General features: G+C 37.3%; 10 protein-coding genes, 1 long non-coding RNA gene and 2 pseudogenes across 13 annotated transcripts; 9 read left to right on the top strand and 4 right to left on the bottom strand.

Annotated features, from left to right (window-relative positions):
• Window positions 1–30,786: 30,786 nt before the first annotated feature.
• Window positions 30,787–31,765, top strand: LOC111907434 (kinesin-like protein KIN-14D). The gene is made up of 6 exons (XM_023903202.1): window positions 30,787–30,792; window positions 30,898–30,987; window positions 31,076–31,174; window positions 31,292–31,474; window positions 31,568–31,606; window positions 31,703–31,765. The coding sequence occupies exons 1-6, from the start codon at window positions 30,787–30,789 to the stop codon at window positions 31,763–31,765; spliced, it is 480 nt and encodes a 159-aa protein (XP_023758970.1).
• Window positions 31,766–33,356: 1,591 nt separating this feature from the next.
• LOC111907098 (uncharacterized) lies at window positions 33,357–34,541 on the bottom strand. Its single transcript, XR_008225168.1, has 2 exons — window positions 34,013–34,541; window positions 33,357–33,839 (listed from the first exon to the last, which is right to left on the bottom strand). It is a non-coding gene; the product is annotated as an uncharacterized LOC111907098 (long non-coding RNA).
• A 1,799-nt stretch (window positions 34,542–36,340) lies between these two features.
• On the top strand, window positions 36,341–37,493 carry LOC111907441 (uncharacterized). The gene is made up of 3 exons (XM_023903214.2): window positions 36,341–36,489; window positions 36,602–36,977; window positions 37,071–37,493. Exons 1-3 carry the CDS (start codon window positions 36,341–36,343, stop codon window positions 37,491–37,493), a joined length of 948 nt encoding a protein of 315 aa, XP_023758982.2.
• A 27,046-nt stretch (window positions 37,494–64,539) lies between these two features.
• Window positions 64,540–69,168, top strand: LOC111907115 (kinesin-like protein KIN-14C). The gene is made up of 17 exons (XM_023902914.3): window positions 64,540–64,805; window positions 65,290–65,550; window positions 65,640–65,784; window positions 65,854–65,963; window positions 66,054–66,173; window positions 66,290–66,493; window positions 66,560–66,769; window positions 66,839–66,913; window positions 67,000–67,146; window positions 67,226–67,361; window positions 67,508–67,617; window positions 67,707–67,868; window positions 67,971–68,143; window positions 68,218–68,299; window positions 68,383–68,487; window positions 68,572–68,676; window positions 68,770–69,168. The coding sequence occupies exons 1-17, from the start codon at window positions 64,770–64,772 to the stop codon at window positions 68,944–68,946; spliced, it is 2,358 nt and encodes a 785-aa protein (XP_023758682.1). The 5' UTR covers window positions 64,540–64,769; the 3' UTR covers window positions 68,947–69,168.
• Window positions 69,169–72,981: 3,813 nt separating this feature from the next.
• Window positions 72,982–75,213, top strand: LOC111907125 (thioredoxin-like protein CXXS1). Its single transcript, XM_023902921.3, has 3 exons — window positions 72,982–73,209; window positions 74,343–74,465; window positions 74,795–75,213. The coding sequence occupies exons 1-3, from the start codon at window positions 73,039–73,041 to the stop codon at window positions 74,945–74,947; spliced, it is 447 nt and encodes a 148-aa protein (XP_023758689.2). The 5' UTR covers window positions 72,982–73,038; the 3' UTR covers window positions 74,948–75,213.
• A 6,251-nt stretch (window positions 75,214–81,464) lies between these two features.
• Window positions 81,465–83,754, top strand: LOC111907146 (transcription factor bHLH115). Its single transcript, XM_023902949.3, has 5 exons — window positions 81,465–81,855; window positions 82,240–82,302; window positions 82,382–82,453; window positions 82,665–82,827; window positions 83,288–83,754. The coding sequence occupies exons 1-5, from the start codon at window positions 81,707–81,709 to the stop codon at window positions 83,546–83,548; spliced, it is 708 nt and encodes a 235-aa protein (XP_023758717.1). The 5' UTR covers window positions 81,465–81,706; the 3' UTR covers window positions 83,549–83,754.
• Window positions 83,755–83,896: 142 nt separating this feature from the next.
• LOC111907135 (kinesin-like protein KIN-14C) lies at window positions 83,897–86,073 on the top strand. 2 transcript variants are annotated; one of them, XM_023902937.2, is made up of 7 exons: window positions 83,897–84,183; window positions 84,525–84,701; window positions 84,800–84,919; window positions 85,003–85,257; window positions 85,424–85,541; window positions 85,657–85,706; window positions 85,812–86,073. In XM_023902937.2, the coding sequence occupies exons 1-6, from the start codon at window positions 84,142–84,144 to the stop codon at window positions 85,686–85,688; spliced, it is 744 nt and encodes a 247-aa protein (XP_023758705.1). In that variant the 5' UTR covers window positions 83,897–84,141; the 3' UTR covers window positions 85,689–85,706; window positions 85,812–86,073. The 2 variants fall into 2 exon arrangements, with proteins under 2 accessions (XP_023758705.1, XP_023758696.1); XM_023902928.2 differs by having other exon boundaries at window positions 85,657–86,073.
• A 6,234-nt stretch (window positions 86,074–92,307) lies between these two features.
• Window positions 92,308–92,425, bottom strand: LOC111907630 (5S ribosomal RNA; annotated as a pseudogene).
• A 1,910-nt stretch (window positions 92,426–94,335) lies between these two features.
• Window positions 94,336–94,453, top strand: LOC128127486 (5S ribosomal RNA; annotated as a pseudogene).
• Window positions 94,454–111,098: 16,645 nt separating this feature from the next.
• Window positions 111,099–113,632, top strand: LOC111907157 (kinesin-like protein KIN-14C). Of its 2 annotated transcripts, none has more exons than XM_023902963.2 (9): window positions 111,099–111,343; window positions 111,758–112,003; window positions 112,110–112,242; window positions 112,324–112,433; window positions 112,538–112,657; window positions 112,739–112,795; window positions 112,876–113,106; window positions 113,207–113,281; window positions 113,399–113,632. In XM_023902963.2, exons 1-9 carry the CDS (start codon window positions 111,293–111,295, stop codon window positions 113,429–113,431), a joined length of 1,056 nt encoding a protein of 351 aa, XP_023758731.1. In that variant the 5' UTR covers window positions 111,099–111,292; the 3' UTR covers window positions 113,432–113,632. The 2 variants fall into 2 exon arrangements, with proteins under 2 accessions (XP_023758731.1, XP_023758728.1); XM_023902960.3 differs by having other exon boundaries at window positions 111,100–111,343; window positions 112,110–112,254.
• Window positions 113,633–114,121: 489 nt separating this feature from the next.
• Window positions 114,122–114,871, bottom strand: LOC111907168 (cysteine-rich repeat secretory protein 38). The gene has a single exon (XM_023902969.3). It carries the CDS (start codon window positions 114,869–114,871, stop codon window positions 114,122–114,124), a length of 750 nt encoding a protein of 249 aa, XP_023758737.1.
• A 7,477-nt stretch (window positions 114,872–122,348) lies between these two features.
• LOC111907583 (cysteine-rich repeat secretory protein 38) lies at window positions 122,349–123,512 on the bottom strand. The gene is made up of 2 exons (XM_023903392.2): window positions 122,720–123,512; window positions 122,349–122,632 (listed from the first exon to the last, which is right to left on the bottom strand). Exons 1-2 carry the CDS (start codon window positions 123,471–123,473, stop codon window positions 122,553–122,555), a joined length of 834 nt encoding a protein of 277 aa, XP_023759160.1. The 5' UTR covers window positions 123,474–123,512; the 3' UTR covers window positions 122,349–122,552.
• Window positions 123,513–127,916: 4,404 nt separating this feature from the next.
• On the top strand, window positions 127,917–131,733 carry LOC111907192 (cysteine-rich receptor-like protein kinase 10). Its single transcript, XM_023902990.3, has 7 exons — window positions 127,917–128,759; window positions 129,891–130,127; window positions 130,222–130,343; window positions 130,481–130,691; window positions 130,782–131,019; window positions 131,114–131,264; window positions 131,405–131,733. Exons 1-7 carry the CDS (start codon window positions 127,955–127,957, stop codon window positions 131,705–131,707), a joined length of 2,067 nt encoding a protein of 688 aa, XP_023758758.2. The 5' UTR covers window positions 127,917–127,954; the 3' UTR covers window positions 131,708–131,733.
• The last annotated feature ends 12,446 nt before the right edge of the window (window positions 131,734–144,179 follow it).

The raw sequence follows: 144,179 nt of genomic DNA, 5'->3' as shown, positions 1-144,179 counted from the left end.
TGCTGGGTGAAGAAAACCCTAATCTTCAGGGTTTGCCCCTATTTAAAGGATGTTATGCCTTCTCTTCAGTCTCTATTTACCCTGAGAGTTCCAGAGAAAACCCTAATCGTGAGAACTCCATTATTGAGAGGATTGAAGCTTGGAAGAAGGAATTTGTGAAGAGAAGTTGAAGGAATTCGAGGATAGCACCAAGAGGGCTTGTGGATCTGAAGTCTACATCAGTTTAGGCTCATCTTTGGGGTAAGAATCCTCTGTATTGAACCCTTTTTCTCTTATTGTCATCCATGGTGGTTGTTCTGGGGTTTTTAGAGGATTTCATGAGTCATTTCGGAATTGGAAGATGGATCTGAGGATACTACCTCAGATCTGGAGTAGTGATGATCCAAAATCGCATAAAGTCCCTGTGATAAGTGATTGGTGAAGCTATCTTGTCCCAAACCCAAACCCTAAAGTGTAAAATGCCTAGATCTCTTTGGATTCACGTAAAGTTCGCCACTTTACGTGATGGATGGTTTGTAGGAGGCTAGATCTACGTTTTGGATCAATTGCATGGCCTGGAAGGTTCTGTTTGGAATAAGATCTAGAGGCACTCGGCGAGTCACAAGGGTGTATTCAGCGAGTTGCTTGAAGATGTTCTAGAACTCGGCGAGTTGGAAGAACAACTCGGCGAGTAGGTTGAAGATAGCCTTGGACTCGGCGAGTCTGGTCGTAAGGTCCTATCCTTTCTTCTGGTTGAGCTGTGAATCAGTGAGTCAAGGGATGACTCGGTGAGTCGAGTGTGAAGGGACTCAGAGTTGTTGGACTCGGCGAGTCTCGGGGTGACTCGGCGAGTTGACTCGCGGATTGGGGAAAGTTCTGAGCATGGGGACTCGGCGAGTCATCGGGTTGACTCGGCGAGTAGAGTCAGCCAAGGGTTGACCAGTTGACTTCCAAGGGCATTTTGGTAATTGTTGGATATTGTTTTGAGTTCAGTGTTTTGGTGGTTGTCCAGTGGTGGAGATCGTATAAGTGATCGGAGCAGCTTGGGTTATCTGTTCAGTCGGCAGTTTCGAGGTGAGTTATCCTCACTATATCAACAGGGTCTAAGGCACCAAGGTCGGCCCCTTATCGGATTGAGATCCGGGTATTTGTTGTTATGATATTGCCTTGATATGTTGCATCCTGGTAGCTAGGATGGTATATGCTAGTGACCGGTTAGGTCGGTATCCTGGTTAGGATGATGATATGTTTGACTGGTTTGTTGACTGTGAATTGTTATATGATTGAATGTTTATGTGCACATGGTTAGTTGGACTGGAGTTGGGTTGATATGGCATGTTATGCGTGTATGGTATATGTGGTTGGTATTTTGGGGATATCTCACTAAGCTTTCGAGCTTACAGTTGTGGTTTTATGTTTTTCCGGTTCTTCAGGAGACCGTGGAAAGGCAAAGGCATGAATTTTTCCGGTTCTTCAGGAGACCGTGGCAAGGTTGTTTTTTTTTTAAAGATTAAATTGGTTGGAATTTTTCGTTCGTTACAAGTTGGTATCAGAGCCTTGGTTTGAGTGAATTGGAGGAACACCCGTGTGACTCCAGTCTCAAATCGAGGAGAGTTTTCAAAAGAGAATTTAAAATGGTTTTTAAAATGGGTAAAGGAGGACGCGGAGGTACGATTAGCCGGATCCAGTAAGTAACCCCAAAATACCATACATGATATTTATTTTTGAGCATCGATAGAACAGCATGCTAGTGCTAGGCTAGGGATCTTCAAGATTTCATGATAATGTTGCCTGATTTATGATGCCTGTTAGCCTAGGGTTTCCTTGTGGGAGATTTCCAGTGTTCCTCTAGTAGTGAGGGTTGAGCGTTTGTTATGTATGTTTTCACTAGGGTGTTGTGGTAGTACTTCATAAAAATATGGGTAGGTGTGGAAGGTAGTATGGGCCCATACTACTGAAAGCACAAGACCCATATGCGTATCAGGGAAACCATGACCTCTAGGGTTGGGTTGAGAGTTGGTTCCCGGGTTGGAGGGAAGTGTCTGAGATTTTGTGGTGTTTTTCAGTATGGAGATTCTGAGGCATGCTGGGAGTGGATCCGGGTCAGGATCGGGAGCAGAAGAGGGAGTTCCGGGCGGGTCAGTACCGCCCGAGGTTATTGGTCAGATGAGCACGTGCGAGTTGGATGCGAGGATTCGTGAGATCCTACATGATGAGGTTGCTGCAATGTTCCGGGCTGAGTTGCCGGAACTGTTTGGGTCGATCAAGACTGCCATGGTTGAATATTTTGATGAGCGCTATGCAGCTCTCGCGGAGACGGCTGCTGCGGTGGCTACAACGGCTGTAGTAGCGGCAGGGGGAGGAGCTGGTCGGGGTTTTCAGTATCAGGACTTCGATAATATGAAGCCTCCCACCTTTGATGGAGTTCAGGAACCGATTGTTGCTATGAGATGGTTATCGGACGTGGAGGGGTGTTTCTTCACGTGTTCATGCCCTGCTGATCAGAGGGTTAGGTGTGCTCTGAACCCGTTGAGGCTCGGGGCGAAGGATTGGTGGAGATTGACCACGGGGTCATATTCGGATGCGCAGAGGGTTGCGGTTTCATGGGATCAGTTCAGAGAGATGTTCAACACTCGTTATGTTCCGCGGGTTGAGAGAGAGAGAGATTGGCTCAGGAGTTCCTTGAGCTGAAGCAGGGTTCGGAGTCGGTGACTGAGATCACCAGGATGTTCACTGAGAGGGAAATGTTCTGCGTTGAGTTCGCTTCGGAGCAGGCTCAGATGTCTCGATATCTGAGCATGCTCAAGAGGTATATCAGACAGTTTGTGTCTTCGCAGAGGTGCGATACTTTGCTTGAGTTGCAGGAGGCCGCCAGGCGGCGTGAGTTAGAGATTGAGTTGCAGTTACGTGAGCTGAGGCAGGCTCCGGTGTAGTCGCAGCAGGCGCCGAAACGGTCTAAGACCGTTGATTTTAGGGTGGGAGATCAGAGCATCCACGCTTGTGGGAAGTGTGGGAGGGGTCACACCGGAGTTTGTAGGTCCGGTGGTGCATGTCGCAAGTGCGGAAAGGAGGGGCACTATGCGAGGGACTGTCGGCAGTCAGCGTCGGTTCGGGATTTGAGGATTTGTTATCATTGTCATCAGGTTGGACACTTGAGGGTCAACTGTCCACAACTTGCTGCAGGACCGGTGCAGGCTCCAGCACCGACCAATTTGAGGATCACGGGTGGAAGTCAGGGTGGAGCGGAGCCCCCAAGGGCTCAGGGTCTTGCTTTTCAGCTTACAGCAGAGAAGGTCAGAGCAGTGTCGGATGCAGCTGCGGGTATGTTTCTTTCTTGATGTCTTGTTATCTTATGTTTATTGTGGAGCATTGTTTATCTGCTAGTTTTATTTCGTGGTTTTTGATGTGGAATTCGTTGTTCTTTGAGGGTTATGGGTTAGTGTTTGAAATTTCGTTGGTAATCATTCATGAGGGTTATTAGTGGAAATCTGGAGTTGGTCTGAATGCCGGGTAGCATCTACAGTCTGAGGAGTGGTTAGCTGAAGATTGAGTTTCTTTCGAGCAGGATGATCAGTGTGGAAATGTGATTTTTGTGAAAGTTGCTAGTGATAGTGGGAATCAGTCCGCGTGTAAGTGTTGGTTTTGTGCAGGGTTGTTTTGGGAGGTCGGTGATGGCGACCGGTGGTTGTTAGTCAATACTATAAGTGGGGGAGAATTGGAAAATTCTCCGGAAGATCGATGAGCATTGGAGGTTGTTTAGCTGCTTGGGATTCAGCAGTGTTCTGTCAGCCAAGAGGGTAGGCTGGTATGAGTAAGTGGCAGGCATGCAGGGCGAGATACAAACCTAGGGCATTTGATTGTGGAGGGTCTGGGATCAGGCCGGGATTGAGTATGTATGATGGAGATAGAGTTCGGAACCCCTAGAGGGCTAGAACAACATGCATGGGAAGGTTTCCCGGAGAGATAACTTGGAATGATGGATGCTAGTTGAGCGGTCCGGACAGACTAAAGGCCGGTAGGCGTACCAGTCAGGCCGAAGGCTCGGAGAATGGTCCAGCCAGGCTGAAGGCCCTGGAGGGCGGTCCAGATTGGTTGAAGGTTCTGAGAGTGGTCCAGATTGGCTGAAGCCCTGGTAAGGCGGTCCAGTCATGCTGAAGACTCTACAGGTATTGTTAGAACCGTTCGAGGAAATGGGTTGAGTATGTCGCGGTGTGTTAGCATTAGAAGGTCTGGCCCCAGGTATTGATCTTGATTAGCGGAGATAGTGCATGGACTCAAGAGTCATTGCGAGCAGATTCAGAGCATGTGTGTTGCATGGATAGCGGTTACACTATAAAGGAGTGATGTAGTGCTGAGCGAGCACCGTGGCACTTGTCGTAGTGACAAGGCAGGCAAGTGGATTTCCTTGGTAAAGGAAAGAGAGAGGAGTGTAACTCCGAGAGGGAGTGCAAATTCACGGAAGTGAAAGCAGCAGAGCAGAGTTATGATTAGAGTGATCCAATTATGGTCTTTGAGCAGCATGATTGCGGCAGTGGCATGGAATCACATCCGGATGGGATGTCTGCTGAGGTCGCAGAAGGGATTCCGCGGGTGTAGAGCCAAGAGACTCGGAAGGGATGCAGGGATGGAGTCTTGGACTTCCAGCTTGATTTTGATCAAGGAGTTGTGTATGTAATGGTGGTTCATCCGGGGGGGATGATTGGAGGTGTCGTCAGTGTGTCGGGTTTTCCCAACCCGAGAGTACTAGGGCTAGTTCAGCATGCGTAGGTGATTGCAAGAAGAGAACTCATGGGAGTTGCTCTGAGGCTGAAGAATGTGACATTCTGTCAACAGGGTGTGGATAAACTTGGACTCGGATCGGGAACCCGGGGGTTCAGGGTTATATCTAGCTCGTAAGAGTCAAGTGATTGTGGTGATCAGGATCGAGAAAAGTGCCATGGAGTGGTACTTGGTTGTTAAGTGTGGAGCCTGATGGGTGTGGTTATCAGAGGGTAAAGCCGGTGGTCGGCTTGAGACGGTGGTTAGGACACCGCGGGAAGGAAAAGTGAGTTTCGGGTTTCTATGGTTGTGCTTTGAGGAACCTGGTTTGGTTAATGCCAGGTGGTGCGTGGCGGGAGTATTTCTGGAGTTGAGTTGTCAATGGCTTCGAGGACGAAGCCTAATTTAAGTGGGGGAGAATTGTAACATCCTGAGTTCAGGAGTGCAAGTTCAGGGTTCAAAGTGAAAATGTATAAGGGCAACTCGGTGAGTCCATGGGTGGACTCGGCGAGTAGAGTCGCGACTCTGGTCACATGTTAAGTGGCCAACTCGGCGAGTCGGCGGCTGGACTCGGTGAGTTGGTGCTAGGTGAAGAAAACCCTAATCTTCGGGGTTTGCCCCCTATTTAAAGGATGTTATGCCTTCTCTTCAGTCTCTATTTACCCTGAGAGTTCCAGAGAAAACCCTAATCGAGAGAACTCCATTATTGAGAGGATTGAAGCTTGGAAGAAGGAATTTGTGAAGAGAAGTTGGAGGAATTCGAGGATAGCACCAAGAAGGCTTGTGGATCTGAAGTGTACATCAGTTTAGGCTCATCTTTGGGGTAAGAATCCTCTGTATTGAACCCTTTTTCTCTTATTGTCATCCATGGTGGTTGTTTTGGGGTTTTTGGAGGATTTCATGAGTCATTTCGGAATTGGAAGATGGATATGAGGATACTACCTCAGATCTGGAGTAGTGATGATCCAAAATCGCATAAAGTCCCTGTGATAAGTGATTGGTGAAGCTATCTTGTCCCAAACCCAAACCCTAAAGTGTAAAATGCCTAGATCTCTTTGGATTCACGTAAAGTTCGCCACTTTACGTAATGGATGGTTTGTAGGAGGCTAGATCTACGTTTTGGATCAATTGCATGGCCTGGAAGGTTCTGTTTGGAATGAGATCTAGAGGCACTCGGCGAGTCACAAGGGTGTACTCGGCGAGTTGCTTGAAGATGTTCTAGAACTCGGCGAGTTGGAAGAACAACTCGGCGAGTAGGTTGAAGATAGCCTTGGACTCGGCGAGTCTGGTCGTAAGGTCCTATCCTTTCTTCTGGTTGAGCTGTGAATCAGTGAGTCAAGGGATGACTCGGTGAGTCGAGTGTGAAGGGACTCAGAGTTGTTGGACTCGGCGAGTCTCGGGGTGACTCGGCGAGTTGACTCGCGGATTGGGGAAAGTTCTGAGCATGGGGACTCGGCGAGTCATCGGGTTGACTCGGCGAGTAGAGTCAGCCAAGGGTTGACCAGTTGACTTCCAAGGGCATTTTGGTAATTGTTGGATATTGTTTTGAGTTCAGTGTTTTGGTGGTTGTCCAGTGGTGGAGATCGTATAAGTGATCGGAGCAGCTTGGGTTATCTGTTCAGTCGGCAGTTTCGAGGTGAGTTATCCTCACTATATCAACAGGGTCTAAGGCACCAAGGTCGGCCCCTTATCAGATTGAGATCCGGGTATTTTTTGTTATGATATTGCCTTGATATGTTGCATCCTGGTAGCTAGGATGGTATATGCTAGTGACCGGTTAGGTCGGTGTCCTGGTTAGGATGATGATATGTTATGTGATATGTTTGACCAGTTTGTTGACTGTGAATTGTTATATGATTGAATGTTTATGTGCACATGGTTAGTTGGACTGGAGTTGGGTTGAGGCGGGTCCTGCTTTGTGCTATAGGCCAAGACACCCACGGCGGACCGGTTGTCCCGAAGGCCTAGTGAGCGGTCCGGATAGGTTGTAGGCCCCAAGAGGGCGGACCAGACGTGCCGAGGCTCGGATAGTGGACCAGGCCGACTGAAGGCCCAGTGCGGGAGGACCAGTCATACTGTAGACTTAGAGAGTGGACCAGGTGGATTGAAGGCCCGGTGCGGGCGGACCAATCACACTACAGACTCGATGTATATGGCTAGACTCGGAGAGTGGACCAGGTGGATTGAAGGCCCGGTGCGGGCGGACCAATCACACTGCTGACTCGATGTATATGGCTAGACTCGGAGGGTGGACCAAGTGGACTGTTGGCCGGTACGGCGGACCAGTCACACAGTAGACCCGAAGTGCATGGCTGTTCTGTGATCGGATATGATATGGCATGTTATGCGTGTATGGTATATGTGGTTGGTATTTTGGGGATATCTCACTAAGCTTTCAGGATTACAGTTGTGGTTTTATGTTTTTCAGGTTCTTTAGGAGACCGTGGCAAGGCAAAGGCGTGATCGTACCGCTCCTCATATTTATGTTGTGATGTGATTATGGGAATACTTTAATTTAAATGTATTGAAAACCTTTTTGTAATAATTTAGTGAAATCGAGTTGTTTTTTTGAAAAGTTTAAATTGGTTGGAATTTTTCGGTCGTTACAGATCTGATTACATAACTACCTAGGCCTATTCGTAGCGTTCAACTTATCTTATTACTTTTGTATTGTTCTTGTTATGACACCATTCTAGTATGTAGGTATATACTTATACTTTATAAAAAAAAATATCATTATATTTTAAAAGTATACTTGTACGAAATGTTTTAGTCAGAGAGTTTTGATCCCATTGTATTTATAGTTGTATATCTTACATGGTTTGATATACTTAGTTCACTATAAACAATGCTATGATACCAATCTGTCACACCCTCAAACCAGGATGATGGAAATGTTTGGGGGTGAGGGGGTGAGGTGGGGTTGGTATGGGGGACATAGAGTGGTTTCTTGAATTTAATATTCAAGCTTGTATCACTTAATTAAACAATAATACTTTAATAAAGGTGTAATGATTATATAAGAAAAAGGTGGTCTTATTAGTTTATTCATATAAAAAAATGGGTAATTTTTATGAAAGTCAATGGTTTTTATAAAAAGTGTGGTAAAAATGATGTATAATTACTTAATTTGAATCATATAAAAAGCGAGGTACTTTGTATTATAACTTGCCAATAGTACATTAGAAACATTAAGGAATATCACATGTATTAACCCAATTTTTACAAAGAAAAATTTTCACTTTTGAGTTAATTAAAACAATCTCATAAACCACAAATTCCCAAACATAAGTTTTCACATTAATATTCATTACATCTTTGTTTTCCTTTTTAAAACATCAGAGGGTCCCAAATACATTAAAAGAGAGATAAAGTGTGCACCACGTCATCATGTCAGGACCTTGCCTTTGGGATCAGAAGTAACTGAAACAAATCAACAACCTATAAGCGAAATGCTTAGTGAGTTTCCCAGAGCATACCACACGCAAACACATACACATATCCTGATAGCTAATTAAAGCTACAAACATGCCACAGAGACCATGCAATACAATCAACAAGAATGTCATGGGCTACCCCACATGGTCTTTGCCTAGGACTGCCATGGGCCACCCCACATGGCCTTACATCCAATGCCATGGGCTACCCCACATGGTCTTTAATTAGGAATGTCATGGGCTACCCCACATGGTCTTATATCCAATGCCACAGGCTCCCCCCGGGGTCTTCCATACCAACATAATATCACATAACATAACAATTCATAAATGAATAACACACATACAACACGTACACATAATGGGCTGACCTTGGTGTCGTAGACCCATAGGTATGGTGATAAGACTCACCTTCGTCCGATGAATACAAATACTGCCCTCCTAGTAATTCATAGCCTCCCGAGCTGAATAACAACAATCATAATACAATCTTTAATTACCCAAATAGAGGCCCAATCTTCAAAGTCTACCCCCAAGGCCCAATTACCCTTTTCTTGCAAATTGGCCTCAAAGTCCAAGTCCAATATCCTTAATGGGCCCTTTGGCCCAATAAGGCCCAATCAATAATTCCATGGCCCAATCAGGTAAAAAGGCCTACAACTCACAGCTTAGGGCCCAACTGAGCTGCGTACGCCCAACGTACCACCCTGGTACGCACAACGTACTGAAGGTTTGGGCACTACGCGCCGCGTACAGCTGGTTACGCCCATCGTACAAACAGCTTAAGCACTTTTTCCATTAAGTGCTTAATACTCGAATCCATCACGGCCAAAAGTTAGATCTAAGTCTGAAAAGATGTCCTAAGGCATAAAGTTGGCAGCTTTATTCCCTTGTATGTCTCGTACACACCCAACCACTCCATTAAGACCTTTCCAAGGTCTTTTTCCCATGCATGAGGTCAAATCTCTCATCAAGCTTCCATTTTTATGCTCCTAAATGACTAGGGGACCTCATATCTGACTTTCATATCAAAATGGAAGGCTTAACTCAACAAAAGAGACCCAAAGTTCATAAAAGGGACAAACCACCAAAACCTTAGCTAGATCTAAAGATTAGAAAGGAAAGATGCAAGCTTTTTACATCCAGAAGCTTTGCAAGATGCTTTTGATGCAGGATCTTGAAGCACCCACTTGATCCAAGCTTGCTTGACCACCCCTTCTTCTTGAAATACACACAAGGCCACAAATGCACACTTTAAGGCTTAAGATTGATCTCACAAGGTTTCCAGGAGTATATAGACGTTCTAAGGTTGTGGAGGCTCTCTAGGGTTTAGTCCACGAATCATAAGATTGCTTAAATAGGCCTCAAGTCTGGATAATTAGGGTTTTGCAACCCTGGCACGTACGCCCCACGTAACTCAAGGTACGCCCAACGTACCTTGATTCCTCCGCGACCACATCCAAGTAGTACGCTAAGCGTACACTTAAGTACGCCCAACTTACTTAAGGGACCATTAATGCACATATTATGATCCTTAAGGTTTTAAGACTTACCAAAATTTTGGATGTTACAACTCTCCCCCACTTCGACTAGACTTCACCCTCGAAGTCCGTGGCTGAAAACAGATCGGGGTAATGCTCCCACATCTCCTTCTCTGGCTCCCATGTCCATTCAGAGCCCCTTCGGTGCTGCCATTGCACGTTTACCAACTTCACTTCCTTGTTACAAAGTCCCTTCCTCTTCCTGTTAAGAATGGAAACCGACTTCTCGACATAATTCAGGCCCCCATCCACCTAAATATCATCCAAGGATATAACCGCGGACTCGTCAGCAACACACTTCCGAAGCCGAGACACGTGGAAGGTGTTGTGGATCTGACTAAGCTCCTTTGGAAGCTCTAAACGATATGCTACCTTGCCCACTCGGGCTATGATCCTGAACATGCCTATAAATCGAGGCCCTAGCTTGCCTCTCTTACGAAACCTGATAATCCCCTTCCAGGGTGATACTTTCAGTAACACAAAATCCCCCACTTGAAACTCAATATCTGATCGTCATCGATCAGCATAACTCTTCTGGCGTCTCTGCGCGACCCGCAACCGGTCGCGTACCTGCTGGATCAATCCGGTGGTCTTGAGTACCACCTCCGTGCTCCCCATCACCCGATGTCCAACCTCATCCTAGCATACTGGGTTCTTGCACCTCCGACCATATAACATCTTGAATAGGGATCGCTCGATACTGGCATGATAACTGTTGTTGTATGAGAACTCTGCCAGTGGAAGGTACGTATCCCAACTTCCTCCAAAATCCAGCACGCATGCTCTCAGTATGCCCTCCAATGTCTGGATCGTCCTCTCACTCTGAACGTCAGTCTGAGGGTGATATGTTGTACTGAAGTGTAGTTGAGTACCCAGTTCCTCGTGGAACTTTTTCCAAAACCTGGATGTAAACCGAACATCCTTATCCAAAATCACTGACACCGGCACCCCATGCCTTGCCATCACTTCTCGAACGTAGATGACTGCCAACTTTTTTGCGGATATACTCTCGGAGATCGGAATGAAGTGGGCACTCTTTGTAAGTCTGTCCATAATAACCCATATGACATCCACTCCCCTCGCCGTCCTCGGTAGCTTCGGAATAATTTCCATAGTGATCTCTTCCCACTTCCACATGGGAATGGGTAACTGCTAAACCTTGCCATGAGGCCGCTGGTGCTCGGCCTTGACCTTCCTGCAGGTCAAGCACCGCTCCACAAACCAGTCGATCTCCCACTTCATGCAGGGCCACCAATAACTCAGTCTCAAGTCCCTATACATTTTTGTTGCACCTGGCCGTATAGAAAAATTGGACTTATATGCCTCCTCTAACAGTCTCTGCCTCACTCCCCCCTGCCAATGGTACCCACACTCTGCCACACTCAGTCAAAAGGCCGCATCTATCCTTGACAAACAAAGGATACTGACCCCAAATTTTCTCTGTCTTTCAGTTCTCATTCTTCACCCCCTCAACTTGAGCCCCCTTGATCATTTCCAACAAAGGCGAAACCATTGTCATCCTCATACAGATGTCCATAACCGGAGACCCCGACGCCTTGCGACTCAAAGCATCGGCCACCATGTTGGCCTTCCCTGGATGGTATAGGATCTCACAGTCATAATCCTTTAGTACATCCAACCTTCTCCTCCGCCGCATGTTGAGGTTCTGTTGATCCATCAAATACTTTAGACTCTTGTGGTCGGTATAAATAATGAACCGCACTCCATATAAATAGTGCCTCCAAATCTTGAGCGCAAACACCACCGCCCCCAGCTCCAAGTCATGCGTGGGGTAATTTGCCTCGTGAGGCTTCAACTGCCTCGAGGCGTAATGTAACGCCCGTAGATTCGGGCTAGTCAATTTAGAGACGATAAACATCAAAAATGACTTTTGATGGAATATTATTTAGAAGCATTGATCTTAACTAAGTTGTAGTATACGTCACAAGGTTTCCGTGCATATAAAGAACGCTGAAATCCAAGTTATAACGAAGAAGTTATGACATGTCGAAGTTTCGCGACAGAACCGGCACGACACAACGCGATGTAAATAGTGAATTTACGTTAGAGAGATATTTTGGCGTAGCGATCTAAATGAAAGTCGTAGAATACGTTAAATCGAGAGCGTGCATAAAAAGAACGTCTAAATCTGACTTCGTATGAGAAAGTTATGATTTTTCGAAGTTTTAGCATTAACAGTTCGCAGCCCGAAACAAGAGATTGAGGTTGAGTGTTATTTAGCCAAAACTTTCTAAATGAGAATTGAATATCTCATCAATAGTAGTCCAACGATAAAAAGACAGACGAAAACGGAGTTTAGATGAAGGAGTTATGAATTTCGAACGGAGTTTTCCTGTCCCGACCTACTAAAAATAATATATTAATAATATATTAAAATTAAACTCAAAATTAGCCAACAAATTCTAAATGAAATTTGTAGATCTTGTTTTTACCTACGCGTGGATATAAAGAACGTCGAAAATGGAGTTCGTATGCGAAAGTTATGAATTTCTGAAGTTCGGGGCGCGAAACCCCAAAACTGTCAGAACTCACGAGGTGAATATTAGAAATTCACGAGGTGAACATATGATGGACGTCTTCCAGGGCAAGTGGCCATGACGAACGCAATGACGTATCGAGCTCACGAGGTGAATATTAGAAACTCACGAGGTGAGCCAGTTTACGAGGTGAATATTAGAAACTCACGAGGTGAACTCAGAAAATTCACCCTATAAATAGAAATCGAGGGTCAGCCGAGTTTGGTTGCTCATCTCTTACTCTCCCACTCCCGATACTCTCTTTAAGCCCTATTTTAACCCCCCGAAGCCCCGGTATCATTCCCGAGCCCCAAAGCAAGTCCCGAAGCCCGAAGATCTCGAGAAGTGAAATTCCCGAGCCGAAGCTCTGCCTGCGAAAAGACGGTTTTTGTGAAGATCTTCCAGATCTACCGAAGAATACTACTTTTACAAGTCGTAGTGTTGTCCGAGCATCGTCTAATCAAGTGAGTGTATAGTCCCTTTCATAAACACAATTTTAGTACAAGTATTGTTTGAATGTATTAAGTATATGTTTGGTGTGAGTGTGTGGTTACTTTCTTCTAACACATAAATATAAAGTATTAGCTATGAAATATGTGTTATGTGTTATATATTATTTTTCTATTTGATATGGGCTTGGAATTGATGTTTTTATACAGGTGTTAAATGATTCAAACTATATATGTATTTAATATCTACAAAATATGTTGGGTAGAACATGGGTAGATGAAATAGTGGCAACTATGGAGTTAGCGCCTACTGTATAAACCCTAGTGACTATGGAGTTAGCGCCTATTGTATAAACCTTGGTGACTATAGAGTTAGCGCCTATTGTATAAACCTTGGTGACTATGGAGTTAGCGCCTATTTGATAAACCCTGGTGACTATGGAGTTAGCGCCTACTCGATAAACCTTGGTGACGATGTGACTTTGTGCCTGTTGAGTAAACCTTGGTGACTATGGAGTTAGCGCCTGATAGCTATGGAATTAGTATCTGATAGATAAACTTTGGTAGCAATGGACTTCGTGCCAATTCCTTAGGTAAATCCTTAGGAATGAATGAATGAATGATAATTGGTTCTTAGGGTAAACCTTAAGAAATAAAGGAGATAATGGGGATGGGTATTTGGGTTGATTGTTTGATGATTTAATATAATATATTATGTATATTTGTGGGTTGAAAACCCTATATGCTCACCAGGCTCCCAAGCCTGACCTACTCAGTTTTCTTTGCATTACAGGTAATGGCACAAGGGTATAAGTTGATGGACTTGACGAGAGATTTTGGATTATAGATCAGTAGTTATAAATAACTGTTGTAAGGTTTATTTAATATTGTATATGCTTTTGGTCTGTATCGGAACATGACATCCCGAGGTTTTATTATTAAATAAAAAAATACATTCTCTTTGAGAAATGTTTTGATAAGTTTATTATCATATCTTGTTTTGGGAACAAATTCCACAACCGTTTTCTTTAAACGATTACTCTGATTTTAAAACAAAACATAAACAAATCGGTCTTTTCTGACCGTGAAATAGCCATTTTTAATACAGGAAAATTTGCCTATCTAGAAATAGTCATTCTTAATACAAGAAAATTTGCCTAAATGACAAACATTTCGTAAGAGAATGTACGATCTGTCAGTATTACGACATAATATCCATAGAAACACAATACTAGTAGGGGTACTGCTGGTCCTACATACTGCAGAACCTATCATAGCAAGTAGTAAAGCAAGTCCCGTCGGTAGAGACGACGACGACACTCAATCGCCGAGCTCACGTATCAGGAGTTCAGCCAGTTCATCTGCCTCTTGGGTGATTACCTCTACCCTTTGCTCGGCTCGCACAACCCTTTGCTTGGCTGTAATAAGTTGAAGCTTGAGGCTGATAATTGCCTCCTCGAGAGAGCATAGATAGTTTGTATCAACCCTTTGAACCGTGCGGGAATTTGACGGGGCTTCCGGCAGGTGGAGTTCGCTACGTGCCTCTTCTACGCCCTTCTCTTCGTCTAACTCCTGGTCAAGCTCGTCATATTCGAAATCAATTATTACATATTCGTCTTGTTCCGCTTCAGGTCCAACGTCGTGTGCTCCCCCCTGATCTCCCTCGGGCTCGTCCTCGATCATCCCGTGGGCCACTAAGATCTGATGAAACTGAATGCCCTGGTGCTCCCCTTCCATGGTGACTGAGAGAAGGTATATGAATAAACTATCATTATTCCTAAGACGTTTTAATTATTGTATAAATTGAGTTGATGTTCTCTTCTTGGTAATAAAGGGGTATGTTTTTAGGTTTACCTACCTTCGCGATTTTCTCGGGGCATGTGATAGTTGTACCTCAGAGGAAATGTAGTTCATCAGGCTACATTCACTCCTTAATATGACTATGAACAGTCCCGGCTTAACCGAGATGCTAGCATTATATTATTTGATTTGGTATTATGTTATTTTTCCTGTGTCTTACGAGCAGGAGAGTTTTATCGTTGTGTTTATTTGTTTTGTTTTGTTCAGATTTGTTTTGTCCCTATTTGGTTTATAGTTGCATATCAATGTGTGGTTAGATATGCTAGTTCACTATAAACAGAGCTCTGATACCAACCTGTCACACCCCCGAACCAGACGGCGGAAATGTCCAAGGGCTGTGTGACTTAAATAGAATATCATCACAATGAATATACATGAATCATAACATAAACATCACCATGCATCAATATATTACAACATACATTTTTCACATCAAGTACAATGTTTTAACATTACAAATCCATACATAAATTGTTTGATAGTTTTCAAAAGCAAAACACACCAACATACTTGGTACTTATTCCTCAGCTTACCTGTTACCTGAGAATACAAGTTATTTTGAAAAAACGGTCAATATATCGAATGTTGGTGAGTTCATAAGCAGATTTCATATGAAAATGCTATGTGTAGTTTGAACGAAAACAACCCAGAAAATCCGATATTTTCTGAAAAGACCATTGTTTACAAAAAGGTGTGAAGATCCATAAATATATGCATGATGATTTCAAAACATGTATAATTGAAAAACTTTGTATTAAACGTACAAGTGAAATGTTGAACTTCCCCGGAAAACCCGATGTTTTCCAAAATAAAAATATCATATAACGGTTTGAATGGTTATCCATCATGCGAATGATTTTGAATTACCTTGATTACTTGATTTACATTGGATTTATTTATGTGAGTTAACCATGCATGATAATGACTAGTTCGTCTGTCTTGGCACTCTGGTGAACGCCAGAATTGATCTTAAGATTTTGTCACCCTAGACTGGCCGAGTCTATGTAACGACCCAGAATTTTTTTTTTCTTTTTGTTTGATATTACTTTAGAAAACATTAATAAATAAAAACATTGTCTAAATAAAAAGAAACATTGTTTGTTCACACCATAACACATTGCAACCATGTTCTCAAAAGCCAAACCGTACATCCCATCAAATATCAGAGTACAATCCCAGTAAATCTCATAAATGCGGAAACCGAAGAGTGTGTGTATGACGTGCCGCTACCGCGCCGGCTCCTTCCCCTTCGATGCAGAGGTACCTGAAAACAAAACTGTAAACGTAAGCACAAAGCTTAGTGAGTTCCCCCAACGTTCCGCATACCATACAAACGCATAACATATATACTGCCAGGCTATTCTGGGGTGCCTGACTACCCGGTACGGCCATTCTGGGGTGCCGACCTACCCGTGTCAAGCCATTCTGGGGTGCCGACCTACCCGTGTCAAGCCATTCTGGGGTGCTGACTACCCATCGGTCCTAACAACCGATCCTCGGGGACTATTTCACCCCTACTACTACGATCACATGTAACATAACAAGCCAGCATGCATACATATTGTCACATACTGTCAGACGTGTCTGGGGTGTCTGACCACCCTTCGGTCCGAACAACCAAACTCTACTACTATCACATACAGCATATCATGCTAGCATATAACATGTCAGGTACTAGCGAACTTAGATGATATCACAAAGACAATCATCTATCATACAACTCCTACTGGTGGGTCGGCATTGTGGCCTTAGACCCACCGCTACTGGAAGGTAACTCACCTCAAAGTAGCTGCTGAACTGATCGGGAACTAACTGACTGCTGCTGCTCCGGGAGTCCTCCGGCTGCAATTTCCACGACATACTCAATCAAACACTGCTAACTGTCCTTTAGGTAAAATGACCATTTTACCCCTGGATTAACTCTAAGCCAAAGCTGGAGTCAACTTTCAGTTCACCCGACTCGCCGAGTGGATCACCACTCGCCGAGTCCCTAGCAAACCAATGCCTTGGGTCCCTGGTTCTACTCGTCGAGTCGGGCTATGACTCGACGAGTTCACCTTCTGTCTGCCATTCAACACCTTCATCCTACTCGCCGAGTTGTATGAACAACTCGTCGAGTTCATCTTCATCCGATGAACACCTTATGCTAAGACTCGCCGAGTTGTATGAACAACTCGCCGAGTCTGTTCTTGAGCTATGAAGGTTGCCTTGGACTCGCCGAGTCAGGGCATTGACTCGCCGAGTCCTAACATGGGTGAGTTCAGCTCCCAACTCACCGAGTCACCCCCTGTGACTCAAGGCTCAACTCGACACATGAAGAAGGGACCAATTCGGTGACTCGCGACCAGACTCGCCGAGTCACCTATGCGACTCGCCGAGTCGTCGCCATGCACTCCTTAAATATACCGTTTTGCTCGGTTCCAGACCATGCCATTCATAGATCTGGACTTCTAGGACACGAATCACACGTAAAGTTTCCAACTTTACGTGTGGATATTCACCAATATGGATTATAAGGCTCAAAATGTCTCAAAATGGTAGATCTAGGGCTAACAAGCCTCATGAGGCCAAAAAGCTAACAGATCTAAGCTCCTGGAGCTCAATCTTACATAGATCCAAAGGCCAAACGCCTTATTACAACATATAATGACCATGCAAACTTGGGGAATTGACCAAGAAGGACCCAAATGAAGTTTTAAGCATAGAATCAAGGGGAAAACGGGTTATACCTCAAAGGAAATGTTGAAATGACACAAGGATGGCTGATCTCCTTCTCCTCTTCTTGATCTACTCCTCTTACTCTTCAAAACCTTCAAGAACACACCAAGAACACCTCAAACTCTCAAGAAAACAAGGGAAAACGATGTAGGGGGAGTTCTGGGGGTGAATGGGGACGAGTTGGGGCGGAATGAGAGTTTAAATAGGGGGCAAACCCCTGAAACTTAGGGTTTCATCCCGCAGCGGTGACTCGCCGAGTCCAGGATATGGACTCGTCGAGTCGCCTACTTAAAACGCGTCCTGAGTCTCGTCCCTACTCGGCGAGTCGGACCCTATGACTCGCCGAGTCTGAGGCTAAATTAGGGCAATGCTCAAATAAAATTCACATACCGGAAACCAGGTGCTACAAATCTCCCCCACTTATTTTAGACTTCGTCCTCGAAGTCTGCTGCCTGATCCTGAAACAGCTCGGGGTAGTGCTCCATCATCTCGTCTACCGGCTCCCAAGTCCACTCTGAACCCTTGCGGTGCTGCCATTGCACCTTCACTAGCTCCACCCTCTTGTTCCTTAAATCCTTCGACTTCCTGTCGAGGATTGCGACTGGGCGCTCGATGTAGTTCAGGCTGTTATCAACCTGAATATCCTCCAAAGGTACTACTGCAGAATCGTCCACTAGGCACTTCCGCAACTGCGAAACATGGAAAGTGCTGTGGATCTGGCTAAGCTCGGCTGGCAGATCCAGCCTATATGCTACCTTGCCCACCCGGGCTAAGACCCTGAACGGTCCGATGAATCGCGGGCCCAACTTGCCCCGCTTCCTGAATCGGATGACGCCTTTCCACGGTGACACCTTCAGGAGGACCATATCCCCGACCTGGAACTCTAAATCGGATCGACGCTTGTCGGCATAACTTTTCTGTCGACTCTGAGCAGTCTGAAGCCTGCTCCGGACCTGCTGTATCCTCTCAGTCGTCTTGAGCACCACTTCGGTGCTTCCCATAACTCTCTGGCCAACCTCACCCCAGCATATCGGGGTCCTACACCTCCGTCCGTACAACATCTCGAAGGGAGGGCGGTCGATACTCGCGTGATAGCTGTTGTTGTAGGAGAACTCAGCCAAAGGAAGATAGGTATCCCAGCTACCACCGAAATGCAGAACACACGCCCGCAACATGTCCTCCAAAGTCTGGATGGTCCGCTCACTCTGTCCATCTGTCTGCGGGTGAAAGGCGGTGCTGAAATGCAGACGAGTGCCCAACTCGTCATGGAATCTCTTCCAAAACCTGGAAGTAAAACGCACATCCCTGTCCGAGATCACCGATACTGGCACCCCATGCCGTGCCACAATCTCCCTGATATAGATGTCGGCCAATTTCTCGGCCGATATGCTCTCCGGAATCGGAATAAAGTGAGCACTCTTGGTCAATCTATCCACGATGACCCAAATCGAATCCACTCCACGCGCGGTCCTGGGAAGCTTCGTGATAAAATCCATCGTGATATCTTCCCACTTCCACAGTGGAATGTCCAACGGCTGCATCTTGCCATGCGGCCTCTGATGTTCGGCCTTGACCTTCCTGCAGGTCAAGCACCGCTCGACGTACCATGCCACATCCCGCTTCATGCAGTGCCACCAATAGTCTAGACGAAGATCCCTATACATCTTCGTCGCCCCGGGATGAATAGAGAATCGGGACTTGTGCGCCTCCTCCATCAAAATCTGGCGCACGCCCCCGTGATACGGCACCCACACCCTATGGTGTAGTGTCAATAACCCTCGGCTATCATAATCGAAGGAGGAAACCTGACCTACTACGCGCTCGTTCTTCCGATGCTCCTCCTTGATAGCCTCCTGTTGAGCTTCCCGAATCTGCTCCAACAGGGGAGTCACCACAGTCATCCTCAAACAGGCGTCCCTGATCAGCGCCGTCTTGCGGCTAAGCGCATCGGCCACCACATTGGCCTTTCCCGGGTGGTAAAGGATCTCGCAATCATAATCCTTCACCACATCCAACCACCGACGCTGCCTCATGTTCAGATTCGGCTGGTCCATGAGGTACCTCAAGCTCTTGTGGTCCGTGTAGATGGTACACCGAACCCCATAGAGGTAATGTCGCCAAATCTTGAGGGCAAATACCACCGCCCCCAACTCCAAATCGTGCGTCGGGTAGTTCGCCTCGTGAGGCTTGAGCTGCCTCGAGGCGTAAGCAATGACATGCCCCCTTTGCATTAGCACCGCGCCCAACCCAGAAATGGACGCATCGCAATAAACCACGAAATCCTCTACGCCCTCTGGCAGGGCTAAGATCGGCGCCTCACACAATCTCTGTCTCAGCGTCTCAAATGCAGCCTGCTGCTCGGGTCCCCACCGAAAGACCACGGCTTTCTTCGTCAACCACGTCAGGGGCACGGCTATCTTGGAGAAATCCTGGATAAATCTCCGATAGTAGCCTGCCAATCCTAGGAAGCTCCGAATCTCAGATGGGGACTTCGGAACTTCCCATCTCATCACGGCCTCGACCTTGGCCGGATCGACCAGAATCCCGTTCTGGTTGACGAGGTGCCCCAGAAATTGCACCTCGCGCAACCAAAACTCACACTTGGAGAACTTGGCATACAAGCTCTCCCTCCTCAGGGTCTCTAACACCTCTCTCAAATGCTCCTCATGTTCCTCCCGGGTCTTGGAATAAACCAAGATATCATCGATAAAGACTATCACAGACCGGTCCAGCATCGGTCTGCATACACGGTTCATGAGGTCCATGAACGCGGCAGGAGCATTGGTGAGCCCAAACGGCATCACCACAAACTCGTAATGGCCATAGCGCGTCCGAAACGCGGTCTTCTGCATATCCTCCTCCCTGACCCTCATCTGGTGATAACCCGAACGCAAATCAATCTTGGAGAACCAAGATGCGCCCTGAAGCTGGTCAAAGAGGTCATCAATCCTCGGAAGAGGGTAGCGGTTCTTCACCGTTACCTTGTTCAGCTCCCGATAATCTATACACATCCGATGCGACCCATCCTTCTTCTTCACAAACAGAATCGGGGCTCCCCAGGGCGAACTGCTCGGCCGAATAAATCCCTTGTCCAGCAGCTCCTGCAGCTGCGTAGACAACTCCTGCATCTCGGGAGGAGCCAACCAATACGGTGCTTTGGCTATCGGAGCCGCACCGGGAACGAGGTCAATCCTGAACTCCACCTGTCGCTCCGGAGGTATCCCAGGTAGTTCCTCCGGAAAAACATCAGCAAAATCTCGAACCACCGGGACCTCGCTCACGGTCGCCTTACCCGCCTCCCGGGTGTCCATCACGTACGCGACATAACCCGTGCATCCCTGCTGAAGGTAGCGCCTAGCCCTCGCTGCTGAACATACAGTGGGTCCACACTGCGGCCGCTCTCCATGAATCACTAACTCTCCCCCGCTTGGGGTCTTGACTCGCACTAGCTGCTGTGCGCAATCTATCACTGCCCCATTAGGGCTCAACCAATCCATACCAATAATCACCTTGTTCCCACGCAATGGAATGGGAACCAAGTCTACCAGGTAACACTCCTCAAACAGTCGCAGGACACAATCTCGAAACACCATCGATGCTCGCACCGATCGATCATCGGCAATCTCTACCTCTAACGGGCAATCTAACTCGCCTGAAGTCTCATGAAATCTCTTGCTAAGAGCAAGAGAAACGAACGATCGGGATGCACCCGAGTCGAACAATACCTGAACCGGGATGCCGTTCACATGGAACGATCCTAATACACATGTATACACACGGAGCACATATCAATATCATAACAACGTAAAATAAAAGATAGAAGGAAGGAATCATACCCGTCACCACATCGGGCGCGGCGCGTGCCTCCTCGGCAGTCAACTGAAATGCCCGACTCCTCACCACTGGAGCCTCTGCCTTGCCCTGACGGCCATCCGTGATCCGTAGGGTCGCTGGAGCTGGCGCCTTCACTGGCACTGAAGCTGTCAACATGGGGCAATTGGCCTTCTTGTGGCCCCTCTGGTTGCAGTGGAAACACAGCAACTCCCATGTCTGAATAACGGTCGCAGGAGCAGTGCAATCCCTGCTGATATGCCCAAACTTGCCGCACTTGTAGCAGCCTGACGATCCCATCCTGCACGCCCCCTCGTGCGGCCTGCCGCACCTCCTGCAGCGGCTCGGTCCCGACTGGCCTTTCGGCCTCCCATCTGATCCCTTGGGCTTCTTCCCCGAAGCCCCCGATGACTGACCATCCTCAAGTTTCCGTTTCCGGATGTGCTCCAAATCTATCTCTCTCTCCCTAGCCCTGGCAATCATGGAGTCCAGGGTAGGGCAAGCCGAAAAACTAACATGCTCCCGAATGTCAGCTCGTAGCATATCGTGGTAACGAGTCCTCCTCATATCCTCGTCACCTGCATACTGGGGCACCAATAAAGCCCTCTCCCGAAACTTGGCGGTGATCTCCGCCACGGTCTCTGTCGTCTGCCTCATGTCTAAGAACTCCCTGGCCAGCTGCTGAAGCTCGACCGCTGGCGCAAACTCTGCCCTGAACCTAGCCACAAAGTCCGACCAGGTCATTGCCTCGATAGCCGAGGCTCCCATCGAGTCACCCACTGACTCCCACCAATCTCGGGCCCGGTCCCGTAAACACCCTGCTGCGTACCTCACCTTCGACCCCTCGGGGCAGAAGCTGATCAACTGGGCGGACTCGATATCCGCAATCCACCGCCTGGCGACAATGGGGTCCTTCACCCCATGGAAATCCGGCGCACCACTGCTCCTGAAGTCCTTGAAGGACAGTGTGCGAGATCCTGACTGGCTAGAGGCCAAGTCGCTCCTGAATGCCCGTAGGCGATCCTCCATCATCTCCACGATCCCTTCCTTGATCGACCCAAAGATGATGGGGGTCGACTCAAGGATGCCCCTAGTGATCTCCGACGTGATGAACTCACATAGCCTCTCCTCAATCGGCTCGGTGCCAGATCCCGAACCTGACCCCTCTCCTGACCCGCCATCTGTCGGTCTCGGTCGAAGTACCACCATTCTGCAAAACATCAATAATAATCATTAGTGGTACTGCTACTTTCTGAGGGATCTCTACTACTTACAGGTTCCTTGGTCTCGTCTTGGTCTTCCTCGGCTCGGGTACGGATCCTCTGCTTTCAGTAGTACGGGCCCATACTACCTTCCACATCTATATGTACCTTCTCCGAGGAATTCCTCGACTCCACCAACTCCCCTCTACTACTGCTACTCTCCGATATTCTCACCCTAGGCTTGCCCTAGGGAGAACTCAAGTTCATCACAACTGGTCCTCAGCTGCTGTAGGTCTCCTCATAATGCCAATTAGCCACCACCTAAACACCACCACCTGTGATGAGGATTAGATCATCCTTCAAGTAAAAGGCCCGTCCCTACAACGGTTGGACTCAAACAAGAGCTGCGCAATAGGGCCAGTTCCAACACTTTGGGATTATTCAACCCCGATTACATGTGGTGTGACGTGTTTACCTAGTGGCTCACTCCCATTACTCAGAATCCCACCGAGCACGAAGCAAGCAGCATTCGGATAAGGAAAAACAGACTCAAGCCAAAACTGTTCTTAGAACAAGAAACGACACTTAACATAGGATGCTAAGCTCATACTATCAGGCATAACCTAAACAGGCTACCCTACTGCTGTCTACTCAATTCTAGCATGCAATATTCAATAAGCTGTAACAAATAAACAGGCACATAAGGCATCACTCCTAGATCCTTAGCCTATTCTAGCATGCAATATTCATAAAGCTGATAAACATAACATAAACTTGTATGGGTACTATGGGGAATACTTACTTGAGCTCGGCCGGTCGCGCACGTCACACACTTTACTCTTTCTCGTGACTATTTTCCGGGTTTTAAAGAATAATTTCTTTTGGAAAAATCTTTCAATCCCTCGGTTTGAGTCCAAACACTCCCGAAGGCGTGTCCGAATCCCTCAAACCAGGGCTCTGATACCAACTTGTAACGACCCAAATTTTTTTTTTTCTTTTTGTTTGATATTACTTTAGAAAACATTAATAAATAAAAACATTGTCTAAATAAAAAGAAACATTGTTTGTTCACACCATAACACATTGCAACCATGTTCTCAAAAGCCAAACCGTACATCCCATCAAATATCAGAGTACAATCCCAGTAAATCTCATAAATGCGGAAACCGAAGAGTGTGTGTATGACGTGCCGCTACCGCGCCGGCTCCTTCCCCTTCGATGCAGAGGTACCTGAAAACAAAACTGTAAACGTAAGCACAAAGCTTAGTGAGTTCCCCCAACGTTCCGCATACCATACAAACGTATAACATATATACTGCCAGGCTATTCTGGGGTGCCTGACTACCCGGTACGGCCATTCTGGGGTGCCGACCTACCCGTGTCAAGCCATTCTGGGGTGCCGACCTACCCGTGTCAAGCCATTCTGGGGTGCTGACTACCCATCGGTCCTAACAACCGATCCTCGGGGACTATTTCACCCCTACTACTACGATCACATGTAACATAACAAGCCAGCATGCATACATATTGTCACATACTGTCAGACGTGTCTGGGGTGTCTGACCACCCTTCGGTCCGAACAACCAAACTCTACTACTATCACATACAGCATATCATGCTAGCATATAACATGTCAGGTACTAGCGAACTTAGATGATATCACAAAGACAATCATCTATCATACAACTCCTACTGGTGGGTCGGCATTGTGGCCTTAGACCCACCGCTACTGGAAGGTAACTCACCTCAAAGTAGCTGCTGAACTGATCGGGAACTAACTGACTGCTGCTGCTCCGGGAGTCCTCCGGCTGCAATTTCCATGACATACTCAATCAAACACTGCTAACTGTCCTTTAGGTAAAATGACCATTTTACCCCTGGATTAACTCTAAGCCAAAGCTGGAGTCAACTTTCAGTTGACCCGACTCGCCGAGTGGATCACCACTCGCCGAGTCCCTAGCAAACCAATGCCCTGGGTCCCTGGTTCTACTCGTCGAGTCGGGCTATGACTCGACGAGTTCACCTTCTGTCTGCCATTCAACACCTTCATCCTACTCGCCGAGTTGTATGAACAACTCGTCGAGTTCATCTTCATCCGATGAACACCTTATGCTAAGACTCGCCGAGTTGTATGAACAACTCGCCGAGTCTGTTCTTGAGCTATGAAGGTTGCCTTGGACTCGCCGAGTCAGGGCATTGACTCGCCGAGTCCTAACATGGGTGAGTTCAGCTCCCAACTCACCGAGTCACCCCCTGTGACTCAAGGCTCAACTCGACACATGAAGAAGGGACCAATTCGGTGACTCGCGACCAGACTCGCCGAGTCACCTATGCGACTCGCCGAGTCGTCGCCATGCACTCCTTAAATATACCGTTTTGCTCGGTTCCAGACCATGCCATTCATAGATCTGGACTTCTAGGACACGAATCACACGTAAAGTTTCCAACTTTACGTGTGGATATTCACCAATATGGATTATAAGGCTCAAAATGTCTCAAAATGGTAGATCTAGGGCTAACAAGCCTCATGAGGCCAAAAAGCTAACAGATCTGAGCTCCTGGAGCTCAATCTTACATAGATCCAAAGGCCAAACGCCTTATTACAACATATAATGACCATGCAAACTTGGGGAATTGACCAAGAAGGACCCAAATGAAGTTTTAAGCATAGAATCAAGGGGAAAACGGGTTATACCTCAAAGGAAATGTTGAAATGACACAAGGATGGCTGATCTCCTTCTCCTCTTCTTGATCTACTCCTCTTACTCTTCAAAACCTTCAAGAACACACCAAGAACACCTCAAACTCTCAAGAAAACAAGGGAAAACGATGTAGGGGGAGTTCTGGGGGTGAATGGGGACGAGTTGGGGCGGAATGAGAGTTTAAATAGGGGGCAAACCCCTGAAACTTAGGGTTTCATCCCGCAGCGGTGACTCGCCGAGTCCAGGATATGGACTCGTCGAGTCGCCTACTTAAAACGCGTCCTGAGTCTCGTCCCTACTCGGCGAGTCGGACCCTATGACTCGCCGAGTCTGAGGCTAAATTAGGGCAATGCTCAAATAAAATTCACATACCGGAAACTAGGTGCTACAGTCTAACTGTAGCGAACAACTGAGGTGTGGGGGAGTCACCCCCGTATAGATCTATACACAAACTCTCGCTCTCCCTCCAGGAGACTTTGATTATAACTACAGACTACGACCGACACACGTTGGTGCTACTCGTTATTACTCACTAAATCCCAATTGGCTTTGATTACTATTGGTTATCGACATGTATTTCTTTACTTTGATTACGCATAGGCTTAGCAAACGAGGAGAAGAGGAATACAAGCCCTGCTACCTTCGTGAGTTATTTTAGGCTGTTGGGTATACGAAGGACACGTTGGCCCGATTTGCATTTGATTACTTGGACTTACTAGCAATGCTAATGGGCCACTAAGTCCCAATAGCACTTAAAAACCATTGAGGGTCCCTTAAATATGAAATTTGGTCATAGAAGGCCCAATAACATTTATAATTATCCCTTGGGCCCAAAAATCATGTTAATGGGTCACAAAGGCCCAATAATCATGTTTGGAAACTTTCAAGCCCAAATAATTTAATGTTTACTTGTTTTAGGTATAGTATAGTTGTCGGAATGTTTAATTGAACAATTGTTAAATTTGTATTGTTACGAGACCGGTTGGTCATTTATAACGGTATTTGGAAATTTATGTATATTCATCTTCTCATTTTTCATAAGTTGTAGTTTGGAATTTTTGACCCAAATATCTTAATAATAAAATAATTGACTCAAAATATTGGTTTGACTCATTTTAGCCCTTCTTTAATAAAGATGACAATTTTAGTCCCTTCTATAAAAAAAAGACATTTTAAGTCCTTAAATCATTTTCTTGACACATTTGACCTATAGACTTACTTAATTGATATTTTTAGCCCAAAATTTACTCTTTGACAGTTTCAGCCCTTCCAGAAAAGTATTTTTCAGTCAAAGCCCAAACTTTTGCAACTTTTACAATTTTGGCCCAAAATCCAAAATCTTTACATTTTTGGTCCTTTTTAGTAAAGAAACGCATTTTAACCCTTGAAATAATTTTTGTTTACCTTTTTATCCCCTGTTTTGAGAAAATTTTCATTTTAGCCCTTCGAAAATCAGAATTTTCGCAACTTTGGGCTTAATGGGCCGAAAAGCCCAAAAATTGGCCCATTGAGCTATTATTTACATTTCAAGTCCTTTGAAGAGCATAATTGTCACAAAAACATTTATCTTAACTGTTTTGACTCTTTTGATCCTCAAGAAAATGGTGAATAGCAACTTTTCACCCAACTTTTGTTTATTTGACAATTTAAGCCCTAAAATTTGTTTTATGTTACAATATGTCTATTTTAAATCTTAGAGGGTATTTTTCTTGACTTGTTTAGTGTGGTATACCTTAGATCATGTTTTTTTTCCTTCTTATATCATAGATCTCGATATTTCTTCTCTTTTTGTTGCATATTTACCACATAAACACTTACAATCACACATACATGCATAAAATCATACATAGCACACACATACACATAGATCTACACATTTTACTTGTAAAAAATGAAAAAGAGAGGGGTATGAACTCACCTTTGATTGTTGTTTTTTATTTAGAAGGAAGAAATGAAGAAAATTTTGTCCTAGCAAGCCTTCTTGGAAGATCTCGAACTTAGAGGCTTCTAAGATGGAAATCATGAGTTTAAATGAGTTAGAAGAGGTTTTGATAAAACAAAGAATCTAGACCATGGATCCAAGCATGAACTTACCTAAGATGATGATTTTTGTAGAATAACTTCCTTGAAGAGCCCTTAAATCTCGAAATTTTTGAATGAACAAGTAAGAGTGTTTGTTTGAGAGTATTTGAGTGAATTGTGTGTGTGTGTCTTTCTCTTGTGTTCTCGGCCGAGCGTAGAAAGGAGAGGAGAAGAGAGAGTATTGATAGGATGGTTGCTTGGAAATATGAGATATTGCATGGAGAACCATAATATAATAAGGAGGTGGCAAGTGGAAAGTCAACTCTCCCCCCTCATTTGTGTAGTTGGGCCGTGAAGAGGAGAAAAAGAAAGGAAATTGGGTCTTTTTGGTGCTTAAGTCCATTTTATGGCCCTAATAGGTGATTTTTGGCCCAAGTGGTCTTGGGAGAGGGTTCATGGCCCTAATAAATCAAATATAAGTTTTTATGGCCCATTAGGGCTAATTAGGTTAGTTATGGCCCAATAAGGTCCATTAGAGTATTTTATTTTATTCTAGGCCCAATATGGCCCAAATTATTAAAATAAATGGAAGTGGGTCCAATTAGAGCCCATTTAAGAGTTCTAAGCCCAAAATAGTCAAATTGGAAACTTATTGGTCCATTAGGCCCAATAAGGAAGTCCTAGTTTAAAATGGACTTAAAACGGGATTTCTAGGGCTTCAAATTCTTTGTTGACTATTTGATATGCTTGTATAAAGTGTTTGATGGAGGTTTTGTTGTTATTGAATAAGCATCATACATGCTTTCACCTTTTTGGTTCACATTTGTTATCATTGTTGTTGTTACAAAGCATCAGAGTTCCTAGTTGTGACATCCTCCTCCCTGCAACCTCGGAAAATCGGCCTTTTTATGGCTTGTCTGGTTGCAGTGAAAACATATCAAGCCCTTCTTGAGGCAATCCTTACTCAAGTGGCCCTGCTGGCCACAAGAGTAACATCCTGATATCCCGAATGTCCGACAAGCCCCATTATGAAACCTCCCACACTTGGCACACCAACCCCGACCCTACTGGCCCCTACCCGAAGAATCAGAGGTCTTAGGCTTTTTAGCCTAAGCCCCTGCAGCCTGTACCTGCTCAGTCTTCCGCTTCGTGCGGGACTCCAACTCCATCTCCCTCTCCCGAGCCTTCTCCACCATCTCGTTCGGGGTTTTGCACCTTGTAAAGCTAACAAACTCCCGAATATCGTCCCTCAACATAGAATGATATCGGGTCCGCCTCATCTCCTTATCCGCAGTATACTGAGGAATCAAAAAAGCTCGCTCACGAAATATGGAATACAGGGTGTACACTGCTGAGCTCAGCGGGTAGCTGCCGTCTATACGCTACTGGACCGATTCGGCAAGAATCTCGAAAGGTCCAATGTATCGTGGATTCAATTTTCCCCGTTTTCCAAACCGAATAACCCCTTTCTAGGGAGAGACTTTTAACAACACCCGATCCCCGACTTGAAACTCCAAGGGCTTTCGCCGTTTATCAGCGTAGCTCTTCTGTCGGTCGCGTGATGCTTGTAGTCAAGCTCTGATTTGAACTATCTTTTCTGTTGTTTCACGTATGATCTCCGGTCCCGTTAACGCCTTGTTTGATGTCAGTCCTCTCACTAGCTGGGTGTCACCTACCTCAGCCCAACACAACGGTGATCTACATTTACGTCCATACAACGCCTCGAAAAGAGCAACTTTGATGCTCGTGTGATAACTGTTGTTGTACGAGAATTCGGTTAAGGGTAAGTGGGTATCCCACGACTTTCCAAAGTCTATCACACATATGCGAAGCATGTCTTCAAGCTTTTGGATGGTTCAGTCGCTTTGACCATCCATTTGCGGATGATAAGCAGTGCTCATGTCGAGATGTGTTCCCAGTGCTTTTTGAAGTGATTGACAAAAGCGTGAAGTTAATCTTCTATCTCTATCCGAGATGGTAGATGTTGGCACTTCGTGGAGTCTCACAATTTCCTTGATGTATAGCCTTGTCAACCTCTCCATCGTATAGGATTCTTTTATTGGCAAGAAATGAGCGGATTTCATCAATCTGTCGACTATTACCCATATGGTGTCCACTCCATCTGTTGACTTGGGTAATTTGGTCACAAAGTCCATAGTAATCCTTTCCCATTTCCACTCAGGAATTACTGGTTGTTGCAATAATCTCGAGGGCTTCTGATATTCCACCTTCACTTTAGCGCAAGTAAGGCATTTGCTAACATAGGTGGCAATCTCTGCTTGTTGGGCCACCAATAGTGTTGCTTAATATCCAAGTACATTTTGCTGAACCCGGATGGATGGAGTATCGTGTCTTGTGGGCTTCATTCATGACTACCTCTCTGAATCCCCTAAGTTTAGGGACCCAAATGCGGTTCATGAAATAATATGCTCTGCCCTTTTTCACTTCGAGATTCTTTTCCATTCCACGTAACACTTCGCTCGTTCTGTTTTCTACCTTCATGGCATCTGACTGGGTTGTTCTGATTTGCGAGGTCAGGTGGGATTGGATGGTTATCGAGAGAGTTTTCGCACGACGATTCGAGTATTCTTTCCGACTCAAAGCATCAGCTACCACGTTCGCCTTGCCTGGGTGGTACTTGATTTCACACTTATAATCGTTTAGTAACTCAACCCATCTTCGTTGCCTCATGTTCAACTCTTTTTGATTTAGGATGTGTTGGAGGCTCTTGTGGTCCGTGAAAATGGTGCACTTTGTACCATAAAGGTAATGCCTCCAAATTTTCAAGGCGAAGACCATAGATCCCAATTCCATATCATGGGTTGTATAATTCACCTCATGTGTCTTTAGTTGTCGGGATGCATAAGCTATCACCTTCCCACGTTGCATAAGTACGTAACCTAGACCCTGATTCGACGCATCGCGGTAAATTACAAAGTCCTCTGTTCCTTCTGGTAGTGATAGTATTGGTGCACTGCAGAGTGCTTGTTTCAGAGTTCGAAATGCAACCTCTTGCTTATCTGTCCATTCGAAGGGAACACCCTTTTGTGTAAGCATGGTAAGTGGCTTGGCTGTCTTAGAGAAGTTTTGGATGAACCTCCTGTAATAACCTGCTAGACCTAAAAATTGACGAATTTTTGTGGTTGTCGTTGGGGTCGCCCATCCTTCAATGGCTTTGACCTTAGAAGGATCCACGGATCAAATAGACTTTCGAATAATAGATTCTACCCTAAGACTACATCCAACAAGGAAAAGATCATAAGGCCAAATCAATCATTTTGAGGATATAAGCTCCTAACCGTATATAATTTTTAAAACATACACTTAGCAAGTTCCATATAATCAACGAAGCTCAATATCAGTATAACATGGTTATTCAAATTGGGAAACTACTTACTTGGCCCAGCTGATCACGTGCATCACACTCTCATCCTTTGGGTTTCTTTTAAATTCCTTTTTGGTTACTTTTGGAAACATTTTATCACCTCCTTAGTTTGAGTCCTGTCACACCCGAGGATGTGCCCGGATCCCTCAAACTAAGGCTCTGATACCAACTTGTAATGACCCAATTTTTACAAAGAAATTTTTTCACTTTTGAGTTAATCAAAACAATCTCATAAACCACAGATTCCCAAACATATGTTTTCAAATTAATATTCATTACATCTTAGTACGATCGCTTCAACGCCTGCGGGTAGAGGCAATCTATCACCTTCCCCAAATCCAATCAACGAGGATTTGAGTAAGCAGATGAAGGTTAGTTCGTATTGTTATTCACCCATTAATCTGTTATCTCGTGTTTTCTGTTAGCATCTAATCTTCCCATTATCATTCATGATTTCATTCACACTTCTTTTATAGGAGAAATTCCAAAAAATGAAAATAACGTCGCTCCAACTACAGATAGCTATTACCACAGAAAGTTTGGCAGCTGAAAGGTCACAGAAGCTAGTAAGACTTTTGATCTAACAATTCCGTGTTATCTAATTACATTCTCTAGTTGTTTCTTATCTTGAATTTCTTTTGCATACATTATTAGGATGCCCTTGAATGTCTTAAGACTTTAGAAAAGAATCAAGATTCTTTAAAGGAGGAGCTTGAAAGGGTCCAACAGAATGCATTGACTGCGAATAAGAAGGTAATTAGTAATATAAATAAGAGAAAACACAACCATACAACTATAAAAATAAAACTACAAAATGTGTTTCTGATTTCAGAATTCAAATATTGAATTTCTTCATTATTGATTATTCAGGTGGAAACATTAGAAGATCAAAATAAAACGTTGCAAAAGCATAACATCAAACTTGAAGATCAACTTGAAAGAGCTACTAATGCAAACAAAAACCTAGAAAGGGAGAAAGATATGATATTAAAGTACAGCATGACATTGGAGAAACCGTGTCTCATTTATGAGGCTCAGATTGCTGATGCTAAGGTAAGTCTTTTGTCTCCATTTTTTTTTTTACTTTTACATATCATTATATCAAATTTAACATTACCCATGACTTTTTAGCTTTTATGTTGTTAGACAAATGTCATGAAACTTGTTATGATTGATACAAAAGCAGTATATATTTGTTGATCATAACATGATTTCATTAAATTTGACTGAAACATAAAACTTTGTTTTTGCATTCTGACAATTTTTATGGTGTTATCATAGAATTCAAGAGATGATGTTGTCAAGCAAAAAGGAACTGCATTGAGGGATGCAGATATACTCTAAGGATAACTGAAGAAAGTAAGCAAAAATGGTAGGGATTTTTGTGATTTATGGTTTTGGAGCAAATGTTTTATCTTGATTTTGTGAGCAGAGTAGCGCTAAAACACTATCTTATACTCTGAGCAAATGTACAACTTGGAAAAAGAATTTATGTTTTACTAGCTTTGCTCCTATAGGCATTCATACACATACTGTTTCCTTTTATATCGACTGGGAAAAAAATAAATATTTGACATGGAGATATTTTCTCTTGATTTAACAAGAAGAGAAACCATTAATTTATGAAAACGAAAAATATTAAATAAAAACATGCATAAAAATAAATATGTAAGAGCACATAGGTGACCAAGTGTAAAAAAATGTTATAGAAATTGTAAAAAAGAAATTGTTGGCTAAATTTGATATTAATCTTAGTTTATTGGTGAAGTTTGTATAAAAAACTTAAAAAAGTAATACAATAAAAAAAACTTGTTTACCCTCCCAAGTTACAAAATATAAACAAAATTTAGAAGTGACTATCCTCGATAAGTCATTTTCCCAACTACATATATTATATATTCTTTGTAACATGATATTTTTTGAAGAAAAAAAAATAGTTAAAAGGAAACTCTACGGATGAGAATTATTCATCATCTTATTCGCCGAAGAAAAACCATAACAATGGAATTTTTATCCTCAATATAAATAAAGGTAAACTTAAGAAATAATAATCATAATCATACTCTAATATATACAAGTAAATTTGCATAATGACAACAAGTGATTTTAGTTTGGTTTTTATGGAAAAATTATACGAGTGCAAAAAACCAATATTTGAATAACAAGCCATCATAAGTTTCAAGCTTATAAGGCTAAGGGGAGTGGTAACACTCTTGACACCTTGCCATGTCAGCGTTTTGAGTGACACCTCATTTTTCTCCATTTAACACCTAATCTTGACATTTAGTAGGGAGTGGTAACACTCCTAGCACTCCATTTTTTTCTTTCTTTTTTTTTAATTTAATTTAATTATTTTATTTTAATAGACAAACATTTTTTTAATATTACACAAACTTTTTTTGATTTATTTAATATCACATAAAGTAATTACCTTTTGGTTATCTTTCTTGTGTTTGTTTAATTTGGTTCTGTTTGTTTGATTTGGGCAAAAATTCAACCTGTATGTGTTTGTTTGAGTCGACTTTGTTTCTTTTATTTGGTTCAATTTATGTTTGTTTTTGTTTAGTTTTGTTTGGTTTGGACAAAAACATGTTATACTCAATTTCTTGTTCTAATATTGATTCCATTCCAATCTCCACTTGATTCCATTCTTGTTCCTGTCCAGCATTTCTCTTTTCTGTCACTGTGCAGCTGTTATTCCTGTTCTCTTATTGATTCCATTCCAATCTTCATTCCATTCCATTCTTGTTCTAATCTTGATGTTACAAACTATTAAATTACATTCTATTCTTGATTTCATTCTAATCTTGATTCCATTCCATACTAATCAAATGAACCATAATAAAAACGTTAAAACTGTCCAACTATTACAAGGGTAAAACTGTCCAACCATAAAAAAACCTGAAACAATCCAGTTACTCACAAAACAATCCAATTACTCACATCACCAATTTTGGATTTGAAATTTCTTTATGAAGAAAAGAACATCAGCTCATGTTTGTTTTGACCCAAGAAAAAAAACATTAAATGGAGACTTGAGACTGGAAAACATAATAAAACTTTACAAATTGAGAATGGTTCTCAACATAATAAAACTTTACAATGGGCTGGAGAGGAACTTCAATCTATACCATTTAAAAGTGTTGGGAATGATTTTGTCAATTAGGCATTTTACCAAACACTTGGTGGGCATATTGACATATATAGCCTCTGTTGTCCATCTTCATTTTTATTCACTCCAAGATGATCAGAACCAGAAAAAAAAAGTTTGTCTAGTGCCCTTTGCCACTTTCGTTTCAGTTTTCCATCTCCAAATTGAAGAGCAAAATACAGTTCAGTCATCGGGGGGGAAGAAGAAACTCAAACCACCAATTCCATTTACAATTTCAGTGATCCCATTTATGTTTCTGTTTTTCATCTTAAAAATGAAGAACATTGAAAGATTAAACAGTTGGATCCTTGGGAGTAAAAAAAAAATTAGCAATTGGGGTCACCAGAGGAAGGTAGAAACGTTGTGGTGATGAAGAAGGCAAGAACAAACACAAACTATAGTCAAAACTTGAATTTTGTAAAACCAACAACAATTCATACCTTTTTAAAGTTCAGATCAGAAGGTTGCTTTATGTGCTCAATGAACAATTAATCATCTTCGCCTTTAAACATCCAGATCACAAATCACAAAGGTAAGGTATTTAGGGCTCCAATCGATCAATGTTGAAACTGGAGGCGGGTGGCTGAGAAAATGGCGAATCTAGGGCTCCAGGCTTTCTCCAATCACAGCCAAGCTCCCGCTTCTCTCCTCTCGCTACCTCTGTAGCGTCTTCTCCTTGGTGAGCCCCCTAGCGAGTGCTAAGGGGCGGTGTTCTCCTCTTAGCCTAAGATAGGCTAAGATCCGGACCTAGATGTAATCCATCTTGAACACCCCACTCCCGAGTTGAAGCAAAGAAGAGAAGAGAAGAGAAAAGAAAGGAAACAAATTTGTCTTTTTTTTTTCTACGGAGTCGGAGAAAAAATGGAAGGAAAGGTAAACATTTTATTCTTTTTTTCAAATCCTCCCAAATCGGAAGGAAAGTTAGGAGGGAAAGTGATCCTTCCATTTCCTTCCACTCCCTTCCTTTAATGAAACTCGGGAGCATCAATCTCTTACTTTTCTCTCATTTCTGTCCATTTCCTTTCTTTTCTCTCCTTAAGTTGAACTCGGGAGCGGCGTGGAAGTGTTACAGTAAAAATGATCATCATTAGATTATGTTGGTGGTGGTAGAAAATTAGAAAAAGATTCCTAAGCTGTTAAAATTAAAACCAAAAAAGAGAAAATAATGAAATAACATTGATGGACCAACCTTATCTAAGTTATTTTGATTTGTATTTTAAAATATACATATTTTGATTTGAGCATATTTTAACAATTTACATTAAAAAAGGAAAACAATTTCCATTCACTAATATCCTCCTAATAAATAAAAATCTTTTTTGCCACATGTCTCATTCTCGTTTATTTTAATTACCACATGTGATTTTGTGGTTATTATAGCTTAATTTTTATTTCACATGTCATTTTATGGTTTTTTCATTTTATTAAATTCCAGATAGCATTTAAATACAATAATAAATGCATATCAATTTCATTAATGAATTTTCTTTCTAATTTTAAAATTACTAAATTAAATATTCATTAATTTTATTTATTTATTTATCTAAATTATTTGATTAAATTTAAAAGAAAAAAACACTTTATTTTTATAATTCAACATTTTCTTACTTTTCTTACAAATTCAAACTTTTCTTATAAATGATATCTGGAATTTAATAAAATGAAAAAAAAACCATAAAATGATATGTGAAATAAAAATTAAGTTAAAATAACCACAAAATTACATGTGGTAAAATAAATGAGAATGAAACATGTGGCAAAAAAGATCTTTAGTTATTAGGGAATATTATTTGATTAAATTTAAAAGAAAAAAAACATTTTATTTTTATAATTCAATATTTTCTTAATTTTTTCTTATAAATTCAAACTTTTCAAATATTTAGAATTTTATATTTAGTTTTTTCTTTTAAATAAACTATATAATACATGGATCTCACATCTAGTTTTAGCAATAATCGAAACGATAATAATTAACAACATATCATTAAAATATAATTATGGTTGTTATCATGAGTTTGTATTATTTATAGTTGGATCTTGTAAAAATATGACTTTACAATCTCAACATTATTTGGTTTTTGGTTATTTATTTTTTATTTATAAACATAAATTTGAAGTTTATTATCTATTCTTTTATTGCAGATTATGTATTCAATAAATTTGAAGTTTATTATCTATTCTTTTATTGTAGATTATGTATTCATCGTATTTTAATTCGTCATATATATATTTGGATTTTGGAGCGTAATTTTTTTTTTGGAGAATCATATAGATAATATTTAATTTATTATAGGGAACGAGAAGTTAGGTAGTTCGGTGGAGATGAAACGTTTTGTTTGCCTGAGGTTTCTTAGAGTGTTCGGTATGGGACCAACGAGAAGCAACGAGGCTGACGTGGCTCGACCGCAACGGCTGCCTAACGGGGGGAACACCGCCCCCCCTGCTCGTTGCAACTCGTTGAAGGCGCATCTCGTTGGCGTGGCGACGGGAAGAAACAGATCTTTTGACCGTTTGAGTGCAACGCTTTAAAAAAAATTAATTATTAAAAAAAACAATTTATTATCCTATAAATACCTCCTATTTTATTTTAAAATTTTCACACTTTCTCTTCTCCTCTCTACATACTTTCAATTATCTTCAAAAAAAATATGGATCCTTTCGACTCGTCCGATGATTCAGATGACGATATTTTCTTTAGGATGATGTATCATTATTACACTACCGACCTGCTACAACCAGACCCAGCCCCGCTACTAACAAGACGTGCGATGTTAAACAGAAATCGCGAGGAAGGACACGAACATCTATATCACGATTACTTTGCGGATAATTGTGTATACGAGGCGAAGGACTTCAAAAGAAGATTTCGTTTGAATAGGGATGTGTTCTTACGAATCGTCAACGCCTTGGAAAGCCGGTATCATTTCTTTACTATATTTTTATACAAAATAAATAAAAATGTACTACATGTTTCTTTAATTTTACAACATATGCAATATACTTTTAAACTGTAGTTAATTTATGTTTAGGTACGGATTTTTTCAATTAGGATATGATGCTAGAGGTAGACGCGGGTTTACAACGTTGCAGAAATGTGTTGCGGCCGTTCGTTTGATGGCTATGGGGGAGTCACCCGACACCATGGATGACTATATGAGAATGTCCGAAAGAATCGCAAGAGAGAGTTTGTATACATTGTCAAGGGGTGTTGTTGAAACTTTTGGTGACGTGTATTTGCGGAAACCTTCGTTGCATGATTTGCAAGAATTGTATGCGGCGCATGAAGAACGCCATGGGTTTCCCGGAATGATCGGAAGCATTGATTGCACACACTGGAAATGGAAAAATTGTCCGGTAGCATGGAAAGGGCAATACGCAAGTGGTCATCACGGATCACCTTCTTTGGTGTTAGAGGCCGTCGCTTCTCAAGATTTATGGATTTAGCATGCATTTTTTGGGGTTGCGGGTTCCAACAACGACATCAACGTGCTTGATCAGTTGCCAATATTCGACGATCTTTTGAATGGAAAAGCCCCGGATGCTCCTTTCACGGTGAATGGAAACGAATACAAATATGGGTATTACCTTACAGATGGAATATATCCTCAGTATTCCACATTCGTGAAGGCATTCCGCCACCCGGTTGAAGAACGAGATAAATTTTTTAAGAGAAGACAAGAAGGAGCACGTAAGGATGTGGAACGTGCTTTTAGAGTGCTGAAGGCGAAGTGGCATATAGTCGAACATGCAGCACGACCATTGGATTTAGAAACTTTACGATATATCATGTATGCATGTATCATAATGCATAACATGGTAGTAGAAGATAAAAGGGCGAAATATTGCACACTATATCCCAACGGAGCCCAGACACATTCAGTTTCAACCGGGAACAGCGGATTATTTGCATCGCGTTGTTGACATTCAGGACACAAATAAACACAGACAACTTCGAGAGGACTTGGCGGATCATATCTTCTATGGTAACAATAACGATAACGAATAGCATTGTATTTTTTTTTTTGAATTTGGATGTTATTTCTTTTTTTTTGTTTGTTTTTGGATATTATGTGTAATTTAGTCTTTATGTTAATTTTAATTTTTAGAAATTTTTAATTGTTTTTTATACTTTTTAAACATTATGTTTTATTTATTTTTAATTTAAAAAATATTTGTCTCAATTTAAAAAAAAATCGAAATAAATAAAATAAATTATAAAATGAAAAAAAAGTTGGTGTCATAACAAAATATAACATGTTGCCCATTTCCTCACTTGGTGTTATAACACCCTTGATGATGTGGCACCAAAATGGTGTTGCATCTAGTTGCCCACACCTTATGGTCTTATTTCTGCTTCCCGCTTTCCCTTTCCTTCTCATCCAAGCCCGACATCTGTGAAATGAAATTTCTGTTTTCGGCGATTCTTCCCCCATCCCATTACGAAGGTATGATTTCTATGGATTTAGATCGATAACGTTTGGATGCTATAAAGTGTTTAAGTCATTTGTGCTATAATTTATCACGAATTTTATTGCTAATTTATGCACGCTATAGAACCCATCACTTCATATATATTAACTTCAACGTCTGCAGGTGGGTGCAGGGAAGCACTAATGTCCCTATTCAACAAGGATTTTGAAAAGCCGATGATGGTTAGTTTGTCTTGTTAATCACTTGTTAATCTGTAGTATTATCTTGAGTATTTGTTAGAATGTAGTGTTGGGTGCCAATTAGCATTCATTCGCACTTCCTTTTATCTTTTATAGCTAAGGATCCCCGAAATTCCAAATCCCCAACAACAGTTAGCTACTGCCCTTGAACGTCTTAAGAAAGAAACGGAGGGTAGAATCGTTCTAGAAAAGAAGCTAGATTCTTTAAGGGATGAGCTTGGAAGGGCCCATCAGAAGGTAATATAAACAGGATAATCCACAACCATGCAATAAAATTAACTACAAAATGTGGGATTGATTTCAGATAGTTGTTTTTCCAATTATTTTTTTTTTCAGGTGGAAACATTAGAAAATCAGAATAAGATTTTGCAAGAGCGTAACATCAAACTTGAAAGTGCAAACAAAAACCTAGAAAAGGAGAAAAATATGATATCAAAGTACAACATAACATTGGAGAAACTGTGTCTCGTTTATGAGGCTCATATTGTTGATGCTAAGGTAAGTCTTTTGTCTCCATTTTTTTTACTTTCACTGTCATGAGACCTGCATGATTGTTACAAAAGCAGTATTTATTTGTTGATCATAACATCATTTCATTTAAATTGGCTGAAACACGAAACTCTTTTGTTGCATTTTGACATTTTTGTATGGTGTTATCATAGGGTTCAAGAGATGATGCAGACAAGCAAAAATAAACTACATTATTATATTCTAATGAATTTCAAGCAAGTGAGCGAAGATGGAAAGGATTTTTATTATTAATGGTTTTGGAACAATGTTTTGTTTTAATAGAATGTTTATATCGGCTTGGAAAAAAAATATTTGATATCCATTTATTTTCACTTAATTTAACAAGAAGCACATGATTCAACGATACAAAAAAGTGATATTGAAAAAACTAAAGAGACTCAAATTCTTATTTAGCATTTGTACGAATCAAGCTTACTAGCTTAGTATGGATTATAATGAATACATATGAGTTATTAAAGAGCTTCTATTCCAATGGTATCTGGTGTTGCTCTCCTTCCTTGAGGTTGAGGGTTCAAGTCCCGTCGTGGACATATGTAGATTTAAGGTGTAAGTTAGATTTGCAGTCTCATTAAACTATAAAATTGAGTGCATGTTTTCCAAATTTGCAAGAAGAAACTATTTGGAACCAAAAGTGCAATTTTTGGATCGACCAAAAATGTAAAAGAAAATGTGTTCTACCAAGGCCCTTTTCGTTGTGAGGATCAATGTTTTGAAAACCGGACCGGACATCGAACCGGTTGTCGTACCGGGTCGATGGTTTAATTGGTTCGACCGGTTGAACCGGTCCCAAAAACCGGATGAACCGGATGACGTGTTGATATATATATATATATATATATATATATATATATATATATATATATATATATATATATATTGATTTAAAATGAAGCAACACATTTTAAGTTTTATGTTTTAATAATTTATGCGGTGTGATTATTTTTCAAATGTTTGTTATAAAAATAATGGAAAAGTAAAAGTAAAAAAAAAAAAAAAAAAGCTACGACTATTGAATGTAGAGAGGAGTGAGATGTATGAATAAATGTTTTATGTTTAAGTTGTTAACAAATCCCACATCGATGAAAAACTGAAGTTGGGGAGCTTTTAGAGTTCTATATAAGTGTGTGAAGTCCATGCAGTCCTCCTAACGAAGAATGGGCTTCTCCTTTAAAAGCGTGGGTCCCCTTCAATCTTCACTCAGTACAAATTTTATATATATATTTTTAGAACCGTTGGTTTTTTATGGTTAGACCAGAATGGTTCAGACCGGTTTTATGCTAAACTGCCGGTTTTTGCCGGTTTAATTTTCAAGTGGTTCTGAAGACTTAAAAAACCGGGATCACGACCGGTTCCCGGTTAAACCGGTTCAACCGGCCGGTCCGGTCCGGTTTTCAAAACAATGGTGAGGATGGACAAAATAGTGTACTTCACTCTAATATAATTTGATTAGTAAAAATGTGTTCTATCATGGCCTCTATTTTTTTACTCAAAATGGAATAATTTTTCATTACATCAAAATGGAGTAAAAGGTAAAAGTGTAATACTTAAGTTAAGTTGGTAGGAGTGCAAACAATTCAACCCATTCAATTTAGTGTCATCTGGACTTCATAACATTTTTTTTCTTTTTCTTTTTTCTATTTTTCTCTATCCACGCTACATGGAAACAATATTTTTCCAATTCATTCAACCCATTTGGTACATCACTATTTTTAATTAATTTAAAATAGGAAATACAAAATTAAATACAACATAACATTTTTATAAATTTTTAATCTTGAAAACCAAATATATATATATATATATATATATATATATATATATATATATATATATATATATATATATATATATATATATATATATATATATATATATATATATATATATATAACAATATTAATAGTAACATTTAATTAAAAACCACACTACAATAATAAAATTAAAACAACACTACAATAACATAAATTAAATCATACTAAAACAACAAAGGAAATAACTAAAAAACCATACTACAAACGACAAATGAAGACGAAAAGAAATACTTATATTCTAAAAAAAGACATGTAATTTTTAAAATATTTCATGTCGTCTTGTGTCCAAAATCTTTCATTATGGTGTTTGCAATACTCATTTTTTGTTGTGTTTAAAACTTCTTTTTTAGAAACTCCACGTTCACAAGTATTTCTGAGTGAAAATAACATTAACGCCTCATTCCCGAGTTTAACAAAAGAAAAGAAGAGAAAAGAAAAGAAAGTCATGAGAAAAAAGAAAAGAAAGAAAAAGAAAACAAAATTTTCTTTTGTGTTCCCGAGTTGGAGAGAAGCGGAAGGAAAATGAATCAATTTGTTCTTTCTTTCCAAATCCTCCCAAATTCAGAAGAAAAGTTAGGAGGGAAAGTGATCCTCCCATTTCCTTCCACTTCTCTCCTTTAATGAAACTCAGGAACATCAATTTCTTTTATTTTCTTCTCATTTCCACCCATTTCCTTTCATTTCTCTCGTTAAATTGAACTTGGGAATAAGGTGTAAACTCTTTCACTTTTCCATGTATATCTTTCCATTTTGAAAAAAAATGATGGGTTGAATGATCCGAACCCCCCAACTTGTTGCTTAAAATGATCTAGAACTGATCGCCAAAAATATGATGATCTATGTTGACTCATGTGCTTATTATCGAAATTATCCATGTATGCTCGAGCCAACGCCACTTCTTCGATTTCAGACCATTTTAGAGATATAACTAGCTAGGAATGACATCTATTTCAAAATTTTGAATTAGAATGCAGAGAGAATAAAGTAAAATGGAATGGGATTTAAAAACGAAGAGAAAGTATAAAGAATGGAATGAAATTGAAAGAAAAAAATATTTGGTTTTAAATTGATAGATTATCTTAATCTATAAATATTAAAAAAGAATATATCAAAATTTATAATTTTATTTCTCTTTAAATAGATTATAAAAATGACATATTTTGTAGGGAAAATGACTTAGGAGGGTAACTACCTCTTATCTGTGTTCACATATTAGCAACTTCTTCTTTTTTGTACATAATAAAGCAACTAACTTGTTTTAACTGTTTAAATTACATTAATATTACTGACTAATACCTGGTTTAACCGGTAACTCAAAGGGAAAATGACTTAGGAGGGTAACTACCTCTTATCCGTGTTCACATATTGACACTTCTTATTTTTTGTACATAAGAAAGCAACTAACTTGTTTTAACTGTGTAACATACCAAAAATCATGACCAAAGATTTCATTTTTAATTTAATACTAAAACCATAATTGTCAAACCATTAATTTAATACTCCGGCATCGGGGCCCCGCCTGCTAAACACATACAATCATATAACATGCTAACATATAAAGAAACATACTATATTGTATCCCTGTCCTAAGAAACATACTCTGCTAACAATGAGATACGAAACATCATCCGTACTCAGCTAGTGATGAGATACGGGACCTTACCCACACTCACCTCTTTACCAGACACATACAAGTATCACACAGACAACAAGTATAATCTAACATGCAAACATTCCTCGGGCACCCGCCCGACATCAGATCTTGGTCTGGAATAACATACTAGCATATAATGCCTAGGGCTAACCCTCAGTTCTTCCTACTCATAGACTACATGAGCTGGCATTGTGGTCTTAGACCCATTCACACGGTGAGGAGATTCACTTTGCATTGCTGAAGCCCTGGCTGGAACTAGCTGAGTACGGACGAAGTTCCGTATCTCATTATCAGTAGAGTATGTTTCTTAGGACAGGGATACAGTAGAGTATGTTTCTTTATGTGTTAGCATGTTATATGATTATATGTGTTTAGCGGGCGGGACCCGGAGACAGGCGTGGCCTAAAAGAGACAGATCTGTATACCGAGCGGGGCTCGATGCCAGGCGGAGCCTGATGCCGGGCGAGGCCCGATGCTGGAGTATTAAATTAATGGTTTGACAATTATGGTTTTAGTATTAAATTAAAAACGAAATTTTTGGTCATGATTTTTGGGATGTTACATAGTTAAAACAAGTTAGTTGCTTTCTTATGTACAAAAAATAAGAAGTTGTCAATATGTGAACACCGATAAGAGGTAGTTACCCTTCTAAATCATTTTCCCTATTTTGTATTCAATTACAACTCTTTGTTTCTAATCCCTTGTGATTCCATATGTGTTAGCATGGATCATTTGTATCCAAATTCCATTTTAAGTCTTGACCAGGGTAAAATAATTTTGCTACTCAAAATAAAATAAAAAAAAAATATGTACTTAGTCATTGCTTCCTTCCTGCTGCCTACAAAATGCATCATATCACAAGTTTTATAGTTGTTTTATAGCATTGTATTTTAGAAAGTGTAACCATTTAGAGCATTGTAATTAGTACATAATACTTTAAAAAACCTACAACGAAAATTACATTTCTAATTAAATGACATTGGTAGATCTTTCAAAAAAAAAAGTAGGATGCTATTTAGTGTATTTAACCCTACAAAATAATAAATATGCAGGTATGTTATAGAAGAGGAATGGGATTTGTGATTTAAAACTGGATCCTGTAATTTTCGTCTCCACTCTCCAAAATTGGCGGGTATGCAATGGAGTTTGTTTTTCAAATAAGGATTATTATTAGTTTGTTGCATATTTACTTATTTAGTTTGTACGTTTATTTTCGTAATCTAAAATAATATAAATTTATAAATTTATAGAATGCAAGATCATGTACATAAATAGATAAAAATCCCATATTTTCAATAAGAAGTTGGATTATTTCGGTATAATCTCAAATTCAAAATTTCAAATTGTAACGTTTTATTTTTCCCCAAACCGATCTTTGAAATTTCAGTTAATTTTCTTTTCCCCAAAATGGCTTCCGTTTAAACACCAAATATTAGTGCAGATTTCAAGGCTACAACAAAAAGCTCTCATTGATTATTCAACTGGTATCGGAGATAGACAAAAACCCAATGAGTTCTGAGAACCAAAACAAGCCCCCTGTAAATGTAAGTTTCTCAATAATCTAAATTTGAGTTCATGTTCGTTAATTTCTGAAATGTGTGAATGTAATCGTCCAGCAGTCGTCCACAATTAGGTGCCACTCATTTATAATTGATGAAGTTAGAATGGTTACATTTGATTAAGAACTTTTCTTCGCACAATGCTTTTGAGTTATTCACGTTTTCTGTTCATAAGTCTCATTTAGGGTTTATCATTTCAGTTACTAATGTGAGCTGACGATGTAATTGCAGAAAAATCGACCTGGTTATGATGTTCCTTTGGATAAACAGAGGCAAATCGTGACTGGTAAGATCATGGGCTCAACCACGTACTGCAAGTCGAGGAAGACAAGTACTTAGATGAAATAAAGCAACTTAGGGTAGTCCGGAAACGCCAGGTGTCAGATTACGAGAGTTTGAGCTTGAATTCAACCGTTTTGGAGGTTAGTTTTGTCTTTTCACTGGCCTATATTCTGTTTAACATATTGTCTCTTCTTTTTATAGAAGTGTTGTGCTCAAACAGAGCAAATATCTGTGCTTAAAGTAATGCATCATACAGACAAATTTATAAATATGAAAAATGTGTAATCATTTCTGCATTATAAAGCATTTGGTGCAAAACTCTTAAATATTTTATGCTTAAAGTAATGCATCATACAGACAAAGTTTAGGGAAAATTCACATGCATATTTGATTTTATTTAATGTAATATTGATTTTTAAATCATGTTTTAGTTTCTAACCATGTTACGATCAAATATAATTATATTTGGATAATATAATTACATTGTTATCAAACTTACACGTTATTTTAATTTTAATTTATAATAAAATATGTTTGTTTGTTTGCAAAAATTTTAAACAAAAGGATAAAATAGTAACTTATGGATATATATGTTCAGACAAAAGAAAAGAAACACATGTTGTGTATACACCACTTATTCAGAGCAAGCATCCTATATCTGCAATTGTGCTTGAACTATGACGATTTACCTATGAAACAAATGGGGAAAAGAGAATACGAATAAGATGACGTGGCCAGAGATTCACATAGTTCAGTGGATAGACCAGGAGGTGGGCCCACCTTAATAGGTTTCACTTTCACATCCGCAATTTGAACAAAAGAAGCCGAAGCTAGCCCACTAGTAATCAGTCTTAGCACAACTCTACGACTCATCTCTTTGTGATCGACTTTGTGTATGGATTGGGTCTTGATAACGAGTTTAGAACGAGTCACGATGCCACGGGTAGTTCCAGTCATGAGAGCTAGACTGGTCGAGCCACTCAGCTCGGAGCCGACCTCCAACCCAACCAAAGCCATGGCTCGACCCATGATCTATTTGCAAATCGCAATGGGTTTTTCTCTAGGCAAAATAAGTTAACATTAAAGAGATTTTTGTTTCATCGTTCATGTAATGTAAATATGTAATGTGTGGTCAATTGGATAGTTTTGATATGTGGCTATTGAGTGGCTAGAAAAGAAGAGTTGGTGTTAGGGGTGGTTGCTTGCTTTATTTTTAAATATATACTCAAAAAAATATATAACACAATAATTACCTTTATATTGTTTACTTGAAATTTGTTAATATGCTTTTGTTTCAATTAGATAGCTCTTGATTTTAGGATATTGTGCGAAAACTAAAAGTGGATTCAAAAATAAAATTTTTTATTTATACATTATAAATTATTTTTTATTAATAATATCATCTTTTTAATCTAGATCATTCAAATAATAAATCAGGGTGGTAAGTGTAGTTTTATGGTTCTATGAGTTTAAAGTAGTTCTATATTGAACCTTCATATATATATATATATATATATATATATATATATATATATATATATATATATATATATATATATATATATATATATATATATATATATATATATATATATATATATATATATATATACTAGGTACGTCTTCCGCCCGTGCTAAGCACGACCCAAGCTACAGTTAAAGCGAAGCTTAAGCATGACCAAAAAGTCTAGAAAAGTTGAAAGTACAATGTTATAAACATGTTAAGCTCTCATAATACAATGGATTAATAAGGAAAATGCCTTAATAGAAATAAATAAGACTACGATATCTTAACACACAAATAACTGAAAGTACACTATTATTTCTTGTATTTAATCAAGAATTTATTTCCCATTCCTATCATCATGCACCCTTGCTGTTAGAATTTCTCCTGTCCCATTTCGACATGTTAACAAATCATCATAAATTAGTCCACAAATTAACAAAATATCCATTCCAAGCATACTTTAAACTTCCAATTACCTTAGCTTACACTATACAAAGTTCTGGCGAAAAATAATGTTGACAGTTTAAAGAAACTAATCATCGGTAATTGGGGTTCGTACACAAGCAACAATGAATAGTTTAATGAAAAACCATGATAATAACAAAACATAATGCATAGAAATAACATTTTGAAGCTTTGGTCTGTATGTTCAAATTAAGATGCTAAGCTATTGTTATTAAAAAACAAATTTGAAGAAAAATAGTTGGTGTTCTTAATACATCCTCTGTAGGAGGTTCTTGTAGCAGATCAGATGTTAATCAGGTTTCTTCTTTACATCATCTTTAGGTCTAAGCGTATATCCACTGTAATGCCTTTTCTTTCTTTGTAATAGTTGGCTTTCATCAGCTACTGTATCCTCTCTATTGTGGATCGATCAGTACTATCTAAAGTTTATTGCTTTTGCGATTAGAAAAGGCTATTCATCTAGGAAAATAAATATGACATTTTATTTAGCACCTGTAGCAAGAAAAGAAGTGTGAAAAATGAAACATATATTAAACATGCATTATATTATAACTCACATAGACACAAATGAAACTGTTGTCATATAACTCTTAACAAGTAGAATGAGGAAACAACTTTAAAATGTGACATAATTATTATTCAAGCTTTTTTTGATTTTGGTATGAATCAATTGTCTAAATATGAGCCAATGACCAGTTTACCCTTGTACCCTATAGGTCTATGAAGTGAGTATCGAACAATGTAATGAATACTTGATTGCGACACACAATTGCAGTTTATTTATTTGGGGGTTGCATATACATGAGTTATTTTGCTTTTCATAATTTTTTTCATTTTTTGTATCTGACCAGTGAGTTTCATCATAAGCATATAAAAATTGCCTATCTTACAATAGCAAAGAGACATTTTTGGATCTTCTAGAGTTGTGTATGTCAATGATTTCAGCATTAAAGTCTGTCATTGAGGTTTTGTAAATCATAAGTGGATGGCATATGGAGGTAACAACTAAATTATTGTGGCCAACTATATTTAAGAACTAAAATTCATTAACAATAAATTAGAAAAAAATTGGATCTACATCACTGGGAATCAAAACTAACGACCTTTTCTCTACACTTTACAATCACACAACAATATCATCCACAAATTCTTTCGATAATAACAACAAACTTTCATTTGTTTTTTATTAGAACATCATACCATTTCTTTCCATTGCAAAAATGTAATTTTAATCTCTTTTCTTATCAAGACATTATACATTGATTATCTACTCATTATAGTGCACTTCCCGTTTGTTTTTGTAAATTACATTTTTGGTCCATAGTTTTAGTAGTTTAAAAGGAGGCAAAAATACTATCAAAATATTGGTTCTACAAATTTACAATGGATTTAATTTTACCTTGGGTAAACATGATGGAAACAATAGAAGTTTTAGCCGCATTGTTGTCTTTAAGCACTTCTCCTTGATGCATAAGCATCTGTTGTTCTGCAGCAGGATAAACATCTCCCTGAATAGTTCCTACATTCTTCTTCACGTCAACAACCTACAAGGGTAAAATAGCAAACAACTAATTAAATGGAGAGTATGAAAATCCTTAAAATGGCAGGAAATAAAATAAGATAGCATTGTATAGAATGATATTCAAGCTTCTGTTTCACAAAAGTTGGAAGTTATGACAAACAATACTTATACTAAATTCGTGGACAAAATACAGATAGCTTTATACTTATTTGAAATTTTAAGAATACATTTTCTGTAGTGATTAAAGCTTTATACTTTTTTGACCATTTAAGAAAAGATTTTTCCCAGGTCTCTGGTTTTGGAAAAAATTGAAATATATAAAAGCAAAACTCTTACTTACAATAACTCCATCATCCGCCCTAGTGTAGAAAACAGTGGTGAACGAAGCCCAAAATCAATGACTTCAGCCCCTGAATAAAAGTTTTTGAGCAAAAGTATTAATCAACAATTTGCAACACAAAACGAATGGGCCACAATCACTGCCTGATGGGGAAGAATTTGTTAACCAAATTTTACAAAATAGAAGGGAGAAATAATTATTGGATGGAAATCGGTTAAACAAATATTACCATATAAAAATTTTGAGATAGAAAAGGGGATTAAGAACCTTGACATAGGTAGAAGAGAAATGTATACGGTTCAACTGAAACTATGGTAGAGTTTGAGTGAGAGCAAGAGGAAGAAGGTTAAAAGCTAGACTTTAAACACTAAAGGCCATTCTCTTCTACCTGATCTACATTCTCCTCAATTAATGGATATGAAGCTATGCCAGTACAAAGATTGTCACTCTCATGATGGTTAGGGTTATATGTCAACTGCAACAGAAGGTTACTAATTAATTATCATTTTTTTGCAAAATACGTAAAAACCTATATGGCCATATCTAATCAAGGTATGAAACTTATCGTGCATCGATCAAAAAGACCCATTCAGTACAATACTTTGGAATTTAGATGAGTCACATTCTTATTAGAGAATTAGGGGGGTGAGACGAATTACGGATGAATAACTGAAGGTTGGGGTCGCGTACAAAATGTTAAGGAGATAGAAGGGTATTGTTAAATGAGACACTGTAAATCCATCATGAGAGTGGAAATCAACCATTCGAAATTTAACATTTCTAATATAATTTGTTGGCTTGATCTAACTTGAACCTAAATCAAATTAATAGTGCCAAAAAACACAAAAGGAGAATCACATGTTAAATTAGAGAGGGGAGTGATTGAATAATGAATTACCGAAATCGTAAATAAGTAAATACTTACATACAACATTAGAACCGTTTGGTCCCATCTCTTCCTGTATTTGAATCCATGACACAATTGTACTTTTAAGAAAGGAAAGAAGACACGAAAAGAGGAAAATGGGATGCCAACCAGAATGCCAGATATGTCGAATCTGCAACTTGATCATAGTCGGTGGTAGGTGTTCTTTCAAATTAGCTGGAAGTGGCGATGAATAGGGAAAGAAAAGCACGGAGCCTTCCTTTGATCAAATCTTGACGATGTACTTGGGAGCATTCCTAATTGGGGAGAACAACAATAGAGAAATGAGATGCTAAAATCCTCAATCGGTGCCCATCATAAAAGAACAAAAAAACATAGGAATTGTAAGAAGAATTATTTCCTTTACTTGGTAGCCAAGAACCAAAAAGCCCTAAAATCAAAACCGGAGATCATTTGGAAATCGGTCTTTGTTTCTTGTTTTTTCTCATTAGAACCAACACCATCCACAATTTCATGTTGCAAAGAAACACCAGTTTCATAGATGAAGAACTAAAGAAATCGAAGTTTTCTAATTGTAGTATCTAGGAGAGAGAACGGCAGGTAGTTATGGATGTGGTGCGGTGGTGGTCGAGAGAGTTGACTATCGACTTTTTAGGGTTAGAGAGGTGAGTGTTAGGGTTACTGTCGTGTGTGTGGAGATAGATAGAGAGAAGAGGAGAAGCAGTGACGAGCAAGTTGGGAAGAACTTCATGGCTAATTAATTTGTGGTTGTATTCTGAATAAGCAAGCAATAGAGGATATCGCTGGAAGAGAGAATTATCAGAGGAAGAAATCCAATGTTTTGAACCACCTTCGCCCATTAAGAAATAAATAGAGAAACAATAACAAAAAAATGCTAAAAATCCCCAATTTCACATGAATAGAAAAGGAATGAGAGAGGGAGGAGCAGCTCGAGTGAAAGATGGAGCTTACTAAAGTCGTCGGGCAAGTGACCTACTCAAAAATCATAAACCGAAATCGTTTCGAATAGAAAAAGGAAACACAAAGGAGGGTATGTCGCCTGAGCTCTAAATTCTAGTCGATTACCAGTGAGGTATAGAAAAAGAGAGAAAAGAGGAGTCTTGAAGAAGGAATCGAAAGCGGTGGAAAAGACGTATGATGGGATACGTGTGTTAAAAATTTGATGGACGATTAAGACGGTGGGATACACGTGCGAGATTTAAGAAATATAGTAACATATAGACCCGACCCAAACGAGAATATGGTAAAATACCTCAAAATTCCAACAAAATTCCTCAAAAATCCAAAGAAAATCCACATTAATTCTTAGAAACCCACTTTCCTTAACTTTTAGAGAAGGTGATTTACTTTTATATATATATATATATATATATATATATATATATATATATATATATATATATATGGTTAAGTTCAAAAGAGAACACTATTTAATGTGAGAATGTGAGAACACTACTTTATGTTATTATTCTACCATGAATTTTATATATACAACGATATGATATTATTCATCACCGAATATATAAATAATTACATATTTAACATTCACATTAGAATTTACTAAATTACTATATATATATATATATATATATATATATATATATATATATATATATTATAGTAGAATAGCAATATAAAATTGAATATATTCATATTATAATTATTACAATACTATACATATCAAATAGTGTTCTCATTTGAACTTAACCCTATATATATATATATATATATATATATATATATATATATATATATACACACACAGAGAGAGAGAGGGGATTATGTGATTGTTATGCACCTAGACTTACATATAGAACCCTTAAAACAATGTAGTTTTGATCCATTTATATCTAAACTAATCATGACATCTCTTTTACTCTTCTTCTTTAATCATTAATTTACTAAATCGATCGAATTTAAGTTCCTTTTATTCATTGTGTCTAAGAAATTAAAAACATTAAAAGTCATAATCGTTTAATCAGCCCTACTAAATTTTAAATGAAAACTAATAGAATAAAAGATAAAAGAAGGACATTTAATAACTTAATCTAACTTTTGACAAATAATTCGATATTGTTTTTCAGTTGAAGGACAAAACGTTTGAGTTATATTCGTTAAAAAATATTATTTTTTAATTTCTCAATAAGCATTAATGATTTTTTTGCAATAAAAAGATATATAATTGATCTTTTTCATTCTATAATTTAACGCAATTCAATGGTATTCTATTAAAACAAAATTAAGAGAAAATGAAATTAGATTTGTTTTGTTTAAAACTACGTAGTTTAAAATGTTTTATAACTAAGCTTAGGTACATAACAGTCACATATTCACATGAAATTGGATTTATTTTGGGACGTTGATATATATATATATATATATATATATATATATATATATATATATATATATATATAATTTTCATTTAAAAGTCATTCAAAACATTCATTAATTGTTCGGAACCTATACAAATCATAGTACTAAATCATCATAATACAAATTATTTCAAATGCGGAAACCATGAGGGGAGGATGTTGTGGCATCACGTCGGACCCTTTCTTTTTGAACTAGAAGTACATGAAACCATAAACACAAATTGTAAGCATAACGCTTACTGAGTTCCCCAAGTACCAAATACCACACATGAAAGAAGATAATACTATAGGCCAAATCATAGTCTTTCCCTTCGGTTCCGAGGGCCAAATCTTAGTCTTACATACAAATGCCAGGGGTAACATTCAATATCATAAAAACAGGAAGTTGTGCGTAATCACGCCTTCGCTTTCCCTTGATCCTCTTAAGTAACTAAAACAATAAACTGAAATTGTAAGCTAAAGAATAGTGAGTTCCCCCAAAGCACCATCACACAACATAACAAAAAGTAGCATGCATGTATGAGCCTTCAGCCTGACTGGACCACCTCGCAGGCTTACAACCTATATGGACCGCTCTACAGGCCTTCAGCCTGATTGGACCGCCTCGTAGGGCCTACAAACTATCCGGACCGCCTCGGGTGGGGATGAGCTAAGGAACCGACCCAGCAGGAAACGGTCCGAACCGGACCCAGCCCAGGAACTGAAGTCGGCCGAATTTAAGAACCGAAACGGACCGCCGGTTCTACCAGTTCCCGGTTCCTACCGGTTCTTGTTGTGTCTTTAATGTTGGAACCATTCCTCAAGAAATAGCAACATACGGTTCCGGTTTTTGTCGGTTCTACCGGTTCCAGTTCCAAAAATCCACAAGAATATCGTCCCGGTCCCGGCCCGATCGGTTCTATCCCATTCCGGTTCGGTACCAATTCCGGTTTCGGTCGGTTCTACGGTCCAAATGCTCATCCTTAGCCTCGGGTATCTTAACCTTCAATACAAAGCAGTACCGCCTTAACCCATCCACAATATGTTGACATATACAACATATAAACATAAACACATATCCAACAAATACAAGTAATCCTAAAAATTTACTAATCTACCATATAACTAGCATAACAGCATCCTATATAGCAGGATACTTAGCTCGACATTGGTGTCTTCGACCCACAAGTACAATGAGGAAAACTCACCTCACAGTTTGAAGAAATAGCTACACAGATCACTATCCCAAATATTGACTCGACCAACCACCTATATAATCACAATCACTTAAGCTCAAAATACTAATCAAAATACCCAAAACGACCCTAAGTCAAACTTAGGTCAAAGTCAACCTACAGTTGACCGCCATGTCATGCCCATCCATGGCCACGCCGTGGTTGCAATACGACAAAACAAGCGTGCTCACCCCAACCACCACATCGTGGGGATCAGTCAGAATGACTTAATTCCTTAAGCTGATTTCCAGTCTGTTCCAGAAGTTCCTAAGCTCAAACTAGGTCCAAACCATAACCTAGATGGATAAAGTCTCCAACTTTATCCTTTAGGCCTTGCTAATAAGTCAAGATCTAAAGCCCTAAGTCCTTAATGGAAGAATAAAGCACATACTACTCATTGAGCACTTAATCCTTAGAGTTACTTCTCCAAAGTTTTGAAAAGGATTTCCAGCACCTTCTGGACCATAAAAATCATAGCTTTAGGGACATGTATGTGCAATGCATGTCCTTTCCATTTTTAGGGCAAAAAGGCCCAAGATTCCATGCATGACCTCAAAACTCAAGTCTACTTCAGATCCAAAAAGTCAAATGCTCCCAATGGCCTGAAGATTCATAAAGTTGAAGCTTTATGAGATTTCACCTTCCAAAACCCACCAAGCATGAAGAAAAGGGACCAAAATCTGTAACATTCGGTTTCAGTTTGCTTCTTTATTTGGGGTTGTGGCCCAATCTCCAGTGGTCATGAGGCTTAGTGCCTTGGGGAAGGAAGAATTTGGCCCTTCTCGGGTGTGGGTGTTATGGTTTAAGTGATCCAAGTGTTTGATTGTGTCTTCGGAGGTCAAGGGTATAATCGTAATTTGATAATTTGGTCTTTTATGAATTTTGGATTTAATTTCGGTTGGTTTCAGACTAAATAAAGTTTATAGAAGTGTAAGGATTCTCGTTACCTTTTCATGTATATAAAGAATGTCGAAAACGGATAAGGGATGCAAAAGTTATGACCATTTGAAGTTAGAGGGGTGTTGGGCCAATACGGGTACGCATGGCGTACACAGGAATTTGGACGCGTGTGCATTTCGGAATGTCGTACGTTCCCCAAGAGAACACGTTGCATTCTTCAAACCAGATTAAAACCCTAAATTAGGGTCTTGGACCCTCTTTAAAGACCTTAACTCACCTCCAACCCTCATTTCCTTCAGCCTCCCTTTGCTCTAACCCTAAGAATGAAACCCTAACCTCCGTTTGAGTGATTCTTGAGCTTCAAGGTGATCTACGTGTGTTTTTGGTGCTTGAGGAAGAAGAAGGAACTTCTTGAAGAGTCATTGCTTGACTTGGAGCTTTTGGATCCAGGCCTTGTGCACCCAGGTCTATCTTTTGGAGGTATAAAGTCTCAACCTTGACAACTCTTTCATGTAGATCTAGCTAAGTGGTATTTTGTTATGGTTCTGGTCCTTTTGAGGTGGTTCTTGTGAGTAGAAGTTACTCCAGAACCTTTGAGCTTCATATTTGGTACTCGTTGAAGTTATGGAGTCATAAAGTTTGGATCTTGATGTGTATAAACATTCCATGCATGATTTGGTAGTCGTTTGATGAAGTTTGGGACTTAGGGTTTTGATTTGGGTCCCATTAAGTTATGTTAAGTCATAAATTTGGAAACTTTATGACTTAAGAAGTCCCTTGAAATCAGATCTGGAAGTTTGGATTGAGGTCTTAAGGTATTAAGAAGTTTTTAAGACATTTTGGGGTGATTTTGACCTTTGAGGTTCATCTTTGGTGTTGGGCTTCTTTAAGCCATGCAAAGGCTTAAATCCTTCGACTTTATAGGTTAAGTCATTGTTGTGGGACTATTATGGGGTTCTAGACGTTGGACTTAATGGATTCATTCCTTAGAATGAGAATTTGTAACTTAGCCTTCAACGTCGTGCGTAGCCCCTGGGAACGCAACGCATTCCATCTTGAGTCCCCGTCAATTTGTCTGGCGACGAACGCCATGCGTTCGTCTGATCAGTGGAGTTTTTGGTTATTGGGCTTGGACTTACCTTTGGATGTGGGTCTTGCTGATTTGGGCCTTATTGGGCCTTGTGGTGTCATTTCGGTTTTGGGCTACCTATTTGGGCTTTGATGCTTCAGGCCTTTTGGGACATATTAGATCAATTGTTGGACTAAGGGAATTTTGGGCTTTAGGATAAGGCCCATATGGGTTGGGCTCAATTTGGAAAAATGGGCCATTAGTGGGCCTTTGTGGAACTTTTGCTTTTGGGCCTTTATGGTTTTTAGACTTGGTCCTCATTTTTTGTTCAAGTTAGGTTAGGGGTAAAATAGTCATTTACCACAAGTATGGTTTATGGATCATAGTTTGGAACCCAATTGCTAATTGGGTGTTATCTTGGAATTGATAGCCCGGAGGAATCGTCAGGGCGGCAGTTAGGGATTTCTTTCAGTGAACTTTTGCATTCGAGGTGATTCTCCTTACTGTTCTATGGTTCGAAGGCACCAATGTCGACCCATTTGGTTTATGTATTGTAGTAAGACCTTGGGGTAACGCTTGGCAGTTTGTATGAAAGACCAGGAGGCAGCTCCTGGCAAAGTGTATGCAAGACCAGAGTCTGAACTCTGGCAGTTAATTAGTTAAGTAATATAGATTATATGTTAGTTGTCTTTGTGATGCTTGCATGGAAGACCCAGAGGTGGCTCTTGGTACTTGTCTGTAAGACCCAAGGTTGTGGCCCCCAGCCTGGAAAGGAAGACCACACGGCGACTCGTGGCATAATGGTAAGACTATGTTTGACACATAGCACTTTTATTGTTTGATTGGATATGTCTGATATGTTTGACTCATGTTTATGTATGGTATGGGGTATTTTGGGGAACTCACTAAGCTTTGTGCTTACAGTTTGTGGTTTATGGTTTCAGGTGCTTCCGGTTCGAAAGGGAAGGTCGACGTGATCACAGCGCGCACACCTATGTTTTTCCGCAACTTATGATTTTAGGAATTACTCTGATAATTATTTTAATTTGGAATACCTTAATATTGGATAAATGTAAATGGATGTTAAATCTAAATATGTATTTAAAAATGAAAATTTTTTCCCTCGATTTTTGGGATGTTACAAGTTGGTATCAGAGCCTTGGTTTGAGGGATTCGGGCATACTTTCGGGTGTGCCTAAACTCAAACTGAGGATTTGGTGAAGATTTTTACAAAGTAAACATTTAAAAAACAAAAAAGAGGAATTTTCTAATCAAATAAAGGGGTGAGATGCGTGCAATCGGCCGAGCTCAAGTAAGTGGTTCTCATAATACCAATACATGTTTATTATGATATGTGATATGATTATGAGAATTGCATGCTAGATTAGGGATAAGGATCTGTTCAGTATTTTATGATAGGAGATATGCCTTTATATGCATGATTATATGAGCTTTAGAATCGCATGCTAGTGTGAACTTCTGATAAGTGGATAAAATGATTTGATTAGTGTGTGTTGGTTATATTTTTTTTCGTTGTCTGAATGTTGTTTGCTTAATGCTTTGTGGAATTCTTAGTGATGTTAATTGACTGTTAGGTGAATATGCTAAGTCACTTGTGGCACCAGTTAAATAATCTTAGAGTGATGGATTTGACCCTATTGCGCAGCTGTTGTTTGAGTCCAGTCGTTTTAGGGTTGAGTCTCTTACTCGAAGGATTATCTGATATCTGTTTCATGTGACTATATTCATGAAGAAGCTAGGTGGGAGTCCTTCAAGAGTTGAGGATTGAGTGAGTTTGGGAACCTAGGAGAGCCTAAGATATGTTTCAGTGGGTTTGTAGTGCGGTTTAGTGAGTTTTGGTGCACTGGTTTGAGGAAGTGACTTAGAGGATTCGGGAGGATTACTGAGGAAAGTATGGATAGGTGTGGAAGGTAGTATCGGGATCGTACTACTGAAAGCACAAGATTTATACTCGAATCGGTGAGAGTCTTGGAGAATCTAAGAAGCTTATGGGAGGAGGATTCTTTGGCATGTTTTGATCATTGTGATGTTATATTTCAGTTTGGAGATGAGCACTCATGGAGGTGGTTCAGGTTCTGGTTCTGGTTCCGGTGGATTTTGGGAAGCAACCATGTGGCTGCATACTGTTTCAGGCAGATCAGTTATTCAGACAGTTTCAGGTCTAAAGCAGTAACAATATTTTAGGATTTCATGTATGGTTAGAATAAAGCATTGGTGAGTAATGCAAAGCAGTGTTGCAAAAATCGGCCTACTTGGCCGAGTACTCGGAATCGGCCCTCCACCAAGGCGAGTAATGTGAACTCGGACAAAAAACTCGGATTAAGTCAAACTCAGTGAAAAACTGGTCAAACTTGGTCAAAAATCGGTCAAAATCACTCTAACTCGGGCCTACTCGATATTACTCGGGCCTACTCGGTCAAAGGGTCAAAATTATCATAAAAAGAGAAAAAAATCAAGAATTTTAATATTAATATGTATAATAAACTTAATGATTTATTATTTAACACACACATGTGATTATTACTACATATATATCTTAAATTTTTAGTAATTATTCACAAAGTGAGACAATTGTATGTATTTCAGTTTTTATGTATTCACATGTATCTAATTTTGTTATTTATTTCAATCAAATTATGATTTTAACTTATGATTTTGATACATATAATTTTCCTAAAAATATTTCTACATGAATTACCGAATCCGAGTACTCCCCGAGTACTCTCGAGTACTCGCTACTCCCCAGTCGGCCGAGCAGGTACCGAGTAGTGAGCTCTACAACCTTGATGTTAAGTCACCCACAACAGGATCCAACTATGATGATTCTATATGGGCGGTCTGTCAGGAAGTCAGACCATATCGAGACTTTGGATTTTAGATTGAGTAATGTGATCATAATTTCAGGAAATATGCATCTTCAGGTTCTAAGAACCCTGCGAGGGATGGTTTTGGTTGCCTTGGAAAAGCTAGGTTATGCTCGGGTTTGTGCCCATGTTATTCAAGTTTTTGGGCGTGTAAGGGATGGTAAGGAATGATTTCGAGGACGAAATCTAATTTAAGTGGGGGAGAGTTGTAACACCATGTTTATTAAATAAATAAATAGACAAATTAATGAATGAATAGTAGCCCTAAAAATCGATAATAATAATATAGAAAGGTGTTGGTCTCGAGGAGTTAATTATTACAATCATAGAAGTTGGGGGTTAAAAGTGTAAATTCCGAATTCAATTTGTAAAGATTTATGAAGGTAGGGGCTATTTGGTAAGTTTTGGACCTAAAATGAAAGGAATTTATGGAATTAGGGGCTAAAAGGTAAATTTTGGTTTTAAGTTAGAGAAGATATTGTAGGGAGGGACTAATAATGAATAAATGAGTGAAAGTTGCATGAACACGAGATTTGAACCCGGTGACCTATTCTTCACGTCTTAAGGATGTTACTCCCAAACCCTGAACCTAGCTCTTCACCAGCCGCCACCCTTATGACCCCTTTAGCCGGCATCGCCACACCTTCCGTTGTCGAAGACGTGAGCCACCAAAGATCCCCCCCCCCCCCCCCGACGAGTGCCGATGAACCCAAGGCATGATGAAGACCGATCAATTGCCTCCTAGACATGGTCGGATTCGCGAATCACCTGCCAAGCTACCTCAACTGTCACCGCTGGTGGCTATGAAGATCGGCGAGGTCGTAATCTCGTTTTCCTCCGTCGCCACCACTCCTTCTTCTTATTCTGTCTCACCTTCTGTCACGTCGCCATCGCCGCCATGCAGCTGTTCGGAATATACTAGCGAACTCCGACCGCCGTCTGCCACCATGATGGTGGTTGTGTTGGGGCGTGTTTCAGCGAATTTTGTGCAGGTGTGTGCGTTGCTGTTGTATTTTGAAGCTATTTGTATGCTCTATATTGGCTGGAAGACATGGGAACCACCATGGCAACCAACCATGGTGGCCATTACCTTACTGCCACCACCAACCACCGTGAAGGGTGGTTGTGTGTGTGTGTTTATGTTAGTGAGTGTGTGTGTATTGGGATTTGTATTGTTAACTATAATAGTGTCGAAATAATGAAAATAAAACTCAAAACCATTATAACACCCCAAAAATCACGACCAAAAATTTCATTTTTAATTAACTTATAAAATTGTTTACTAAAAACATCATCAATATCATATCAACCCATAATCTCATAAGTCAAATATCATAAAACATGTTGTGGAATAATAATAATATCAGAGTACGATCCCATGGATCTCAAAATGCGGAAATCATATGTGTGTGTGATGCGCTGCTACCATGCCAGCTCCTTCCCCTTCAACGAAGAGGTACCTGAAACCAAAACTGAAAACCGTAAGCACAAAGTTTAGTGAGTGCCCCCATCATACCACATACCATACAATAACATATCTAGCCAGGCATATCTGGGTGCCAACCCCCCCCCCCCCCCTTCGGTCTATTTCAATCGAATAACTGCCTAGCATATCCAGTTGTTGGCCTCCCTTACAGTCTATTTCAACCAAATAACTGCCTAGCATATCTGGGTGCTGGCCTCCCATTCGGTCTATTTCAACCGGATAACTACCTAGCATATATGGGTGTTGGCCACCCCTTCGGTCTATTTCAACTGGATATCATGAACTATTTCACCCCTACCACTACCACATAGAATCATAACATATTGGCACATAGAACATAACAAATAATGGCATACCAAACACTTATCACACAGGCAATCATCTAACTACAAGCATCTACTAGTGCGCCAACATTGTGGCCTTAGAACCACTTCTACTGGAAGGTAACTCACCTCGTAAAGCTGAGTGTCAAATCCCACGGAAAGTAATCTCTAATAGCTGATCTGATGACTCCCGGCTACCATAATCATAATAACACCCAATCATAATCTATAACACTACTTAGGGTAAAATGACCATTTTACCCCCTTTAGCATAACTTAAACCATTCCTAAGGCCCAATTCTAACTTATTAAATCCAATGCACCCATGACCCATCAAAGGCTCCTTAAGGGCCCACTAATGGCCTAATTTTCTAAATTGGGCCCAACCCTTCAAATGGGCCTTTTCACAATACTAATAAGTCCTTAGCCCAAAATGAAATAATCTCGAGTGGCTTAATGTGGCCCAAAAGGCCCAATACTTCTAATTTCAAATTCCCAGGCCCAAAACTATACTCCACAGTGGGCCACGGGACCCAATAGTCTAGGCCCAGTTCCCTAAGGCCCAAAAAGCCCAATATAGCCACTCTGAATGCATACACGCAACGTACCTGGCATGTACACCCAACGTACACTGACCTTGACCAAAACAGGGAGTTGACCCAGTACGCGCAGCGTACCAGGGTGTACATTTAGCGTACTGGCCAGCTTCCTTGTGACTTCATTTGTGACTTAGTCCATTAAGTCTTTACGTCCAAAATGTAGATCCAGGTCCTTTAAGACCACCCAATCCATAAAGTCACAAACTTTATTCACTTACATGCATGGTTGGGGTCAAAACATGATTTTGGTCCTTTTTAACAAGCTTTATGACCATCAAACACTTGCATGGTTATGGCTTAACCATCAAGGTTCGATTTTTATGACTCTCAGTGCCTCTAAGAACCCAAAAGGACAACTTTTATGGTCTAAAATCATTAAGATGCAAGAACCCTCAACAATGGAGTCCAAAAGTGACCTTAAACACTCCTATAAATAAATCTAAGCATACAATGGTCAAGTTTGGAACATGATACCAGAAAAAAGTGAGAAATGATGCCAATCTTCTGGATCTACAAGCTCTTTGTGAATCCTTGCTCCTTCTTCAAGCTTCTTTCTCTTCCAAAGCACCAAAACTACACCAAAATACTCTCAAATGGCTTCCAAATCACAAGGACACACAAATATGGGTTAGGGTTTTCGTGGTGGCTGCATAGAGGTGAGAGGGATGCTGGACAAAAGGCATAAGATCCTTTATATAGGGATCAAACCCTAAAAGTTAGGGTTTTAGAACTTGCACACGTAGGCTGCGCGTACCCTTTGGTACGTTGGGCATACGTTCATGGCCTCCCTGCCCCAACCTCTTGAGTACGCTGCGTGAACCTGGCGTGGTACGCCTCGTGTAATGCCTTTCTCAGCCCAAATCTTAAAGCCTAACTATCCAGACCCAAACCAAAAACAACCCATTATTCAATAAAAACAAATAATATTAATACTTGCAAATCCTGGATGTTACAACCACCACCGTAGGGTGGTGGCTTCCGCCTCCTGCCACCACCAACCACCGTGTTGGGTGGCGGTGTGCTTAGTTTGTGTTTGGATTGCTTTTGGAGTTCTTGGACATGATTTAACTATAACCATAACCATCACCGTAAGGTGGTAGCCGCCGCCGTGAGCCGCCATTGACCACCACTACCCGAGGTGGTAGTGGGTGGTGCTTGACTTATGAAACCCTAATTGGCCTAATGAAACCCTAATGGATCTAAAGGCTTAGTTTTGGGCATAATGGGCTAGTATTGGGTTAGAAACCCTAATTAGGGTTTAGAAAATCTTAATTTTGGATATACTCCCTCCGTCCAAAATTAATAGTCCACTTTTGATTTTTGAAGTCTTTTTTCTTTAACTTTGACCTTAAATATTTTTATTTGTGTTATATATTACTTAATAAAACTTATAACAATGAAAAAACAATTAAAATACAATCCATTCATATATTTTGCATCAACTATTATCTATCAAAATCAAAAATATTTAAGGTCAAAATTGAAGAAAAAAGACTTCCAAAGTTAAAAGTGGACTATCAATTTGGGACGGAGGTAGTATGGATTATGGGTTGTCAAGACCCGCATTTTTGGATGACCGGATTGAGATTATGTATTAAGCCCGACCACACTACATGATCGACCCAATAGATTGATGGACTTAATGGATTAAGTCCTTAATGGGTTAAGTGAGAAACACTTAACCCTAATCGTCATTTTATGTGAAAGCCCTAATTTCACTTGGGCTTTATGTTGGGCCTTTCTATTGGGCTTTGGTATTGGGCTATTAATGGGCCATCCAAAAAGCAAGCATATGGACTAGAATAATTTAATGGACTTTAGGGTAAGGCCCATGTAAGAGGTTTGAGCCAAAATTTGGAAAATTGGGCCATAATTGGGCCTTTATGATTATGAAATATTGGGCCATTAGAAATGCCAAATGTTTTGGACTGGACTAAATGGGTGGGCCTTATAATAAGACCATGTAAAGGTTTGGGCCCAATTTGGAAAATTGGACCATAGTTGGGCCTTGGTTCATTATTAGACTTTTGGGCCTTGGGCTTGAGTCAAGCTAAGTTAGGGGTAAAGTAGTCTTTTACCCCAAGCATGGACTTATGGATATGTGTTGGGGACCCAATTATTAATTGGGTGTTATTTTGATGTTGAAAGATTCGGGATTCTGTCATCCAGCAGCTAGGGTTTTGTCAGCGGGACTTCAGCAGTGTGAAGTGAGTCTTCCTTCAATAGGAACGGGTCGAAGGCACCAATTTCGGCTTGTTTATGTATGTTAGCATATGCCGGACTTCGGTCCGATGCCGGGGGTAGCCCGGTGCATATTATGTATTCCAGACTTCGTTTTGATGCCGAGGCGGTCCTGAGAAGTGTATATGTATGCTTGATGTCTTTTGTGATTCATGCATGTTATGTGTTATGTGTTCCAGGCATAGGCCCAATGCTAGGACAAGCCCGTGCATGTTAACTTATATGTTAGTTATTATGTGCTCTAGGCTTCGGTCCGATGCCGGGGGTAAGCCTGATGTATGTTATATGCTTATGTTATGTGTTTATGAGATATGATATGTTGTGTGTATGTCGGGGTAAGCCTGATGCCGGGGCAAGCCCGATGTCGGGCAGGAGTCCGATGCTGGGTAAGCCGATGTCGGGTTCGCCCCGATGCAGCTGGGCGGTGTCTCAAAGTTATGTTACATGTTATATGCTTATGTTATGTGTTTATCATATATGATATGTTGTGTATGTGCCGGGGTAAGCCCGATGTCGGGGTGAGCCCGATGCCAGACTTGGTCTGATGTCGGGGTGAGCTCGATGTCGGGCAGGAGTTCGATGCCGGGTAAGCCGATGTTGGGTTCGTCCCGATGCAGCTGGGCGGTGTCCCATAGTTGTGTTATCTGTTATATGATATATGTGTACGGTATGTGGTAGTTTGGGGGAGCTCACTAAGCTTCGTGCTTACAATTTTCAGTTTGGTTTCAGGTACTTCAGCTAGCAAAGGGAAGGGCTCGAGATGATCGCGTGACACACATCATAGTTTTTTTTAGCCTGGGAGATTTACTCTAATATTTGATATGAGATTTTGATATATTGACATATATTATGATATTTTGAGATATATGGTTTATGATTTTATATTATGGTGATGATATTTATGGTTTTAATAATGATTTAAAAACGATTTTTTTTTACCGTATTTCTGGGATGTTACACATATAGGTGTGGCTTTTATATGCTTATTCTATATATACGATTGCATATGCTAGGATTTTCATTGATGTTAATACTTCTATGAGGCATGTAAGTGGATTAAGTTAATCCCTATGAAAGTCAATATCTTTTAGTGGCATCTTGCATAAAACAAGATTCCTACGCAAGTCAATTTGGATCATAATGGAATTGACATTGGTTTAGATTTATGTCCGACTTGTGATAATTATGTGGAGACGGTCAATCATCCTTTTCTAATTGTGAGATGGCTTATGATCTTTAAAGTCTTTGTGCTAGATGATGGAACGTGGATACGTTAGTCTTTTTTTAATGGATTGGACAACTTGGTTCTCTTATCAAAGGATGACGTAAGTTGGTTGTATTTGTCTGTAGGGGTGCTCATCAGTTTAAAGACAATAGATTTTGATGGAGCCGATGTAATACGATTGTCTACCGGATGTTGGATTTTGTAAACTAATCCAATCCAGTTTGTTATATGCAACCGAATCGAAGCAATCCAATTTACATATTGGATTGGATCGATTTTATACATTGGATATATTTGATTAGTTATCGGTTATCCAACAAATTATAATCTATTTCTATCAAATAACAACCAAATATAATTATAATAATCAAAATTAAAATCGTACACAATTACAATAAATAAGACGAACAAACAACACTTCAAATCTTCAACTTCACTGGTTCAAACATGCAAAATCATTAAGAGAAATGGCTCTCTTTGTAATTTTTATAATATTAACTGGTTGGTAATGAAATGATCAATATTGAAAATCCAATTGCATGATTGGATTGGTTCTATTCAGATATCCATTTGATTTTCAAGGTGATCTAATAATCAATCTAATTAAAGTGGATTTTGAAATCTAAAACAGTTCCAATCCAATTATAATTGTATATCCAATGCAGTCGATCGTTTCAAATTGGATAGATTTAGTTTTGCACACCCCGATATGGTTGGTACGACTTTAGTGTGGGCCATTTGGATTTTCGGAATAAACTTTTGTTTGATCATAAAAAGCCTTTGAAAATGGCTTTGTGCGATTTTGTTGTTTCTCATTTTTTTTTTGGATTACGGCTAGGAGGGCAAAATGTTGTATTAATTGGGTATGATGGTTACACAATCCTAGTATATCTATTTCATCTATGTAATTTTTAGCCCTTTGATAGTTTTTTTTAATAAAATTATCGCCGTTCTAAAATAACTACTTAACTTAGTATTGTTTATAACGATCATCGAACTATAAATCGAGTTCAAGCTTTCCCTAATGCATGGGAAAATGAGATTAAGCTCAAGCTCATCTTAGCTTATTGAAAATCCTATATTAGGATAATAATTATATAATTACCCGGTAGAATAAACTTTGATAATATTTACACCCATTTTTGTTGTAACCTTTTTTTCCTATAAGTATGATTTTTCTGATTTAAAAAAACCTTGACCAAAAAGTCGTTTTCTATTGTAACTTGATTATTGATAATTTGATATCACAAAAGTTAGATAATTTTGAATAGATGCAAATTTACATATAATCAATAATCTTACTTGATAACTAGCTATGTGGCTTAAACTTAAACCCGGCCCGTGACCCGGCCCATCTGAAAACATTCTATTATGCTGGTGAAGAGCGCTTAGATCTGAATTCAAAATTTCAAAATTTTGGGGAGCCTCTCCATTCTCTCTCTCTCTCTCTAACCCTAACGACAACTTAACGTTCCATTCCCCCAAAATCGAACACCTAAAACTTGAAGTTTCAATCAATTATCGTCTTCCAAACATAGTTTCCGTTTGATTCGCTTGAAATTTGGTGCAAGTTCAAGGCTACAACACAAAGCTCTCCGTATTCAACTGGTATCGGAGAGAGACATAAATCCAATGAGTTCTCGGAACCAAAACAAGCCGCCTGTAAATGTAAGTTTTTGAATAATCCAAATTTGAAACCATGTACTGGAATTTGTGAAATTTGCGTATATGTTGTTAGATTTGCTTTCTATGCTTTTATATTCTTTGATAGTTACATTTGTCGACCTCGTGTGCTTGCTATTTTCTCATTTTGGCCGTGATTTCATGTCTACCTATAGTGGTTATATAATTACAAATGGGGTTCTGAATATATGTATAGTTAGATTATATATACAAGTCCATTCATACCTGCAGATTTCATTTCATCTCTCCACCACATTTTGTTACATTATGGAGATCCTACTGCAACAATTAAGGGAAATGAAACTGGCTTAATAAGTTGATTTGTATTACCTGGAGCTGAATGTTTTATACTTTTATAGAAATCGTCTGTTTACATTTGAACACCGTTTGTGAATTAATCATGTTTTTGTTTCATAGATTCGTTTTAGGGGTTTTGGTTTTCAGTTATTGACTTGTGTTGGTGATATAGGTACAGAAAACTCGAGCAGTTGATGATGCTCCTTTAGATAAGCGAAGAAAAATTGGTACTGGTAGGATGATGGCCTCCACAACTGCAAGTCGAGGCAGGCAAGCACTTGCCCCAATGAGCAATCAGAAGGATGCTTCTATTCCTGCTCCTGTAGCACCCTCTGAAACTGAGGTTTCTGAGTGTGAAGATATCACATTTACAAAGGAGGAGGTCATTGAGCTATTAAATGACAAGTTCAAAGGGAAAAAGTTTGATACAAAGGTCTGATTTTGTTATGTTATCTTATGCTTGTAGTATCATATATTCATCATTTGTCTGAACTATGTGGTTGACATCTTTTGTATTTACAGTTAAAACAAGAGTGGATGACCAAACACATTAAAAAGCTCCATGATTGCATAAAATGGTTCCAAAAGAGTCTTGACGACCTTCTAGAGGAAAAGGATAACATGCGTACAATGCTGAATTCTTCTGAAACAAAATATTTGGAAGCAGGTAAAAATAAACTCACTTCATTATATAGAAAACAATTTCATATTGACTTTCTTTTTTATCCTTTTACAGAGGCTGCAATGAAAATCAAGGAAGAAGAGTTGAATTCAACAATTTCCAAATTGGAAAACAATATTCTCTCTTTGAAAGAAAGTCTTGCGAACGAACAGTCACAAAAGCAAGTAAGCATTTTTTTTTAACAACCCTGTGTTATCTTATCTTATCACCTTCCCTTTTTGTTTCTTATCTCAATTCTCTTTTATAATTACTAGGCTGCCATTGATGGACACAATACAGAAAAAGAAGTCTCAATGGCTTTAACAAAGGATCGAGATTCTTTAAAGGAAAAGCTTTTTGTTTCTGAGCAGAATTTGTCAACTGCTAATGACAAGGTGATTATAAACAAAAGAATCTACAACCATAAAAGTAAAACTACAATATGTGGTTTTAAGTTTTGATTACAGATAACCTGTTAAGTTAATCACCTTTTCCCATAATCGGTTTTCAGGTAAAACAACAAGAAGATATGTATAAAAGGTTGCAAGAATACAACACAAGTTTGCAACAATACAATAGCAAACTTCAAAACGAACTTAAAACAGCCACTGATGCAAACAAACAAGTGGAAAAAGAAAAAGCTGCAATCTTGGAAAACCACAGCACTTTAAGGGGACATTATAGCTTGCTGCAGAAAGAGTTCACATCCGCCAAAGTAAGCTTTTTATTTCACCTCAATCTTTTTCCCAATTGTTCCCATTTTGACCCTGTGTTATTACAGGATTCACTAGATAATGCAGTCAAACAAAAGGAAGATGCTACAAATGAGGTTAAGGTACTTAGAAGTGAATTACAGAAGCTAAGGGAAGATCGTGAAAGTCAACTATCAGAAATACAAGATTTAAAATCTGAAATTCTTCGATATAAAGATAATACAGGGCGAACTGCTGCAGAGGTCCATAATTTGAGCTTGAAATCAACTGCTTTGGAGGTTAGTTTTGTCTTTTCACCAACCCGTTAAAGGTGTCAAGATGTTAACATATTCTCTTTTCTTTTATAGGAGACATGTTCTGATCAAAGCAAGCAAATATCTATCCTTGAACATCAATTAGCAGCTGCAAATCAAAAACTAAAGGTACACAACTTGTTTCTTGATCTTTTTTATTCACTTTATGTTTAATGTTGAATTTTTTTTTTAATAATTACTATTTTCCCAATTAGATGGCGGATTTAACTTCTTCAGAGATAAGAACAGAATACGAGGGACAAAAAGAAATGATTTCTAAATTAGAAGATCAATTGAGGGAAAAGGAAGGTCAACTTAATGAAGGGGAGAGATTGAGGAAGAAGCTTCACAATACTATCTTGGTATCCTTTTTTTTAATTATGTTCAGATACAAAACTCAAATTTTATTTTGATTTAATGTTTATATAATAATAATTGCAGGAGCTAAAAGGGAACATAAGAGTTTTTTGTAGAGTGAGGCCTATGCTTTCTGATGATGCCCCTGGAGCTGATGCCACTGTCTGTTATCCAACTTCAGTTGAATTAGCTGAACGAGGCATTGAAATAGTTCAGAATGGTAACTTATATGAATTTACCTTTTCAACAAATCCACAACTAATTTTTTTTTTTTAATTGGGAAATTGAATATCAACAACACATGTGAAGTTTAAATTGTTTTTGTGATATTGGCATGAAAACTGATGAAATCTTTATTAATTGCAGGACAAATAACTCCTTTCACATTTGACAAAGTGTTTAAACAGAATGCATCTCAAGAAGATGTTTTTATGGAAATATCACAGCTTGTCCAAAGTGCTTTGGATGGATACAAGGTTACTTTACTTAAAAATTTGTTATTAGTAAAGTATCAAATGAAATTGGATAAATATTGATTTTTTTTGAAAAAAAAAATGTTGGACAGGTGTGTATTTTTGCATATGGGCAAACAGGGTCAGGGAAAACATATACAATGATGGGGCCCGAAATTCCAAAAGAAAGTAAAGGTCTTATTCCACGTTCCTTAAAACAGATCTTTGAAACAAGTCAGACACTTGCTGCTCAGGGTTGGGAATTCAAAATGCAGGTTATATATCTATATCAAATATCAATATCAATTAAAGTTTTTATTAGTATTATGATGACGTGGCATTTACCTATTTGAAAAAAAATATATATATATGTTTAGGCATCAATGTTGGAAATCTACAATGAAACAATTCGTGATTTGTTGTTAAAATCAAACACCGGAGATTCTTCAAGTGTAGAAGTGGTTGGAGGGAGGACAAAAGGGCTTACAGTTGTTGATGTCACCAGTGAGAATGAAGTTTCAAAGCTTCTCAAAAGGGCTTCTCAAAGCAGGTATATATTTATTTATTTATTTATTTCATATATAGAAAATTTTATATAACATAATTTATTTATTCTTAATTCAGGGCTGTTGGGAGGACAGACATGAACGAGCAGTCATCCAGATCGCATTTTGTTTTTACATTAAATATTGATGGTGTGAATCCTGTAAGTTTTTACATTAAATTATACGAAAAGCTAATTTAAGCATTTTCTTTTTATTAATTTAATTATTTTCACAAATTTTATAGCACACGGAACAAAGAGTTCAAGGAGTTTTAAATCTTATTGATTTAGCCGGGAGTGAACGGCTTTCAAAAAGTGGAGCCACTGGAGATAGATTAACTGAAACTAAGGTATGTTTTACTTTATATCTTATTATTATTATAACTGTCATTTTTTTTAATTAATTTGATTTTTATGTTTTAAAAATGTAACAGCATATCAATAAGAGTTTATCTGCATTGAGTGAGGTTATTTTGGCTCTTGGAAAGAAGGAAGATCATATTCCATATAGGAACTCCAAGCTCACTTATCTTCTTCAGGTATATTTTAAATTTAAAAATACTAACAAATTTTCTTTTATTTAATTAATTTTTTGTATTAATAAAAAGTTATTATGCAATCAATTTGTGTAGCCATGTTTGGGAGGAGACTCGAAGACATTGATGTTTGTGAATGTATCACCTGACCCGTTGTCAGTGAACGAGTCACTCTGTGCATTGAAATTTGCTGCACGAGTCAACTCGTGTGAGATTGGAATCCCGCGTCGTCAAACCAGCCGACCAATTGATTCGCGTTTGAGTTGTGGGTAAATTTGTAATTTTGTTGTCATATGCCCTATGACACCTGTGCTACTATTAAATATGATTTGTTTTTTTTTGTTGAGAGTGGGGAATTTGTTTTAACAAACAAGTTTAAGTTGTAGTTGTATGGTGATTGGTTTGTGAAATTTATATTTGTTGTAACTGATGTAGATGCGGGTAGTGTTTTTTCTTATTGGTTATGAATGGTGATTTGTAATTTTTATTTTATCATTTTCTTAGTGTTTTCATACATAAAGATGATGTCTTATTTTCTTTCAAGTTGATTTTAATGTTAACATATTCTTTTCCAAGTGATAATTGTAAAATTTATTAAATAAATGAATTCTATAGAAAAATTTATTAAAATGGTAAAAAGTGTCATATTTTAATAAAATTAATCTTGTACATGAAACTAAAATGGTTATAATATAGATTCCCATTTTGATTGATTTCTTAAACTTGTATACGTTTTCTTGAGTTTGCATTTTGCAATATGTGGATAATCATATGTTTAAGATTTTCTTCTAGTTATCCCTGTAGATAAGCTTGACTATCCTATGTCTCCTAAGGAATGTTTGGACTCCTTTGGAGAGCATGCAATTCGCTGCATAGAACTTACGGGGTTTAAATACAAGCACGATATGGTTATGGATGTTTTGGTCGACGTATTTAAGCGTGTCAGAGTTTTTGCCAATAAAGAGACTCTTGTGAATTTCTTGACTTACCCGACAAAAGGAAGGTCAACCCTTGCACCGACCGACGTTTTGATTTTTGGATGGCTTGGAGGAAAACACGTATGTGTGAACCTTACAAGGGTATCCCCTGTTGTAGGCTTGAGGGTCGGGGTTTCATGGTGGGACAGACTGCATTAAAAGTTGCTACATGCAAGGTCACCAAACATGAGAAATCGTACATGGAATATCAACACGTGTTCATACCATTTTCATATATACGTTTGGTTTCCTTGTGCCGGGTGCGGTGGAGCTTCTTAATAGAGCACAACTTGTTGCAAGTTTGTCTTCTCATTCGTTGTACGATGATAACTAAGATTTATTAATGTTCGATTACCTAGTAATTTGCCCCCGTGTGTTATGGTACAAGCAATCTGTTTTATAAGTTGACTTTTGACAATTGTATTAATAAAATGTACGTACTGTTGCGTTTGTTGGTAGATAAATACACAAGGTCGCTACAACTAACTAACTCCAATTTATACGGTCCAATAAAAACGTATTATACTCGACCGAACTCATATGTATGAACGTACAAAAAATTTATGTCGAAACGTAAACAAACTCTAATTTATACTATCACACCCCCAAACCAGAACGGCGGAAACGACTGGGGCGGATGGAGCGACTTCATACAAGTTTACATTGTTTATAGACTTTGTTTACTCAAAAGTTAAGTACAAACACTTGAAAAGTCGAAATCATGACATTGTGACGCCTGCCCTCAAAAATGTTTTTGTTATACCTGCTCACTGGTTTCCTGAGAACACAACCAGTTTTGAAAACCATCAACATTAAAGTTGGTGAGTTCATAAGCGTTTTTGTATGCATAAAATCAGTAATGTTTCATTGTAATGGATAGCGTAGAGTTTTCCAAAAAATCCAGTTTTTTCTTAAATGTAAGATGTAGTCTTAAACTCTAAGACAAAAAAATGTAAGTTATACTGGATCGGGAAATACTATGTAATTTTATTTTTATGTAAAACAAATGAAGTGTAAGTTACTCTGTAAACCAAGTCGTTTTGTTAATCCCTATGTGAGTTATTAGACTTGTCAGTCTAACTGTAGCGAACAGCTGAGGACTGAGGTGCGGGGTTGTCAATCCCGTATAGATCTATACCCAACGGTCTCGCTCTCCCTCCAGGAGAGCCTGGTTATAATGCAAGACTTAAGGGGTACTTTAGGTAAAGTACGGTGAAGGAATGTTTCCCAAGAGCATCAACAGATTTACATGAACTATGATTCATTTTTCTTTTAAAAAAATAAATATACCCTTGAAAACTAAATGTTTCCTCTAAAATGAAAGTGTAGTTTTGTGACTCTCCAAACTATACCAATTATAGTTTATCTTGTGTGTTTGATGAGACCATTTATATAATCATTTATATAAATATAAAGATATTTACTTATCTAGTGTCAAAATATGAAAGTAAAACTTGATATATCTGGGATGAAACCCACCAAAATAGTAAGTGGCTGCAAAGTAACTGTTTTTGCTAGAAAAACTATCTTTTAGGTGAAAAGTTTCCAAAACCTTGAAATTTTACAATCATATTTTCTTGGTGATGTTTGTAACATAATATAAGTTATGTTTTTGGTTAACCTAGCATATCAAAACTATTTTATCACAAATGTTGTGTAAAAGTAGTGATAATCTTATCTTGAACAAATAATGGTTTATACTTCAACATCAAGAAGTAACAACAAATATTCATGTAATAAACAAATTTTTAGCTTGTACACCCCCCCCCCCCATCAAAAAAAAAAAAAAAAAACATGAAAAAGCTTGAAAATGTGGGGGTATGAACTTACCTTGAGTGGTTTTGATGGGTGGATTCGAAGGGGCGTTGAGAAGTTTTTCAAGCCTAAATACTTAAATGGAGTTGATGATCTTTGAGAATAATGTTATCCTAAGGTTTTAACACATTTAAAGTGTGTAAATGGAATGATCTAAACATAGGAGTGTAAAGGATGCTAAGAAGTCTCGAATTTACTTACCAAATCTAAGAAGAATGTTTGAAGAAATAAGCCTCTTTAATGCTTGGAAGTAGAATGGAATTGTGATATGTGAGGGAGTGGTTTTCGTCCTTGATAAAAGGATGGAGATGATAAGATGGTTGCTTGGTTTACTGGAGGTTAAAGCATTGTTATTTGGTGGTTATTACGTGGTTTACCGTGATTGTATTGGAAATGGGTGAGTTATCACATCCTAAAGTTAACTTTCCTTACATTTTTCTTATCCTAAGCCGCAAACCCTTATGAAACACCCTAGTATGACCAAAATCACATGTGATTTCGGTCCTAGGCTTGACCTTACTTTTTGATTTCGGTCCTAGGTTTTATCCTATGGTGTTTTCGGCCTTAGTGGACCCTTAGGGTGTGTTTTCGATCCTTATGTTTTCTAGACAAGTTGTTTGCGGCTTTAAGTAATATAGATCTCAAGGGTGATGGCCTTAAACTCTAGAATTCAAGATCCTTGCATAATTACATGCTGTTATGTTATAACCATTTGATTCTTGTTTGCTTTGCATGATTTTTTCAAGGCCTAATTCAACATGAATTCCAAGTGTATATTATTTTTAATTATACAAATGGTGCTCTCTTGGCTTTCAAATAACATTATTGCATCAAAGTTACATATATATACTTACATATAAGATTCCTTAGGTTTGGTTTGACCCAAAATTTTCTAGTTGTGACATATATTGACATGTACATAAAATAAGTAAGATTTTTGTTTTAAAATTAACAAACGGAAGCTCAAAAAAATAAAAAATGTATTATACGTGACCTGACTTAATGTATGAAACGTACATAAAAATTAGAATGAAAACGTAAAAAAAAATTAGGTCAAAACGTAAAAAAATTTACGTCAAAACGTAGAATTTATATCGATATTTACACCATGTTTTTTATAAAATTAACAAACAAAAGTTGTAAATTTACACGAATGTTGATATTTTGAGATTAATATAAAGATTTAAATAATAAATGGAAAAAAGTATTTTATGAGTTTAAAATGAAGAGGATCAAAGTAACATGCAAAAAAAAATAGATGGATGGAAAGGGAAAGTATAAATATACAAATAAAAAAAAATAAAAAATAGAATATTTATATAATTAATAAAAATGGAAGGGTCTCTACCGACATTGCAAATTGATATTAAATATAATTTCTTAATTTTATTTTATGTAAAAGTTAAATATAATATCTTAATTTTATTTTAAATAAAATTGTTGCCAAATCATTATTCTTGTCTAGATACACGAAGTATCTGATCAAACCGATGGCTGCAGAATCCACAGATTCCAGGTGGCAACCCTTCAAGGATTGGGTGGAGTTGATTTGAAAACAAATGGGACCCAATCTATGTTTATCCACACTCTCTTTATTGTTCTTAATCAAATTGCCAGTGGAATCTTTGTAAACGAAGCGGAGATGGAAGGCGATCTAGAAACCCCGAAACCAGAAGTTGTCAAGGTTGAGTCAATTGAATCATGGGATTCCCTTTTGCAACAATCAAAGTCTGATGGAACCCCTGTAAGTATTTCTATACCCGTTATCTTCAATTATGTTTTTCTTTTTCTCTTTCAATTGGGGTTTTTCCTAAAACCCTAACTTTTCTTTTCTTCTTCTTCTTCTTCCAGATTTTGGTTTATGGGGATAAGTTCTTGTTCAATTTCACAATGAAAAGATTGTTTTCTGTCGCAAAAATAGATGATTATAGCTCCTAGAACTGTTGATGTGAATAAATTATTTTTTCTTGAAAAAATTAAAGCTTTATCTAAGTATCTCCATCCCAGATCTTGAACGATATTTTTTCTTCATTTTTTCAATTGGGGTTTCTGTATATACTATTTTTCTAATTTTTTTGGTTTATAGGAAATAACTCTTGTTAAATTTTGCATTGAAAAAATTGTTTTTTTTGTTGCAAAATGACTGATCATTGCTCCTTGAACTGTTAATGCTAATATCTGATTAGGGTTTTGCTGGGTTTACAGATTAGGTGATTAAAATTAATATAACAAAATATTTATTCAATCAAACTCTAAATTATGTTTTACATCGAAAAATATGATATTTTGTAGCAAAAACAGCTGATTGTTGCTGATTTGATTGTAAATTTAAATCTTTGTTGAATCTTTTATTAGGGTCCATTTTCGGATCATAATATGTTTCATTGGAAGTAAAGTAACAACGAATTTATTCAATAAAATCCTAATGGTATGCAAACTTTAAACTTTGTTTTAAATTTTTGTTGAAGAGACATTTTTATTAAGTTCGGTATAAAAAGATCATATATTGTGTCGTAAAAAACAAAAAACTGCTGTGTATTGCTCCTTGAAGCTAAATTTGAATCTTTTGTTGCTGTTTTCTTTGTTACATTTACAAACTGTGTTAAAGGAAGAAGGATAACAAAGAAGTTATTCCGTCAAAGGGTATTTTGGGAATTCAAATTTGGGACCCTTACTTTTTCCACTAATTGAGTTTGAATTCCGATTCCAAACCTCAAGTAAAATGGAATAACTTTTAAAAAGTCATACCTTTCGCTTTCTTTTACCATTTTATTTAGAGATTTCATGATTCAAATTTCAAAGGTGTGTTAAATTTTATTAAATTTTAACGCTTTTTTTTTTTTTTTTTTTTTTTTTTTTTTTTGTTGCCATTTGTAGATTGTGGCACATTTTGCAGCTTCATGGTGCATCCCATCAGTGGCGATGAACTACTTTTTTGAAGAGTTGGCCTTGGAGTTCTATGACATAACTTTTCTTATAGTTGATGTTGATGATTTAAAGGTAATCTTTTCGCCTTTACTTTTTTGTTTTAAATAACTTTATATTATTGATGAAAACATATAAAATTATATGGGAAATTGATAGGGAATATAAATGAAAGATTTGCTTAACATGGGTTCTTGTTCTTTGTCTTTAAATTCCACTTTTAAAATATTCCAGAAAATATCATAAAAGTAGTGAATAGTCAAATGATACCTAATGTCTTCATTGATAATAGTGCTATATAATCATATATGTCAAAAGTGGTATATGCAATTTGTTGAAAGCATATCTTCTTTATTGGAAATTGATGGGAATGATATTTGTTTTTTGATATATTTTTTTTGTAGGATATAGCAAGCAAATATGAGGTGAAGGCAATGCCAACATTCTTGTTGATAAAAGAAGGTGAAGTCGTTGGGAAATTAGTGGGAGCAAATCCTGATGAGATCAAGAAAAGGATTGAGACTCTTCTTCAATCCAACACTCCCTATGTGGTCTAGTGCTACTCTAACAAGTACCATGAGCTTTGTTTCTTGTACATTCCAAGTCACATTGTATGCTATTCAACTTGGTTTGTGGGGCCTTTTGTTGTACCTTGTGATTCTTGTTTGGAAGTGACTTTATATGAGATTGATTTGTGTTCACTCAATTTGGACTTTTTGTGAGTGGTACATAAAGCATCTTGTCAAAGCAATGTTCTGTAAGTTGTAAGATTTGAATTCATGTCGTTTTTGTGAATATTTTGTAAATATTCACATTTTAAGAACCGTATTCCATGCCTAAAAACATCGATTCTTTGTTTGAATTGATTAGCTTTTATCTGATTGAGAAACAGGTTGATTATCGAATATCAAAATCTTATTTTAAACCTTTTTTATCAAAATTTTACTGATTGAATTTTTAAATGATTAAGAATCAGTCGATGTCGAATATAACAATCTAAATTTTAACTTTTTTTAAACCCATTGGCCGTCTAGCATGTTAAGTGTGTTTAAATGAAAACTACTAAAAATTTGTGCAATGGTTTTCATAAGTTTACTCCATTTTTTAGGACAACATAGAAGATAGTTGTTATATCGTGTTTGATATATATTGAACTGACCCTACTAATAATATAAATAAAAACATTTTAATCCTTTATCCCACTAAAAGATGTCGAATATAAGAATCTAATTTTTAACTTTTTTTAAACCAATTGGCCATCTAGTATATTAAGTGGGTGTTTGGGATAGCTTTTAAAAAAAAACTTATTAGCGTTTTAGCTTTTTAAAAAACTAATAAGCTAAAAAAGTGTTTGTCTATTTAAAAAACGTTTTTTAAAGCAACTTTTTGGACGAGAAAAAATAAAGCTTTCAAAAAGCTGGAAAATCCTAGTTTTTTAGCTTTTTAACCATTTTACTCCTGAAAAAGCAGATTTTTGCATCCAAACACTTTTTAAAACCAACTTTTTCTAAAAGCTATAAGTTAATAAGCATTTTTCTTAAAAATTACTTTTGACATAAAAAAGCTAACCCAAACATACCCTAAGTGTGTTTAAATGAAAACTACTAAAAATTTGTGCAATGGTCTTCATAAATTTACTCCATTTTTTAGGACATCATATGAGATAGCTGTTATATTGTGTTTGACATATATTGAACTGACTTTTTAATCCTTTATCCCACCAAAAGATGTGGAACATGGTGGGACATGTATTTTTTATCGAAAATAATTGTAAGTTTGTGTAGCCATGTCAAGTCGAATCCAATTTAGTTTAGTCCTATCTTGTTTGGATTATTTCCCACGTAACAAACACATAGTTAAGGGGCTTGCAAAGCTTATGTATGATTCGTCTAAAGTAATTGTTTGTTTTCTTTAACTCGATGTATACTTTGCACAAAAAACTAAACTCATAGTATTTACACGAGTGAATAATTTATATGCATGATGTGTATGTATTTATATATTTTTTTTACCTATAATAACAATGTATTTATATTTTCTTACCTATAATAGCAATATGTAATATGAACCATGCAACTTATAAGCTTCATTTTACATATTGCTATTATATGTAAATATTTGTAAGTATGTTGTTATTGTTGGTAATGATTTTAAGTATGTTCTTATTATCGGTAATGATTGTAAGTATGTTGTTATTATCTGAAAAAGTTCAAGTACATATAAAAATATTATTGACAATGAATTGTAAGTATGTGGCTATCATCTAAAAAATGCAAGTAAAAAAATGTAAGTATGTTTTTGTTACGTCCGAATACGTATAAAATACTTGTAGAAAGGGAGAGGTTGAATACAAGTATAGCCTTTTTGTAAATATTTTCTTAAAGCATAACTGACAAGTAAATAAATAACAAAATTATAAATCTTTATAACGTTTTCTGGTTTGTATAAACTTGAAAGGATAATGTGTTTACAATGTGGAAGGTAAACACACTTTTGATAATCTCTCAAGTTATGAGATAATAATATTATATGATCTTAGAAATAAATTCCTTACATATAAGAAATTACTCTCTCTATCCTATACTAAGCAATTGAACACATACAAGAAGATATAAGATCTACATGCGGAACAATATCATGCAATCCATACCTTTTTTAATTTTAGGGTTAGTAAAAGTGTTTTTCGTTTTGTCGAAAAAATATGTATGCTACAATTGAAACAATAAGCTTGGGTAATTTTAGTCTTTAATGTATAGAATCTGTCCGAGTTTGATGAACCATTGTTATCATCCAAACACTTGTTAAATTTTGGCACTAACGCTTTCTAATATGTGTTAAAAATAAAGTACTATATTTTACAAGTTTGAGGTTATACAATATAATCTAGGTGTATTTTTTTTTTCAACATTCATATCGTCCAGAATCTAATTCCATGCATAAAAACATTGATAGGTTAAATCAGAATCTCATTAGAGATAGACCAATATCGAATATAAGTATCTAATCATAAACTTTTTATCAAAGTTATTGAAAGAATGGATTTTTATATGAAGTTGGCCAATATCGAATACCGCATAATAATCTAATTTTAAAATATTTTTGAATAAATTGTCGATCTCGCATGTTATATATATATATATATATATATATATATATATATATATATATATATATATATATATATATATATATATATATATATATATATATATATATATATATATATATATATATATATATATATATATATATATATATATATATATATATATATGGTTAGGTTCATGTGAGACGACCTAATTTTGTGAGACCGTGAGACATATTTTTTTTAGTTAATTCAAGTTCCGAAAATAATATTTAAAAAAAGAATTTTTGGATTTTTCCATTTATTTTGCATTTTAAAATTATTTTTTAGAATATGTACAGTGTAATATTCTATTAGAATATTTCACGTATTTTTAAAAAAAATGGATTCTTTTTAGTTAATTCAAGTTCCGAAAATAATATTTAAAAAAACAATTTTTAGATTTTTCTATTTATTTTTCATTTTAAAATTATTTTTTAGAATATGTCAGTGTAATATTCTATTAGAATATTTCACGTATTTTTAAAAAAACGGGATTTTTTAAAAATTTTTTTTAGTTAATTCAAGTTCCGAAAATAATATTTAAAAAAAGAATTTTTGGATTTTTCCATTTATTTTGCATTTTAAAATTATTTTTAGATTTGGTCTCATGGTCTCACAAAATTAGAATGGTCTCAAATGAACCTGAACATATATATATATATATATATATATATATATATATATATATATATATATATATATATATATATATATATATATATATATACATACTTTTTTATCAAAGTTATTGAAAGAATGGATTTTTATATGAAGTAGGTCAATATCGAATACCGCATAATAATCTAATTTTAAAATATTTTTGAATAAATTGTCGATCTCGCATACATATATATATATATATATATATATATATATATATATATATATATATATATATATATACTTTTTTTATCAAAGTATATATATACTTTTTTATCAAAGTTATTGAATGAATGGATTTTTATATGAAGTAGGCCAATATCGAATACCGCATAATAATCTAATTTTAACATATTTTTGAATAAATTGTCGATCTCGCATATATATATATATATATATATATATATATATATATATATATATATATATATATGAAGCAAATGAACTACTAAAAACTTGTGCAATGGTGTTTATGAAAATTTTGTTTTATTGTACGACATCATTAGAGATAATATATTATACTGTGGTTGATGTTATTGAATCGAGAGTATCATATCAATGCAAAAGAAAAAAATGAATATTTTGTCCTGTTAAAATGTGGGGCCAAATGAGACAATGACTTATTCTCCGGCTCTTGTTTATGCAAACAACATGATTGTCATTCTTATCTTTATAATCATAAATAGCCCTAATAAGTTTGCCTAATCATATCTAGTCGAATCTAGTTCATTCTAATATGGTCCCGTTAAGTTATTTTTCACGTAACAAACACATCGTTAGGAGGCTTCTAGAGCCATGTATGATTCGGCTAAAGCAATTTGTCCCCTCGACGGGGGTTGTTATGTCTCTATGATTTTATATGTAAAACGTCTTTTTGGTGTGATACTTTTTTATGCCTCTTTTTATCAACCTTTTTATGAATTCTAAAGGAACCCTTTGATAATGCAAAAGAATCACAAACAAAGTAAATACACTAAATGTTGAATATGTTCTGAAACTCTTTGCTTGGCTCTCAAGTTAGCAATTTATTAGAAATGTTTCCTATTTGTTACATGTTTGAATTTGTTTATGACTATTTTTAAGATTATTATATAAAATCATCTCGATGTTTTATTTATTATATATATATATATATATTTTTCTATTTTCTCCGTAAAGATTTATCAATAATATAAACGTTCAATAAGTAGTGGCCGTTCATAGTGTTTGTTTTTTCTTTTCGGGTTTCCACTCTAATTCGTTGTGTGTTTTTTATGGTTGCTTCCGCATTGTTTATTTTATAACACCAAACAAAAACAATATTGTTGTTTTACTGAAGTTTATGTCGTGTTTTTAGACCACATTAGACATAATATGTTATATTGTGTTTGACGTAATTGAACTAAGACTATGATACCATTGCAAAAGTTGAATTCTTTATCCTACAAAAAATATAGGGCTAGGTGGGACAACGACTTGCTCTTGGTCTCTTGTTTACGCAAAAGACACGTGTGCCTTCTTATATTTATCATCAGAAATAGCCCTGGTGAATTTGTTTAGTCTTGTCCAATAGAATCTAGTCCCTTTTATTTATTTCTCACATAACAAACACATCTTTAGGAGGATTTTAGAACTATGTACGCATCAGCTAAATCAATTTGTCCCTTCAATAAGGGTTGTTGTGTCTCTTTAGTTTTATCAACGATAAAACGTCTCTTGGTATGATACTTTTTTTATTCCTCTCTTTATCAAACTTTTACGAATTCTAAAGAACCCCTCTCATTATGCAAAAGAGTCGCAAATAGAGTAACTACTAAGGGTGAGTAAACCCAAACCAAAAAACTGAGAAACCGATTAAAACCGAAGAAACCGGAACCGGAAAAACCGAAACCAAAGCAAAACCGACGGTTAGGGTTTGATATTTCTAAAAACCAAAAAATCGGGTTCGGTATCGGTTTTTAACTAGAAACCGACCCATCCAACCCGAGAAACCACCCATACTTGATTGTGTTTTGGTTGTAATAGATTATTTCGGACTTTGGTTGTAACTTGTAATAGATTATTTGTTGTAAGACTCATGTTTTTTTGAAGTATTTAACTTGAATTTGGAGTTTTTTTAAGTTTTTAGCTTGTTGTTTCGTTTATAGAAAATGGGTTAAAACATAAAACCCATGGGTTTAAACCCAGAACCCGTGAGTATATGGGTTGAACCTAAGAAACCGAAAAACCGACCTCGAAACCCGAGAAACCGAATTGACCAGAAACTGATCCTATTGGGTTCTGAAAACTAGAAACCAACCATTTATGGATTGTGTTGGGTTTGGGTCCAAAACCGACCCATGCACAACCCTAGTAAATACAACAAACATAAAAAATATCGTCGATTTATACGATTCATAAGTTATACTCCATCCGTCCCAAATTGATAGCCCACTTTTGACTTTGGAAGTCTTTTTTCTTTAACTTTGACCTTAAACAGTTTTATTTGTGTTATATATTACTTGATAAAACTTATAACAATAAAAAAACATTTAAAATGCAATCCATTCATATATTTTGCAGCAAATATTATCTATAAAAAACAAAAATATTTAAGGTAAAAGTTGAAGAAAAAAGACTTCAAAAGTCAAAAGTGAACTATCAATTTGGTACGGAGATAGTATAATCTGTTAGTACGTTTAAAAATTTTAATAAATAATTAAAATTGTTATCAATGCGTAAATGTTCTGCTTAAGAACGGAAATGAATGAATATGGAGGGGAAGTGAGGGATATCGAAGGAAAATCGTGTTTCCAAGTTTAGTTGATGGAAGGAAAATGCAGGGAAGAAAAAGATTTTGGAGTCATATTTTCCTTCCAAAATTTCCTCAAAAATTAGATGTATTCGGGGAGAAAGTGAAGAAAAGAAAATTTTCTTAGTTTTTTTTTTTCTTTTTTCCTTTCTAATTCGAGAACACAAAAAAATTAAAATTTTTCTTTCATTTTATATCATTTACTTCGAACTTCGAACTTCGAACTTCGAACTTGGAAACACAAAATAAGAAATTTTTTCCATCACCTCCATTTCTTTCTTTCATTTATTGAATTTAAAATTCTTTCTTTCATTTATTGAATTTAAAAGTAAACTCAAATAAATTTACAAATAAACTCGAGAACAATGCCCATGTTGTTGAGATTGATCCAATCAAATGAGTGGGACTGAAAATGTCATTTTGATAATAAGTGGCGTACTATGTGAAGCAAGGTTATAGTAAAATGGTTTATTCTGTCATTTCTGAATATTATGGCTACGTGTTACTAGGACGAACACCCGCCACCCAGTGACAATCTCAATCTCCACGATTTTCCCCTTTCTTCCCCAAATTGCCAAATTCGCATGTGCTTTTCAAACCCACCGAATATTGCCCTCTAAAAGTCTCCCCAATTTATAATTCCTTTCACGTTTTTGGAACGCAAAAACCCACAAAATTCCCATTTGGGTAATCGATTTCTCCGGTCATTTTCCCACCGGAATAGTGAAATTCCGGTTAAGGTTTCCTCAAAAACAGGAAATGGTTGCACCGGAGGAGGATGATAATTCGAATTGTTTCTTCGATTTCAGTTTGATCGAACAGTTTCCGGTTCCCGGAGGCGAACTTCCCTCTCTCGATACGGATTTTCAGTGGTCGTCTGATCCATTTCCCGATTCAGCTAATCTTAGGTCAGTTTGCTTAAATCTTCGTTCAGTCAATTTCATCATGGGATCAGTTTATTTGATCATATTCTGTATTATCCCTATGTGTCTGTAGCTCTTCTACATTGCTAACTTTAATTTCATTACGAGGGTGTTTGGATGTGCTTTTTTACTTACAGAATCGGAATCAAAGTCTGATTATCAGATAGTTATGAGTTTAGAGTTAGGTAGGGATTGTAATGTAATCATTAAGCTGTTTTATTGGTTCTTATGTTGACCCTAATTAATCAGAGCTTTAGATATCTTGATTTAAGACCATGTTTCTTGTTTATTTTGGTTTGTTTCAGCTTCAATTACAATAAACTTTTAATTAGTGGAAATAATCATACCCCTCTTGTTTTACATATGCAGCAAAGAATTTGTGGATTCATTAGGAAAATCAAATACTACCAAAGAAGACGAGTCCAGAAAGAGGTACTATTCTTTTCATCTTTTTCAATTTTCTTTTTTTCCTGACACATTATTACATACGGTGTGAGTTTATTGTATGTAGGGCCCACCCTGGATCGTGCTCTGATTCAAAAGCATGCCGAGAGAAGAAGAGAAGGGATAAGCTGAATGAAAGGTACACTTTCTAGTTTCTTCCCATTAAAAATATGTTGTCCATTTCAAATATGGGCAAATCTAAAAAAACAAAAACTAGAACTTAAAGGGGAAAGTGTCGTTTTTTCTAAAAAAGCATTAAGTGAAAGAGAAGATTTATATATAGCTTACTGGATTAAGTAGAAAAAAAAATATGGTCTTAATGTTTTGAATTTTGAATTTGGTTTGAAAAGGTTTCAAGAATTGAATGAAATGTTGGACCCGGGAAGGTCACCCAAGACGGATAAGAGCGTTATTTTGGCGGACGCAATCCGAATGGTCACTCAGTTGAGGAACGATGCGGCCAAGCTTAAAGACTCTTCGCAGGATTTGCTTGTCAAAATCAATGAGTTGAAGGTAAATCTTTTGAAGTGCTGTTATCTGTTATCTGTTATTATTAGTGTGGTCCATTCTAATGCAAACAATGTAGACTTGATGTTATTTTATTCCATTTGTTTATGACAAAAGATACACTTTGACTTGTGAGGATTTCATTCCTTTTGTTTATGAGAAAAAATATAATTTAACTTTTGAGGTCTAACATACAAAACTATGAACCTTGGAGATTCTTTAGTTTCTTGGAACTTGCTCCATACTTTGTATGGTAGGATGTTTGACCACAAACTCAAAATATATATTTAATTGTAGATATACGTACTTCTTTGCTTTTTTCTTTTTCTTTTTTCAAGATTTGTACTTCTGTACACGTTGATACAAAATATGAAAGCTTATATAATAATTATATATATGACCATACCTTTTTTTTTCTTTTCATATTTAATTCCTTTTGACTTTGTAAACATCATTTATCCATAAGGTTGAGAAGAACGAACTAAGAGACGAAAAGCAGAAGCTAAAATCAGATAAAGAGAGACTAGAACAGCAACTGAAAGCCGCCACCACCTATTGTGGGCCACCAACCGCCTTCTATCCGCCAGCTCATCCTGTGATCCCGGTCTCCACCCCCAACAAGTTCATGCCATTCATGGGATTCCAAGGAGTTCCCATGTGGCAATTTGCTTCCCCAAATGCAGTCGACACATCCAAAGATCATGTTCTTCGATCTCCACTTGCATGATACAAGAAATTGATTCTTCCATTCCATTCCATCTTAATCTGTGCAGATTGGAAAGAAATTATGTGAAAAAAAAAACAAAAACTATTCTGTGTAATCTTTTATATATGTATATGAGCTATTGACGAACATGGTCATGATCAGTACTCAGTAGTAAGTGTAATTTTGACTTCTTGGTATAAGGTATCCAGATTTTGACCTTGCTGGAATTTTTGAACAGTGGGTTTGACTTTTTCCAAGAGTCAACGCAATGATGTAGTGTATCGTTAACTTGAAATTTGTGTTTAAAGTTTATAGCGGGTTTGATTATTATCATCTAAAGAACTCGATTTCATAGTATTAAAACGATTATAGATTATATTTTAAATAAAATAAAAAATAATTATAAATCATATTTATTTAATAATATGTAAGTTGAGTTAAGTTGTGGATAAGGAAGAGCTTATAGAAGATTACGTTTGATCGAGTCGATGATTCTTCTCGATTCCTAAATTTTGGGAGAGATACGAATATACGATATCGGAGAGAGATAGTAACGCATCGTTTCCATTTGATTCACTTCAATTTTGGTGCAATTTCAGAGCGACAGTAACCAGATGACAATGAAATCTCGGAACCAAAACAAGTCGTCTGCGAATGTAGGTTTCTGACTAATCTAAGATTGAAATCATGTTCGGTGATTGTGAAATTTGTGATTTTGTATTCGTGTATAACTTGCGTATATATTGCTACATCGTTTTCTATGATCTTTTTCATGTCTACCGACATTGGTTTTTTGATTATACATACAAGTCGATTCATATTTGCAGAAATTTCGTTTCATCTATTGATGTTTTCTAGCAATCTATCAGTGATGAACGTTTAATAAGAATGTATTGTTGTTCAACAACGTTATTGAATTGATCATGTTTATGTTTCATAGATTCTATTTAGGGTTTTTGTTAACAGTTACTGACGTGAGCTCCTAATGTACTTGCAGAATAATCAAGCTGTTGATGTTTCTGAGTGGGAAATTGTTGAATCTATTAAGCCTTATCTGTTTACAGAGGCTGCAATGAAAATCAAGGAAGAAGAGTTAAATTCAACTATTTCCAAATTGGAAAAGAAAATTTCCTCTTTGAAAGAGAGTTTGGCAAATGAAGAGTCACAAAAGCTAGTAAGCCTTATGATCTCATCTCACAACTTTCTGTAATGTTATCTCATTACCTTCTCCTTTTGTTTTATTTTACCTTACATCTTTTGTATAATTACTAGAATGCCATTGATTTTCTCAACAAAGAAAAAGAAGCTAGGATGGCTTTAGAAAAGAATCATGATTCTTTAAAGGAAGAGCTTCTACAGGCTAAACAGAATGCATCAACTGCTGAAGAGGAGGTGATATAAATTAAAGAATCTAAAATCATAGAAATAAAACTACGTACAAAACATGTTTCTGATTTCAGATCGTCTTTCTTTAGGTGAAAACTCAACAAGACATGAACAAGATTTTGCAAGAGTACAACAGAAGTTTGCAACAGTACAATACCCAACTTCAAAATCAACTTTTTACTGCCATTGATGCAAACAAACATTTTGTAAAAGAGAAAGCTGCAATCTTGGAAAATCACATCACTTTAAAGGAACATTACAACTTCTTGCAGCAGTGTTGTGCTCAAACAGAGAAAATATCTGTCCTAGAACATCAGTTAGCAGCTGCAAATGAAAAACTTAAGGTACATTTTCATTATCTTTAGAGTAGATTACATTTTTGGTCCTTGAGTATAAATGATTTTTTCAAATTTGGTCTCAAAAATGTAAACTACTCTCATCTTTATTGGTGTGTTTAAGTATATAGTTAACTTTCAAAAAACTGTGACTGATTACTATTTTTCCTAATAGATGGTGGATTTATCTTCATTAGAGATAAGAAGAAAATATGAGGACCAAAAACGGATTGTTTCAAAATTAGAGGACCAATTGCTGGAAGCAGGACTACTTTTTGAAGAGGAGAGATTGAGTAAGAAGCTCCCACAATACCATTTTAGTACACCCTTTTTGCCATTTTATTTTTTAATTATGTTTTGACGAATAACTCAGATGCTTATTTGTATTTATTGCTTTTATAATTGCAGGAGCTCAACTGCTCAAGGGTTATATAAGTTGATGTAGTTCAAACTTCAAAGTAGTATTTTTTCTATACTTAAGGGTTATATAAGTTGAAGTTATTAATTCCTATCATTATTCTTATGGGTGTTCCTTTGTACACTAATCTCACTTTTGTGTACAGAAAGTATGATGGTGACAACACACAATTAATTGTCAAGGAAATCAGGATGACAGAGGCTTGAAAACACTAACAATGCTTAATTTGACGACAGAGACTTGAAATTTTGGTTTATTATAACACGTTTTTTCAAAATGTTTGATGGTTTTTTGAGCTTGCTTGAATTTTGAACAGTGGGTTTGACTTTTCCCAAGAGTCAACGCAGTCTATAGTATATTGTTAACTTGAAATTTGTTTCTAAAATTTATAGCGGGTTTGATTGTTATGGTTTTGTGTATATTATCATCTAAAGACTTGAATATAATAATTAAGGACAATTTTCATAGTATTAAAAGAATTATAGACTATATTTTAAATAAAATAAAAATTAATTATAAGTTCTATTTATTTAATAGGGATAATGCCATAAAAAACCTTAAGTTTGGCAAAAAAATGACAGTTTTACCTAAAGATGAATTTTAGGTTCATTAATAACAGGTAGTTGCTTGGGTTTTTCACTTTTTGCATTAATGACATTCACGTTTTTCTAACATGCTAACAAGTTATCTTCACCAAATGAGAAACCTAAATGACCTTTTTTGCCGACAAGGCTAAAACCAAACGTCGTTTGGAGACGTTAGAAATAGAGCTGCACACCTTGACACTCGCACATTATCTTTCACTGAAAATCGTACTTGCATCTCATAATATCTTGGGTAAATGAAGAAAATCATAACGAAAGCAGGGCTATTTGAACATTAGGGCTATATTGCTGGTAAACTTGTTCACAAGGAATTTTGGTGATTGGAGTTAAGGTGTTCAAGCAATAAGTTTTTACATTCCATGATCAAAACAATTGTCAACTTATTCTTCTTGAAATCGGCTTGTTAAAATTGTGTGATATCGCAAAAATGTGTGATATTGCAGGTATTTGTAATGGTTTCATCAAATGGCGTTTACAAACACACATTTGCAAGTATTTGTAATGACTTTGATAAGTGTAACGACGTCTTCCTTAATGTTCTACTTAGTGACGAGAATTTAAGTAATTCAAGCATAGATGATGAAATAAGAGCACAAGTGTATCATGCTAATGATTGGCAGAGCGATGGGATGCTGAAGAGGATGTGAAGAACAAGTACATAATTCATGATTCATATACACCATGGACAAGATGGAACCGGAGGCTGGTGATATATTTCTGTCTCCTACACAACTTAAGTTTTTATTCAAAATAATGCAGTGGCAAATGGGTCTCAGATTTACTTTGAGAAGTGTGACAACACAATATTAGTTTCAAGATGTCAGAAGAGGAAGAAAAGAATGAATGCCCTTTCAAATTATATGTAGGATGGATGTTCAATGAAAATGAGAGATCATTTCAGGTTAAGGTTTGATTGGCACTCATGGATGTTCTAGGAAGTTTAAATTTGGATATATTGTTTCCTTTTAATAGATCAGATCGGTAGACATTACATTACTGAAATTTCAAAAAAAACTAAGATGAAACTTAGGGAGATGATTTCTGACATCAAACAAAGGTTGGTGTGCGTGGTGTCCACACTTCTACAAGGTGCGCCATGGCGCGAGGTGCGACTCCGGGCTTACGAAAAGCCTCATGACGTTGGTGTTAGGCATAACATATGACAAAGCGTGATATGACACATTTTTTTTTCATTTGAGACACGTTTTTTTCCCCTTGTTATGTCTTTTCTGATTGAGCATATAAGTATTGTGTTTTTTGTTAACTTTCTTGTTATTAGTTGTGGATATAATACTTCTAAAAACTGGTTATATTTGATAAAAATCTATATTTATGTGGTAAATTATTTTAAATTAATACAAAATTGCTGCCTTACATCACATCTTGAAAAATGTCATGGCTCGCCATTGGTCGTAAAGCTTGGGGCTTGGCCTTGCCGCCACGCCACACCTCACGCCTTTTAGAACCGTGGTAGTGTCCACATGCCAAGTTCGTAGGGCAAAAAAATGGGCCAGATTAAAGGAAAATTATCAAAACATTATGCAAGGGTATGAGACTATGCCGTGAATTGTTTAGGTCTAATCCAAGTTCTACATACAAAGTTTATGTCATAGGCAATCCAAATTGGAAGAAGAACTGCTTGTCTGATTCCACAAATTTCACATAGGTTTCAAAGCTGTAAGTGACATGTGAAAAAGTAATGGTGTAGAAGAGTAATTGGGTTGGATGGATGCTTACTGAAGAGAGAGGTTAAGGGTGAATTGTTGACGACCATTGGTAGATATACCAATGACCAAGTGTACCTAATAGCTTGGGCTTATGGATGTTGAAAATAAGCCTAATTGGACCTCATTTATTGAGCTTCTAAGAGATGATGTAGACCTTCATGACGGTAGAGGACTAGTAGTGATAATTAACATAAGGTTAGTTTCCAATATTTTTCTATAAATGTTAACAAATCAAAATTATGCATATTAACCAATTCAATACTTTTCTTTAGGGATTGCCTGAATATGTAAAAGATATATTGCCTCATGTTGAACACATGTAATATGCTAGACACATTTATACCAATTTAAGGAAAGCATACACATGGTTGGAGTTTAAGAAATTATTTTGGACTGCATCAATGAGTTGTGTTAAAGGTGACTTTTTGAGGCAAATGGAACCATTAAGAAATTGATCCCATTTGCATATGAGTATTTGATGTCAAAACAACCAAAAACATGGTGTGGAGCTTATGCTTGTGAAACAATTGGGAATTGAATTTATGAGTGCTTCAACTAAATTATTGTGGACAGTAGAAAAAAACCCTTGATGACTGTAACACCCATAAATTTACAACCAATTTAAACTTTTCAAAAAAAAATCCAAATACATTAATCATTACAAAAATGTTTTCAATTAGTTTATTATTAGAGTATTGCATAAATATCAGCATAAAAATGCGGAGCGGTATGATTACGCCTTCGCCTTGCCACGATCTCCTAAGGTACCTGAAACATTATACTGAAACTGTAAGCCCGAAAGCTTAGTGAGTTACCCCTAAAATACCAACCTCGTATAACCATAATCATATCATATCACAATACAGAACAACCATGCATATCGAGTCTACAGTGTGACTGGTCCGCCCGCACCGGGCCTTCAGTCCACCTGGTCCACCCTCTAAGTCTACAGTATGACTGGTCCGACCTCACCGAGCCTTCAATCTGTCTGGTCCATTCCCCGAGCCTCGGCACGTCTGGACCACCCTCTTGGGGCCTTCAGCCTATCCGGACTGCTCGCTGGGCCTTCAGCCTATCCGGTCCGCCCTGGGCATGTTGGCCTACAACACAAAGCAGGACCTGCCTCAACCCAAACCCCATTCAACATCCACATGCACATAAATAGATAATCACATAACAATCCTCAACCAAACAAACCAATCTAGCAGATCATATGGCATAACAACATCCTAACCAGGATACCAACCTAATCGGCCACTAACATAGCAATATCCTATATACCAGGATACTGACCTAAACTAGGTCATTAACATAATACCGTCCTAATTATCGGGATGCAGATCTAGCAAATCAATAACATATCAAACAAATACCTAGATTCCAATCCGATAAAGGGCCGGCCTTGGTGCCTTATACCTTGTTGATATAGTGAGGATAACTCACCTTGCAAAGCCGAGCTCGAAGAGATAAGATCAAAACTCCCGATCACCGCCACAAACTCCACCACCTAACACTTCAATGAAACCATAACGGTCAATGCCCAAAATACCAGAGTACCCTTGGAAGTCAAACTGGTCAACTCTTGGTCAAAGTCACAGTCCTAGTCAAAGTCAACCTTCTTGGTTGACCCTACTCGCCGAGTCATCCTAATGACTCGCCGAGTTCATGAACTCAGAATCCCACCATTTACGACTCGACTCGCTGATTCCTTCAATCCGAGTCCTAGCCTGCCCAACTCACTGATTCCACTCGACTCACTGATTCGCATCGTAACCAGATGAGATAGGGTGTGCGACCCAACTCGTCGAGTCCAAGAACAGACTCGCCGAGTTCACTTAATTCATCCTTATTCAGACAATTTCAGACCATTTCACTACTTCCAACTCATAGATTTGGACTCCTAGGGCTAGTTTCACATGTAAAGTTTCCAACTTTATGTGCATGCAAAGCAATATAGGCTCAATACAAGCTAGAAGGAAGGTTTAAGACAAGGACACCCTCATACATGCCCAAGGGCTGATGCTTTATGCTTTCATGGATCAAAACCAACCTAGATCTGAAGTTGCAACCTCAGATCTAGTCTCTAAACCCGAAATGGATCTCAAACAAGCTAAGAAGCCCCAAATCAACCTCCATGGATGAAGCTAGAAAGAAATAGCTTAAGGCAATGACCTCTTACCTCAGAGATGTGCCCAATATGATGTAGATCCCAGATCCACACGAATTCCTTGATGCTAACCTCTTAATCCACTAGCTCTTTTCACCAATTTCCTCTTCCAAGCTCAAATCTCCTTAACAATGGAGTCTCACACGATTCTAGGGTTTACTAGCACTCAAAGGGAAATAAGGAGGCTGAGGACATAAAGTCCTTTAAATAGGGTGCAACCCTAAAATTTAGGGTTTCTCTTCCCAACACCGACTCGTCGAGTCCAGCCGCCGACTCGGCGAGTCGGGTCACTTATCACGTGCCCAACACCCGCTCTGACTCGATGAGTTAAGGCTCCTACTCGCCGAGTCCACTCTTTATTTACACTAAGCACCCCTGAACCATTGCTTCTGAACCTGGGATGTTACAATTGATGACCATGTTTGAAGAGATCATGATATACATAATGGATAGGTAACCACATGACTAAGGAAAGTTGTAAATGGAATTCCAATGTTTGTTCAACAATATTAAGGAAAATGAACTTGTTTGGGAAGAATACGAGGTATGTATCTTACTTACTTTAACATTTATTGATTTTCTTTTACTATTGTTACGGACTTTAACAATAAATGTAGGTTTTGGTGTATTGTTCATAGTTAAGGGTATGGTTTTGAAGCTAAAAGAGGTTGTTACAACTTTAAGGTGGACTTAGAGGGCAGGGTTGTAGTTATAGGTTATTGAATTTATATAGGATCGCATGTGTGCGTGCAATTGAAACCATTAATTATATCCATCAAACACTATATATATATATATATATATATATATATATATATATATATATATATATATATATATATATATGTATGTATATAGGGTTCGGATCCGGTGAGGACTCGAAAATCGGTGAGGACCGCGAGGACAATTCTCATCCAATCATGTTCATTAAGGGTAATTGGGTCATAATGCAACTAAATTATATGGGTGTAACATCCCAAAAATACGAGTCAAAAAATTTCATTTTAAAACAAGTACACGGCAAAACATTAGAAATAAAAGGTTCAACGGTGATATCATTTCACAAAAGGTACTGCATGTCTAGAAACATTTTTATAAAACATTAAAGTGTCAGAGTACAATTTCCCAGGAGGATCTCATGATGCGGAAAACAAGGCATGTGTGTGATGTACCGCTACCGCGCCGGCTCCTTCCCCTTCGAAGAAGAGGTACCTGAAACCAAAACTGAAACTGTAAGCACGAAGCTTAGTGAGTTCCCCCACTGTACCACATACCATATAACCACATAACATATATATTGTCAGGCATATCTGGGTGCCCAACCTACCCCTTCAGTCCTCTCGACCGGGTACTGCCTAGCATATCTGGGTGCTGGCCTCCCCTTCGGTCCTCTCGACCGGATACTGGGGACTATTTCTCCCCTCTACTACTACCACATAACAAGTATCACAATATCAGAATCTATCTAGCAGGGCTGGGTATGACTACCCCTTCGGCCCTATCGACCGGATATCTTGGGGACTATCTCCCCCTACTCTCACTAGCACATAGCATCATATCATACTAGCACATAAACATAACACAGGTAGTAGTAATCCCTAGATGAATATCACAGAGACAATCATCTACATACAACTCCTACTGGTGGGCCGGCATTGTGGCCGTAGACCCACCGCTACTGGAAGGTAACTCACCTCGAAAGTAACTGCGGAAGTCTGCTTACTAAGCGCCTGACTGCTGAATCAGAAATCCTCCGGCTATAAATCATAAACATAGGTTAGCCTCTCATTCACACCCTTAGGTCAGATGACTGACCCTCCCTTCGACCCAGGTCAACTCCTTAGTCAAGATCAACTTCCAGTTGACTGGACTCGCCGAATCCTTCTCCACTAACTCGGTCCCACTCTACAAGCCCCTTCTTCCCACTCACTGAATCGTCCTTAACTCACCATTCAGGACGATGGGACCAGCTCGCGATCCGACTCGCCGAGTCCATGAACAACTCGCCGAGTCCATGCGAGCAGACTTCCCACTCGCTTCCATATCCTTATCCGAACATCCTGCATGAGGATCTGGGGTTTCTGGGACTATCGGTACTGTAACATCCCCCTCTGGCACGTATCACAATATTGTCCGCTTTGGGCCACTCGACACGAGGACTTCCCAGGGGGTCACCCATCCTGGTACTACTCCCGCCCGAGCACGCTTAACTGCAGAGTTCTTATGGGATCTGCTGCCCTCACGGCTTTAAAACGCGTTGTGACAAGGAAGGTATCCACACCCCTTATATAGAGATGTTTCGTTCTCCTTCCAAGCCAATGTAGGATCAGGTGCAACCCACCTTCACCCCCCACTATAGGGTTCGACGTCCCTGTCGAACACATCGACCCGTGCCCTAGCTCTGATACCATTTGTAACACCCCCCCTCTGACACGTATCACAATATTGTCCGCTTTGGGCCACTCGGCACGAGGACTTCCCAGGGGGTCACCCATCTTGGTACTACTCCCACCCAAGCACGCTTAACTGCAGAGTTCTTATGGGATCTCGCCGAGTCAGGTCAACTGTGGGTTGACCTTGACCGAGAGTTGACTTTAACCGAGAGTTGACCTTGACCGAGAGTTGACTTTGACCAAGGGTAAAAGAGTCATTTTACCCAGTGCAGTGTTTAGTATTTGATTGAGTGTGTTTATGGACTTGTAGCCGGGGAGATACCGGAGCAGCAGTAGTTAGCCCTCAGAGCTATTCACTCAGCAGCCAGTTCACGAGGTGAGTTTCCCTTCAGTAGGAACGGGTCTACGGTCACAATGCCGGCCCGTTTAATTATCAGTAGTTCCAGACTTGGGTCTGATGCAGTAGTTAGAGTGCTTGATGTCTTTGTGATACAAGCATGTTTGTGCTATGTGTTCCGGACTTTGTTCCGATGCAGTATGTAGTATATGTGATTATAATAGTTGTTATGTTCTATGCTATGCCATGATCGATCAGTTCCGGACTTCGGTCCAATGCAGTTAGTTCCGGACTCTGGTCCGATGCAGGGGACAAGGTCCCAGTCAGTTTCGGACTTCGGTCCGATGCAGCTAGTTCCAGACTTCGGTCTGATGCTGTGGGCAAGGCCCAGTATGTGCTTTATATGTATTGTATGGTATGTGGTAGTTTGGGGGAGCTCACTAAGCTTCGTGCATACAGTTTTAGTTTTGGTTTCAGGTACTTCCGCTAGCAGAGGGAAGAGCTCGGGATGATGGCATCGCACACACCACAGCTTCAGCTTTTATCCTGGGAGTTGATTTAGTTTTTGATTTTTATATGACATGGATATGGTACAGTTTCCGCACAGTGTTGTTTTTATTATGTTTGGGATACATCACGTATGGTTTTTATGATATGACACTCAGATTATGGTTTTTGGTTATATTGAAAAATGAAATTTTTGGGTCGTATTTCTGGGTCGTTTCAAAGGTGGGTTGCACCTGATCCTACATCGGCTTGGAAGGAGAACGAAACATCTCTATATAAGGGGTGTGGATACCTTCCTTGTCACAACGCGTTTTAAAGCCGTGAGGGCAGCAGATCCCATAAGAACTCTGCAGTTAAGCGTGCTCGGGCGGGAGTAGTACCAGGATGGGTGACCCCCTAGGAAGTCCTCGTGCCGAGTGGCCCAAAGCGGACAATATTGTGATACGTGCCAGAGGGGGATGTTACAAATGGTATCAGAGCTAGGGCACGGGTCGATGTGTTCGACAGGGACGTCGAACCCTATAGTGGGGGGGTGAAGGTGGGTTGCACCTGATCCTACATCGGCTTGGAAGGAGAACGAAACATCTCTATATAAGGGGTGTGGATACCTTCCTTGTCACAACGCGTTTTAAAGCCGTGAGGGCAGCAGATCCCATAAGAACTCTGCAGTTAAGCGTGCTCGGGTGGGAGTAGTACCAGGATGGGTGACCCCCTGGGAAGTCCTCGTGCCGAGTGGCCCAAAGCGGACAATATTGTGATACGTGCCAGAGGGGGATGTTACAAATGGTATCAGAGCCAGGGCACGGGTCGATGTGTTCGACGGGGACGTCGAACCCTATAATGGGGGGTGAAAGTGGGTTAGATCTGATCCCACATCGACTGGGAAGGAGAACTAAGCATTCCTTATAAGGGGTGTGGATACCTTCCATATCACAACGCGTTTTAAAGCCGTGAGGGCAGCAGATCCCATAAGAACTCTGCAGTTAAGCGTGCTTGGGCGGGAGTAGTACCAGGATGGGTGACCCCCTGGGAAGTCCTCGTGCCGAGTGGCCCAAAGCGGACAATATTGTGATACGTTCCAGAGGGGGATGTTACAGGTACACGTTAGATTAACTCTTCAAAACCACAGATCTATGATCCTAGGGCATGCTTAACACGTAAAGTTGCAAACTTTACGTGCATGCATGGCCCTATAAGCTCAAAAATGCAATTCCAAGCTCTTTAAGAGGTCATGCACTCCATGGGGGTCCTCAATCACTTCAACCACAGTAACTTTATGCTTCTAACACGTCCATAAGGTCTAGATCTGAAGTCCTTTCGGATTATTAAGCACAAACACATGGAGTTTGGTGTTTTAGGGCTTGAAAACCACCAAATTGGGACAAAATGGGATCTAATGAACTAAAGATCAAGGTAGAGACTTTACTACCTGAATGGAAGCTTCTCCCAAAGTAGATTTTAGATCTACTCCCTCTCTTGCACTCTTCAAACTCTTCTTTTCTCCTTCTAAGCTCCAATGTGCCCCAAAAATCCTTCACAAGGCAACAAATCACTCAAACTTACAAATGGAGGCTAGGGTTTCGACAAGGAACGCTCTGAGGATGATAGAGGCTGAGATGGGGCTATAAGGACATTTAAATAGGGTGCAAACCCTAAGGATTCGGGTCTCCTCCTGATTGGCCTACTCGCCGAGTCCAGGCGTGGACTCACCGAGTAGATCACTTAAAGCCCGCACCCATCTCGACATCTACTCGGCGAGTTAGGGCTACAACTCGCCGAGTAGCTCTTCCAAAAAGAACCTTTAATCAAAACAAATACGTACCAGGAACTGGGCGTTACAATGGGCTTGAGAAGAAAGAAACTTATATGGGCTGGCATTGATCTGATATGAAAAAAATTCGTATTCCTCGATGCGACTTCCATATCCAAACCAAATTAAATCATTTGATAAACAAATTTCTTTCTTCCATTACTGCTTCGATCTACAATTTCTCATTTAATTTGGTCAGTATCGATTAATTAAATTTATGATTGCTTGATCGATTGTAAAAAATTTGTTAACAGTAGATTCTCTGATTCTTTTATATAATCGATCCTAGAAACTAAAGACTCAAATCGCAAATCAGAAACAATTATTTCTTCTATTTTTTTGGTAAACATGCCGATTAAAACTGAAAATCGATGTGAATCAATGCAATTCCTGATTGAAAGCGAAATTTACACAATGATGTTCATATATACACTCAATTCCAGAAAGATTTTTTTTTCATGTGCTTTAGGTTTGTTTCATTAAATTAGTTGATTTTATATGGGTTATATATATGGAAGCAAATTTAGTGCTATAATTAGAATATAAAATGGTTATGCACTTATGCTTAATGATGCCTTGCAGGTGCTTGATGAAATGTCTGAGAGATGTCATAATTTTTGAATTTGGATTTTTTTTCTCAGTTTACTTTCATGTTTAGTAGGTGTCTTTTGAGTGTATTTTCTTTCAGTTGTATGCATATTTACAAGTACCATGTTGATCAATGCAATTCGTGATTGAAAACAAGATTTACACAATGATGTTCATATATACACTAAATTAAAAAAAATCATTTTTTCATGTGCTTTAGGTTTGTTTCATTAAATATTTGATTTTATATGTGTTATATATACTTGGAAGCAAATTTAGTGTGAAAATTTAAAAGATAAAATAGTTATCAACTTATGTCTAATAATGCACTGCAGGTGCTTGATAAAATACTTGAAAGAGTTCACAAGTTCTGAATTTGGGGTTTTTTCTCTGTTTACTTTCGTGTTTAGTAGGTGTCTTTTAGGTGTATTTTCTTTCAGTTGTGTGCATATTTACAAGTACCATGTTGTTCGTGATCTTATGGATGACTTAATTGCCCATCTTGATTTATAATTGATGTTCTTGTGTTCAAAAAATTATGTCTGATGGTTTCTAAATGTTTGTATAAGTTTGTTTGTAATGACCTCCTTTGGGAGGTCTTGTCTTTTATTTTGAAGTTGCTTCTCATTGATCATGATTGAGGGCATATGTTTACCCTTGAGATTCATCTTGTTGACATTAACTATTATCTTTTTTTGGTTTGATTATGTAATTTGGGGCCTTTTATGGTTTATTACATATTTGAATCATAAAATTATTGGTAAAAACTCTCCACTTTAACATATTTTATGGGTTATCACATGTTTGAATCATAAAATTGTTGGAACATGAACATTGCACAATCATGGATTATAATAGAGTTTTAAATACGATCTATCATTTGTAATCATATCAATTTTGAATCATCCGATTTTGAATCATATCTTTTGGATCATATATTTTGAATAATATCCTTTTTTTTAATCAAGTTAAGTTTTCACATAATTTATGGTTCATAAAAAAGTTTTGGTTTTATAACAACTTTTGGATCATCACTTATTAATTTGTTATGATGCAAATAGTTTTATACTCTAAATCATATCATTTGTTACATAATTTTTTTGTTTATATCATGTTTTTCAATGTGTTATGACACATCAAATCGTCATATTTTTGAATCAAATTATTTTGCATCATAACATTCAAAATGATATCAAATTTGAATTTTATAATTTTGAATCGTCTCAGGTTTTTTACATAAGTGTCGCCTCATAAAATGTTTGGATCATAACAAGTTTTGAATCATAACAACTTTTGGATCATTATATGTTTTGGTTAACAATAATATATGAAGGTTGACAATTTGCATCAAAAAATTGGAAGTATAATGTAAAAATGATATCAGTTTTGTATAGTTTTTATAATACACAACTAGAGAAAAGTACATTGTATAGTTTTATATGTTTGGATTATAGTTGATCATTTGCATCAAAACATTGGAAGTATAATGTTATGGTATATAAATTTTGTCAATTATAATTCATGGATAAAGAAAGTTGGTAGTATGTTGTTGGAATGAAAATATGGCGTCTAATAAAAATGTTTTTCATTCAAAAGGTTTTTGATCTAAAAAAAATATATGACACAATTTATATGACCCAAAAATATAAGAAGAATAAAAAACTTTTGGATGATGACTATGATCCATAACTTAACTTGATCCATACATTTTATGATTATGTATCATAAAGGCTTTGTAAAAGATGTATCATAAACTTTGCATCATTACTATTAATTAAGATGCAAACATCTGTGTTTTTTGAAAAATTATAATCCAAAAGTTATGATCAACAATTTATATGATTAAAAAAATACCGACGAATGATAAAGTTTTCTGATTATTTAACAAAGATAATTATATAAGATAGACCATCAATCATAACATCATAACACTTGATAATTTAATCTTACTATGATGTGTCATTGACTATGATCACAAAATAATGATTCATCTGATATGATCTATAACTTAACTTGATTAAAAAAATTTGATTACGATGACCAATTTCTATAAGCTAGATAATATAACTTTAGAATTCATAATTTAATTTGAATATCCAAAAACTATGATCACAATTAATATCCAAAACGATGGATTACTAAAAACTGAAAATGTATCTTAACAAAGTTCATAATCAAAGAACATATCAAACTAACATTGTTTTCTTAAAGCACATCACACAACAACCATTAGAAACATGAAAATAGCAACAAAAAACAACCATATCCAAGAGTCTTTAATAACCAAATGAACAATATGTGTTCAAATACATCAAACCAACAATTATAAAATTTTAATTCCTACAATCCCAACTTGAACTTCTTTCAGATGAGTTTAACTATAAATTCTAATCTTCTTGTAACTTGACAAATTATCAGAATCCTACAAAGTTGATAGAAAGTTGGGTTTGTACATATCCAAAAGTACATTGTTACCTTCTAGTTTCATGAGAATTTTGTAACACCCCGAGATTCAGGTGCATTTCTTTCACCCTTATTCTTTGTCAATTGGTCATGATTAGTCCTTGAATAAAGGGAAACTAGCAAGTGAGTACGCTGGGTGTACCAAAGGGGTACGTTGCGCGTACTCATGCGCTTAGTTTGGATGCGGAGTCGCCAAGGTACGCTGGGCGTACCCAGAGTTACGTCGGGCGTACCCGGCCCAGGAGCAAAAACCCTAATCTGACTTGTGCACTATTTAAAGGGTGCTAAGGCTCATTTCTCAGCCTCCATATCAGTGAGTGAAACCCTAAGAGAGAGCCTTCCATCGTCCTTAGTGTGTGTGAGTGTTGCTGGAGCTAATTGTGTTTTGGTGACTTAGTGAAGAAGAAGGAAATGAGCTCTTGGAAGCTAAAGCTTGAAGTGCCATTTTGGATCTGAGATCTACAGAGAAAGGGGCTACACTTAGAGGCGGAGGCTAAGCCAACGTTTACCGAGACAGAGATTTACCGAGATACCAGAGGTGAGTCTTCTCACTATACTTTACCTAGCGTGGTAACAGAGTTATGTGACAGTGTATTTTAGAGTTATGTGCCCGTGTATTTGCATGTTATTTATGTGTTGTGATTATTGTGATATGTGATATGCATGATTCAGAGTTTACAGAGTAGGACCAGTGGGTCCATAGAGTTAGGATCTTCGGGTCCATAAAGTTAGGGCCAGAGGGCCCACAGAGAGTTGGGGCTGGAGGGTCCCCCTGAGACACATTGACCAGAGGGTCAACAGAGTTATAGCCTCGAGTGGCTAATACATGTTAGAATGGTATTTTGGGGAACTCACTAAGCTTTATGTTTACAGTGTTACGTGTTATGTGTTTCAGGTACCAGTGATGACAACGGGAAGGCGCCGACATGATTCGTACACACACATACACATGGGATTTTATGTATTTCGATCTTGGGGGATGTTTTGTGAAACAAGGATATGATACAATGACATTTTATTAATAAATGTGTTTGCAAAATGTGTTTTGAAAATGTGAAAAATTGTTTAATTTTTTTTGGTGTTACAAGTTGGTATCAGAGCCTTGGTTTGAGGGATTCGGGTGCACCTTCGGGCGTATCTGAACTCAAACTGAGGATTTGAGGAAATTTCGATAATAAAATAGTTTTCAAAAGAATAAAAAGAGCTTCCGAGACAAAACAGAGCAGAGTCGTGTGTACAAACAGCCAGCGCCCGAACGGTGATTTCCCAAAATACCATTACAATAAGTGTTATGAGATATGATATGATATGATATGTGATGAGTTATATTATGCATGCTAGAGTAGACTAGGTATTCTTATTAGGACTAGAGTGGCCTGATATGTGATGCCTTAGTCTAGGAGTCTTGCTGCTAGGGATGCTTCAGAGTGTTTAGATAGCAGCGAGGAGGTTATGAGAGATCTGCTAGCGAGTATCATATGATTAGAGAGAGTAGAGTGCTTGGGATTGGGACTCTGGGAGGAGAACTTGGAGTGAATGCTGATGTGGTGTGGACGGTAGTATTGGGCTCGTAATACTGAAGACACCGGGTCAATGCACAGTCCAAGTAAGAATCCTTAGAGTACCAAGAAACAAGTAGGGTGGAGTAGTCGATTATGAGTATACTCGAGCAAGTCCCTGATATGCTTTTATGTTGTATTTCAGAGAGAGGGGGATCATGGTTGGGACACGCCACACACCAGAGAGCAGCGGTACGAGTGACGAGGAGATCCGTAGGATCATCCATGAGGAGGTGGCTGCGGCCATCAGGGCAGAGATACCAGAGATGTTTGAGTCTATTAAGACCACACTGATAGAGACATTTGATGAGAGATACGCTGCTCTTTCTGAGGCTGCTGTTGCTGCGGCCACTGCAGCTATAGCTGCAACTAGGCCGTAGGATGGTGATGCGTAGTATTCCGAGAGTTCAGCAACACAAAACCACCGGAGTTTGACGAGACCCAGGACCCGACTGCGGCGATGAGGTGGATTTCAGACATAGAGGGGTGTTTCTTTACTTGCTCATCTCCAGAGCATTTGAGAGTCTGGTTCGCGCTGAACCAGCTTTGCTTGGGAGCGAAGGATTGGTGGAAGTTTGTGACGGCACACTATATGCCTGCTGAGCTTGCTGCAGTGACCTGGGAGAGGTTCACTGCTATGTTCCGAGATGAGTACGTTCCCCAGGTGGAGAGGGAGCGTTTGGCCCAGGAGTTTCTGACCCTCAAGCAGTGTACTGAGTCTGTTACAGTGATTACGAGGATGTTCCATGAGCGGGCGATGTTCTTCCCAGAGCATGTGTCCTCCGAGCAGGCACGTATGAGCCGATATCTGAGCATTTTGAGGAGGGATATACGAGAGTTCATGGCGAACTCGACGTACTGGACGTTTGCCGAACTTCAGGCAAATGCCCGGAAGAGGGAGATAGAGCTGGAGACCCAGGCTAGGGAAGAGGCTGAGTCTCAAGGAAGGGGTCGGCGAACGGTGCAGTCTCAGCCGGTAGCCAAGCGGGCCAAGCCCACTGATTCGAGACCAGGGAGTCAGAGGGGCCGCACTTGTGGAAAGTGCGACAAGAGCCACGATGGGGTGTGCAGAGCAAGGTCTTGCTACAAATGTGGCAAGGAGGGGCATATGGCCAAGGATTGCCCCAAGGGGTTTGCAGTATGTTTTCACTGCAACCAGACCGGACACCAGAAGGCAGAGTGTCCACAGCTGCGGAGATCAGCAAAAGGAGCATCTCAGGGATCTGCCCCTGCTGCTATCAAAGCTACTGAGAGCCGGCCAGTGAAGGCCGAGGCACCGAAGGCATGAGGGAGAGCCTTTCAATTGACCACGGAGGAGGTCCGCACAACGCTTAATGTCGTGGCTGGTATGTATTCTTTCGTGTATTTATTTTGATGTTGATATATTGTGCTTATATTATGTTATGCATAGGTACTTTTCTTGTGAGTTCTGTACCTGCCTTGGTGTTATTTGACTCGGGTGCGAGTCGGTCTTTTGTATCTTTGGATTTTAGTCAGCACATCAGTGTTATTCGTGAGGCGTCGAGTCGACCTCTGAGAGTTTCCGTAGCTGACGAGAGGGTGGTGTATGCCACATAGGTGATCCGAGGGTGTGTACTCGAGATTTTCGGTGTTGAATTCCCGACTGATTTAGTTTCTATTGCGATGGGGGATGTCTATGTCATCGTGGGCATGGACTGGTTGAGCAGATTCGGAGCGGTTATCGACTACGAGCGACAACTGGTGACCATACGAGACCCTAGTGGGGGAGTTCTTATGGTGTACGGCGAGGGTACACGTTCAGGGTCAACATTTTGTTCCACCGCTAGAGCGAGACAGTGTATACATCAGGGCTGTAGAGGCTTTGTAGTGTATGTGACGGATACGAGGGTTGATTCAGAGAGACCGAGGTCAGTTGACGAGGTTCCGATAGTGCGTGAGTTCCCGGACGTATCTCCGGAGGAGTTGCCGGGTGTGCCTCCCGTGAGGCAGGTGGAGTTTAGTATCGATTTGGGGGCCGCGCCTATCGCCAAGGTGCCCTATCGCCTTGCGCCTCCAGAGATGCAGGAGTTATCCTCGCAACTTCAGGAGTTGCTAGGAAAGGGGTTTATTCGGCCGAGTAGCCCGCCGTGGGGAGCGCCTATCCTTTTTGTCAAGAAAAAGGATGGTTCACACCGGATGTGCATTGATTACCGGGAGTTGAACAAGCTGACGGTCAAGAACCGTTACCCGTTGCCGAGGATCGACGATTTTTTCGATCAGTTGTAGGGAGCATCTTGGTTCTCCAAGATCTATTTGAGGTCTGGGTATCATCAGGTGAGGGTGCGAGATGAGGACATCCAGAAAACAACATTCAGGACTCGTTATGGGCATTACAAGTTTGTGGTGATGCCTTTCGGACTCACCAATGCACCGGCGGTGTTCATGGATCTCATGAACAGAGTGTGCGGGCCGATGTTGGATCGCTCGGTGATCGTATTCATTGATGATATTTTGGTGTATTCGAGATCCAGAGAGCAGCATGAGAAGCATTTGAGGGAGATCCTCAGATTTAAGATCGGAGAGGCTTTATGCTAAATTCTCCAAGTGTGATTTCTGGTTGCGAGAGGTCCAGTTCCTAGGGCACCTCGTTAACCAGAAAGGGATATTGGTCGACCTGGCCAAAATTGAGGCAGTGATGAGTTGGGAGGTGCCGAGGTCACCCACCGAGATCAGGAGTTTCTTAAGGCTGGCAGGCTATTATCGGAGATTTATCAGGGATTTCTCCAAGATCACTGTGCCACTCACCAGGTTGACCCGGAAGGGTGTTGCTTTTTCATGGGGCCTAGAGCAGCATGCCTCCTTCGAGACACTTCGCTAGAGACTGTGCGAAGCCCCAGTTTTAGCCCTTCCGGAGGGGGTGGAGGACTTTGTGGTGTATTGTGACGCGTCGATATCAGGGTTGGGAGCGGTACTGATGCAGAGAGGGCATGTGATAACATATGCATCGAGGCAGCTGAAGCCTCATGAGACGAGGTATCCCACCCACGATCTAGAGTTGGAGGCAGTGATGTTCGCCCTCAAGATCTGGCGTCATTATCTGTATGGGGTTCGGTGTACCATATACATGGACCACAAGAGCTTAAAGTACTTGATGGATCAGCCCAACCTGAATATGCGACATAGGAGATGGTTGGATGTGGTAAAGGATTATGACTGCGAGATCCTGTACAACCCAGGTAAGGCTAATGTTGTAGCCGATGCACTGAGCCGAAGGGCGGAGAGTGCCCCGATGCGAGATGTTTGTTTGAGGTTGACAGTGATGACTCCGGTGTTGGACACCATTCGTGGGGCCCAGGCTGAGGCCGTGAGATCAGAAAACCAGAAGAGAGAACGAGTTGTCGGGTTGGTATCGGAGTTCGTTACCGATAGCCGGGGGCCTATGACATTCCAGGGTCGTATCTGGGTACCATTTGTAGGCGGGACGCGTACCATTTTGATGGAAGAGGCTCATCGATCGAAGTTCTCGATCCATCCTGGGGCCACTAAGATGTATTTGGACCTGAAGAGAGAGTATTGGTGGCCCTGTATGAAGAAGGATGTCGCGTGGTTTGTTGAGAGGTGCTTAACCTATCGTAAGGTTAAGGCCGAGCACCAGAGACCGCATGGTAAGTTGCAGCCGTTGGAGGTTCCCGAGTGGAAGTGGGAACAAATTACCATGGATTTTATCACCAAATTGCCGAGGACTGGTAGGGGAGTCGATGCAATTTGGGTGATTGTGGACAGGTTGACGAAGAGCGCCCACTTCCTTGCTATCAGTGAGAGCTCTTCCGCTGAGAGGTTGGCAGAGTTGTACGTGAGAGAGGTGGTATCGCGGCATGGAGTACCAATCTCGATCGTCTCAGATCGAGATGTGTGTTTCACTTCCAGATTCTGGAAGAAATTTCATGAGGAATTGGGTACGAGGCTGCATTTTAGTACCGCATACCACCCACAGACTGACGGACAGAGCGAGCGGACGATTCAGACGCTCGAGGACATGCTTCAGGCATGTGTATTGGACTTCGGAGGGAGTTGGGACACGTACCTACCTTTGGTAGAGTTTTCCTATAACAACATCCATCATTCAAGCATCGGTATGCCGCCTTTTGAGCTGTTGTATGGGAGGAGGTGTCGGACTCCCATTTGCTGGGGAGAGGTAGGGCAACGTGTGATGGGTAGTACGGAGATAGTACTTCAGACGACGGAGCAGATTCAGCAGGTCAGACAGAGGTTGTTGACCGCTCAGAGTCGCCAAAAGAGTTATGCGGATAGGCGTCGGTCCGAGCTTGAGTTTTAGGTCAGAGATTTTGTGCTCCTGAAGGTATCTCCTTGGAAAGGAGTGATCCGGTTCAGGAAGAGAGGCAAGCTAGGGCCCCGGTATATTGGTCCGTTTAGAGTAATTGCGAGGGTGGGCATGGTAGCATATCGTTTGGAGCTACCTGAGGAGTTGGGGCAGATTCATGACACTTTCCACGTGTCGTAGTTGCGGAAATGTATAGCCGATGAGTTGGCGGTGGTGCCATTGGAGGATATTCAGGTGGATGTGAGCCTGAATTATGTTGAGAGACCGGTGGCGATCAGGGATCGGAAGATCAAGGTTTTGAGGAACAAGGAAGTGCCTCTGGTTTTGGTTCAGTGGCCACATCGGAAGGGGTCCGAGATGACTTGTGAGTCAGAGTCGAAGATGCGAGGGCAGCATCCAGAGTTGTTCGAGGAATGAGACTTCGGGGGCGAAGTCTGGTTCTAGTGGGGGAGAATTGTAACACCCCGAGATTCAGGTGCATTTCTTTCACCCTTATTCTTTGTCAATTGGTCATGATTAGTCCTTGAATGGAGGGAAACTAGCAAGTGAGTACGCTGGGCGTACCAGAGGGGTACGCTGCGTGTACTCATGCGCTTAGTTTGGACGCGGAGTCGCCAAGGTACGCTGGGCGTACCCAGAGTTACGCCGGGCGTACCCGGCCCAGGAGCAAAAACCATAATCCGTCTTGTGCACTATTTAAAGGGTGCTAAGGCTCATTTCTCAGCCTCCATATCAGTGAGTGAAACCCTAAGAGAGAGCCTTCCATCGTCCTTAGTGTGTGTGTGAGTGTTGCTGGAGCTAATTGTGTTTTGGTGACTTAGTGAAGAAGAAGGAAAGGAGCTCTTGGAAGCTAAAGCTTGAAGTGCCATTTTGGATCTGAGATCTACAGAGAAAGGGGCTACACTTAGAGGCGGAGGCTAAGCCAACGTTTACCGAGACAGAGATTTACCGAGATACCAGAGGTGAGTCTTCTCACTATACTTTACCTAGCGTGGTAACAGAGTTATGTGACAGTGTATTTTAGAGTTATGTGCCAGTGTATTTGCATGTTATTTATGTGTTGTGATTATTGTGATATGTGATATGCATGATTCAGAGTTTACAGAGTAGGACCAGTGGGTCCATAGGGTTAGGGCCAGAGAGCCTACAGAGAGTTGGGGCTGGAGGGTCCCACTGAGACACATTGACCATAGGGTCAACAGAGTTATAGCCTCGAGTGGCTAATACATGTTAGAATGGTATTTTGGGGAACTCACTAAGCTTTATGTTTACAGTGTTACGTGTTATGTGTTTCAAGTACCAGTGATGACCGCGGGAAGGCGCCGACATGATTCGTACACACACACATGGGATTTTATGTATTTCGATCTTAGGGGATGTTTTGTGAAACAAGGATATGATACAATGACATTTTATTAATAAATGTGTTTGGAAAATGTGTTTTGACAATGCGAAAAATTGTTTAATTTTTTTCGGTGTTACAAATTTATCTTGGTTAAATTGTTTATACACACAACAAGAGTTATCTCATATCTTGGAACTAATAACACGATAGAAACCTACAAGCCAACATACAAAAGGTGAAAATGTAAGGAAAAAGATTCATTTTGCAATATGTGTAATAACTTACTCTTAAACATGTAAATGGATCATATTGAGAGAAAACAACAACATTTAAGACACATTCTACTTCATTTGATACATGTATTTAGTTAATACAATATAAATAGCAATTTTCATCAAAACAACTAAAATTTTGATGATAAAACTTACTTTTGGGATTGTATCTTTAGTAAGATGCGATAAATTTTCAACTACAATCTCAACAGAATCTCCCATGACATATTTCTAGAGAAACTAGTGGGTGAAAAAATAAAATTGTGTGATAAAAAAACTTAAACTATAACAATACAAAATGAAAAATTAAATTGTTACCCGATTCTTCAACATTCCAGATATTAACAAGAAAGCAAACTCCCAAATTGGTGGATCTGTTTCATCCAAAACCTTAAGTATCACCATCAAAATTTGATTGAAGTAATGCAAATAGATGAAACAACGAAATTACATCAGTATGATTTTTTCTATCGGTATTCATGCACATTAGGTTGGAGGTCAAATATTCACTGAATACAATATACATCCATTTATTTTATGTTACCATCTAGGTTTCCTTTTCATAAAGTTTTTATTTATTTATTTATTTATTATTTTTTTTGGCTTTTGGGTACAATTGGATGACTGCTACATATTAGGGATATGTAAACAAACCTTATGCAATGTACCCCCCTTTTATTATGTTATGATCAACGTGTTTATTATAGTTTATGTTTTGTTTCTTTCATTTCTATTGTGTTGGTGTTGATCTTGTAGTAAATAAGCAATGTACTTTGGTTAGGACATATGACATGTATTCCCTTTATATAATTACAGATTACCATTTAATAAATAGGCAATGTACTTCCAGTTTACTACATTACCATTCATAGAATACTAGTGTCCTAAGCATTTAGATCATAACCATTCAAACAAGTTAAATATAAACAACAACTTTATTACCAATAATAAATATTTGGTTAGAAATTCAATAGAATCCATCATAAAGTAGAAACTAACAATGGAGGAAACAGACACTTCAATTTTGTGAAGATTACAACTAAATTACATCTTTATCATCACTAAAACAAGACAAAACAATATAGCCACTAACATGCCTACAGTCAAACTCCACAAAGTCAACGTCTCTCTCTACTTTGGGTGGCGTAATTGCTTGTTTAAAAGGCTTAAATTCTTCTTCATCAATAACTTATTTGAAATAGGGAGAATATCGTATATACCCTCATTAAACGTGAAAATATCATATTTACCCGACTTAAATTCAAAATATCATATTTACCCTTTTCAAGTTATCAAAATTTCAAATTCGCCTAATTTTTTGTTTTTTATAGTTTTTAATCATTTTTTTATATTTTAAAATTATTATTATTAAAAAAAGACCTAAATGGTCTATATTATCCCTACCCTTCTAAATTAAAAGAACCACAATTTGATGTATATCACGTCGTCTTCCTTTTGATATTTAAATTAACCGGTAACAGGAGCGTAATCAATCACCATTGTCCTTCACTTCAATATTCCTTCTTTCAATCGATTATAAGCAGTAGTAGCAGACAATCATCGACGCCTTCGTTCACAACTCCCTTTCCATCTTCCTTCTTTCAATCGGCTATACACAACAGTTAAGGAGTTTTTATATTACCTATGTCACTATTACTGATTACAACTGATTGCTTGGTAGATTTTTTGATCAACTAGGAGTTAATAAGTGATGAATGTAATTATTGAGGAGTTTTATAAAATTTTAAAATGAGTGATTTTCTTTTCAAGTGATGTATACATATACATGTAATTCGCAGGTACATTGATACCCCATACATTTAATAATCAATTATTTGGTTTCTATTTCTTGGTTCTAAGTATTAGTTGTTTGTTGATCATGTACGTTGATAACATCTTCATAATTTCAGAGGCTTCATCACATAGGAATTTGGATATGAAGTTCAAACATGAAAGATACATAAGGTTAGTATGGTTATATGGTGTCAAATGACCTACATAACTTTTATTGATCACTAATTATGGTTATCTCACCAATGAATAAGATACAAAAGGGTTTTGGGGATTAAAGAATTCATTGATCTTCCATCAGTTGAGTGATACAAGTACTGATTGAACTTTGAAACAATAGAAAGATAAATTCCAAAATAGAATCATGTTACAGAGTCAAAGATTTATATGGTGACATATCTTGTCCCTTTGGTACGTTATGAAATAGAGATTCTTCAACTCTCTGTTTTATTGTCATTTGTATTATTCATATCGCCTTATGTAGTTTTTAAGTTGATACATAAGCATGCGGTTGGACATCCAAAGTGGTTCCTGTAATTTAGAAGGGAGGGACAATATGGTCCATTTAGTTTTTTTTCAATAATAATGATTTTAAAATAAAAAAAATGCTTAAAAGATGTTAACAAATAGGATTTGGGTGAATTTGATATTTTGATAGCTTAATAAGGGTAAATATGATATTTTGAAGTTAGGTCGGACATATATATGATATTTTGACGTTTAACAATGATATATACGAAATTCTCCCTTTGAAATAAAAAACAATCACCTTCACCTTCAGGTTCTTACAAAATAAAGAAACTTTTACCTGAAGAAAGGGTGATGGTGGGAGACATCAATATAACATATTTACTTGATAATTGGGAAAACCACAAAACCCTGGATTATACGTTGTACATAACACATATTCTTGCATCTTGAAACTCCAATGACAGTTGATTTTGTTTTTGATGTTGTCATTTGAGTGTACGCGAACTATGGTATTACACTTGGTTGAGGGAGAAAGAGAGGGGGGGGGGGGGGGGGGGTAATATAACAATGTTAACCATTTCCATAGACTTTTTATTTGGTTAGGTTAACCGGTTAAAAGGTTAGAAACCTGCTAAATGTCATAAATACAAAAAATCGAGTGAATATCCGACTTTAAAGTACATAAAATTCGTTTTAAAATAAAACAATTATTTTTTTTGCCAGACTTAAGGATTTTTATGGCATTATTCCTATTTAATGAAGGGAAAATGCCAAAAAAAACCCTTACGTTTTCAAGTTTTTGTCGATTTTACCAAAGTTTGTATTTTAGGTGCGTTAATGCCTCAAATTTGTAGACTTTTGTTCATATTTACCATTTATCCGGTTCCTAGGTGACTTCGTGCTTATGTGTCGGTATTAGCTGACGTGGAGATGACGTTTGGTTGCCACGCCAACATGTTTTGTCCACATCTGCAAAATGAAAGGGTTGAGGAAGAAAAAGTGGGATTCGAGATTCAAACTCACAACCTCACATTCGCCATGGTAGCTTCCTTACCACCAAGCAAAATTAGTTTATTTGAATATATTTCTTAGAAATTAAATATATTCTATAGAACTGGAACCAAGACACTCTTTTCCTCTCCATCACTCAATTACACCTCTAACATATCTACGGCCGACAACCCTTGTGACTCATGCGACACCAAAACCATCGACGACCACCATCGGCATATCTGAAATTTTCCTCCTCCATCACTAAGAATCTCCAACGACTTCACCCTTGAACCTCTGGAAGTCATCCCCCCACCATTGAAGCCACCAGATTGTTGAAGAAAGCCACTGAAAAACACATGGATCGCCGACAAAAGCCACTTCGCCGCTTCTCTCCATTCCGTTATCGTCACCATCTACCCCGTCTTCTTCCCTTCTTGGCTAAATCTTCTTTTTCATCGCCTTCCTGAACTAGATCTATTTGGCGATGGTTGATGGTAGTGGTGGTGGCTTTTGAGTGGCGGAGGTGGCAATAGATTTGAATCCGATGGTGGCTTTCAGGGCATTGTGGTAGGTTTGTCTTCAGGACGATAGTGACTTTAGGGTTTGGTCTCGCTAACGATGGTGTGGTGTCGTTTTGGTCTCGTTGGAGATGGTCATCGGAGTTTTGGTCTCATTGAATATGCTTGTTGGAGTTTTGATCGTATTTATAGTAATAACAACAACAACAACAACAAAAATAAAATATTATAGTTTATATATTATATATAATTTCTTACAAATGCATTAACAAAATCGATGGTAATGCAACTGTCATGGAGAATGTGAGGTTGTGGGTTCGAATCTCGGATCCTATGTTTTCTTCCTTACCCTTCCATTTTATAGATATGGACAAAACATGTTGATGTGGCAGCCACACGTCAGTGACACCTAAGCATGAAGTCACCCGAAAACCAAATAAATGGCTTTAGTTGCGAAAAAATGAGCCGTTTTCTGATTTTTTTAAATATTTTTTTTTGAAAACGCGTTTAATTCATCTATTTTTCTAAAATTTTCATGGAAAATGAAAATTTTCCGTTTTCTAAAAGTACAAAGAAGTTGGAAATTTTTGGAAAATTGATAATCATTGTTTTCCATATTTTCTAATTCTAAAATATAAACACACGCCTACTCCCACTCCATCCACCTCTACCTACCCCCACCTTAACACCCCAACCCACCACACCCCTACCTATCCACACCCACACCCACACCCACCAACTCCCAAACCTACCCCACCCTTACATATACACCCACACCCACACCCACACATACACAAACACCCACCCTTACAAACACATACATACACACACAAATAACCCCCCTCCCCCAACACACACCCATCCCCACCCCCACCCCCACCCCCACGAACACACACACCCACACCCACACACATACCTACCCCCAACCCACCCCACCCATACACACCCATACACCTACCCCCATAAACACACACACACACACACACTCACACCCATCCCCACCCCCACGAACACACACACAAACCCACACCCCCACCCCCACCCCCGCCCTCACAAACACAAACACACACACACCCATAAACACGCACAAACACCTACCCACCCCCACAAACACATACACATACACCCCCACACACAAACACACCCACCCACCCACCCAATACCACTATCATAATCACCGACCTACCATCACCATCACCACCACCACTACCCCATCACCAACACCAGCACCACCGCTGCCACCATCACCACCACTTCCATAATTGCTGCCGCCACCACCACCGCCTGTCATCACCACCACCGCCGCCGACCCGCTACCGCCGCCTCCTCTACCCCCACCCTACCACCACTACCGTTTTCTAAAAATGAAAACAATAGGAGAATACAAATCTAAACATGTTTTTAATTTTCTAAAACTAAAAAAGAAAAATAAATAAGTTTTACCTAAACGCGTTTTTTAAATTTTCCAATAAATAATAAAAACGAAAAAAAAAACCTGAAAACGAAAAAAGAAAAACGAAAAATAAAAACCTTACATTTCCTAAAGTGTAACTTAAGTTGTTAATGTATTCTAAAAATTGTGTTGAATTGGGTTAGTATGTGGACAAGGAAGAAATTATAGAAGATTACGTTTAGCCGAGTTGGATGATTATCCTCGATTCAAATTTCCAATATTTAGGGAGAGATACGATACCGGAGATAGACAGTAACACATCGTTTACATTTAATTCACTTCAAATTTGGTGCAATTTCACACACAGCTCTCCATATTCAAATAATGAATTCTCGGAACCAAAACAAGCCGTCTGATCCTCGCAGTCCTGTGAATGTAAGTTTCTGATTAATCTAAATTTGAAATCATGTTCGGTGACTGTGAAATATGTGCTTTTGTATTCGTGTATAACTTGCGTATTTGTTGCTTGATCGTTTTCTCTGTTTTTGTTGTCATTGATAGTCTGTTTTGGATATCGTGTGCTCGATATATTCTTATTTAGCTCTGATTTCATGTCCACCGACGTTGATTATATCCGGATTGTTTTGATCATACATACAAGTCGATTCATATTTGCTCAAATCTCGTTTCATCTCTTGGATGTTTTCTAGCAATCTATCAGTGATGAATACTTGATAAGAATCTATTGTTGTTCAACAACGTTTTTGAATTAATCATGGTTATGTTTCATAGATTCTATTTAGGGTTTTTGTTAACAGTTACTGACTTGATCTCGTAATGTACTTGCAGAATAATCAAGCCATCGATGATGCTTTTATTGATAAGCTTAGGGAAATTGACATTGGTTGGATGATGGCCTCAACAACTGCAAGTGGATGTAGTCAATCACTTGCCTCAAGAAACAATCAAAAGGATGTTACTGTAGCACCCTCTGAAACTCAGGTTTCTGAGTGGGAAATTGTTGAATCTACAAAGGAGGAGGAGGTCGATGTGCTATTGAATGACAAGTTTAAAGGGAACAAGTTTGATTCAAAGGTATGACTTTCTTATGTTATCTTATGCTTGATTTCTGTTCCTATTGCATATTGAGCTGCATTTCGTTTACTTATGGTATAACATCAATTCATCTTTTATATTTCAGGGAAAACATGAGTGGATGAGAGAGTATATTAAACAGCTCAAGGTTTGTATAAAATGGTTTCAAGAGAATCTTGAAGATCTTGTTAAAGAAAAGGATCACTTGCGTACATTGCTGGATTCTTCAGAAAGAAAACGTGTGGAAACTGGTAAAAGTAAAGTAACTTCAATATATAAGAAACAACTTCATCTCAACAGTCTTTTTTATCTGTTTACAGAGGCTGCAATGAAACTTAAGGAGGAAGATTTGAACTCATCTATTATCAAATTGGAAAACAATATATCTACTTTAAAAAAAAGTTTGGCAAATGAAGAGTCACAAAAGCTAGTAAGCCTTATGATACAAAGTCTAACAACTCTGTTTTATCAATCATATCTCGTTTGTTTCTTATTCTTATAATCTTATCTCAAATCTCATGTATTAATTACTAGAATGCCATTGATTTTCACAATAAAGAAAAAGAAGCTAGGATGGCTTTAGAAAAGAATCAAGATTCTCTAAAGGAGAAGCTTTTAAAGGCTGAACAGAATGCATCGATTGCTAATGAGAAGGTAATATAAATAAGAGAATCAACATTTACAGAAGTAAAACTACAAAATGTAGCTTTTTTGATTTCAAATCATCTGTTTCAGGTGAAAACACAAGAAAATATGTATAAGAGGTTGCAAAATGAACTCACTTCTGCTAAAGTAAGTCTTTCATCTATTACTTTGGCTGAAAGTACATTTTACTACTTTGTTCCCAATTTGACCCTGTGTTATTATCAAAGGATTCACGAGATGATGCAGTGAAACAAAAAGAAATTGCTGTAAAAGAGGTGGCTATCCTCAGAGATGAATTGACTCAACTAAGGGAAGATCGTGAACGCCACCTGTCACAATTACATGAGTTAGGTTCTGAAATTGTAAGATATAGATACAGAGAAAAGGAAAGAGAAAGAACAGGGCACACTGCTGCTGCTGAGTGTAGTATATTGAGGTTAAAATCGATTGCTATGGAGGTTAGTTTTGTCTTTTCATTAACACATTAATTTCTCATCTTTCTATTATAATGAGGTGCCAATATGTTAAACATTTTTCCATTCCCTCTTTGTTTTATAGAAGACTTGTTCCTCTCAAAGAGAACAAATATCTTTGCTCCAACATCAGTTAGATGCTGCAAATAAAAAAATAAAGGTACATTTACATCATCTTCATTGTTTTTATTTATTTATTTTTTAATTTTTTATTTTTGGTCTAGACAAATAATTCAATGTTCGTTGGGTTTAATATTTGTTATTTTTATAAAATTAGGAGCTAAAAGGGAAGAACATAATGTATCAATAAGAGAGGTATGTTTGACTTTTCTTAAGTAGCCAGATTTTGTGTAGATTGGAAAGAAATTCCGTTAAAAAAAATAAAAAATAACTACTTTAGCTTGAATGTATCCAGATTTTTGACCTTGCTCCATATTTTTGAATGGTGGGTTTGACTTTTCTCTATTGCGTTAATCTTTTGTTGGTAAAATAAAAATGATCAATTTTCTTAGGTTCTGAGTTTTTCTTGTTCTTTGATTTTGGTTATTGTATATGCAAACACCATGGAACATGGTTTTTGATTTGGGTTAATGTCGTAAATGGGTTAACAACTAACAAACTATTTTTTCTTTTACAAAACTATAAATAAGTGTATTTTGTGAACATAAAGTTTGAGGTTCTTACATTCTGATAATACCTTTTTATGTGAAAAATACAAATAGTTTATATACCTATTTGTGACTATTTGCATTTCAATCCAAACCATAATTATTAAGATGAAGATATAAGTCATATATATAGTAAGATTCTATGTCATGCAATCCAATGGAATAAAAGAAATGCTACAAAAGCCAAGATCACATAATCTCCTTTGCACAACCTTTCTCCATCTCCAACATCACATTAATCAATTAATATTTTATTAATTACTCTGTAATTAAGTTTTTAAAAGTCAGATGTAAAATTAAAATACTCATACCGGAGCCGATTGGTGTCTGACTCAAGTAGTCAACCCTGAATCGTTGTCATAGAACTTAACATCATCATACCACAAGCCACAACTCACTCCCAACATCTCCCATCCAGTCCGATTCAATACAAACCTTTGATAAATCACTAGAAGCTTCTCCAAACACTTTTCACAATCAAACTTGCTCAAATCACGACTACACTGACCCAACCCGTATCTCTTCCCATCATTCCCAACATCAATAACACCAGTATCAAACATCAATGCTTGATTAGAAACATTTCTTCCTAATGCTTGCATCATCGAAAACCCTCTTGAAAACACTGAAGCTTCATCAAGTGTGTGTCTACCATAGCCGGATGACGAAGACCTGTTCCAAAGTTCACCAAAGAAACTCTCGTTTGAGAACCTTAAACTACACAAACTCGACCATATCACCAAGCCTTTGCTATCGGGACAATCTCTTAGAGGTACACGAATGGTTTCGTTCAAACACTTGGAGCATGTGGTAGGAGAAACATCTGCTCGACACCATGCAAGACCATAAACTTGATTAGAACCAGTTCCGATGGTGGTATTCATGAATCCTCCTTGAAGAGGTGAGTTGTTGGCTAGGGAATCTAAAAGGGTTTTAAGGTTAGCTTGGTAGATGGTGATATAATTACCAGTTGTGTTCCTTGTTTGTGAGCATTTAGAACCCAAATAGAGAATTTTACCGTTTACATGAACAAACCTTGTCATAACAAACAACATTAATGTGCATAGCATAAACTTCTCCATCTTTGAATTGGTGTTTTGTTCTTAGACTTTGGCCTATTAATAACCAAGTTTTGGACATGGTCAAATGACTAATTCATAGCATAAGTCGAAGGATTTTATATTTTTTTATGATAAGATAATAAATAGTAAAACATTGTAGTATTAAAATAAAGGCGCATTTTTATATTAACTACATATGTGGAATTTTATGTCGAGATATAGTCGTCGTGTTTTAGAATAATCCGAAAAAAAACCTATGCATTTACAAAACGTGTACATGGGAAAATGTCATATGTCCTACTTTCACCTTAAAAAAAATATGTGGAACTTTCATATATCCTACTTTCTCCTTATATACAAGCAAGCTCTACTAATGACGTTTATCCTTTTCCGGGAGACCAGATCAACGTCTCAAGACTGATTAACTTTAGATAGTTTGGTGTCAATAAGGATAGGATGATCACATTCATTAAGGTATAACTACATTTCTAGTTCTTAAAATAAAATTTGATTATTTTTAGAGAACATCTTGTAGCAATTTTGGTGTTGTTACTTATGAAAAATCATAACACACTATTATTAAAAGTAAAAAAGAATAATTAGAAAAAATATTTGGAAAATCGTGAGAGTACAATTAAGTTAGTCACATATACTATATTTTTTGTTTTGTACGTCTAGTATTGAGATTAAAAAAATGACTTACTTATCTACCCTAATAAATAAGAATGGTTTTGCCACATGTCATTCTCTCATTCAATTGGCCACATGTCATTTTGTCATAATTTTGAGATATATTTATTTTCCACTTGTCATTTACTTTATTTTTTATTTCCAATATATCATTAATTTAACTTCCATAAATTAAACCTACCATAATGACTATTAATTTCAAATTTCAAATTCTAAATTTTAATTTCAATTTTAAATAAATTTACAGTTTAAACCTTTATGTTTAGCATTTTGTTATAATTTACCCGTTTAGTACGTAAATTTGATAACTAAACACATAATTTTAATTTATTTATTTTTTGCATGTTTTTTTTCTCATAATTTTCAGTTATCTCAAATTTCAAATTCAAATAAATTTTCCATTTAATCATTTATATTAACATTTTGTTTTAATCAACCCGTATAATATAAGGGTCACACACCTAGTAAATAGAAATAACAAGGAAATAGACAAAAAATTACAATACAAATAAGATTAAATTGCAAGTATATTATCCCTCTTATCCTCAAAACTGACGAATATATTTATATAGTTTTTAATCATCGTACGTTGCACAAGAATATAGTTATATAGTTTTTTTTAACGGAAAACACACACGTCCACACAATTATTTAACCCTTCTTTTAATTCTATAAATTGTGATTTAATATTTATAAATGAAAAAACAATGTTAATAAATGTATATAAAACATATATTGGTTTATGCATATAACGAATAACAAATAGTATAAAAAATAAATATTTGATGATTTTATTGACCATTTTAAGGTCTGTAAATTGTATATAAATTGTATGTTAGTTTATGTATTTAATGAATAACAAATATATGAAAAACATAAATACTACAATTTTTAATAACATAAAAATACTACAATGTCTACTATAACATTTGTAACAAAAAAACCTTATTAAATACTGATAAAATAATCATATCGCTATTATTAACTTTGAAATAATTATATTTATACGAAGTTAATATAAAAACTCATTATCGTATGTTTGATGCCTTTAAGGCGTACAACAAAAAATATTAATAACATTAAATTAATTATGAAAGAACACTTATCGTTCCAAGAAAAATCCGCATAGTAATAACCATGATGCGGCAAAACACTCTTTTTTTTTTCAAATATTCATATTTTAATTAAAAATATCTTAAAACACGTGATTGTTTGTGAGAAAACTTAGTTATATACTACTAATACGGATACAATGTATATAAATTAGATATCTTAAAACACGCGACCATGTTTTCATCGGATTTTGCGTTGGTAGCAGCTTGTACTGTGAAGGAAATTGTGCGTGGTAAAAGAGTATAACATTGTTGCGTTCAGTTAGCATTGAGAAGGACGTTGATTGGGTTCATGCAAGGCGGTTGAATGAGGTTAAGTATCTTTAGGCTGCGTGGTGCTGGTCGTGAGTTTCCAGGCGAATGATGGAATGTCGATAAGATCAATGTAATATTGGGAGCCTTCCAGACATAGGCTGTGGGCCTAGTGATCGTGATTGTTTATTTCTTCTATATGTGGTACTTTCGGTGTTGGTGCATTGTTGGAAGTCTGGAGACTCACGAACCAGCTAGTTTGGATAAAGTGAGCAGTTAAGGGTTGTTGGGAGTATCAGTCGTGCATCAGAAAGTCTCTTGCCGAGTGTTTGCATTATAAATCTTGTTTATTCGTGAGATGTTATTAGGGGTTTGGTTACCAAGGTTGGGTATAGGTTACGGAGTATCGAGTCATGAAGTTCATTGTGAATGCATCGAGTGATTTGCCAAGTGAGGGTACACCCCAGCTGATAAGGGTTGGATGCAATGTTAAAATTCTTGGATTGATCAGCTTTGCTCGTAGGAGTAGCGGTTGGTAATGGTGTGTCATGGAGTCAAGGATTTATTTAAGGTTTTTGATACATCTTATGGATTTGGAATTGGTTGAAATTTGCAATCGATGTGTTTTGAGTACTTCATTCCGCGTGTTTGGTGGTGTTCTTAGTCAAGGGCAAGGGGTAGGTTCAAAGAATGAATGAATATCAGTCCTGGAATATGGGTTCTAAAGTTTAGATCTGATGGGTTCTCGTTCTCGGGAAGCATATTGATATAGTTGATTTGATGATTGTAGTTTTGAGAATCCGCGACTTTGTGGTTCACACTAGAAGTTTGGTCTTATAGCTATGAAGTTGTGGAATATCCTAGCGTTGTACATGATTCTCTACAGCGGTTATATAGATGAGACTCGCGTTGGGAGTAACCTTGTTTTTGAGTGGAGGTTTCAACAACAGTAAATAGTAAGGGGTTCTGTTTTCCGGTTGGTTCTCGTCGCGATGGTGCAGTTATGTGAAGGATTATCATGAAGACGATTAGACGAGGTGGTTTAGAGCCGATCAAATATGTGGGTTTTCGGTTAAGGGTTCCATTGTTAAGTAGAAGCGAGAGCTGATTTCGAGGACGAAATCTAATTTAAGTGGGGGAGAATTATTACATCATGTTTCTTGTCATTTATGAGCCATGAACTAGAAGTCGATTGTGTAAGGTTTTGGTCCTTAAGGAGGCAAAGTTTAGTCCTTTTGGAAGGAGGTAATGATAGTTAACAGATTTTACCCTTTAATTGTGTTTTGGGCCGAAGGGTAGAAAGGGAAAAGTCACAAGCCGAGTTCTTGCATGGAATATGGATTTTTGCTTGAGAATTTTTTAGTCCAAGATATTTATATAATATTTTATAGCTCTTCAACACCTTTATGTGGTTATAAAGAACGTCGAAAATGGAGTTGGAATGAAGAAGCTACGACCGTTTGAAGTTAGGACGATTTTTGGGATAGTCGCGTACGTAGGGCGTACGTTGGGCGTACTAGGGTATCCTTAGTACGCTGGGCGTACGTGATCAATGCCCAAACCCTATTTTCATGGTTTGAGCCCTATTTAAGCTCCTTAACTTCCTCAAACCCACTCCATTCTTAGGCTCCACCTCTCCAATACCCTATCTTGCAACCCTAACCCTATTTTGAGCTTTGTGAGCAAAAAGAAGATGTTTTTAAGTGCTTTGGAGTGTTATTGGTTCACCTTGGAGAGGAAGGAACTCATTGAAGAAGAATTGGTTGCATTGGATCTTGTAGATCCACACCTTCTTCACATTGTTCTTTCTTCTGGAGGTATAAAGTTTGAATCTTGATGATGAAATTGTTAGATCTAGCTAGTTTTGGGTGTTATGAGCTTTTGGTTACTTTAAGTGCTTGAAGTTTAGCTCTTGAAAGTTTTTGACCTTGTTGTGGATAAAATTGGAAACTTTATCTATCTAAACATGATATTGATTCAGATCTAAAGGTTGGAGACTTGGACTTAATGGATTAAGTTGAAAAAGATGCACTTTTGGTCCCTTTGAGACTTCAAGACTAGATCTTGCTTATTAGGACCATTCTAATGGATAAAGTTGGAAACTTTATCCATTATGGAGCTATTAGGAACCATAAATATGTGATCTTGGTCCTTCTATCCCTTCCATCCAAGGATGTATTAATGGATTAATAAGTTAGACTTTTAGCTTTTGGACCTTCCCTAGCCATGGAAAGTTATAAATGTGGAAACTTTATGACTTAAGACAATGTTTTGAGGCTAGATATGAGTTTGGATGAAATGTCCTTAAGGGATTAAGTGCTTAATGGAAAGGATGGAACCAACTCGAGTATGCTGGGCGTAATTTTCGTACGTTGGGTGAACTAAACCATCTTGGGTACGTTGGGCGTTAGTTGAGTACGCAGGGTGTACTTAAACAACCTTGGAATTTGACTTTTGTTGACTCTTTTGACTGTTGACTTCTTGAACAAGTTTGACCTTGGGTCAAGGCTATTGATTAAGATGTTATCTGGTTATGGTGTTAGTGGATTCGCGGGAGCAAGCAGTGCAGAAGGGAACAACATATCGTAGTCTTTCAAGGTTCTTTGATTCAGGTGAGTTTTCCTCACTGTACTTGTGGGTCAAAGGCACCAATGTCGAACCACTAGGTTATGTATCCTGGTGTATACGATGTTGCTATATTGTAGTAATTTGTTACATCTGTATCCTAGTAATTAGAATGTTGCTATGCTGCAGTGATCTGTAGTGTGGTTGGGTTGAGAATGTAGTACTTTGTGCTGTGAGTCAACAAACCTGATAATGTTTATATCGATATGTTGTTATGGTTTACTGGGTTGAGGTAGACCAGCTGGTACTAAAGGCCAAGATACCCATGGCAGTTCGGATAGACTGAAGGTCTGCGAGGCGGTCCAGTCAGGCCGAAGGCCTGGAGAGCGGTCCAGATAGGCTGTAGGCTCGGTGCGGCGGTCCAGTCATGCTGAAGGCTCTGAGAGCAGTCCAGATAGTCTGTAGGCCGGTGTGACGGTCCAGTCATGCTGAAGGTTCTATATGCATGCTGTTGTTTGTTATGTTATGTGGTGGTATTTTGGGGGAACTTACTAAGCTTCATGCTTATAGTTGTTTGTTATGATTTCAGGTACTTCAGTTGATCGGGAAAAGTAAATGAGATCGTGCACATCTTCCTATTTTATGTCACTGGGTCTTGGGAAAACTCTGATTTTGAAATAATATTTTTGAAACAGTGACTCCTTTTGTAAACAATTTTGGTTAATGGTTGCTTTTGAAAATTTTAAATTTCTTTGATTTTTGGAGAGTTACAACAACATAAGAATCGCGTGACAAACTTGAACGACAACTATAATCGACAATGACAGTTATTAACACTTTTAAAAAACTGTAAAATTAGGAGATCATAGAGTACTTCTTTGTTTGTGGTTTATTTTAAATTAGGTCAGTTTTTGTTTCTATGTAATGAATCTTTTTTGTTTTATTTTATGGTATAAATCTTATTTTATATTTTTGTTATTTTTGTTTTTATATATTCATACAAAATAATAGAGAATTAATTTGTAAATTAATATCCATCCGTAGCTATGTAGCTTTGCAACAAAAATATTTCTACAAAATTTGCTATAGCAGTTTGTTGATAATTTCCTATGACTGTTGCTACAAAATACTTCCATGGATTTTACTAAGAAAATACGTCTATGGCAGGGGCGGAACATGACCATTATGATTAGGGGGCCGAAACCAAAACATCAAAAGAAATTTATATAAACAATTTTTTGTACCGAATTACAAACCCTTCAAGAGTATATTGTTTATTTATGTTGATGCGCAATAATACATAACAAAATTAATTAACAAAAGTTTTCAACTGTTATATATTCTAAACGTATATTGACAACTGGTTTTGATGATAAAAAGAAAACACAATTGTTAATACAACATATGTATATATACACATTATGACTTTATCCGTTTCGCTTTCTAACCAATAAATTGTAATAGATTTTAATGATTTTTTTATTGTTTACAGAAATCTTATATACGCTTAATAATTACCGGAATTAGTTGATTTTTTTATAATAAAGTAATACATGCTTCTTTAAGTGTGTTGCAGCTTTAAGTCCAAGACTTTTGTTTTTAAGTGTTTTGCAGCTTTAAGTCTAAACTTTTGTATGTTTAGTATTTTCATATAGATATACGGGATATACCCACTATTACAATCTTATTTAATAACTGTGAGAGAAAGAAAGATATTGAGAGGGAAGAGATAACTTACAACTTCTGATAGAGAGGAGACGAGAGAGAAATTAAAGCGACAACAAGCATAGTTTCAAGATTAGTAATCTAGTGAACACTAGATGAGAGAAAGCTCACGGAGAAAGAAAGAAATCTGGCGACCGGTGGAGAGGAAGCAAAGAGAGCGCATGGAGAAAGGTCAAGAGATGAACTTTCCGATGACTGTGTTATTCTTCGGGTAGATTTCAGAAATTCTTTTCTGTCGGTACCAATTATTTTTTAGGGTTTACTGATTTATTTAAACTCAAAGCTTGAGTTAATTGTAAACTAGATACGATTATGGTTTTTTGTAGAGTTTAACATTTACACAGTTGAAAGAAAGATTGTTTTGATTTGTTAGTGATTTTCCGATATATTTGTAATTTTGTTAATGAGTTATATTGTCTTCTGATTTGGTTGATAACTTTCCAAAAAAAAAAATTTAACTTATCTATAGACGCATGTAGAGCTTAAAATCAAGGGGGCCATTAGTCATTTTGATGAATTTTTATTGTTAAATAACCATATATGTACCTGTTCTAACCCTTAAAACCAAGGGGGCCATGGCCCCCTCTGGCCTCTAAGAGCATCCGCCACTGGTCTATGGATTGTGCTACAGAAACGTGGCAACGGACTTTGTTATGGAATCATGACTACGTAATTTGCAATGAAATATGTTATAGAATCTAGACCATAAATTTACCCATGGAACCAAGAATATTGAAGTTGCTAGTGACTCACCACCATTAATTTAGCTAGAGAGTTATCACCATAAATTTTGATAGGGAGTGATAACCACAGAACTTGCTAGGGAATCATCACCATAAATTTAACTAAAGAGTCATCACCATGGATTTTGCTAGGGAGTTATCACCATAGAATATGCTACAACGATATGCTTACAGAAGTTACTATGGATCCACTACAACATAACTTACGATGAAATAAATGGAATGAAATTAGCTACGGAAATAGGACTACAGAATTCACAATGGACGCACTACTACAAAATTCATAACATAAATCCTTTTGCAACAGATTCATTCCATTGCAAATCCACTTTTTCTTGTAGTGCAAAAAAAAAAAAAAAAAAGAAAAAAAGAAAAACAAACTATAACCTTTTTGGTCCACATATATATGGATTTCAATAAACAGAGTGCGAATTGCAATTTATTATCAAATACTTTTTGTTTAAACAACTAATACATTTTTATTTAAAACTAAAGATTATAAAACAGTAAGGAATTATCACATATACCATTCATTTAGCAAATTAACAACCCTAAAAAGAACTATTTGCATTTCTATCCAAACCATAATTTTTATGCATAGTAGAATTGTAGAAGTCATGCAATCCAATGGAATAAAAGAAATGCTACAAAAGCCAAGATCACATAATCTCCTGTGCACAACCTCTCTCCAACTCCTACATCACACATTAATCAATTAATATTTGATAATTGTTCTGTAATTAAGTTTTTATAAGTTAAAAATAAAAGTCAAATACTTGTACCCGAGCCGATTGGTGTTGGAGTCAACCCTGAATCGTCGTCAGAGAACTGAACATCATCATACCACAAACCACAACTCACTCCTAACATCTCCCACCCAGTTCGATTCATCACAAACCTTCGATAAGTCACTAAAAGCTCCTCCAAACAATTTTCACAATCCAACTTGCTCAAATCTCTACTACACTGACCCAACCCGTATCTCTTCCCATCATTCCCAGCATCAATAACATCAGTATCAAACATCAATGGTCGATCAGAAACATTCCTTCCTAATGCTTCCATCATCGCAAATCCTCTTGAAAACACTGAAGCTTCATCAAGTGTGTTTCCACCATAGCTGGATGACGAAGAGCTGTTCCAAAGTTCACCAAAGAAACTCTCGTTTGAGAACCTTAAACTGCACAAACTCGACCATATCACCAAGTCTTTGCTTTCGGGACAATCTCTTAAAGGTACGCTAATGGATTCGTTCAAACACTTGGAGCATGTGATAGGAGAAACATCTGCTCGACACCATGCAAGACCATACACTTGATTTGAACCAGTTCCGATGGTGGTATTCAGGAATCCTCCTTGAAGAGGTGAGTCGTTGACTAGAGAATCTAAAAGGGTTTTAAGGTTTGCTTGGTAGATGGTATTACCAGTTGTGTTTCCAGTTTGTGAGCATTCAGAACCCAAATGGAGAATACCGTTTACATGAACAAACCCTGTCATGACAAACAACATTAATGTGCATAACATAAACTTCTCCATCTTTGAATTGATGCTTTAGTTATTCTTAGAGTTTGGCCTATTAATAAGCTCGAATTTTGGATAATGAGTTGAATTAAATGGTAAACCATACGTGTTAAACACTTAAACTGAATTATGAAAGTCTAATTAACCAAGTTTTGGACATGGTCAAGTGACTAATTCATAACATAAGTCATAAAGGAATTTAAATATGATAAGATAATTAATAGTAAAACAGTTTAGTATTAAAATAAAGGCCCAGTTTATATTTTAACTACATATGTGGAATATTATGTTAAAATACTCGTCTGTGTTTGAGAATCATTAGAAAAAAAACCTATGCATTTACAAAACGTGTACATGTGAAGTGTCATATGTCCTACTTTCACCTTAAAAAAATCTGTGAAACTTTCATATATCCTACGTACTTTCACCTTAGATCCAAGCAAAGCTTTACTAATGACGGTTATCCTTTTTCGGGGAGACCAGATCAATGAGGATAGGATGAGTCACATTCATTAAGGTACAACTATATTTCTAGTTCTTAAAATAAAATTTGATTATTTTTCGAGAACTTCTTGTAGCAATTTTGGTGTTTTTACGTAAAATAGTAAGGAATTTTCGAAAAAGTCCTAAAATTTTACCGTAATTACGAAAAAATTCCAAACTAAAATTTGTTTACGAAAAAGCATAAATTACCGATAAAAATTGCGATTTGACCATTTTTTCCTGATTTACCGGTTTCATTACTTAAGTGTTTCGCTAAAGTCTCATTGTTTTACTATAATTTATGTACAAGTCCTAAATTAAAATTTAGTGATGATTTGACAATTTTCTCCATATAACATATATTTTATCGGTTTTATTACTGATTTGGACACCTAAATATTAAATTAGCTGATAAAATTTTAGGATAAAATTTAGTGATGATTTAGTCAAATCGCTAATTTTACCGGTAGTTATTAAATTAGGATAAAATTTTAGGATTTTTTCGAACCTTACCCAAAATAATAATACACTCTTATTTAGTAAAAAGAGTAATTAGAAAAATATTTGGAAAATCGCGAGGGTACACTTAAGTTAATTAGTCGCATATACTATATTTTTTTGTTTTATATACCTAGTATTGAGATTAAAAAACGAACTTCCTTATGAAAGAGAAATAAGAACCAAAGAAAATAGACCAAAAAAATTACAATAAAAATTAGAGTAAATTGCAAATTTTAATTTCCTGCTTTCCATCTTCTTCCCATTTTGGCAAAAACTAACAATACCTACCTTGGTATTTTAATCCAGCAATCATATTTGGCAAGAAGCCGTTGAGGCAGATGCCACAAAATTTGAAGTCTATTCTGTGAAGTTTCTAATGATCGTTACATATATTTTTCATGGATTTCATTCAATTTTTTTCTCAGGTTCAAGAATTGAACTTGTTGCTGCTACTAAGTTAGGATCTTAATCATTCATAGTATTAACGACATAAATGCTTATTTTTAGTAGTAAGTAATCGTCTAAGTAACTGATATTTTATTGGTTTAAGGCTTTAAGAAATCGATTATTACATGAATCAGAAAGTAAATTTCCATTGTTGGTGATGCAAAACACATAAATGATTTGATAGAAGTTTTTATGGACAAATAGAAGAAAGACAATAAAAAAATTGTCTTTTCCAAATCTTTGTTTTCCTTAACTTTCACATATTTTTTTGTTTTTGTTTTATTTTATTTTAATGATAGAATTGTCTTTTCCTTATTTTCTGAATTTCCATTATCTTATTTAGGAGGTTATTCAGTAAAATTTATTGTTGATTTGCGTTTTCCAACTTTGGTTCGTACCTGTCAAATTTAACATCTCTTTTATATAGGGTCCAATGTAAGCCTTGAAAGGAATCCTAAATCTCAGTAATAAAAAAACATTAAGTTTCTCTTTGTTTTTTTTGCTTTCGTTCAGTTAGAGAATAAAGTTGTAAACACTCATGAGGTGATCATTAACACTTTGTTGAAATTCTTCTGAGAAGGTTTAGTTTGAGTTGGCTGATTTCTATTCATAAGATTCCTGATATACTAATTTTTGATGAATCTAGTAAACATATCTTAGAAAATTAGCAATATCTTTTGCTCAAATGAAAATTGATTACTAATTACAACACTGAAACCTAAAAAAAAAAAATCAAAGATCTATCCATTGATGAAATCTGTAAAATCAAAGTACCTCCACTTAACCTAGACAAATATTCCCTTCCTTTCCTTTATATTCCGCTAGGAGTGCCCTAAGAAAATGAGTAAAATTTTCATAAGAGATGAAATGGGCTATAGAATGTACCATAGAGGAGTCTTGATTGGTGACAAGTGTTGCTTGGTTTAAGGATGATGGCAAGTTGACAATGTAGTCGTTAAGATAAGCCGGTGACGACCTATTTCTTCTTTCTCTAGTGGGTGTCAGATTCTCAACATTAATTTCTACTAACTCTTCTACATGCGTGTGTATATTGTTGGAATCCAGATGCATGCTATTTGAATTCACACTCCTACTATCAATGTCATCTTGCATGGTGAAATTATCCTCATGTATATTTTGACACACATCAATTTCTTCATGGCCCATTGATTCACTTTGGTTATCTTCTTCATTTGCGACAATTTCTTCATCAGTAGAGTTTTCATGGTTCCATGTGGGTGCCTATAAAATCTCGTCGTCTTCATTTTTAGTTTTCAGTTTTTCTTTATCATGCAGAAATATATTTTCAACAAATTTTACATCTCTTGATACCACCATTTTCTTGTTCTTTATATCAAGAATTTTGTATTCTTTCGTGCCATGTGGAGTGTAATGTGTCAATGAAAAACCTTTGTTACAAAGAATATAATGAAAAAAACAGCTCAAACGACGTTTGTATAAAAGAGTTATAAAAGGTTAAAATTAATTTTTTTTCGAAGATAATTACAAAAATCAAGGTTGTTTTTGACATTTTTGAAAATTTTGTTTATTTTGTGATTTTTTTAGAACGGTTAATATGGTCATTTTCTCTTATTACAATATGGGTAAAAAGAAAAAGGTAAAAGATATATTAAAAAAAAACAAAATTGCAAGTTTGGTTCCTACCGTATGTCAAAAATTAAATGTTTGGTCTAAAAAGTTTTAGAGTTGCACCAGTGATTCAAAATAAGAATTTTGTTGTAATTTTGGTCACAGAAAGAATTTAAATGAGTTAGAATGACTATTTTGCCATTATTCATTGCTTTTATTATTTATTTCATTTTTTTAAATGAAAAATAAAATAAAAATTCCTCCCCCTTGTCTGTATGTGTGTGTGTTTGATAAACACCCATGAGCATATTCATAGATTCAAGAAACACCAAAGAACATCTTCTGCCACCACCACCATCTGCTACCTCCACCTCCATCTCCACCTAAACTTTTTCTGCCACTTTATCTCTGCCAAAATCATACGAAATCAGGTAAACACACACAAGCACACATACGAAATCAGATGAACACATACACAATCGAAATCTGATGAACACATATACACGAAATCAAATTAGATGTACACACATGAAATTAGATGAACGCACATAAGCACGTACACAAAATCAGATGAGCATACACACACACTCGAAATCTAATGAATAAACACACGAAATCAGATGAACACACACCCTAACCAAACAAGAACCTCTTGATAAATAGATCTGAAGCATATTTGACAACAAAAAGAAGTTCGAACGGAAAAGAAGCATATCTATGTCACCCCTTTCTTAGATCAGAAGTAGATCTAGCAAAAATCGTAGGTCCCTTCACTATCGTTTCTTTTGAATCGATCGAGCTCTAATCGATCACAATCTTACCCTCATTTGTTGAATTCAAAATCATGTAAGTGTTAGTTGGATTTTCAAGGGTGATTGGTTTCTGGGTTCAAAACCAAAGCAAATGATCAACATTAGAGATGAATAAAATGAGTTATTGTTCTTTAAAATAGGAAAAAATAGGTGTTTTGTAGATTTGGAAAATCGACTAGAGAGGGGTATTTTTTTTTGTAAAGAAAATAAAAAAAAATTAAAAAGGCAAATTCATTGTTTTACATGTTTTCAAATAATTTTCACAGGTGCGACTCAAAAACTTTTTGGACCAACGTTCAAATTTTGTCATGCGAGTGTGCCAAAGTTGTAATTGTGTCATGAAGAAAAGTAAGATGGTCATGAAGTTGGAACCACGGATGCAACAAATGCAAAATGCAAACCACAAGGACAAACAAGTCAAAATGTAATACTAAGACCAAACCTGTGAATTTAGACAAACTATAGGACCAAATGTGCAATTTACTCTGTAACATATATTAATAACACTTATTATATTAAATTATATATTTGTATTGCGGGTTAAAAAAAAAAATTATATATTCAATAAAATCCAATTTTTTAGAACATGAGTACCACGTTCGTAAAGAATAAATACATAAGTCTTCAATTTGAAAAAGAAAACAAATAGAATTCCATTCTACAATGGAATCAAATTTCATAATTCAAAATTTTCTTCTACTTCTGTTGCTGCAGTTCCTTCATCTCGCCGCCGGCCAAATCAACGATTTCCCTATTTTCCGATGCAGAGACAACGGTAATTTTACGAATAACTCCACATACGAATCAAATCTCAAAACTGCCCTTGCTTCACTACCCTCCGCCGCTTCCACGCGCTACGGTTTCTACAATACCTCCGCCGGCGTAAGTCCAGATACCGTCAACGCCGTTGCTCTCTGCCGCGGCGATGTTACATCGGAAGCATGCAAGGATTGTATCAGCAGCACAGTTCTCCTGCTAAGACAGACCTGTACTAACAATATAGAAGCCCTCATTTGGAGCTTGAATTGTACTGTGCGCTATACAAATCGTAGTTATTCTTCAGTTGTCGAGGAGCGTCCTAACGCCGATGTCTCAAGTTCCGTAAACGCATCGGATATTGACGTTTTCGGCAAGACGTTGAGAGATTTAGTAGGAAGATTACGAGTAGAAGCTGCCGGAGGAAACTCCCTTCGGAAGTTCGCCACCGGAGATGTCGGTTTTGGGACAGATTCGTCGAAGATTTACGCTATGGTGCAGTGTTTGCCGGATTTATCTTCTTTTGACTGCAATTCGTGTTTGTCGATCGTATTCCGGGAGGCTCAAGGCTGCTGCGACGGCGACATTGACGTCGGTGTTTTTTATCCGAGTTGTTTCGTTAGGTATTCGAATGCGTCGTTTTATAATAATCCTCCGGCTATCACGCTGCCGTCTGTGCCGCCGTCTTCAACAAACTCGTCGGCAGTTCCAGGTACGCGTCGTATTTTTGGAGTTTAAAGAATTCCATTTTAAATCTTTCTGTATTATTGAATTGTATATATTTATATTTATAAATGTATAAATATAATTAAATAAATTTTTTAACTTAAACCAGAAACTGATTATTCAAATTCTAATTAAAAACTTAAATCATGGGTTCAAAATTTATATAGTGATTAGGGAGTAAGTTTCTTGCATAACAATCTATTAATTAATACGTTATAATTTCTATGTAATGTAACATTTGTCTGTAACTCTGTATTATTTGTTTTTGATACAGAAACTAATTACAATAATTAGGACAATGAATTAATGAACATTTTGTCAAGTTGTCTTACTAATATTCTATAATGATTACACAAATGGACTATTGAAGCAATGCATGTCCTGCTGTAAAGACCAAATAATCATGAAGTTGAAGATAACATATAAAAATAAATTATATCAAATCATGTCTAAAGTAAATCTTTCACCCGTATAAAAAAAGAATACAAATTATTCATAAATGAAAAGTTACACGATTTTTTTTCCTAAAGAAACGAGCGTGAACTATGAAGATGCCATAGCAAACTGCAACCTATAAAAACTGAATTAGTCACAAGTTGTAATTAGATATTAATTTATATCTGACCAAAAATACTAATTACGATTATATAATGGATAGTGATTACTTTGTAGTTTGTATGTTGTTGTATTAGGTGGAGTTGATACCTTTTTAGAAAATTAATTTATATATATAGCGAATAACACACATGTACATATGCGTTATAAAAATACTTATTTGGAATATTTGTTAATTAATAAAACAAACTTCACAAAGTCTTTCAAAAATATTCTTTAACGACTATATATAGATCAACATTGAAACACTGAGCATTAATTAAGATATAATAAAGAAAACAACTATAAATAAACGTACTTTAGCAACTATAAATAATATACTTTTACGACTATAGATAAACATTGAAACACTGAGGATTAAGATATGATGAAGAAAACAATTAATTAAGCCGCCCTAAATATTTGAGTAATAGTTATGATGTGGACGTATATATATTAATTATTTATAAACATTTTTTTTGTTCGTAATTAATAAGTAATGTTAAATTTTGCATGCATGCAGGAAAAAAACGAAAGTCGTCAAAGAGTATTTACATCATCGTTCCTGTTGCATGTGTTTTCGGTGGGATGCTCGTAATTATCGGGTTATATTTTTTTATAAAAAGAAGGAGATCAAAGAATAATATTAATGCTGCTGTTGATTCTGCTACAAAAAAAGAAAGTGGGACTACTGCATTTTCGTCTCTAGTTATGAGCGAAAATCACAACCACAGTTCCAATTTATCGCAAGTTGGGTCAGGTATATATATAAGCATAGTAATTGGTTATTATATTATATATATACTAATTGATGCTCAATAATTAATTGTTTTATTAATTAAATATAAATGTAGTTGAAATGGAAATGGGTACATTAGGATCTCTACAATTCGATCTGGCTACAATTGAAGCAGCCACGGATAATTTCTTTGATGGAAAAAAAATTGGTGAAGGCGGGTTTGGTCCGGTTTATAAGGTATATTATTATTATTATTATTATTATTATTATTATTATTATTAATATTATTATTTCCATATAATATTTGGATCTTAAAGATTAAATATTACACTTGATTGTTCATTTAATTAATAGAACCACATATTGCAATGCAGGGTGTTCTAGCCAATGGGATGGAGGTGGCAGTGAAGAGACTATCAAAATCATCCGGACAAGGTTCACAAGAATTCATAAACGAAGTCATTTTAATGGCAAAGCTTCAACATCGAAATCTCGTGAGACTTTTAGGGTTTTGCCTTGATGCGGATGAAAAATTACTCATCTATGAATACGTATCCAACAAAAGCCTCGACTATTTTCTCTTTAGTAAGCCAAAACACCAAATTCCATTTATTTTTAATTTTTTTTTTTTGTAAGAATTTGTTTTTGTGTGTCTAATGTATTTTTTTAATACAGATCCAAACAGACATGGGCAATTAGATTGGCCAAAACGCTACAAAATAATATTAGGGGTTACAAGAGGAATGCTCTATTTACATGAAGATTCACGTCTAAAAGTCATTCATCGTGATCTCAAGGTTAGCAATATTTTGCTAGACATGGATATGAACCCCAAGATTTCCGATTTTGGTCTAGCGAGAATCGTGGGAGCGGATCAAATTGAAGCAAATACTAATCGAATTGTCGGAACATAGTAAGTTTTTTAAAACTCTTTTTTTGGTAATTTTAATGTCATCAAACATTTTAGGTAATTAAGATTAACGATAGTGAGTCGAATGTTTTTACAGCGGTTACATGTCCCCTGAGTATGCAGTGCACGGACATTTTTCAGCGAAATCGGATGTGTTTGCTTTTGGGGTTGTTGTTCTTGAGATCATCACAGGGAAGAGAAGTTCACGCTTTTATACCGAAGATAATCATGACGATCTTCCACATTTTGTAAGTTTTTCCTTCTATACACTTCTTTCTTGCCCTATTATATATATTAATCTCTTTCCAACAATCGTTGTACAAACTAATTGTAAATACATATTAATTATTATATTTAAAGTTTTAACATATGGTTATGTCCCTTGAAGGCTTGGAAAAGCTGGATAGAAGGAAGAGCAATGGAGCTTATGGATCCAACAATGGTTGAAACTTGTTCTAAAGATGAAGTTATGAGATGCATCAACATAGCGTTGCTATGTGTGCAAGAAGATGTGGATGCAAGGCCTTCAATGGCTTATGTTTTAAACATTCTCAACAATTATTCCATCGATCTTCCAACTCCCACAAGAACTGCACATTATCTTCCTAAAAGACACTCAGATTCTTCAACTAGCAAGTCGGTGTCTAAGTCAACGGATAAATCACAGATCACTGAAGTACATGGACGGTAACGACCGTTTTATATATATATATATATATATATATATATATATATATATATATATATATATATATATATATATATATATATATATATATATATATATATATATATATATATATATATATATATATATACATATATATATATATATATATATATATATATATATATATATATATATATATATATATATATATATATATATATATATATATATATATATATATATATATATATATTCATCCTTTATAAATACGTTCATGTTTATTTTGATTACAATATAATCGGGTATTATATCAAGTCATGTAACATCTTTTTGTTTTATAGAGGTTTTTTTTACGGTTGCAAATAATAGTTGTTTCTATAGTATATCTCGAGTGTTGCACTTCGTTTAGAGGTCCATAACATCGTCCCAACGTCAGCAACATGAAAAATTTAAAATATAAATATAAACCTCTATTCATTATCTATAAACCTTTTGCAAGTTTATAAATATGTCTCACATATTTATTTATTTATTTAACATACAAATTTTATATCAAACATAATACAACACCAAAATACTTCTATAATTTTGTTATATGTTTTAACAAAAGATCATTATTGATTGTTTTATAAAACCATAATGTTAATTAATATTTTTTTGAAAGAGCTAAATCACACAATTTTTAAACTACGAGACTTGAATCTTCAACCTTTTGAATGGATGCATCTTTCCAACACATATGATATGAGACATTCGTCTACATGGACCACTCCATGCCACGATGGTCCATGCCATCGTGGCATAAACTTCCTTACACTATGCAACCTACTTTTTAATGGGCGGATATATCATTTTGAAAAACTTGCTATAATGAATATTGTAACAAATCCAATTCTGTTTATTAGAGCAAAAGCTAATCCGCGTTCGAGAAACAAGAAACGAGTGTTTTTTTTGAACTACAATGAAATGAACAGACTTGACCCGCAACCATAAGATCAAAACAAGCCAAAACCTTAACTTTTACTCGAGCGTGTTCGGCAAAATTTAGCTGGTAGCAGGTAGTGGATAACTTGTAGTGTTTTGTTGAACGCTACATGAAGTAGCATTTGGATTTGGAGCGTTTTGTTTAAACTAAACGCTAGAAGCTTGTAGTGCCAAACAAGGTTTTTTGTTCAAAACGGAACGTTTTGTCAAACGATAGAAACTAAAAGTTCTCAAACGCTCCGCTCCAAACACGCCCCTTGTGTTTTTAAAAGGAAAAGAGAATACAAAAACACAAACTAGCAAGATTTAGAAAACTAAACAACACTAGGGAGCAGCAGGGCAAACCTACACTGGGTAGTGTGGGCAGCAGCCCCCACAACAAAAATAATAATTAAAATTTGTTTTTTTTTTCAAAAAATAATATAATTTTGTCCTTTAAAATGTTTTTATAGGAAGGTTAAGTTTGTTTTGACCCCTTGAAAATTTTGATCCGTTTTTTTTTGGTTGTTAAAACTTTTTTTTGCTTCTTTTTCGATAATCTTCTGGCCTGCCCCTGCCAAGAAGATCAACACAATTAACAAACAAAAGGCGAGAAACAATCATAAAAAAGAAACAACAAAACTAAGCAAAGAATGTCATGACCAATATAGGTACGACCTCTCAGCAAGGCGTCCACTTTAACTTTTCCAATCCTAACTCGCAACCATATCTTGGACACTATGTTATCCGAACTCACAACATTAATGATCATATTTGTACTATTGATTTCTATCATGTGCTCCACAAGGTTCCACCGTTCCTCGAAAACACTCTAAGGTGCATTTAGGTATCTTACATAAGACTCAAGATATTTCCCATTTCAAGGCAGAACTGGCTAGCGATGTCAAAAATTCTTGTGGGACCCCAAACCCATACTAGGTATATTTGTTAAAAAAAATCAGAGGCAGGAGCAACGTTAACCCACTATCTTAATTTCGGGAGTAGGGGCCCCGTTTACACACAAACACACACACACACACACACACACATATATATATATATATATATATATATATATATATATATATATATATATATATATATATATATATATATATGGGGGATATTTGTTAAAAAAAATCAGGGACAAGAGTAGGGACGAGAGCAACGTTAACCCACTATCTTAATTTCGGGAGTAAGGTGGGAAGTACCTTCCGGAAACCCCAATAAGGGCCCCGTTTATATATATATATATATATATATATATATATATATATATATATATATATATATATATATATATATATATATATATATATATATAGTAACGATTTTGAGCTTCTAAAATTTAAAAAAAGAAAATCGTGTTTGTAAGTTGTTAGTATAACATTTTTGTTTTTAACATGTAGAATTATGTTATAAGTAACTTTTTTTTACCCAAAAAATTGTAACGCCTATTTTCCACGAGGGATCATTGGAGGGTTTTGAAGGATTAAAGGTAATGTTTTCGGGAAAAACCTTGTGACACGATGTGGTGATTGGAGCACCACGACATGGCATGCCAAATGCATGAAACGCGTGCCTGGATGGCTGCTATAACGTGGAGCGGTTGCAGCCCAAACCCATGATTTTTAGGATTTTCTCCATATTTAAACACCTAATCTCAAGGATTAAGGCACCCTCTTTAGCCTCCAACCCTTCCAAACAAAACCCTAGCCTCCATGAAGATTTGAGAGCTTGTCTTTCGATTTGAAGCTTATTTCTTGGATTTTTGGTGGTACTTGAGAAAGAAGGAAGTCACAAGGAAGAAAGAGATCAAGAGGCAAGCTTGGATCCAACATCCTCTTCAAAAATCTGAGTTTTTGGAGGTATAAAGTTCATACATTGGCCATTATTTTTTCTCGTTTAAAGTATGAGCTCATTTTTGAGGATTTTGGTCCATTTGTTGGATGCTTTGGAGTTGAAGAATTTCAGAGCTTGTGGATGGTCTCTAATGGTCATTATTCTGAAAAATGAGAAAATGAGCCATGATTGGAGTCCCTTGTGTCCATGATCAAGTTTTGATCCCATTAATGTAACGCCCCATTCCTGGTACGCATCACTTTAATTAATATTCATTTTTGTAAAAGCTACTCGACGAGTTGGTAGCCCTAACTCGTCGAGTAGATGCCAAATGGGATGCAAGATTTAAATGGTCTACTCGGCGAGTCGAAGCCTGGACTCGACGAGTAGGTCTGTTAGGAGGAAACTCTATTTTCGGGGTTTTGCACCTATTTAAGCCGCTTAACTCCTTTTGGGCCTCCCTTACGAGCCTCCCTATCCTCCAAAAACTGCAATCCGTTGTGAGCTTCTCCTTGAGTGATTGTTGAGATTTTGAGTGTGTTTTTGTGATATAGAAGAGAGTTGGAAGAGCTTGGATCCATCAAGCTTGTGGAGAAGATCAAGATCCAGGATCTCATCCAGACTCTCGAGGACATGCTATGCGCATGCGTGTTAGATTTCAGTGGCAGTCAGGATATGTATCTTCCGTTAGCGGAATTTTCGTATAACAATAGTTACCAATGCCATCATAGACCGACCTCGTTTTGAGATTCTCTATAGGAGGAAGTGTAGGACCCTAATCTATTGGGACGAGGTTGGTCAGAGAGTCATGGGCAGTACGGAGGTGATACTCAAGACCACATAGAGGATCTAGCAGGTCCGGAACGGGCTCCAGACTGCTCAGAGTCGGCAGAAGAGCTACGCTGACAAGAGGCGTTCAGACTTAGAGTTCTAGGTAGGTGACATGGTCCTCCTGAAGGTGTCACCCTGGAAGGGTGTTATCAGGTTCCGGAAGCGGGGCAAGCTGGCCCCCAGGTTTATTGGTCCGTTTAGGGTGTTGGCCCGGGTGAGTCAAGTTGCTTACTGTTGGATTAATGTCTAAGTCCATAACTATATTTGGTATGTACTTGACCCGACCCGGCATGGTCCATTTGGGTTGCACTTCACTGACACAATTTATATGGATAGTCTTTTGAGAATAGTATATTTATGATTTATATTAATATATTGTAAGTTCTAATATATAATCATATTATTTAATTAGTATTGATCAAGAATTAATTAAGTGATCAAAAGGAAATAATTAAATATGGACTCTTATATATATATATATATATATATATATATATATATATATATATATGTGTGTGTGTGTGTGTGTGTGTGTGTGTAGTGGACCAAGTTCATTTAGGTTGGGATAAGTCTTCATGGATAATTCATGGAGCTTTAACCCATGGATCCTAGGAAATGAAAGGTCATGGGTATTAGGGTTTAACCCTAATCCTCCACACTATATAAAGGGTCTTATGGTTCATGAAATTGGGCTAGTGGCTAGTGTGGATACACTAAAGAGGGAAATAACCGATTTCATAAGTGTGAGCCAAGTATCCATATTCTCTAAAGGTTTTCTAAGGTGTTTTGGTGATTTGTGATTCCACTTGAGGCTTCCACACTATTGGGGCTAAGCTCTTAAAGTTCAAGACTTCAAGCTTCATTAAAAGGTATGTATTCTAACTTCTTATATTACCCAAGTATCAAGGATTGTATGCTAGATAGGGTAATACCTTGGAATATTCATATTTGCATGTATAATAGAGAAAACATAGATCCAAGGTATTTAGGGTTGCATATACACTTAGGAGTGTTAGAATGCTCAAAACCCAACAGTGGTATCAGAGACTAGGGCTGTTTTCGATTATACTTGATGCAAACTGATTTTTTGAAGCCAATAATCTGTCAGGACCTAAAACTCGATGAGTTTTGGAGGAAAACTCGACAAGTCCATGTATTAGAGCATGAACTTGACGAGTTCCATGAACTCGACGAGTTTGTCTCCCATAATGCATATCTTCATGCTTTTTGACTGGAATTGGACTAGGAACATTACCAAAAGCTGTTTTTGGACTTGTAAACCTATTTTCGATGTAGTAATGTTCATACTAATCCAATTTCAAAGATAATTGTCAATAGATTCATGTTTTGTATTAGTTTAAGTGTTATGCTAATTACATGAAAAAAGTTTGATTCCAATTGTATTGTTCATATGAGTTGCTTAGATTAATAGAAAAGGTTGATTGATTATGTGTCTTTGATCCATTTTAATCTAAGAATTGATTCTAAAATGTGTTTGTGTAACTTGTCCTCAAGTTACATGAACAGTCACATTAAAGTTTCTTAAAATTCATAAAAGTTGGCAATGGTTACAAAATGAAGAGTCTTGTCCTCATTAAATGGTTTTATGACTCCATAACTTGTCCTCAAGTTATGGAGGTTCAAGAGTCACTTCATTAAATCATTAAAATGTGTAACCTTAATTAGTTCCATAGGTTACAAAGAAGAAGAGTTACATTCTTTAATAGTTTAAAGTCTTCCATAACTTGTCCTCAAGTTGTGGACTCGAAGAGTTTTAATTAAAACTACTTTAAACACATAAGTTATGGAATTAATTAGTTTTGAATATTTTCAAAACTTGCCCTCAAGTTTTGGAATTTGAAAAGTTTTCTCTTATTAATACTTTAATTCCAAGTTTAGCCCTTAGAATTTTAAAAGTTAAAATTCAACCCTTATACTTTATAATATTATAAGTTAATAATATATATATGTATAAGAGCAAGTCAGTCTTACCATTAGTAGGCCTCATTCACGAAGTCGGTTTATAAGGGGGGGGGGGGTATAAGGTTACTGCCTATAAAATGGCAGTTTAATGGGTGTCCACTCTCACCCACCGCTTCTTTGACTGGTGGAGAGTCGTTAGCCGAACGGGTAGGACAAAGACTATAAATTCTCCCTTCATTAAAAGTATTAATGATAAATACTAAGTAACTAAACCTTTTATAAATACCTAATCTTAGTTACTTAGGAAAATGTGAATAAGGTGCTAATCCATGAAATTACACTTTGCACCTTGTTTAAGTCGGTTAGTGGAGCGTGTGTGGTTAACCGGCACACTAACTCGTATTTAACAAGGTAGGCAAAGGGTAACTTAATGTTTATCATAGTATCGATGGAGTGTGTTTGGTTAACCGACACATCGATTGAGGGGTAAACACTTAAGGGTACCAAGTAATTTGCATGGTTACTTCACACCTTGTTTTGTGATCCTCGGCATCCCAGTCACAAAAACTGAAGGGCACACTCGAGATTGAAACATGCCATTGAACAGTTCAATGAATATCAAAAGATCTAGGAGTTTCAAATCCAATTAAAAAACCTAATAATTATTTCGTTTTTCATGGTGGAAATTGGTGAATCGTCATTCACCCACCTTCAAATATTTTATAGCTTGGATTACGGTATCCCTCTTCCAAGTTATAAAATAGTTTGTTCGGTCCTAGCCTTAATATTTCATATTGGGTGTTATATTAAGGACTTAAATCAACTTTACTTGAATCTCTCCCATTGTAGATGTCTAGTTCAGACATCTATGATCTTCCCAAATCTCTTGGAACTTCACTTCCTCCACCTCCTCCAATTATTCTCCCCAACCTACAAGTTCAAGGTCACTCAAGCCCTATTGGCAAGGCAAGGTCTAGGTGTGATCACATCTTGGAGATGAATTCACATATTGACAAGCCGGGAGAGTTGGGTGTCAAAGTCTTGGAAAAGTTGGTGGTTCAATCACTTTCTAAGTTATTTTTTGACTACTATGAAACAGACTATGACAAGACCCTTAATGATCTTATCTATTTGCTTGGTTCTGCCGAATCAACAATGATTTGTAATGCTAGTAAATCAAATTTGATTAGAATATCGAGTTCCCAAAACTTTATGGACATTGAAAATGGTGACACTGGAAATCCAGAAAAAGCATTCTCATCCCAATGGAAATGGATCGGCCATAGTCAACTCGGTTGACCAAATGGTAAAGAGAAAAACTAAGCCTGTGATAGTCCCATGTACCATTACCAAAGGGTCCATATGTTAAAGTTCCAAAAGGAAAGGGCATTGGTTGCGAAGTTTCCAAATTTACCTGAAAGATCATAAGGCTGGTAAAGTCAATAAGTATGACTCTACTTCAGGTAAAGTCCACCATCTAACCCTGTTAAGTTCCCAGTTGATGATTCTTAATACAAAATGTGACTCGGTTGCATTTTGATATTTAGCAGGATCAAGCAAAGGGAAGGAAACTTAAAGGAAGAGTATGCTGAATTTGATCGCGAAGATGGATTTCTTTCTCTTGGTTGAAGATCGGATTCTTGAGCTACTCTTAAGAGTTATGATAGATTGCTAGGAAACATGTAATAGCATTGTTTTATTTAAAGTTGCATTGTAAGGGAAAAGTTTTTCTGCATTTTGATAAATAAATAAAAATTTGTTTTACTTTATTTTATATCTCCTTACAATGGCATTTATGAAAACTTGATGTCTGTATGTTTCTAGCAACATTGGAAAAATTAACTTGATTCTTTCATTTGTGGTAGTGTCTAAATTTACCAAGTAAGGAAAGATTCTCATCACCTAAGTTTCAATTGGACCGAAACTTGGAATCATACAAGGTGTTTAGTGTGATGTATGAGAATTTTCAACTTTGGAAAAATTAAGACTAGTTCCGTGGTCACATGTATATGTGACTCAAGATAAGGACTAAGGGATCAAGTACACTTGTCAAAGTCCACCACAAAAGATGGATAAGACTATTCGTCATGATTTACTAAGGTTTAGTAAATATGATTATACTTACATGCTTAAGTATAATTCTGACACATTGGAAAAGTTTCAATGTATGACAGAATGAATAAGAAGAATCAAATTAGGCAGAAGGATAAAAGTTTCTCAAATCTGAAAAGATGGGAGAGTACTTTAGTATCATGTTTTAAGATCATCCTAATGATTTTGAGACCTTATCACAATTCATCCTCTAAGTGCATTCTGATAGTTAAGAAGAGGAGTTATGAATTGTTGAAGTGGTTAAATCAAGAAGATGATTCATAGGGTGACTCAACGAGTTGAATCGCAATTTTAGGGTTTCTGAGTTCTAGAACTCGGCGAGTCAATAGGCTGACTCGGCGAGTTAGGTCAGCCTGAAAGGTTGACTTTTACCAGGATGTTGACTTTGACTAGGGGTAAAATGGTCATTTTACCCTAAGAAGAATTATCAGATTTTGATTAAGTGTTGTTATGGAATTGAGAGCCGGATAGTCGCTGGAGCAGCAGACAGGAATTCCTTACTTGAGTTTTCAGCAGTCAGTCATACGAGGTGAGTTCCCTTTTAGTAGGAACGGGTCCAAGGCACCAAGGCCGACCCGTATATGTGATATGTTAGTAGTCGAGTGTGGACGGGGCCTGAATCTTGTAGAAATTTAGTGTGGGTGGGGCCTGAACCTCATAGTATTATTTGAGTATAGTTATGTGATTGCTTGATAGATATACTTGTTGTCTGTGTGATACTTGTATGCTTGTTAGTAGCGGAGTGTGGGTAGGGCCGGAATCTCCTAGATAGAGGAGTGTGGGCGGGGTCCAAATCTCCTACACAACAGAGTGTGGGCGGGGTCCGAATCTCCTAGACAACAGAGTGTGGGCGGGGCCCGAATCTCCTAGACAACGGAGTGTGGGCGGGGCCCGAGTCTCCATGAGAGTGGGCGAGGCCCGTATCTCCTAGTTGCATGATATTTGTATGGTATGTGGTAATTGGGGGGGCGGGGGGTTGGGGGAGCTCACTAAGCTTCGTGCTTACAGTTTTTAGTTTTGGTTTCAGGTACTTCCACTAGCAAAGGGAAGGGCTCAGGATGATCGCATGGCACACACCACAATTTTTAGCCTGGGAGTTCTACTCTGATATTTTGATATGAGCTTTTCATATGTGAAAAATATTATGATACATTGTGAAACATGATTCACGATTTTATTTATGATTATGGATGTTTCATGGTTTTAACAATGACTTTAAAACAAAATTTTTGGACCGTATTTTTGGAATGTTTCAATTAAGGACTTAATGGACATAGGTTTTTAGATCTAGTTTTAGAATGGAGTCCTAGTGGATAAAGTTGGAAACTTTATCCATTAAATCATTGAAAAGAAGTAGATATGAAGTTATGGTTTTAGTTTTAGAAGGATTAAGAACTTAAAGATGAATATGGTAATCTTCCAGTTCCCACAACATGGCAATGGGCTTGCCACGATGTGGTGGTTCTCTGCTTTACAACTGTTTTGTCATGGTATTCCCACGACGTGGCCAAGAGGTTCCCACATCGTGGTGAGCGTTGACTTGGTTGACCATTAAACATTGACTTATTTGGGTCAAAATTGAAGGAATTGGGTTATTGATTAGGAATTTATCTGTATTTTGTGTCATTCAGTTCACGAAGGTGATCAGTGCAGGGAGTGACGAAGTTGCTACGTTTTCGAGTCTGCATTTCAGATGAGTTTCCTCATTATATTACCTACATTGTAGCAGGGTTCATGCTAGACTAGTTTAGTCTTATTGCAGATTACTGTTATGTGTATATACCGAGTTGCGGATAGCTCAAAGAGTGATGAAAGTCCGCAGGGTTTCTGATAATCCTTAGGTATGTTACGACATAAGGGTAGTGATATGATGTTTAGAGTAGCAGGATGGTATGTAGGTGTCTAATACAATGCCCTAAAGGTTGTATATAGTCATGTAGGATATCCTGAGAACTCTTGATATATGCTTTCTTACCTATTCCTTGTTTCGCTGTGAATTTACAGTGGGATCACATTTTCGACTGTCTATCTCACCTCTGGCTTCATATAGTTATGTATTCATTAGTAATATGCTAATGGTGGTGTAGAGTACTACATGAAGCCCGATATATTGTAGTGATCTGTTAGACAGGTAAACTAGTATAGATAGTTTTCATGTGTTTATGATCCTTTTTGTTGATTGCTATTATATGTGTATCTGAGTTGCTGATAACACCAAGACTGTTGTAACCCATATGGTTGCTGTGAGCCTATAGGACTATTGATAGTCCTCATGACTGCTAATAGTCCTTGGTTGTTTGATAACCTATAATTGATTATTATGTTGTGATGTATGTGATATTTTGGGGGAAATCACTAAACTTTGGCTTACAATTCTAAATTAAATGTTTTCAAGTATCAGTGGTGAATGTGGGAAGGTGAAGGCATGGTTTTACACACTCATCAGCAACATTAGAGATTCCCTATTTATTATATCACTCTAGTTTTCATACAACTATATTTTGGAACAAATGAGTTTTCATAACTTGGGTTTTATGTAAATGGTGATTTTATCTTATTTAAAAATGAGCAAATTGTTTGTGAAAATAGGACATTACAAATAGCTTCTTTTAGCCAAGAAAAATTCTTTTAGCACAATAAAAAGAGAACCCAAAATCAATCGGAGGTGGGGGAATGGGAGCGGGGACGGGGGTTGGGAAGCTGGAGATTTTGGAGGCGGGGCAGGGGAACAAATGAATTTTGGGGGTGGGAACGGGGGAAGAAACCCCTATCCCATTTGGTGCCCATTGACATCCATAGGCATGATACATTCTGCTCATATGTGCTACAACTTTGGTTACAAAGGTTATTAGGGTCTTGGTTTATGGATAGATTCTGAAATCAAAAGTCCCTCCAACTTAACCAATCACTACTAGAAAAACAGCTTTTTACGACGCTCATTGCGTGTCATAAAAAGGCTCAGACGACGCGCAAATGCGCGTCAAGGAAGGCCCTGTCATAAAAAGAAACGACGCGCTTTTGCGATGCTCATTTACGACGCATGTTTACGACACACAATGCGTATCAAGGAAGGCCCTGTCATAAAGGAAGATGACACGCATTCGCGTGTCGTAACCTTATGACGTGCGTGTTAATGACACGCAATGCGTATCAAGAAAGCCCCTATCAAGAAAGGCCATGTCATAAATAAAGATGAAAACATTTTTGCGTATCATAATTTAAATGTTTAAAAAAAATATTATTTATAGATTTACTTATTTTCAAATTAAATTTGTATTTAATGTTTGATAATAGAAAATAAAATATCATATACAAAAAATAGAATCCATTGCATAAATTTAATGTCATACAAATAATCGTTCTATGGAAAGATAAAACAAATCAATAGAAGTTGTAATAAAAATTTACAAATGAATTAGATACAAAAAATACAATCCATTGCCCCTTTGCTTATTCAAGATCAACCTGCAAGTAGCTAACTAATCTGTACAAATTCACCCTTGTTTCTAATCATCTTCTTAAATACTTTACAAACATAATTCATCCATAGTACATGAACTATAGTTGCAACCTTGTTTCTTCTTCTTCTTCTGAACTCATCTCTTGCAACCATTGCTCTAAGCCTAGTCTGAATAGATACAACATCTCCTTGTCAATTATGTGAAAAATACAACCGGAGAGTGGCCTACCTTCATAATAACAACAACTAACGAAGCAGGAATGAAAGAGAAGGCAATACTCACAACAGTAGCTGCAATGAATGCATCTAGGTCCTACAAGATCATACAAATCACTACTTAAATACACATTACATATAAAGGTGTCAATATTCTAATTGCATTTACTTAATATATAAAGACTCCAATAATAAATTGATATGTTATGTTACCTTAATATATAAAGACTCCAATTCAAATAGGACTATATGCCCCAGGATTTGCATTTGCATGACTATCAAAAAGAGAATTGGTTTGTAGAGGAAAGGGATGCATGATTAATAGCAGCACATAGAGGTCTAGGAGCATAGATATGTCAACCTATCATGTGTCAACAACCATTAAACCACCTTAACAACCAACAAAACATTTGGATTTGACAAAAATCAAAATGACCAGATCAAATCAAAACTGTGGGTATAATTGTGTTATACGGTATAGTTCGTATAGACCGATACTACATGTTTGCTTGTCTCCAATTTTCTTGAATATCACAGAAAGTTCTTGCTGCCATGCCATGCCAACACAAGAATACAAATATGAACTTATTTAAATCTTTCCTACACAATTGTATTTTCATTTTACTTATCTTACACAATTCTACTGTCAGTTTTATTCCTACTTCTACTTTCCCAAACATAGTATTGTACTGAAAAAAAATCTTATTAGGGGATGGAACTGACCTTCAATTGGGCATCTGCAGAATGCATGGCAGGCATTGGATAATTGGCCATGGAATCACCCCAATGAGTTTGACCAACAGGGCCAACAGGGGTCAACATTCTGGCAGCAGCCAATGTCTAACAATGTTCATAAAACAATTACAATTAATACATAATAAATAAGATGCTGATAATGCATCATATTAAAGTGATAATAGAATTTAAACACACTCTTAAGCATTAAAACATATAAGGCTTTCAGAAGTTGACTGCCATCATCCATCCTTGGAACCCTTTCGTCTAAAAGCCAAAGCAAAAGCTCTGTGATGAGATTTTCCAGTGTTCTCACGTTCATAGCATGAGCAAGTTGTTTGTTTTGAAACGTCTGCAAAAAAAAGACTTAAACACACTCTACCTAAACTGTTATCTATAAAGCCTATTGTT

The sequence above is a fragment of the Lactuca sativa genome, chromosome 7 (assembly GCF_002870075.4).
Source record: "Lactuca sativa cultivar Salinas chromosome 7, Lsat_Salinas_v11, whole genome shotgun sequence".
Classification (NCBI taxonomy): Eukaryota; Viridiplantae; Streptophyta; class Magnoliopsida; order Asterales; family Asteraceae; genus Lactuca; species Lactuca sativa.
This window is presented reverse-complemented; position numbering and strand designations above follow the sequence as displayed.

Excerpts from the sequence above, each read along its gene's own strand:
- LOC111907146 (XM_023902949.3), top strand. The coding sequence starts at position 81,707 with ATGGTTGCACCGGAGGAGGATGATAATTCGAATTGTTTCTTCGATTTC. Across the intron at positions 82,303-82,381 it reads GAAGACGAGTCCAGAAAGAG|GGCCCACCCTGGATCGTGCT; the intron begins GTACTATTCTTT and ends TATTGTATGTAG. Across the intron at positions 82,454-82,664 it reads AGGGATAAGCTGAATGAAAG|GTTTCAAGAATTGAATGAAA; the intron begins GTACACTTTCTA and ends TGGTTTGAAAAG.
- LOC111907125 (XM_023902921.3), top strand. The coding sequence starts at position 73,039 with ATGTTTATCCACACTCTCTTTATTGTTCTTAATCAAATTGCCAGTGGA. Across the intron at positions 73,210-74,342 it reads CAAAGTCTGATGGAACCCCT|ATTGTGGCACATTTTGCAGC; the intron begins GTAAGTATTTCT and ends TGCCATTTGTAG. Across the intron at positions 74,466-74,794 it reads TTGATGTTGATGATTTAAAG|GATATAGCAAGCAAATATGA; the intron begins GTAATCTTTTCG and ends TTTTTTTTGTAG.
- LOC111907192 (XM_023902990.3), top strand. The coding sequence starts at position 127,955 with ATGGAATCAAATTTCATAATTCAAAATTTTCTTCTACTTCTGTTGCTG. Across the intron at positions 130,344-130,480 it reads GGTTTGGTCCGGTTTATAAG|GGTGTTCTAGCCAATGGGAT; the intron begins GTATATTATTAT and ends ATTGCAATGCAG. Across the intron at positions 131,265-131,404 it reads ATGACGATCTTCCACATTTT|GCTTGGAAAAGCTGGATAGA; the intron begins GTAAGTTTTTCC and ends TGTCCCTTGAAG.
- LOC111907583 (XM_023903392.2), bottom strand. The coding sequence starts at position 123,473 with ATGGAGAAGTTTATGTTATGCACATTAATGTTGTTTGTCATGACAGGG. Across the intron at positions 122,633-122,719 it reads TCCAACACCAATCGGCTCGG|GAGTTGGAGAGAGGTTGTGC; the intron begins GTACAAGTATTT and ends TGTGTGATGTAG.
- LOC111907441 (XM_023903214.2), top strand. The coding sequence starts at position 36,341 with ATGTTAAACAGAAATCGCGAGGAAGGACACGAACATCTATATCACGAT. Across the intron at positions 36,490-36,601 it reads GTCAACGCCTTGGAAAGCCG|GTACGGATTTTTTCAATTAG; the intron begins GTATCATTTCTT and ends ATTTATGTTTAG. Across the intron at positions 36,978-37,070 it reads ATCACGGATCACCTTCTTTG|TTGCCAATATTCGACGATCT; the intron begins GTGTTAGAGGCC and ends GTGCTTGATCAG.
- LOC111907168 (XM_023902969.3), bottom strand. The coding sequence starts at position 114,871 with ATGGAGAAGTTTATGCTATGCACATTAATGTTGTTTGTTATGACAAGG.
- LOC111907157 (XM_023902960.3), top strand. The coding sequence starts at position 111,293 with ATGAATTCTCGGAACCAAAACAAGCCGTCTGATCCTCGCAGTCCTGTG. Across the intron at positions 112,658-112,738 it reads CATCGATTGCTAATGAGAAG|GTGAAAACACAAGAAAATAT; the intron begins GTAATATAAATA and ends CATCTGTTTCAG. Across the intron at positions 112,796-112,875 it reads ATGAACTCACTTCTGCTAAA|GATTCACGAGATGATGCAGT; the intron begins GTAAGTCTTTCA and ends TTATTATCAAAG.
- LOC111907115 (XM_023902914.3), top strand. The coding sequence starts at position 64,770 with ATGAGTTCTCGGAACCAAAACAAGCCGCCTGTAAAT. Across the intron at positions 65,964-66,053 it reads ACGAACAGTCACAAAAGCAA|GCTGCCATTGATGGACACAA; the intron begins GTAAGCATTTTT and ends TATAATTACTAG. Across the intron at positions 66,494-66,559 it reads AAGAGTTCACATCCGCCAAA|GATTCACTAGATAATGCAGT; the intron begins GTAAGCTTTTTA and ends GTGTTATTACAG.
- LOC111907434 (XM_023903202.1), top strand. Across the intron at positions 31,175-31,291 it reads CATTGACTGCGAATAAGAAG|GTGGAAACATTAGAAGATCA; the intron begins GTAATTAGTAAT and ends TTGATTATTCAG. Across the intron at positions 31,475-31,567 it reads CTCAGATTGCTGATGCTAAG|ACAAATGTCATGAAACTTGT; the intron begins GTAAGTCTTTTG and ends TTATGTTGTTAG.
- LOC111907135 (XM_023902937.2), top strand. The coding sequence starts at position 84,142 with ATGACAATGAAATCTCGGAACCAAAACAAGTCGTCTGCGAAT. Across the intron at positions 84,702-84,799 it reads ATGAAGAGTCACAAAAGCTA|AATGCCATTGATTTTCTCAA; the intron begins GTAAGCCTTATG and ends TATAATTACTAG. Across the intron at positions 85,542-85,656 it reads TTTTGAAGAGGAGAGATTGA|GAGCTCAACTGCTCAAGGGT; the intron begins GTAAGAAGCTCC and ends TTATAATTGCAG.